Source organism: Cynocephalus volans, chromosome X (assembly GCF_027409185.1).
Source record: "Cynocephalus volans isolate mCynVol1 chromosome X, mCynVol1.pri, whole genome shotgun sequence".
Classification (NCBI taxonomy): Eukaryota; Metazoa; Chordata; class Mammalia; order Dermoptera; family Cynocephalidae; genus Cynocephalus; species Cynocephalus volans.
The window spans coordinates 119,445,849-119,590,027 of NC_084478.1; the positions used below are offsets into that span (position 1 = coordinate 119,445,849).

Here is a 144,179-nt window from a genome sequence, read left to right on the forward strand (position 1 = left end):
CTGTGAGAGTATAGAGTGAGGGGGAAGGAGTGCTTGGAAAAGTGGGCCCTTCTGCTTCAGCTACATTTTTTCCCTTCCTCTGCTCCAGCTCCTTCCTCTGGTTGAACTCCCCCTTCTCTCCACTCCTTATCTTGATAGCACAGCACCAGCAATATCTAATGGAGGACAGCAATTTGGTTTAGAAGCAGCCTCCACACTATTGAAACATCCACTCAGAGAGAGTTTCTGGGCCAAAGGCAATCTTGTCTATCATAAATGGACAAATTGGTCTATTAGAGAAATAGAATATAGCTGGAGAGCCATGGACAATTAGTGAAGTGACCTTGGGTTGTCAGCTAACAGACCCCAGCATGAGGCACTCTTCTGGAGATATAACGCACAACTATAGGGAAGTGCAGTCCTGAGCTGACCTTTCTGATGTTGTAATATAGCCTGAGAAGAGGAAGAACAGGATAAAAAAGACTCTGCCATCAATCCAGTAGGAACCAGCTAAGAAACGTGCTGGTAAACAAGGAATGGGCTGGCAGGGAATCTTCTGTCAGCCCCCAAAGAAGCAGTGGCCGGAGAATGAACTAAAACCAGCTTGGGAGAGGGTGGGGTGGTATGGGGAGGATATCAGAGCTACATGGCCTGCAGATAAATCTAGTCTAATACCCTCATTGTACTAGGAAGGAAACCAAGGCTCAGAGAGGGAGGGAACTTGCCAGAAATCACACAGCTGACTAGTGCCAGAACTGGGGACTAGAACTTGGGTATTTGGACTCTAAGAGTAAGTCTCTTTCCGCCCTATCAGTACATAGTGCAGGCAACCAGTATTAAGAAAAGAAGGAGTATCCTAAGTGTGTGTGTACATTTGAAGGGGTGGGAAAGGGATCATACTGTGGAAAGTCTACTGGTGCTACCTTGCTCTACCTTCCATATTGTTGCTGGAAAAACCCTCTATTTGTCTACTCATAGGACATTCCTGCTTTTAGCATACCCTTATGTCTCAGAAGAATAGTGGAAATTGCCATCCTTCCATCTTCTTGCCATTTTGGCCCAGAACCTTCCTACCCTATGTCCTCACAGCTCACTGTTCTTCTGGAAAACTAACCAGTGTCACTCCAGACCAGCCAGTGGGTTCCTCTGTAAGACTGAGATTGTTAACTTTCATGCAGACCAGAAATTTCCAAAAGCCAAAGTGTGCATGAGTTCCAGTCTGTGACCATATTTCCACTAGTCTGTGTTGAAAGTAGATGATTTAGGGAAATGCAGTGAGTTTTTGTGAATTCAATTTACTATGAACCTATTCTATTCTTCCTATCTTTTTGGAGTTAAAATACCATTTTTAAATGAAATGATCAAGATTTTCACTTGTACAGGTTTTTTGTTTGTTTCACAAAATAAAGCTGGGTACCCTATAGAATTCCCAAATTAAGTGGTTTTCACTCTTCTATGAAACTCTAAACTCTGAGGAGCACTGGAGTAAGCTACCCATTTGTTTCCAACAATATATCTGCCCTCTCTAGGCGGCCTTATTGTCTCTACTTGCTGCTTATTTTCTCAACTTTGCTTCCTGCCCTGAAAGGTGCAAGGAACACTGCCAGTGTCAGGTATTAGTGATGATAATGCTAATTACTGCTCTATCAAATGCTTAAAGAGGTGCCTAGGGGAAGGCATGCACACACACCATGGATATTTGTTAATGGAACTGTGGCTAGCGAAGTACCATTAGGTTCACATTGTGATGTGAACCTCACACACCCTTCAGTCTCATCTGCTTAACCACTGGCAAGATAAAAAAAATATTTTGTTCCATTGGGGAACACCCCCAATGAAATTTTATAATGTTAAGGGGAAGAGGGGTTAGAAAGTTGTTCAAGTATATCAAAACATCATTCTGTATACCTTAAAAATATACAATTTTAATTAAAATGTTTTAAAAGGAAGGTTGCTCAGGGTTTTTATGACCATTGTCATACTCCCATCTCAATGTTCTAGGTAGTTTTTCTTCTCATGGTAGAGCTAGGAAGTGAAAAAAATACAATGACTGTAGCATACTGGAAATATGAAAGTTGCACTCCCATAACCCAAAGCCACCTGATCTCTGGTAAGCCAGTGGTAGCTACAGAAGAAGATGAATGACATGTCCACAGTATGATGAGGTAGAAACAGTGGTATGTTCCTTGATGTTTCCTGGGCTAGGATAAAATTAGAGGGGTTGACTATATGATTTTTGGCCCCTTCAAGCTTGGTCATTTTATGGGTCTATGCATTATAGACTCCCAACTGCAGTGATCTTTAGACCTTCTGACTAGACTAGGACCACTCTGAACAGGGCAACATATTTCTTAAACCAGTGAGTTTTATAACTTTCTGAGTTCTACAAACCCTAAATACAACCCTACTGTGTTGCTTGGTGGTTACCCAGTTTGGAGAAAGAGGTGTAGCATTCCCTCAAGGAACATTTTCCATTGTGCAGTAGTTTTACAGTAGGATAGAAGAGTTGAGATTCTTAGCTTTCTCAGGCCCTTGGTAAAACAAGATGAGGATATCTTAAAGTATTTGCAATACTCCACAAATTCTCTATGATCCTTCCCAACAAATATTCCCTTCCTAAATATAACCCCTTTGTTAACACCATAAATTAGTTTTGCCTGTTCATGAACTTCATATAAATAGAATAATAGAGTATTTATGTGCTTCTTTGGTTCTGGCTCTTTTCATTCAACATATCTGCAGGATTCATTCATGTTAATGCAGATATCAGTCTTTTGTTGTTGTTCTTTATGCTTTGTAACATTTCATTGTATGACTATATCACAGATTATCCATTCGCCTGTTGATTGTACATTTGTCTTGTTTCCAGTTTTTGCCAAATATGAATAAAGCTGCTACAAACCTTCTCATGCATAAAAAAAGGGATCTTTCCCATTTTAGTTGATACATGTATGTATTGTTGAGATTTTGTCAATAAGTATTTATGTCTTTTATTATTTTTTTTTGGCAGCTGTCTAGTACAGGATCCAAACCCTTGACCTTGGTATTAACACTGCACTCTAACCAACTTAGCTAACTAGCCAGCCCAGTATTTGTCTTTCATAATTGAAAATATTTAAAATAGGCCACCACTGAGTCCCCATCAGTGTGACAGGCAGCAGGACTCAGGAAAGTGAGCCCTGCCCCTGAGAGACTCACCCAGCTGCCACCAAGATCCTGCCAGAGCAACACACAGCTTACACAGTACCTAGGCAATGAGCTCTGCCCCTGAGAGACCCTCCCAGCTGCCACCAAGGCCCTGCCAGAGCAAAAAGCAGCCACACAGCAACACTCCCTACCACTGTTGCAGACACCCGTGTGGAATGAGTGGGCTGTGACAACTACCGACACAGCAACTGCAGCCACAAGGATGGCTCACTGCCATAACACAGCCACTGCTGCCTCATAGGTTACATGGTGACCACTCATTGGTATACACAGAAGGAGAGTCACCAGCAGAGCCTAGAGAAAGAGGAAAGAAAAAAGAGAAAACCCACTCAAAGTCACCCATTCAAATCAAGGAGCACTAGTACACCATCAGGGTCAGGGTGAGCTAACCAGGGTGCCAACAGCCCCACCTAAGAACACCCACCATAACCTAAGAGTGACAAGACTCCAGGGTGATACCCCCCAAAATTTGAGAGCTTGCCCATGTCCCGACAAAACAACACAGTGTCACCAACCTCAGCGAGGAACTTCTAAGTGTTCCAGAGACTAGGTCACAAAAGAACTCTCACACAATGCTAACACCAAATTTGGCCAAAGTATCTACATAGAGACTACACTACTGCGTCTACCTGAAATCAATATTAAGACATCCCATTCAACTGTCATTATGTAACACATCGACAAGAGCATCTCCATCTATGCAAACCCCATTCCAGAGTACAAGAAAAAGCAACTTCTTTACCAGATATCAAACACCAACACAGAGATACTAGAAACATGAAAAAAACAAGAAAATATGACACCACCAAAGGGATATAATAACTCTCAAATACCAGATCCTATAGAACAGGAAGTCTTTGAAATGACTGAAAAGGAATTTCAAGCAACAGTTCTAAGGAAACTCAACTAGATACAAGAAGAACCAGTTAGATGACACAATGAAATAAGAAAAAGTATCCAGGACCTGAAGCGGGAAGTGTACAAAAAATTAATGCCCTAAAAAAGAATGTAGCAGAGCTTGTGGAGCTGAAGGATTCTTTTAATAAAATAAAAACACAGCAGAGAGCTTAAATAGCATACTAGAACAAGTAGAAGAGAAAATTTCTGATATTAAAGATGGTCTTATTAAAATAACCCAGGCAGGCAAAAAAAGAAAAAAGAAAAAAAAAATTTTAAATCAAGAAAATGAGAGTTGGCAGACAACCTTAAGCACTCAAGTATCCAAATCATGGTTGTTCCAGAAGGGGAAGAAAAAGGAAAAGGCATTGAAAACATAGTCAGTGAAATAATAGTGGAAAACTTCCCAGGTATAGGGAGAGATACAGATCTTCAGATCCAGAAGGCTCAAAGATCCCCAAACATATTCACACCAAAAAGGTCCTCTCCAAGACATGTTACACTCAGATTGGTAAAGCTCAAAGACAAGGAGAGAATCTTAAAACCTGAAAGAGAAAAGCATCAATTCACCTATAAGGGAGTCCTTATCAGGCTAGCAGCTGACTTTACATCAGAAACCCTAAAATCTGGAAGCGAGTGGGTTAACATATTCAAAATACAAAAAGGGAAAAATTGCCAGCCAAGAATACTTTACCCAGCAAAGCTATCCTTCTGAAATGAAGGACAAATAGTATATTTCTCAGACAAACAAACACTGTGGGAGTTCACCACCACACAAGCAGCCCTACAAGAAATTCTCAAGGGAGTACTGCACCTTGTAACTGAAAAGCAACCATCGCTACCATGAATACTCAAGAAAGAACAAAACACACCAGTAAACCAAAAATGCAAACAGTAAAGAGAAAAGAACTTTATCTACCACCTCAAAAAAACAACAAACACAGAAGACAAACAGTAAAACAGAAAGGAACAAAAGATATTTAAAACATCCAAACAAAAACCAATAAAATGCCAGGAGTAAACCCACACCTCTCAATAATAACTCTTAATGTAAAAAGACTAAATTCTCCACTCAAAAGACAGACTGACTGATTGGATTAGAAAGATAGACCCAACAATATGCTATCTTCAAGAGACTCACCTCACCTGTAAAGAAACACACAGACCAAGAGGGAAAGGATGGAAAAAGATATATCATACAAATAGAAATGAAAAATGAGCTGTGTAGCTATTCCTATATTGAATAAAATAGACTTTAAACCACAAATCATAAAAAGAGATTAAGAAAGCCACTATATAATAATAAAGGGATCTTTCCAGCAACAAGACATAACAATCATAAATATACATGCACCCAACATCAGAGCAGCCAGATTTATAAAGCAAACACTATTAGACCTGAAGAAAGAGATAGACCCAAATACCATAATAGTAGGGGATCTGAACACCCCACTCTCAACAGTGGACAGATCATCTATCTAGGCAAAAAATCAACAGAGAAACACAAGATCTAAACAACACTTTAGACCAATTGGACTTGGCAAATATCTACAGAACATTTCATCCAACATCCACAGAATATGCATTATTCTCATAAGTATATAGGACATTCTCCAGGACATACCACATGATAGGTCACAAATCAAGTCTCAACAAATTTTTAAAAATTGAAATTATGTCATGTATTTTTTCAGATGACCATGGATTAAAACTAAAAATCAATAACAAACAAAACCCTGGAAGCTATACAAATACATGGAAATTAAACAACATTCCGCTGAATGATATATGGGTCCAAGAAGAAATTAAACAGGAAATCAAAAATTTATTGAAACATATGAAAATAATGACACATCATCCCCAAACTTGTGGGATACTGCAAAAGCAGTGCTAAGAGGAAGTTTATTGCAATAAATGCTTACTTCAGAAAAATGGAAAGATGGCAAATAAACAACCTACTACTTCACCTCAACGAACTAGAAAAACAAGAGCAATTCAACCCCAGAATTAGTAGAAGGAAAGAAATAATAAGATCAGAGCAGAACTAAATGAAATAGAAACCAAAAAAAAAAAAAAAAGATTAATGAAATACAAAGTTGTTTTTTTGAGAAAATAAACAAAATAGACAAGCCATAAGCTAAGCTAACTAAAAAAAGAAGAGTGACGACACAAATAAAAAGTAGAAATGAAAAAGGAGACATTACCATCAATACCATAGAAATACAAAGAATCATTACAGACTATTACAAACAACTATATGTGAAAACCTGGAGGAAATGAACAGTTTTCTAGACACACACAGACACTGAACTGAGAAGACATAGAAATCTTGAACAGACTAATAACGACCAAAGAGATTGAAGCTGTAATCAACAGTCTCCCAACAAAGAAAAGCCCAGGACCAGACGGCTCCAATGACAAATTCTACCAATCCTTTAAAGAAGAATTAATACCAATTCTGTACAATCTATTCCCAAAAATTTAAACAGAGGCCATTCTCCCAAACTCATCTATGAGGGAGGCATCACCCTGATACCAAAACCAGACAAAGACACAACAAAAAAAGAAAATTACAGGCCAATATTTGTGATGGATATAGATGCAAAAATCTTCAATAAAATATTAGCAAATAGAATACAGCAGCACATCCATAAAATTATACACCACGATCAAGTGGGATTCATCCCATGGATACAAGGATGGTCCAACATATGCAAGTCAATAAATGTGATACACCACATCAACAAAATCAAAGATAAAACTATATGATTACCTCAATAGACACTGAAAAAGCGTTTGACAAAATTCAGCGTCCCTTCATGATAAAGACTCTCAATCAATTCGGTGTAGAAGGAATATATCTCAACAGAATTAAAGCCATATATAACAAACCCACTGCCAATATCATCTTGAATTGAAAAAAGTTGAAGGCTTTTCCCTTAAGAATATGTAAAAGACAAGGATGCCCACTCTCACCACTCCTATTCAAAAGTGTTGGAATTACTAGCCACAGCAAGCAGGGAAGAGAAAGAAAGAAAGGGCATCCAGATTGGAAAAGATGAAGTCAAACTGTCTGTTTGCAGATGACATGATCCTAAATATAGAACAGCCTAAAGACTATAAAAAAACTCTTAGAGTTGATAAATGATTTCGGCAAAGTTGGAGGATACAAAATCAACACACAAAAACCAGTAGCATTTCTATACTCCAACAATGAACTAGCAGAAAAAGAAATCAAGAAAGCTAGCCCATTTACCATAGTCACCAAAAACATAAAATGCCTAGGAATAAAGTTAACTTAGGATGTGAAAGATATCTGTGATGAGAACTACAAATCCCTGTTGAGAGAAATTAAAGAGGACACAAGATAGAAAAATATTATATGATCTTGGATTGGATGAATTAACATTGTAAAAAAGTCCATACTCCCAAAAGTGATCTACAGATTCAATGCAATCCCCATCAAAATACCAATGACATTCTTCACAGAAACAGAAAAAACAATCCTAACATTCATATGGAACAACAAAATACTCCAAATATCCAAAGCAATATTGAGAAAAATAAATAAAGCAGGAGGCATAGCACTACCTGACTTCAAACTATACTACAAAGCTATAGTAACCAAAATAGCATGGTACTGGCATAAAAATAGATACATGGACCAATGGAACAGAATAGAGAACCAAGAAATCAGCCCATATAGCTACAGTCATCTGGTCTTCGACAAAGGCATCAAGAACACACATTGGGGAAAAGAAAGACTGCCTCTTCGAAAAATGGAGCTGGGAAAATTAGACATCCACTTGTAGAAGAATGAAACTAGACTTGTACCTCTCATCATATACCAAATTCAACTCAAAAAGGATTAAAGAATAAACATACATCCTGAAACTATAAAGCTCCTAAAAGAAAACTTATGGAAAACACTTCAATAAGTAGGACTGGGCATAGAATTTATGAATACAACCCCAAAAGCAAAGGCAACAAAAGGAAAAGTAAGCAAATGAGATTATATCAAGCTAAAAAGCATCTGCACAGCAAAAGAAACAATTAACAGAGAAGAAAACTAACAGAGTGGGAGAAAATATTTACAAACTATGCATCCAACAAAGGATTAATATCCAGAGTACACAAGCACTCGAACAACAGTAAAAAAAAAAAAAAATTTTTTAATTTTTAAAAAGTAAAATGATTAAAAAATGGGCAGAGAAACTTAATAGGCATTTGTCAAAGAAAGATATAAGAATGGCCAATGGACACATGAAAAAATGTTCAACATCACTCAGCATCTGAGAAATGCAAATCAAAACCACAATGAGATATAATTTCACTCCAGTTACACTGGCTAGTATCAGAAAGACTGAGAATAACAAATGTTGGCAAAGATGCAGAAAAAGGGGAACTATCCAACACTGTTGGTCAGAATATAAAATGGTGCAGCCATTATGTAAAATGGTATGGAGATTCCTAAAACAAGTACAGATAGAACTGCCATATGACCCAGCAATCCCAATGCTGAGCATATACCCAAAAGCAGGGAAATCATCATTTCGAAGGGATATCTGTAATCCCATGTTTATTACAGTCCTATTTACAATAGCCAACAGTTGGAACTAGCCCAATGCCCACCATCAGATGAGTGGATAAGGAAAATGTTGTAAATTAACACAAAAGAATACTACTCTGCTATAAAAAAGAATGAAATTCTGACATTCACAGCAACATGGATGAACTTAAAGAAAATTATGTTAAGTGAAATAAGCCATGCACAGAAAGAGAAATACCACATGTTCTCACTTATATGTGTGAGCTAATAAAAATAAATAAGCAAACAAACAAATAGAAAAAAAAAGACACAGCAATCACAATATTCTTTGAACTTGTTAAGAGACGTGAACAGAACTGAGATTGCCGGGAGTGGGAAAGGGGGAGAGGGAAGGCGGAAAGGGAGGAATTGGTAAAGGGCCATGAAAATCAATTTCATTGTATACTGATATACAAAATAAAATAAAATATTTAAAATAATTTAATATGTGAATGGAAATTTGGTGCTACTTTGAACTGGTTGAAGAGAAAGGACATGCTAAGGCTATAAGACACATGAGAGGGAGAGATGCCAAGAGAATTTAGATCCCTGAGCCAGGAATTGATGTGGTAAGCCTGACGCAAAGAAATGAAGGCCCCTCCCAAATGTGGCAAGGGCTAGGAGTTGCAGTTAACTCCTACAGGTAATAATGGAATTTGTTTCATCATCACTACCTCACCCCCACTACCCTCAGAAACAAAAAATCAAAGTGATAGGTGGCCAAGGAAGAGCTGGAATGGAGTGGGTTGTAAGCAGGGAGAATGAGGAAGTCTATTTCCTCCCCCTTTCCCTATCTCAGAACCTACTCTTAGGTTATCTTAGACTCACAGGCCCTAGGAGACAGAGGACTGTCTTCTTTGTTTACAAGGCAGCTGTAGCTTTTACTCACCACCACTCACCACATTTAAAGCTCGGTTTTCTTCCTGCAGCATGGAGTAGTCAATCTTATTTGGGACTTTAGCCAATAGGTGTTCAGTCAATTCATTTGAAACTTTGGGAGAAAGCAGATTTGTTTTCATATTTCATCGAATTAACCATGCCAGCCTGTGATCCCTAACCGTATGCCTGGTTGATGGATGGAAAATGAATAAGAATTTTTGTATGTACAGGCTATAGCACCTTTCACATAAATTTAATTCAGAGACTTTATCAACGGCTTGTTGTTTAGCTGTATTGAATTTGGGCTTGGAGTGAGTGGACACCTGCCAGAACAACCAAGATATCTGATGACTTGTTCAGTGTATGTCCATGGCAAGCCAGAGGGGTATAGAAGAGGATGCTTGGAGTGAGGTCAACATTCACTTTCATGGGTCTAGTGGTCCTAGGCCATTAGAGAGAATAATGACTGACCAAATCCTGAAGTACTAAGGGGCCTCTAGCTTGGTTGATAAGGAAGCTGAACCCAATGGGTCATTGGTGTGAGTTCCTGTCTCAAATGTGCAGCATATTCCCAGGACCAGTGCAAGTTTTGGAAAGAGAATCAGTTAAGATTCTGGCTTCAGTTAGACTGGCTTTTTGATCTTTGGGCACACTGTTCCAAAGGAGGAGTTTGGCTAAGCCCATAGACCAGTGGTTTATTTGATTTTGGTCCCCAGGGACTTAGTTTAGCAATATAAGAACACAACCTGTGTTGTTTACATGGGTTAAGCCAGTGAAAATGGTTTTCATCAGACACCTAACCTCAATAGTCTGGTAGGATACAGGCAAATATAGTACTTTCTATATATATTATTTCTTTTGAATTTCACAACATCCCATGAGACAGGTAAAGAAGAAACAAATAGTCCAATTCAGTGAGGAAACTGAATCTCAAAGAGGTAAGGTGATTTTTCCCAGACCACAGCAAGTCAATGACAGAGCTTGTAGTAAATGTGAGGTTTTCTGACTCCCAAAGCTATGTTCTTTGGACTATGAAATCTTATCTTATGTCACGCTTTCCCTTTTGTTTCCCAAATATATATTGCACACCTACCACATGGCAAACATTATTCTAAGAAATGGGATTAGGGAAGTGAACAAAACAGTTTTTGCTCTTATAGAACTCACATTGTGCTGGGGGCAGGGCAGACAATCAATAAACAACTAATCATAAAGGTATAATTTGTCAAGTGGTATTGGGTGCTATGAAAAAGAAAAAAGAGAAAGTACAATGGGTCTTGTTTTAGATAAGGTAATTACAGAAAGCATTCTCCATTAAGGAGATATTTGAGCAGTGACCCAAAAGAAGGGAGTGAGCAAATTAAGCAGAGGCACAATATTTCAGACAGAGGAAATGGCATGTGCTAAGACTGAAGCAGAGTATGTGTCGTGTTTCAGAAAAAGCAAGGAAGCTAGTACACATTTCATAGCGACGTCTACATACATCCTATTGTATTTGAAAGCAGACAACACTCTTCTGCATTAGTCTGCTATTCACGCTTTCTCAGAACATGGGTGGGTTTTTGGGTAATGTGACCCAGAGTCTTCAGACAGTGTAACTGAGTTGCTCAATCAAGACGTAGGTGGGCTCTTCAAACACAGAGCAGGGCTCTGGGATCTCAGTGGCACCATCAGTCGGGGACTAAAATTGACTGGACTACATGTATATTTGTTTAGTTCAGTTTCAATATTAAGATTATTTTGAAGTTCTGTGTTAGTTTGGGTTTAATCACTCTAGAAAATACGCAACATTAGTTCCAGTTTGAATTAATTCACTCAATGTTAAGGAAAAAAATTCAGAATTCAGAATTCCTAATATCCCATGCCTTACAAAGTCTGCAGTGAAAATGTTATTTTGGTCACCTTGGATAATTTTACATCACGTGAGTAAAGTGGAATGAGAATGGGCTTTAGAATCAGGATGAATCTGGTTTTGATTCTGCTTGCCGCTTATCACCTTTGTGGCCTTGAGCCCATAATAGTATCTGCCACACAGTAGGTATACAGTGAAAGCTTTAATGATGATGAGATTTTCTACTAAAGGGAATAGATTAGCAATTTCTGACTTGAAACTGACATGTTAGCTGATTCCAGAAAATTAATGATGCCTGAAGTTAATAGCCACAGTTGATGTTTACTCCAAGGATAATGAGCTGAAAAGGAAATAAAGACTTGGAAATTCCACAGTTACTTTCTCATAGATAGTCAATCCAGATCATTTCAGCAACCCTACCGCAAACAAAAATCCACTTTGCAGACTGTTTATCTGGTTTGGCTGCTTCTGTGGATCTGATTAACAGGGTATTTGCCAGGTTTCTTAGCCATATATGTCAACCTTGCCTTGATTCCTTGGCTCTGACATGGAATTGGAAGAGAAGCAGAAAAGAAACTCTAACTCTTACCTTCTGGCACACGTCTTTGACACTGTGATAAAAAAAAAAATGACTGGAGAAATTTCCGAACACTTTCTAAGGATTGCCAGGCTGTATGAATACCCATTGGGTCTCACAGGATGCATATTAACCAAAGGGTTACTCCAATGAGTAACACCTTGAACAGAATCTAGGTGACAGCCTATTCCAATTGTCCTATTGCAGTCAGTTAGGTGGATAGTATATTATGCCTCTAGTTAACAGTCTGTTTCACAGGTTAACATTCAACATATTAAACAAACTTTCTGGAAGCTAAGCTTATCTCTATGTAAGTGACCAGATAGAGGGACAGGGAGAACAGTCCAGAACTACAGTTCCACTGAAGTTAATTTTTCCATTGCCTACAACTGACCTTGAATACATTCAATTTATCTCTTTCCCAAGATAGAGGACATCACTCCTATTAGTGTCACAATTAAGTGAATTAGCACTCACTGATATAAATACAAGATGGAATTTTTAAAATCAGTTAACCTAATATCACAAAAGCATTATTTTAAGAAGTTAACTTGAAAAGGTGTTACTTAGTAGACCTGGCAGTTCTTAGTACATACTTGTCCTAGTTGTAACTTTTAACAGTCAGAAGATTTGGGTCAGAGACTTAGAAACTAATTGGTTGACATGTAATCCTAAAATGATCCATAGATTGGCAATTTCAAGCCTCTCTCCCATGGGGGAGGAGAAAGCTGAATAAGGATATTATTCATATATACATAATTTACTTCCTTGTAAGGTCTAAAGACTAAGTCCATTTAGAAAGTATGTCAGGAAATTCTTAAGAGCGTAGACTAAATAATCAAAAGTTGAGGCCTTTCCTTTCTATTGATGTGATATAACAAACCAACTCAGCTTGTCCAAAAAACAGTTTGCACAGCTTTTTCAATTGGTGCCAAAGAGGAAGGTAGAAAATGCAAGATCATGGAGCAGGCTAGATATGATAGTGCCACATGAAGACCTACTTAATAACTAATGATTCACTGGTTTCATAATGGAAAGGGGTCAGAATTGCAGAAGTTATTAAGGACACTTGGTGCATTTTCAATAGTAGATACTCTGCCGACAACCAGTGTTTGAATTTAACAGCAACTATGCACCTGAAACAGGGAGAAAGGAAGTTCTAGTTCCAGCTCTGCCATTAACCAGCTGTGCAAACTTTGAGAGTGTAATTTTTTCTCTAGGATTAGTTTTCCAGTCTATGAAACAAGAACGTTGAGCCAAATGATCTTTGAGGTCTCTTCCAGCTTTGAAATTCTATGAATCTATTTATTGGAACAAACAAGGTACAACAACTTGGAACAACAAGGTACAAAAACTGAATATTTGGGGGCCTGTTGGTGGGACATTTGGGTAGATGACTAAGGACATATATCATTGCCATCAACCACTAAACTATTAATATATGCCAAAGCATTGGTGCCAACACCACTATAAATCATTGAGTTATTCTCATTGCTGTGTTTATACCAACTACTACTCCTAATATCTATAATCAGAGTATATCCCCGTCCGGTTTCAGCATCCTACTACTTACATGAAATAGTAAGGTTGCAATGAACAATAAGGTGGTTTACTTTATTAATCTGTGAGGAATCTTGAAGAGACCTGGAAATTTAGACATGGTATACTCCTTTATCTCTTCTATAATGTACAGAAGCTGGCATTTCTTTAACTCTACAGCTAGTATTTTAGGGCCACAAATGAGAGGCTGAACATGCTATCCCCACATCTTTCAAGTGCTTTCAATTCAATTTCCTTTTTCTTAGCCAGACTTCTTGTCAACTGAAAAGAATGGTATGATCAGTTACTGAAATATTTACATTTGACTTTAAAATTTGGGGTTGGATTTTTATTTTAAAAGGTATTCCTAAAGCTTAGGGCCATCACACAATAAACCAAATATTGAAGCTGCACTGCAGAGGGCAGACCTAGGAAGCATTGGGAAGTTTAGCCAGCCCCTCCTTGCTCCCTCTGCATGCTGAAGATGGCATCTCTCAGAATGATATATAGGACCAGTCCAAGAGGAGGCCCAGCCCTTCCACCAGGCTTGCTACCTTTTCTGACCACACTCACCACCAGGTTTTGCTATAATTATTTATTTCCAAACGTCTTTATTTCCAACTCTTGTGGGAAAAATCTGGTGTATAAATTGGGGCAAAAAAGAAAATAAATTGAGTCAATAACAAAAAGGAGTGAAATTGAGTAATTCTGGTAATCCATCTGTCCATAATGAAAAATTGATTAAACTTCCAAGTCATGGTGTGATGGAGTGAAAATTATTAATGTGTATATGTTCACAGCCTTCTCCCTCCCTCGGTGCATCAAGGAGACATTGGTTTTTGTTTTCTCAGATTCTCACCATTCCGACCTATCACTGTGCTGGGGTTTGGATGCGGTTTGTCCCCACCAAAATTTATGTTGAAATTTGATTCGCAACATGGCAGTGTTGGGAGGTGGAGCCTAGTGAGAGGTGTTTTGGTCATGGGGGTGGACCCCTCATGAATATATTAATGCTTTCCCACAGGAGTGAGTGAGTTCTCAATCTCATGGAAATGGATTAGTTCCCATGACAGCGAGGTGTTAAAAAGAGCTAGTTTCCTCAGTTTTCTCTCTTGCTTCCTCTCTCACCATGTGATCTCTTTGCACATATCTGATCCCCTTTCACTCTGCCATGAGTTGAAGAAGCATAAAATCTTGACCAGGCACAGCTGCCCATTCTTGGACTTTCCAGCCACCAGAATTGTGAGCCAAATGGACTAAAACACTTTGGCAAAATTGATCTTTGACCTTTTATGATGTGGAATCAAGAAGAGAAAGGAAGAACACGTGAGAGGCAGGGAGAAAGGATTTAGACTACAATCTAAGCTAATATACATAATAAAGTGCTCAGAGGGGAATATTGAGAAAAGTGACTTGTTCAACCTGCAGGTCTAGGAATAGTTGGGGGGGGGGGGTAATGAATTAAATAGAGAGGCACTAGAAACCTGTGGAATATAATGCAAACAAACACACACACACACACACAAACAGGAGAGGAAAAGGGTTTAATAAATTGTTCTAATCCCCTTCATTAGTGCTTTCAGTTAGTGCAAGAATTTGAATTATTTTGAAATTACTTTTGGTTGTTAGACTATGTCTTTGATCAAGACACTACTCTGACTCTGGTCAAAGAGGGTCCTTACTCCATAAAAGTTTCATTCATTTCACAAAATTATCTTTCTCTGAGGTTGAGTGCCTTACCCCTGTAGACATGCAATGACACTTCATAGCAGATTTGACAAATTGGCTTTTCCAAGTAGCTAGCCACCAAAGTCCTCCCCAAGGCCTGAGTCCTGGTGAGACGCATTCTGGTGGCAATAGCACTATCCCTCATCCCTGACATTTGGTTAGCAATTGTAACTTTCCTTGGTGCTTTGACATCAATTTTCTCTTCTTCCATCCTCAGGGCATCCCTATGAGGTATGTAGGACCAGGATGCATATTTCTATTGTCCTTTGCCAGCAAGTAATTGGCAGTGACCACAAAACCTTAGGCCCCTAATCTCAATCCTCCTTGAGACAACCCTCAGAGAATTCAACAATGAGTTGTCTGTGATCCAGAGGGTCACTTGATACAGAAGACACTTGAGAGCAGATAAGGTTCATGCTAACTGTCCATTCTTCTAGGTTCTCTGTGCCCTGCCCCTTTGTTAAGCCAGGTCAACAAAAATCAATTTATGCAAACCATAATACCTAGCTTACTGGGAGAAAAAACTTTTACTGGCTTAAGATTTGACATTTTACAGCCTTTCATTTCTTTCTGAAGAGGAGGAAAAGACATTTCTATTTGAAGATTATGTCTATATCTTTTGTAAAACTACATTGTCCATTATAATAAACAATATCCATTATACAAGGATTTATGTGATAAATTTTTCCTAGAATTCAGTGGCAGGAAAAAGAAATCTGTTTAGGCAGAAGAACTCACAGGAATTTTTTTACTCAACAAAGAGCAGTGTGGCTCAATTTTGTTGTTTTCTTCCCTTCTTGCTTTAACTGACAGGAAACTCAGAGTAAGATTTAGTGGTCAAATACAGTGATTTATCAGGGGGCTGTGTGAAGCTTCTAGTTCCATTTTTTATAACTATTTTTTTCTGTTTGTTTGTTTGTCTGAATTGACCTGTTTTGATGTGTTGTTAACATTTGAAAACCACTTGTCTGTTTTAAGAAGGCATATAAGTGAATTGTAGAACCAAAAACTCTCAGAATGGGAAGACCACTTATCCCAACCCTCCATACAATGCTTGAAATATCATCCACTCTCTCCTTCCCCAGATAATCATTTAGCCTTTGTTTGAATACCATTAATAACATAGGACTCACTATCTCTGAGGCTCAGTCACTCATTTTTGGACAGCTCTGACTACTAGAAAGTTCTTCCTTATGTTGACTTTGTGTCCCCAGGCTCCATCAACTGATATAGATTCTATCTTCTGAGGTCACATAAAACAAAGCAAAAACCCATTCCCCATGTTATCCGTTCGTGTATATCAAGAGAATTATTGTGCCCCCGCCTTTGTCATTTAGTGTCCACTTCTCTTGGCTAAGTATTACGATTCCTAAAATTGACTCCCTTCAGTGCTACAAATGATAACCATAGTAAACAGTAAGTGGACTTTTTTTCAATGCACAAACGAGGTGGGGGGTGGTGGGAGGGCGATATTTGTGCTATCACAGGTCACCGACCATCAAGAAAAAGAAAGTTAACCAACTATGACATAATAAAAATGTGACTTAATTTAGATGTTTGGAATTTTATGAGGAGAATATGAAAACACTCTATTGCTTTTCAGTTAAAGAGTAAGGTATTTACCCTTTAATAAACAAAACAAATACAAAACATACTTTGTTTTTAAATAATCGCTATGAAGTGAGGTACGTATAAAATGGTGGATAGAAAGATGGATGAGAACACAAAAAATTAAGCAAAAAAGAAAAAAGATGTAAAAGCATAGAAGAAAGACACATATACAGAGAGATGTAGAAATACTCATTTATTTACTCAGTAAATATTTACTGAGTGCCTCTTATATGTGTCAGGCACTGTGCAGAGTATAAAGATAAATCGAACATGGTCCCTGACCTCAAGAAGCTTGTAGCATTTATTTATTTATTTGTTTGTTTGTTTGCTTGTTTGTTTGTTTATTTATTTTTGTCTATATCAAAGTATAGTGGGAACAAGACAAATATACAAACAGCTATAAAACAAGTTAATATTACATAACCGTTAAAGAAGTGCAGGTAAAATTATTATAAAAATTCAGAAATAGGGACATATGATTAGAGGGAATAAGGAAGACTTTATGGAGGAAGTGATATTTGACTAGACTTTAAAGGATTGGTAGAATTTGGGCATGTGGTGGTGGGAGACAGCATAAATTTCAGGTAGAAGTAACAGCTTGAATAAAGGCCTGGAATAAGAAAAGGTCGCGGTAAAAAGCAATTGATAGGTTTGGGCTAGAGAACAAACTGCAAAAAGGAGGGTAGGGAAAGCTAAATTAGAACCTAACTAAGGAATTTATAAAAATAGAAGAACACTGAAGTTCCTGGAGCAGGAAAATTACAAGATCTGAAATGTAATCCCAGAAAAATACACTGAAATACAGACAAACATATACACACAGAGGGAAAAATTACTTCTCTGGAGTAACATAACCATCTTATGACATGTTTTTGATACTATGACTAAAAACCGTTAAAGTAGTGTTGCTCTTTCAAATTATAGGCATAAATGCTGATATGTCATGTCAATGTCCGTCCTGTAGGGTCAGTGACTAACTCGACCCAAATCTGGCCAATGAGGCAGGTTCTAGAGACTCACAGCCATCCCAACAAAATTTACTCTGACCCTAGATTGCTCCTGGACCAAGGATACCCAAAAGAACAAGTTGGTCTTACTTCTGAAATACATCAAAGACATCCCAATGAAGTTAAGATACTGCCACTTGTAAAGAATTTATCTCTCTCAGGTAGTTGCCTAGAGGGCTCCTTCTTACTGCTAGTGCTTCCTGGAGCAATTGCTTCTCCTTTGATCTCTCATTCCAGGAAGCCATCGTCATGAGAAGTTCACCTGGGTCTACTCCCCACGTTGGGCTCAATCACCCCTGAAGTAGCTGGAGTCAGTGAGTGCATGGGCGAAGTCCCTCTCTGGGCAGCCTATACCCACTGGGTACAAGACTGTATCCACAACTCAGGAGATTTTTTGGCTCTGGAGGATAAAGGTGATGTCAACAAATAGTAATCAGATTCAGTACTTATCTTGCATTGAAGTTTATAGGCTTGGTTCTCCTCTGACTTCCCTCACTATATACTGGAACTCTCATTTAGATGATGGGCACATTGAAAATATTTTTGATATCCTCTGAAGTCAGGCGTCTCCTCAGGTATTTCTGAGACTTTAGTTCTATAGGATTGAGGCCATGTGCTATAAAACTACAAATGAATCCATAAGATTGGGAAGAATTAGAGGTTTATATTCCATCACTCAGGGCCAGATTTATGAACATTATATAACTATAGATGAGATCCTGTTTGCATGGTAAAAGTAATTTAGTGACCACATAATCTTCAATCTCTTTTCTTTCTCTCTGGACTGTGATGTCAGTATAGTCACCTAGCTCCAAACACCCCAAAGCAGAATATTCCTGCCAAGCCTGTGCTTGTACATACAATTGGGAATTTTACCCCAGAATCTCTAAGAAGTGTTCCTAAGGGTCAGGCATTGTCCTTCATAACAGATCTCTTTTTTGACTTGGTAAATGCAGTTGTTCATCTACTAACTAGATGATGACATTAGGAAGATGGCTTCTTCTGTCTGAACCCCCATATTCTCCTCCATACTATGACAAGGCTGATAGTCTCCAAAGGCCCTGCCAACTCTATGATTCTATGTGCATGTTCATTTGCTTGGAATTAATCATCTTTGAAAAATCTTTAGTGACATCTGGAGCCACCCTAATTTGCAATGAGTCAAAGCGAGTATATAGATTAATGATCACCTCTGTTCTTAGTCTGTCTTTGAAAAGGATCCATTATTGCTTGGCCTACAGCAAATCCAAACTGGAAAAAAGGTAAGATGGCAGGGTTTTTACAAACCACTACTGGAGAAACCAAACAACCCTCAAATAACAGACATATCATATTTTGTCAAAGATAATTTGTTTCTGTGTCTGAGGTTTACCTGTCAATCATCTTGACCTGAGAAGAAGGCATGGACAAGAGGTGGAGCGAGAGAGAATTCTATAACACAAACTCCATTATTTTAATGGGCTATAATCAACCAGCCAGATGGGAAATGTGTTTGATTATGTCAACCCACTTTGGCTGGAGAAGAGGTTAAAGTAAAATGGCCAATCCATTGTGGCCTTTCAGCTAATTAATGCTTACTTAATTCAACTGAGTGTTTAAGGTACATCCAATTATTTGATGTCACACAGATGTGACCACCCAGTGCATGAAATATCATTTTTTGGTTGTTTGCCACTTCCCACTCCTTGCAAGTTGATTCCATTTGGATTAAGGACAAGAATATGATGAGATGTGTAGCTTGGTAATAAAGTTGTTTATACTAAGTCTAAGACAAGGTAGGCAGAATGCAAATCCTTGGAACAATGCTTCTTGCTAGAGTAACTTTATGTAGTAAACCAAGTTATGGTCCTCTGATGAAGTAGATAGCCATCTGCTATCTCCTCTTGCTTCACTATGCCAAGTGAAATTAAGAACAAGTGGATCACTGAAAGCTGCCCATAACCTAAACAGATTCAGCCTCTACCACCAAAAATATGAGTAACACCACCGACAATACGATAAAATAAAGCAAAACAGGCTAACTAAAATTCAGCTGACTTAAGGTATTCTTTGGCTGGGTAAATTGTATAACAACATGAAATAATCAATGAAGTGACACCAAACAGGAAGGATAAAATAGAAAAAAAGGATCTAAAGAGATTTTGAGCAATTGTAACTTCCTTTCTGCCTTTCTGTGTTTTCTAAATTTTCTACAATGAACATATATTGCTGTTGAGATCTGTAGGAGAAAAAAATCTAAAGGAAAGGACTTAAATAATCCCCCATGGGATGACCATTTTGTTAAGGTCCATTTGTAAAGTACAATAAAGCCTCAAATAAGCAAAACCCAACCTGCATTTCATCAGCATTTGGCTTTCTTTTTTCCAATAATCCATTTTAAGAAGAGGCAAATCACAAGAAAACAAGCAAATACAAGGAATGTGTTGGAACTAATTTAAATCTCTGTTTGAAAACTTTGTTTAAATTGTTTTCTAAATATTTCGTTTTGTACAAGGAATATAAGCTGCTTAAGAAAATAGCTGTGAAGAAATCTTTCTGGTCCCACTTAACCACCAAATCAAGCCACTGTGCTAGTAGCAACAGGCTAATAGAGAAATAATCAGTTGTATGTAAGAATCAGGCTGTATCCCATTAAATAAATCAAATAGTACATAAGAGTAGGGAGTGTTTTTCTTCTCTTCAAATAATTAAAACACTAAAGCAAATTGAAGAAAACAGTTTTGGTCAATGCGGGCCTTAATGAATACGAATACAAGAATGGATGGAGTGATTTTACATAGGGGCTCATGATAAAATCAAGCAAAGGAAAATGTGGTCACAGACAAGATAGGATTAGTAGGCTAGACAGGAAAGACTTGGTTGACATGCTAGACTAGAGAAATACCAAGAAGGGAAATGGGGGCTAGGATCAGATACAGAGCTAGGGATCATTCTCAGTGGGTCTTGTTGCTCAGTAAAAGATAGTGGCTGGGCAGCCCTAATTTTGCAGGCCCAACCCTTCAGCCCATTCCTTGGGCTAAAGAACTGGACTGTGTCTGGCAGAATTCTGATTCATGGAGCCCTGTAGCTGCAGCCCCAATCCCCCTTCCTTACCCAAAATGACCCTTCCATATTCATACTAGAGGATGGTGCTACTTCCTCTGAGAGAAGTGAAGTCCTGTTTGTTTGAAACTTCCCTTAGCTTCTCTCCAGAAGTTAGTTCTTTTTTTTTTTTTTTTTTTTTATAAGATGACCGGTAAGGGGATCTTAACCCTTGACTTGGTGGTGTCAGCACCACACTCTCCCAAGTGAGCTAACCAGCCATCCCTATGTCGGGATCCGAACCCATGGCCTTGTTGTTATCAGCACCACACTCTCCCAAGTAAGCCACAGACTGGCCTTAGAAGTTAGTTCTTAAAAGTTCAGCTTTTGACTGAGATCTTGACCCAAGTAAAGGATGATATTTTATGTCTCCTTCTGCTCTACCACATCTAGAAAAAGGAATTAGAAACTCATCTCAAGGAAGTTGAAAGACAACTTTAGCTTTTTCTGCATCCTCTTGAACAGCTTTGGCATAGAAAATAGACCACCTGAGGCTCAGAGAAGCTAGCTTCTGTTAAAAGTGGTCCAATGGTGCTTTAACTGAAGGTTGAGGGAAAACTGCTGGGAAGAGCTTTTGCCTCTAAGCTCAGATTCAGGGTGAGCTGATAATGGAAAAATTAAATATTAGGGAGAAAGGTATCAAATTACACCTTAGGCATTTCTTTCTTTTAAAAGGGTTGTTCTAAAAGAATTAACTGCTTTACTGGCTGACATGTTTGGGTTCAGCTGTTTTAATAAAGAGATTATTTTTTATAATAAAAGGGAGGAAAAGCTTGCTTAAGTATTTTAAACATGCCTATGACTTAAGCCTTATTGCTTTAGTCCATGTGACTGTGGCAAGCCACTGCCAATAACCCCTTGAAAGTGGAATCTGGAAAACTAAAAGCATAAAGTAAAAACAAATGTTCAAAGGGATTTATTTTAGGGGCAGGGGTAGGGGATTGAGAGGCAGGGTGGACAGGGGAAGGGAGGGAAAGTACAAAAGTTTAAGGGAATTACTCCATTTGATCTGACTTCTGTATCTTTTACCTTGACAATATCTCTTACATTTATTCTGTCATGTTCAGAATATGATCCTGAGGCCCAGTGAGATACTCACCTATCAAGGACAATTCAATTATGTTGCCTGGATTCTCCTCACTTAGACAGGAAAAGAGACCATGACAGTTTTGGAAAGATTTTGAACATTAAGCCATAAGAAAACAAAGAAATTTCTTCTTAGCCCTCAGTTATCCAAACACAATTAACCAGACTCTTCTCCTCCCCCTATTCCCTATGCATTCCAGCCAACTGAAGTCACAGTGGACTGGGATTCAGATGTATGTTAGCTGGAAGATTTTTTTCCCGGCACTAATCTCATACTATCTGAGTTATAAATTATGCTCATTAAATACTTTCTAGAGATTCAAACAAAATGAAAAAGAAAACAAAGTGTCTCCTCCTTTTTTCTGTGAAAATACAGAACTTCTTATCTTAGTCCAAGTTGGGCCTGCTATTTTGGAATGACTAAACTTGGAGGTGGTTCCCTACTCTTTTTTAGGGTTCACATCCATTGCAGTTTACATTCAAATGGCCTTTTTGATGATAGCTGGGTAATGAGCAAAGCTTGTAAAAGTTACTTCTCAGGGGTCCCCTTACAATGGAATTAGGCTTGAATAACCCTGGAGATTGTTCATCCTCAGCAGCATAGTCATTCACTAATTTCTTGTCCAGGCAGAACAACTTGATGAACTGGAGTGAGCTTTTCCATTGTCTCACCAAGAGAAGATTCAAGTCTTGGAGTCCTTTACCCCTGTGTGGGAGAAAGAGAAAACAGTAAGTATAGCTTCTCCATCCTAGGACTTTCACAGCATTTCAATATGAATGATTTCAAGCCCTATACCACTACTCTACTCCATGAACAGCTTACAAATTGCTAAACTTTCCTGGATCATTGAACAAATAAACATTATTGCATTTGTCAGGTTTGCATAATTAGATATTGCTGTTTACAATGTTTTTTTTTTCTTTACAAATTATTGTATCTGTCATGTTTGTATAATTAGGTATTGCTATTTACAAGGGTTTCTACAAACTTAACAAAAAATGGCGCATGTTAATATACAGGTGGTCCCCACTTACTAATGAGGTGTGTCCTAAACATTTATAAGTCAATGATTTGGAACTTGGAATGCCTTCCTCCATAGAAACTGTGCTATATATGTGGTGGTCAGGTTTCTAGCCAGTCCACAAAGGCCGATTTAACCCACATGGAGCAAATTATATTAGAGCTCTAGTGGAGGTCCTGTGTCCCGAGAGCAGAAGGAAAAATGTGCTTTTTCCCCGTTCTTTAAGTCTAAGGAAAACTCAAAGAAAAGGTTTACAAGAGATGGAATCTAAACTGACTTTTCCACCTTTATACTTGTTTTTACCCTTCTCCCATCTCCCAGGGATCCATTGCTCTTGTGTTCTACTAAGCCTGCCACCGCGACCTTCCGTTCTTCGAAACTTCCAACTTCCTCATTTCTTCTTGCCCCAATCAAAATGAATCTGCCAAGTCCCCCTGAATATCTAGCTCAGTTCACCATTATTATGATACAAGTGATTAATCACTCCTCACCCTCCAAAAGGCATATCTATAATTAAAGAGGGGGCTTATCATCCCCAAATTAATCCCAGTTGATGAAACTTTAGGGAACGTAATCAGATGAAGTGAAACTCCAGTTTGAGTAGTGATGGATATTTGGGGGCACAAGGTAGGAGCTACCAGGTCGACAGCAGGGCACTGTCTGAGAGTCAGCCCCTGTAATCCATTCATCAAAGTAGTGCCTGCTTTCACAGTAGCTTTTCTTCCTCTCTGTCTGACACCACAGATTTCTAAAGGTTTCAAGTTTTCCCCCAATGGCTCCCATGATGGCAGCAGTGGGTCAAAGGCATTTATTGGTATTGTGGGTCTTTGGTAAGTTGGATCTATCCCGGTAAGATCTGGCCTGTAAATTTACAGAAAGTTGGGAACATTCCGGAATAAGTGGTGTTGCTGGATGACACGATATAGGATGTTTAATGAGAGATAAGTGAGGTGGCTGGGAGTTCTTGGATTTAGGTCAAACCTTCTGAAATTTGTCAAGGGTGCTCTTCTTGGGGATTTTTGTGATTTGCACAGGTCACCAAGGCTATTGTGGTCAATTAACATGCTGATTAAAGCACAAGTGCTAATGAGGCCAGGACCAGAGGTTGAATGAATCTCCTGTTGTGCAAGTGGCTTCAATCTGTTCCGTATACCTACAGCCCACTGAAGCTGGCCCTCTGTCAAGGGGGTCCAGATGAATGAGTTTGTAAATGACCTAAGCTACATCCAATGTACATGCTGGGAAAGCACTATCCAGCACACAGCCAATGATGGTGAGTCAGCTGCAGTGTCTTCTGCTGCAAACTCCAATGCATTCTTAGGAATGGACGGGTTCTTGTACAATGCCTCCAATGCCTGCACCATCCTGCCAGAGGGAAAATCCTTCAAGAACTTCCAAACCCTTTCCAGCAGAGAGAGAAACAGAGAGCAAGTGAATGAGAGAGAGAGAGAGAGACTGTGTGTGTCTATGTCTGTGTTTGAAAGTGTCCCTGCATTTCCCTACCCACAGGAAAGAATGTTCCTGGAAATTGGATGACTGTGTATCCCAGCTTCTAATCTGCTCATGTTAGTCAGCAGGAAAGAACAAAGCCAAGCCCCAGGTGGCAAGGAGTCATGGGGTGGTACAGGAGGCTGCAGAGGAGCCGCATGCTCAGTACAGAAGCCTTTCTGAAACATAAATATTTATGACCAATACAGGGTACCTGTTATTGTTGCAGAAATGAAGAATGCACTGGGGTTTCCTCAGGAGACAAATAGTCACAGAGCTGACACAGTAAACAGAGGTTAGTGGAAGAATAGGAAGAATATGGACACTTTGGGTAGTTGCTGCTACAATTTTGATTATTCTGGAACATGGTAGAGAACAAGGGAGCAGGAGTATGTGGAGATTCCCTAAAGTTTACCTTAGAACCCTGTGATTTCCAATGATAAGTGGAGGGGCCAATGGGTTTCATAGTCAGAGTTCCCATGGCAGAGAGAATAAGAAAGCAAGTTAAAACAGAGAATAGATACTGAGGGGCATCCGAAAAGCAGTGGATTCCTTAGAGATAAATACATGGGGAGAATTATTGATAATGGTGTTGGTGTTGCTGCTTCAGAATCAGACCATCCTAGCAAGGGAGGAGGAATAGGGAAAACTGTCCTGAATCCAAGCCAAGCAGTCAAGGAGTAACCAGTCTTATTTTGGTTCTCAATGCCAACCTTGGGAGGGATCAGGCAGTGCCTCCAGAGGAAATGATATAAGCATGGTCTTGCCAATAGACCCCAGGAAAAAGAGGTAGTCGCAATATTGCTGTGTTGCCTAGATAGATGTAAGTCTCTTAAGCCCTGAAGTGGCTCACTACATGGCCCAAGTGCTCAACAATGAAAGAGACAGATGCACCCACCTGATAACTGGATAGAAAGGCCAGCCTTGCTAGCATTCAAATGTGTTATCAGTGCAGGACGCAAGGGTCTCTCTCAGGCCAGGGCAGCCAACTTCACTCAAGTGCATCTCACTCTACAAGAGGCCTCCCCTCAACAAGGCTTTTGCCCACCTCAGTGGAGCTTGGAAACTCACCAGTTCCATCACATTCTGCCAACAGAGTGAGGCTGAAATCAGCTCACATGCCAAAGGGAGCCCCAGCTTTGAAAATTTGGCAATCTCCTTCATTGTTTTCCTGCTAGTGTTTACCTTATGGCTTGTTTCTCACCAACTGCCTTTCTGCTTTTCTTCTTTGGAAGGCTGCGATCTCTACTGGTTGCAGGCCATGGCCCACTTGCCTAAAGGGCAGGGGAGACACCAAAATAAGTAATGCAGAGAGTGGGGCAGAGCAGGGCATAGAAAGACTCCAATTAAGCGTGAACTCCACTTACCCATCTTTGTCCTCTGTTGGGGGCACAGGAAGGGGCTTCGTGAAGCCTTTTTTTCCAATCAGCCAGAAGGTCTCCTCTATGCCTTTACCCTTATAATAAAAAATATGGAAAATTTTAAGTATGCTATAATCAGTTTTCCTAAAGAAGTCCTTCTAGCCAATAGAGTACAAGCATTCAGTTTGGCTCAGAAATTTGCCTCTGCTTTCCCCTTGTCACCACTCCCTGCAGGCTTCCTTCCTACAGGGCATCCATATGCACCTGAGCCTCAAGCAAGCTCCATAGCCTGCCAGAGCAGCCAGATGAAAAGTGAACACTATATAAAGCTGTCATCCAGATGTTGTGTCTACCCACCACCACACAACTTCATCTTTGGGAATGTGTGGATGTTTGGCTACATAGAGACCAAATATCTGGATGCTCAATTGAAGATTTTGTCACTTTTGCCCTGAACTGTTGGCATGAGGTGAGCCATTGTCTTTTGTACCTACAGTACATACATTCAGAGTCCACCTCCCCCCACACCCTGCCATCCAATGGCTCTCACAAAACCCAAAAAGGGAATGGAAATGAAAAACAAGCTGTGCGACTTTGTCTTTAAGTCTGGGGCATCCTGGCTTCTTTGAGAGACCTACATTTCTGCAGTGTTCTTTTCTTTCTGCTCAGGGATTTGCATAGATAGGGTGAGATCACAAGGCGTCCTCCATCTACAGCCCAGCTAGTTGATTATCAAGAACCGTAAGTCTGAGAAAAGAAAGGGAGTGTAAACTTGAGCTAGTCACCCCAGGGCCTGAGTGATGACCTCAGAGGAGCTGAATTTTCTGCCTCTGTTCTGCCCTGCACTCCCCTCTTTCCAGTAAACCTTCCTTTCAACATGCTTCTCTCTCCTCCTTTTAATTCTCTTTTGTCTGTCCTCTCATTTCCTCCAATCCATAAGAAAAAAAAAAAATGTGTTTACTAAGACTGAGAAAAGTAATAGGATGTGTTTCCAACTCATTAATCTGAAATAAGGTCTCACTCTCAGCAGCTCTCATTTGGAACAGTACTAAATTGTTTAACTTAAAAATTCCAATTAGGTTTGCCCCCTTTAAATATCAAATGCACTGTACTCTATTTTACATCACATATATTTATCCCTTAACAATAATGGCAACAACCATAATAATAATTAGCACATTTAACTGGAGAATCTCAAAGCATTTTACAAATTTTGGTTCAAGGTTCTGAACAAGGCCTCCATGAGGCAACTAGGAAGAGAATACCACTATAGCCCAACCTCCATTAACTGGCAATCAACTATCCCTAAACCTCAAATAATTGGACTATTCAGGGCCACTCTATTTCCAGAAGAGGTGAACAACTTAAAAATACATTTCACTACTTATTCATGCATTTATTCCACCCTTTTTATACCAGGGCTGGCAATACAGAGATGGCTCTTTCTTTAAGGAGTTCACAGTATAGTTATACAAAAACAACTACCAGGCTGTCTTGGTTTCTGAACATGTTGAACCCAACTCCTCTGTCTCCAAAGCTCTTTCTTTTCCTCAAAGAAAAGTACCTGTTGCAGTGTCTTGTACAGAGAGTTGATCGGTAAATAATCAGATTGTTCAATTAAATGGAACTCTCAACCCTTGAGTACTTGAAATACTCAAGGCATCATTGGATCTCATTTTGGTAAAACATAGTTAAAGCTCAAACTTGAGGACCCACACCCATAACCATACTTGACTATTTGTCTTGAGGTCTAGAGGCTATCAGGACAACATGCCAATTCCCAAGGGAGCTTTGTAGATGCCAGGATTGTCCAAACGTTTGGGTGGGTCCTGGGTCAGACTGGGATGCCAAAAATAATGGTTGCAAAAGAGGATGGGAGTGTTATGGGCTCAGACAAGCCTCCAAAGCAATGAGTATGCAGGGGAGCTCCAGGGGCTCTCTGAGGTTTTGGAGCCCATCCAGGAGAATTCTTAGAATCCTAGCTTTCTGTTTACCCACCCCATTTCCACAATTCTGCTGAAGAGAGGGAAGAAAGGGAAATAAGTATGAAAACAACTAAAGCCTAAGGCAAACTCTTTGACCCAATATCAATCCCTGGGAAGTCCCAGAGTTCCCCCAAATAATAGCATTTTTCTTTGGCATAACAATTTTAACACACTTTGGCATCTCCTGTCTTATTTAATCCTCACAGAAATCCTGAAAGGCAGGTCTATTACTAATCTCATTCTGCAAATGGGGACACTGAAGTTTATGGAGATTAAATGACTTGTCAATAAGCGGGCACAGCTGGGACTTGAACCTAACTCTACTAGACTCCAAATTTTAAACACTCTTCCTTCCACACCACATAGCTTCTCCAACACACTGGAGTCAAGAGGCAAGTCTACAGGCCAAAAAGCAACTGTTGAGAATTTTAAAGCTTGTGAGATTAATGAGCTTCCTGATAACCACAGGCCAGGAGAGGCCTCTATATGGACAAAAGAAAGCACAATGAGGATGAAGTTAGTTGTTCAATGTCACACATTGAGTCACTGATGGGGCAAGAATTAGAGACCAGACCTTCTGACCTTCATGAATCAGTCAATACAACCTCATTATTTCTTGGCTCAATTGCTGGTGTGTGTGGGTGTATGTGTGCGTGTGCACACATGTGCATGCATGCACATATGTGTGCAAATGAGTGCTCGTGTGTGTGTTAGGGGTTGGAGAAAGGGGAGAAGAGGTTGAGGAAGAGGAGAAATCACAAATAACACAGTACTAATGTTTAAGGACCTGAGAACCAAATACCATTTAACCCCAGAATTCAGAGACAAGGTCAGAAAGTGTACACCTCTGGAATGCACATTGGTAGAGCCATTATAGAAAACTGTATGGAATTTCCTCAAAAAACAAAAACAGAATTATCATATGATCCAGAAATCCCACTCATGAGTATTTATCCAAAAGATTTTAAATCAGTTTGTTGAAGAGATTTCTGCACTTCCATGTTTATTGCAGCACTATATACAATAAACAAGTTATGGACTTAACCTAAGTGTCCATCAGTAAATGAATGGATAAAGAAAACGTGGTACATATACACAAAAGAATACTATTCAGCCTTTAAAGAGAAGGAAACTCTGTCATTTGTGACAACACTGATGGAATTGGAGAACATTATGCTGAGTGAAACAAACCAGGCACAGAAAGACAAATGCCACTTGATCTCACTTACACGTGGAATTTAAAACAATGAAACTAATAGAAGCAGAGAGTAGAATGGTGGTTACAGAGGCTGAGGGTAGAGGGAATGGGAAGATGGTGGTCGAAGTGTATAAAATCTTAGACAATAGGAATATGTGTTTTCTTAATGTAGTGAATATAGTTAGTAATAGAGTATTGTACATGTCAAAATGGCTGAGAGTAAATTTCAAATGTTCTCACCACAAAAGTTAAGTATTTCAGTGATGGATATGTTAACCAGCTTGATTTAATTATTCCACATTTTATTCATAAGCCATAACATCACTGTGTACTTCATAAGTATACACTATTTTAGTCAATTATTGATTTAAAAAAATTGTTTTTAAAAAGTGTCCACCTCTGGCAACAACAACAAAAACTGGCTGAGAACAACCATTTAAGAAAGTCTTTCTAGAATGTAAATCTATCTACAGGTCTATGGTAAACATGAATGCAACTGATAAGCCTAGATATGAGTATATACAAAATCTCAGCAAGGACTTACAAACTTATCAGGAAGACGGTGACTGAAACAGGAATCATGTAAGAGAAGAGATTATAAAATGATTTGAAAAAGCAGAATTGGCCAGTTAGGCATTGATCATTTGTTGCCAGTATAGTACAAGATGGGGTCGCAGTGGGTGGTGGGATGGCTTCCCAGAGAGGCTGAGCTTCTCATCTCTAAATGAGTCCTCCCCCATGCTACCTCAGCTGATTCAGTTTGGTCTCTTTCTTTGTACCCCCAATCCACCCAATTACTCAGTTGCCCTATGTTCTCTTCTCTCAACCAATCCAATCCATATCTTTGATTCTGCTAACGGAAACAACTTAAAGTGTCATCACTCCAGTGAAAGAGAGGGAGTGGGGAAAGAGTGTTGTTACTGGATCCAAACCTTGAGCCCAAGAGAAGAGGTTTAAATGGGGGAAATTCCAAGCATCAGCCAACTGGAAGGAAAGGCTGTTTTAGCAATCAACTTTGGAATCACACCTGGATGACCATCAAATGTGGTCTTTCTGCCCCATGTACTGGAGCAACTCTTAGCAGCACAGAGTGGATGAGGGGTGGAAATGTTGAATCAGAATTTCTGAAGTGCACTGGTGTTATGGTTTTATTGGTGATATATTGCATGTCCCTAATGAACTAGGAACCCCCATCCTCCAGACCCTACTATGCAATGTGCAATAACTGCTTCTCATCAGTAAACGGAGGGTACAGAGATAGAAAGGATCTCTCCTCCTCTCCCTTTCTTTCCTTGGGTCTTACTTCCTCTCCTCTTCCTTCTTATTGTCCCTTCCTTTCCTCTAGGGATTCCTCTCATCTTCTCCTTCAGTATCTCCCTCTCAATCTCTCTTCCCCACAAGGTCCCTGCAACCCCAATAACAAGCCCCAACGTGCCAGTAGGGAAAGGCTCTTCCAACTTGCTGCAGCACATTCCCAAATTCTCTGGGGTAGGGGAAACCGTGAAGCTGCAAAGGGCCCTTTTGAAGTAAGTCCTGCTTTTTTACTTGAAACACCCAAAGATGTGAGTGCTCCTGAATGGAATTTGTGGGCAATAAAAACCATGGCGGTGGGAAAACATTTTTCCTTTTTCAGTTGCAAAAGTGGCACCTCTTCAGCTTTTTAGCTTTTTAATGAAGAATCTGTACCCAGCAATACAGATGAAAGTGCTTCAGGAAACCAAGATTCCTTTATCCCCTCTGCTGAGAAATGACAGAATATATAGAGGGATCACAAAAGCCTTGGGCAATTTGATTCACTGCCCAAGTGATATCCCTACCTCCATCGCCTCACTGTCTAAGTTCTCTGCAGAGGTAGGAAAGGAGCCTCTGTTTCCTTGCAAGTGACTCATCCCACCTGCTGCATGATTTTAAGGATCTATTGGAAGGGATAAACAAGGACTAGCCAGAAAAGTGATAAGCTACATTCAGGCCTTCCAACCTTTAACTTCTGAAATCTAGTTATGTGCAATTTGCCACCATTTGGGGAAGGCATGCCAATGACAAAAACAAATTATGCATCACTCAGTGCCCTACTTTTGCTTTGCCCAAGAATATTCACTGAGAAAATCATCTTCACACAGCATGGTGTCATGAAAGGGGCACTAAATGGGAAGTCAGGCTTCCTGAGTTTCGGCCTAATTCTGGTATCAACTGACTATGTGACCTTGCTCAAATTACTTCATTTCTCTGGGCCTCGGTTCTTCATCTGAAATTAAGGGAGTTAGATTATCAGATCTGTGAGGTCTCTTACAAATGGGTCAGCCAGTGGTCCCGGGTTCATCTATTAAGAGATGAGAAGTCTCCAGTAGAAATGGCAAAAAATAGGAAAATCATTCTAATCCTGAATCCTGGATCAACTGATAATCCTAACACAGAGAAAAAGTGCTACAAAATGTTTGTCTTTCATAAAACTTACTATTCCTCTTGATCCTTGGGGAAAGACATAAAGTCTCTCTATAAACAGTTGACCAATGGCATAGATGAAAGGTCAGAAAGGGTGGCCTCTGAACAGGTGAACAGAAAACCTAAACTCACCAGTACTATGACTTATTGAACAACATCTGGCACTGCCAAAGAGTAAACAAAATGGAAATGAGAAAATGTAAATAATAGTGGAAAGCCAAATTCCAGGCAGTCCTTTAAGAGACAAAGATGCAACTCATAGTCTGAAAAATGCAGAAGTCTCAACAATTCTCTCCACTGTAGCCATATTTTAAAGAGAAGAAAACTGAACCAAGTGGGGCTGGAGATTCTGCCCAAATTGTAGCTGAGTCTCAGACTCCCAGGTAAACTCTTCCAGCAGACCCGGCCCTCTCCAGAAGCAGGCGGGTAAAAGTGGTTTGGTTCAAAAAACAAAAGGACATTATACCTTGAGCTCTGTTCTTCCTCGAAGCTCCACTTCATAGCCCTCACTTAGACTTCGAAGAATTGTAACAGTGCTGAGACTGACATGAATGCGATAAGCTGTAAAGGAAGAAGAGGCATGTCTTTGGCTACTTTCTCTTTGGTAAAATCAATGAGAAAACAGCCATGTAGTAAGTGCTCCCACTTCAAAATGAACTAGAACCTAAAGTAAAGTCCCGTGAGAGCGTTTTAGTCAGGGTTTCACGGAAGGAAGAGGGGGATTGTTGGCCTTCCTCACTAGGCCCAGTTAAGGTGTTAGCCCTAGCACCTATCAGCCTGCTAGACAGTATCTCAGATGAAAGGCCATGCAATAGAAAGATGCTAATTTAACTCCAAGGTTGACATAGAGAAACCAGCAAACACCACTGTGTTCTCAACTGAAACGTGACCTCCTCTGAGGGAAGTTTGGCTTCAGCAACTTCTCTCACAGGCTGATACTGGGGCTGAATTCTTAAGCTTTACATATCCTACTTAAAAAATAAAAGGGTATCTTTTTCATATGCATCTGTCAGTATTTCTGTACTTAAAACATCGCTGAGAAATATGTCAAGACCTCTGTCACTATTTTGAGGAAATTATACACTCATAGCTATTCTTTGGGTGGATGCATCTAGCTATGTACACACATAAATGTATTATTTTCCAAACAACGATCCCAACTGGGAATAAGAGCTTTACATGGGGATCTACCACTTTAAAAATTTATTTAGAATGTAAGTAGAATTTTTTTTGTTTTTGTTTTTTGGCAACTGGCTGGTAAGCGGATCCGTACCTTTGACCTTGGTGTTATCAACACCGCACTCTAACCCACTGAGCTAGCCAGCCACCCCCTAAGTGTAATTTTTTGATAAAGAACAATCACTTGTTAACTGAAGTAAGATCTTTGACCTTCCTGAAAACTGTCATCCTATGAAGTGAGATCTTGTTGAGGTTGAGTACCTTTTATTTAAGAAATAAAAGTCCAAAACTTGTTCTCACACATGCTTGAAAAAATCATTCTTTTAGAAGCTGATTACAATCTGAGTAGGAAGGCATGGCTGAAAAGAACTGCAAGAAATTTCTGCTATGTATACTCACAATGAATTTCCTTCTCTTGAATGCTCAGTGCTGTTATTTGTGTCTTCCTCATTAACTCATGGTCACCCAAAGCTTCTGCTTAAAAAGGGTTCTTATTCCTAAAAGCCACATGTCTGGCTAGTGTAACCCTAGCCAGTCCTATCTGTGCCATCCTACTAGCATTTTGTCTTTAGGGAGGCTTTCCATAGAGTAATTCTTCTGGTGGGAAACACATAGCTCAAAAAGAGATAGCTTATTCCAACCATCATCCAGTTGTGTGGTGAAGAGAATCACTCCAGGGCTGGATCACTGGTCACTTCCATTTCAGAATCTCAGTGAATTCAACTGGGTACAAAGGATATATTGATTAAACTGATTTTTTGTTAATAAACTTGTGATGTGTCCTGGTCTCATATCCAACATGAAGTTAAAGGCTACCTCTTTACAGATCTTTGATCAGTTGTGGAGCTTAACATCATATTTGGGTCACAGTCATTATCTTTTAGAAACACACACCAGCCAACTCTTTTAGTGCAGAGATCGCATGAGTATGTTTCTTTCTATCCCTCACAATACCTTCCTTGAACAATCAGTGCTTAATAAACACCTGCTGTGGGTGATTCACTCTATTTTCTCCTTCCTAGCTGATCACTGGACAAGGTGCTGCCTAAATCTCAAAATTCAATTTCTGTTCGCAAGTCTGTATTTCTGATGAGAAATGTGTAGAGTTTTCTTTGGTGCAGACCAAAATATGACTTCAGCCTTCTACAAACTTACATCAGTCCAGAGTACTGTGCCAAATCTGCATTTCGGTTCTATGATCAATTTCACTTTATCTTGGGTAGCACGTCAAGAGCAAAGTTATATGCAAAGTCATATTCACACAGCAGTTCCTGGATGACTACTTCCATGGTCTCTGCCATATCTGTGGAGTTCTAAGACTTTCCCAGATGTCAGAAAATTTATTCTGACAACAGCGTCTAAGTTCCATGCTGCCTCCTTAATCATGGCAACACAAGCTAGATTGACTAAGACTGGACCCATTGTGTAAGCCTGTTTCTGCACATGAGTGATGGGGAGGGGGGTCAGACAGGGCACCACCTACTGTGATATAGGCCACCATATCGTCAGGGACTCATTTAAGTATATATATTGCTGAAGTTTGGAAAGAGCTTATCGTGCCTAGTAGCTGCCAAAGCCAGGGCTGCTAAGGGCTGAAATGGTTTCTTCCTTCCTTCCTTCCTTTTTTCCTTCCTTCCTTCCTTCCTTCCTTCCTTCCTTCCTTCTTTCTTCCTTCCTTCCTTTCTCTCTCTCTCTTTCTTTCTGTATGAAATCCAGCAAATCTGTATTTAGAATTTAATGCTGTTCTCTATGCTTTTCCTATAATAGCATGAAAAAAATTGCTTTGCTCAGCCATGATTACAGGTAAGAAGTACATTGTGATTCTGACATTGCTTCAGTAGTGACAGTAAATAACCAAGAAAGAATTGAGCTAACATTTGGCCAGTAACAAATGGCATGATGGTTTATACAGTTTTCTTCTCAAATAAGGGAGGAAGAAATGGTATCTTTGATATTATGCCTGTTTTGATAGAAGCTAAAGGTTTTATATACAAGTAAGTTGGAATTAATTATTTCAGAATTCCAAGCTCCTTAGATTGGGGGATTATTGCTAGCTAAGTTCTAGGAGGATATTTGATGAAGCCAGAACTCCTGGGGTCCTACCAGTTCGAAAAGAGGACTAGAGTAGCAAACATCAGCCAGCTAGAAGGCAGCTAGCTCGAGTGTGTCTCCACAAACTAGTCAAAAACTGAAAACATCAGTCCCTTACCTAGTTCTTTTCTCAACAAGACTCTCCCAAACCTACCAGACTGGCCAATTTTTTTTCCTTTACTCAAAAGACTTTTTTTAGTTGTTTTGATCAAATTCACTGGCTGTTCCAGTGTCACTTAGCTATAGCTTCATTTCTAGACCAAGAAAGGTACATGTTCAGTCCAACATCACCCCCTACTGGTTTGCCATTAGAGACGAGGAAAATGTGTGATAAATCTTAATCTTCTCAAATTATCTTTTATTTTTCTTTAAAACATTGAAACATAATATACCCTGCTCTCATTCCCCTCTCTTGAGGAAGAATCACTTTCCCAATAGTAGGATGATATCATCCCGTCTATCCCTTTACAGGTACTCACGTAGCCCTGTTGATTCCATCCGAGAAGCTGTGTTCACAGTGTCTCCAAACAAGCAGTATCTGGGCATGGTGAGGCCCACCACTCCAGCAACAACCGGCCCTATACAGTCACAGGGGGTAAGAATTACAGTCAACAGGTATGCACCCAATGCTAATAGAGGAGCACTGCAAGGGCAACGAATGTAACTTTGTAAAAGAATAAATGTTGCCATCAGATAGCTCCAGGAATCTCAAGGAAGACATAATAAGTAATGAACTCATTGCTGTGAAAGAAAGCAAGTTAATAACAATGCAGACATGACTACCCTTCTGATTTATACCTTTGTTCCAAGTAACAGTTACACCCAAGATGCTTATATCTGTCAACAGGGACAAATAAGCATTAAACCCAAACCAGAAAAGCCTGGGCAGGGACTCAGGATCCAAACATGTTTGCTGCAAGGAAAAAATGTGACTCTTTCTGGTGCCTTAGGGTTTGAAAGGAACGATCTCATAGGTCTGCCTGTCTCCCAACTGTGTCTATTGAGAGAACTATTACTAAGACAGTGGAAAATCTAAAACCAAGTACTTGACTTTCAATTATCTGTGTTAGGAGCATGGAAGAGCAGTAAATATTGATAATCCAAGAATATTTTCTGTTTGCCCTTAAAATGTTTTTTTTTTCTTACATTTTAATATGGCTGTGGTAGGTGTTATAGGTAATTGAAAAAACTTCAGCAGCCATACTAAAAAGTAAAAAGTAAGTTCAAGAGTATCTAGAAAGTTCTCCATCTTCACCTTTCTGATCTCTGCTCATAGAAATGTTTAAATTTTTCAGCATTATGTTTTTGCTGTTTTCTCAGTTAAAGAAAGTAATTGCTTTGCTCTAGAAAGTTTTTTTTTTCTGCTGAGAATAGAAATAAATAAAAACTGCAAAACTTATATATTTCTCATTTTAATTCTCTTCTCACTCATTCAGAAGCATTCACTGAGTACTGAGCTAGACAGCAAGGGGAATAAAAAAGAAATGTAACACATGGTCTCAGTTCTCCAAAATTTTATACTCTAATTGAAGAGAAGAGACTACCAAACAGGAAGCAATTAAGCAACAACCCAAGACAATGTACTGTTGAGGCAAGACAAATAGTACAGACAGAAGAGCTAAAACAGTTTAGAAAATGGGGGAAGTTGCTTATTAGGACCTGACTCAGTCAAGAAAGGTCCAGTGGGGAAGGAATGATTTGATTTGGATCTTGATGGGTGGGGAGGATTTGAATAGGCAAAAGGGGACATAAATCAAAAGGTTTGTGGTTGAAATTGAGCACGGAATTTTGGGAAGCTCTTAGAGAAAGCATTCTGACTAGTTCAAGTGGTTGGGGAGAAACTGGAGACAAGGTGGGATTAAGTGGGTTGTACAAGATGGAGGACCTTGAACCACTACAGTACTTTGAGCAGAGAATTACATGATGAAAATGATTTTTCTTTCATTTTTCTCAGATCAGTGTATAGAATGCATTGAAAGGGGAAGATGTAAAACCAGAGAAATGTATTGAATGGTTGTTGCAGTAATCTAAACACAAGGTACTAGAAAGGAGGCAATGATGAGAACTGGGTGGCCAAAAAGGGGTGACAAAAGAAATGTTATCTGTCAATTAAAAAATATTTTAGAAATCAAACTGAAAAAAATTAAAAAATAAAAACCAACAACATTTGGAGATAGTCGTGATGATTACACAACAATGTGAATGAACTTAAATACCACAGAACTGTACACTTAAAAATGGTTAAAATGGTAAATTTTATGTTGTGTATATCTTACCAAATTTATAAAATGAAAACAACAACAAAAGAGAGAGAGAGAGAGAAAGACAAGAAAGGAGAACCAACAGACTTATTGCTGTTTGATTGATGACCATGAGAAAATTGGTATGGGCTTATGAGTTTATACTGATTTGTGGGAAAAGCTGACTTGAAGTTTTAAATGTGTTAAATTTGAAATAATGGTGAATCATCCAAGAAGAGATGTGCTGAAGGGGGTTGGAAATGTAAAACTAGAACACAAATAAGAGATGAGGGCTTTTCTTTAAAAGAAAAATACTGAACACCTGGTATGTGCTAAGCACCCAGGATACAAACATGAGTAAGATATGGTTCCTGTCACCAAGGAGCTTAAAGTCTAATGGAAGGACAGACAAGAAAACACAGATTATGTTGATCACTATGAGAAAGATAGATGGAAAGAGACAAGAGTAGAAAAAAGAAGATGCTATTGCAGTGGTTCAGGCAAGAGATGCTGATGGCCTAGACTTGAGTAGTGAGAGTCAAGGAGAGACAAGGTAGATTCAAGAAATATTTAAAAGGTAAAATGTTCAATGTTTAGTAATTGTTTGAATGTTGAAGGTCAGAGTGAGAGAGGAGTCAAGAGGGTGACTCTCAAGACTAGCTGGAGTAACTGAGTCAATAGTGGTACCCCCAACTGATGTAGAGAATAAATACAGGAAAAGAAAGAAGTTTGTACAGGAAGAAAATAATTCAGTTTTAGATGTGCTGAATCTGAGGTCCATGTGCAACATTCGGGTGGAAAATCCAGCAGGAAGTTTGATATACAAGTCTGAAGCTTAAAGCAGAAGACTATGCTGAAGGTATGGAGTTGGAAGTTATCAGCATACAAGTGGTAGTTAAACCATAGACATGAATGAGATCACCCAGGAGAGGATGTAGGGGGAGAAAAACAGTGTATCAAGACAAAACCCTGGGGAATACCAATAATTAAGGGGCAGATGGAGACAAAAGGAATTATCAGACAATGGCAGAAAATAAAAGCCAGGTTGGAGTGGGTTGAGAAATAAATTAGAAGTGAAGACGTTCGGAGAGCAAAGAGATCACCAGACTGAGAGCTTTGCAGAAAAAATGCTAGAGAACAGGAAGAGATGAGAACCAGTAAGTGAAACAGAGGGGTGGCATTCAGAGTGTGAGTGTGTCATGAAAGCCAATAGAAGGAAGTTTAGGGAGGATTGTCATGAATGCTGAACGCTGCAAGAGGTAAGGGCAGATAAGGACTGGGGAATGGTGAGGAGTGAAACCAGATTGAAAGGGGCTGAGGAGGGAGTGGATAGTAAAGAAATGGCACAGTGAGTATCATTCATTCTTTTAAGAAGTTGGTAGAAAAGGGATGAAAAGGAGAGGGGATGAAAAGGAGCTTAGAAAAGCAGAGCAAAGAAAAAGAGGTTAGGAGTGGAGAAGGGAGCAAGAGGGGCCAGTAGGTAAGATATCTGTGACATCAAGTGAGATGTCTGTCAAGATACCTGTGAATGTGTGATGTTATATTGGAAGAATACAATAAGGGGCAGATCTTGAAGATATTCAAACAAGAGGGGATGAGTGTGGGAGAAAAATACTTCAGGAGTTGAGATTTTAATTAATTAAATGAATTGTCCTAAATAAATCATATACCTGTTGATCTCGTAGCATAGTCAAACATGGAAATGTTGGCTCTAACCAGAAGGATAGACTGAAAGGGTTTGGTATTTAGAACAAGGGCTGCTGCACACTGTGGTAGTGCAGGTACTGGAAAGAGAGTAAACACAGGTAGGCATAAAGGGATTATGCAGCTGTGGACATCTGGATAATCCAACTACCAGGAATCAGGAGAGCTACCCTTTTTTCTTCCTTTTCTAGTCTTCCAGGAGGTGCATGGGAATGTTTTCTCTTGCTTTAACTGGTTGTCTTACCTGAATGCAAGCCAATTCGAATTCGGACAGGCACCTCTGGCATGTGCCGCATCTTAAAGGTACCCACAGAGCTCAGGATATCTAGGGACATGTTTGCAATCTCAGCTGCATGCCTACTGCCATTCCTCTTTGGGAGGCCTGAGGCCACCATGTAGGCATCTCCAATGGTCTCTACCTGGGAATCAGGGAAAATAGAATTAGCAAGCAAGTAACTTCTTTGTGTTTCTTTCTTTTTTTTTTTTTTTTTCTCCACAGAGCTTTAAAAGTGTGATGGAGGCTAGGAGGTCTTGTAAAGTGCGGAAGGCAGAGAGAGGCTCTCAGTGGTTCACAGGCCTAGCTGCACATTAGAATCACTTAAGGAGCTTTATAAAAAATACCCATGTCTAGGCCCCACACCCAGAGATTCTGAAATACATGTAGCTACTTCATAGGCTCCTGACTGACCCTAGAGAAATATCAGGTTCCAAGAAATTCCTGGGAGAAGAGAAAGGGGAGATTTCTGGAACTGTCCCTAGGATGTCCCTGGGGAGCACTCTAGGAGAAGGTGCCTATGATGCTCCCCCAGCAAGCACTTCTCTAGTTGATTCTGGGCAAACAAGCTAGGGCAGCCTTAAGGTCAGTATAGAGAAAGGGAAATGAAGGACAAGGAAGAGTCTGTTCCCTCTGCTTCGCCTTGCTAATATGATAGAGTGAGTTTTGCAGGTTTATTGAGTATGAGAACTGGGTCTTTTGCCACCAGTTACCTCCTCCTCTCCTATTGCTACCTCCCTCAGGGGCAGCAGTATTGGCCCTCAGGGGTTTTGCAGGGAGCAGTTAGACCTAGACACCTGGAAAGAAACACAAATCTATGCTCCTCATCATTCCCACAGAAGTGTGCTCATTCTTTTAGATGACCAGTAAGTCAAAGCTTTTCAGGTAAATCCAAAAAGATAAGTAAGCTAAAGGACTTCTATGAAGTGAGTCAATCAGACTATGCTTCTACAGGTTTGGATCCAGTTAAAATTCATGTTTTCCTAGAGAACTGCACTCACAGAATGCAGGAGTTAAGAGCATGAAACTCTGAAGTCATACTGCCTTGGTTAGAATCCCAGATCTACCACTTAGAAACTATGTGGCCATGGGCAAGTTACTTTATCTCTCTGTGCTTCAGTATCCTCACTTATAATGACAGGACCTACCTCATAGGGTTTTCTAAGGACTAAATAGTTTATATATTTATGTCAAAGCCCTTAAAACCTGCCTGGTAGATGATAAGATATACTAAATGCAAGCTATCACCATAATCATCATCATCATCACCAAATGGGTATGTCTTGAAATCAGCCTTAGAACTGTGGCCTTGATTCAGATCCAGAGAAAAAGAGTTTAGCAATAAGCAATAAGCCCCTCATCATGACTTTCTATATAGCCAATAACAATGGTCTTTTGCATCTATAGGACTTTGTACCTCAACATACTTCCTTCTATCTAGCATCTCCCTTACCTAGTGCAATCTCAGGAAAGGATCCCTGCCCTCAAATATGCACACCTGCCTGCACAGAGGAAGGAAGGGTGACATTGCAAATGCTATATGAGAGGTGAAACTCAGTAGCTGGCCATTATCAGAGAGTAGTGGTTGACCCTTCGGCTTTGACGAGTCAGTGACTCAGAAGGCCCTAAGGATATGAATGAGGAAATCAGAAGAACAGGGAGCATGGTCACAGCCTGGCCTTGGTGTGCAGATGGCTGTGGGGAATTGTGGGTTGAATCAGACAGCATAAGCACACTGAAAGGGAAGGTCAGATACAGAGAAGGGTCTGGTAGAAATGGGGGTGGTGGCAGAAGAACTGAAACTGAAAACAAATCACCAGCTTCAGAATTCAGCAGTAGCCTTCTCATTTCCATTTCAGATTATCAAGTGCCAAGGGAGGTGATTCCAATTTTACAAGTAAAGAAAATGGCAATACAAACAAGTTTGGTGATTCACTGCTGGTTCAATTTTATTTCCTTTGTACTGTGTTGTTTTTCATACACAGGACTGAAAAAAATTAGATTCCATTTTTGAATTTATATATCCCTGCTCCGTCTTGGGAACAGCCCACTACCTCCCTACTGCAGCCATGAAGTAGCAAAATAGCTGAAGGACTTATCCCTAAGACCCCCAACAATTGTCTGAACAGAATCAGCTGGATTGATTAAACCAGTGGCTGTGTTACTGCCCATACTGAATCATCTTTGATTTTAGTTTCAACTGAATTAGCTTTCAGCGATTTTCTTTTCTCTTCAGGCTGCTTGAGTTCAGCAAGTTAAGACAGGCAGTCTGATTCCATGGATTTTTCCTCCACCGTGGTCTCTATGTGTGCTTCTTGATTAGCTTGCAGCTCCTGCTGATTAACAGGTTTGATGTCTATTTCTGAGCCCTATTTAGGTGGCTTGGCCTAGCCCTGAGGCTCTCTACCTGACCTGAAAGGGCCCTGTCTAATATGAGATAAACACACTACCCTGTGTGTGATTTGAGAGCTGGAACATTTCAGACTACCGTGAAGGATCCAGTGAATGGAGCTACTCATTCTCCAGCTCTACATTGGTTCCTGGGACAGAGGAGCTGTCTAAGGTTTGGGATGCCTGGGACATCTTTCTCCATCAATAAAACAAGTATCCATATTGCAGACAACATAGAAATGTCCCTGCCCAGCTATGAGATTTTCAGTCATTTTCTGCCTAGAGATAAGACAACATACAAAAACAAGGGTAAGGAAGCACGACACCAAAATGAGTGAATAAATTCATCTGTTCTCTACTAATCTTCTGCAACCTTTGACAGAAAGAGTGGAAATTGACAGGCTGGAGGAGTCGGGGAAGATGGGAGCAGGGGCTTGCAACCTAACAATTAATCATATCCCCAAACCTCAGACCAATAGGTGGGCTTTAGGTTACCCTGTAGCAATTTCAAAGAGTTGAGGTCTAATAGAGCCCTGGTGTAATGCCAAGTTCCCTCCTATAAAAAAAAAAAAAAAAAAAAAAAACAGTACCTAATGGAGGAGACCAAAGTTTAACAGCTTGTATTAAATCTACTCAAACTTTACCAAGGTGAACTCTGCAGCAGTCACCAACTATGGGCAAAACACCAATACTTCTGTATCCTCTTCAGTGTCTAGCATGATACGGCCTCCACTATGGGTCCTCAGCTACTGAAGTGCGATAATTTTCTTGGCCTCAAACTCTTCTTAGTCTCAGTTCTAGAAAATGACTCAAAAGAAATCTGACCAGCAATCTCTTGCTGGGTTGAGAGCTGTTGTTTGGTAAAGTAGGAAATTATATGCATTTTATATGGCCTTTATTTCCAACGGGATACCAAATGGAAGTGGTGTACTACTTAAATTTTTATCCCTAAATAACAACATTCTATAAATTGCATCCTTCAATTTTGGAATACACATAGATGAGCCTCATATAAAAATTTCACTCTGAAATATATTTCCTTGCTAATTAACTTACCTTGTAGACATCATGACTGCCAATGATCGCATCAAAGAGTGTATACAGGTCATTCAGAAGATCCACCACCTCAATGGGCTCACTCATGGCTGAGATGGTGGTAAAGCCCACAATGTCACTGAAGTACAAGGTGACCAAGTCAAAGCCCTCAGGTTCAACTGTGCAGCCCTTTTTGAGAGATTCAGCAACTGATCTGAAAAGTAGACATAGCTTTTCCTAAGAGGACACCAGCCTCCCTCCATGCCACACACACCTGCTAGAACACAATTTCTCCAAAAATCACCACCAAGTAAATGAGGAGGAAGAAAATGTCACCTGAATGAATATATTAAATCATTCATTTATTCTATAAATATGTACTGAGTGCTCACATTGTGCCAGGTACTGTCCTAGGTGCTGGAATACCTCATTGAATAGACCGACCTGGTTTGTGCCTTCAAGGAGTTTTTTCAACTGTGTATTTCTACCTTGTACCCCCCTGCCCCCCACACCCGGGGAATGTTCCCAGGCGATTGCCTTTTCATAAGACTAGTTTCTTCAATTATCTCCTAGAAGATCGTGTTACCACATAATAAGATGCCCTGGAAAACTAAAAAATTGTAGCAACAAATAAAGTTTTCAACTAAAGGAGGAAAAAACCTGGAAAAACAACCCTGCTGCTTTCCTCTAGAAGCTCAAAGAAGTGACTTCTTTGAATTGGTCACAAAGGGACTATAGAAAAACTGAGGCACCAAAAACTTAAATGACCAGCATGATCCACAGGTAGTAAAAAATTAGGATGTGTGCTCTGCTCCCTTGGTTTCCAATTCTACTTTGATTTGAAGGTGTGATTCAACCCACTAGAAGTAGAGAGGGTGCAGGACAAGGGAAGGAAGTGGTTAGTTGATGGGTAATATTTTTTCTCTTTTTAATAGAACACACTGTTATACGGATTCACACTCCTCAGGTGTTCCCACATACGGTGGTAGCATCTGTGTTAGAAGCTTTTCCGTTTTCTGTTTTTCAATTTCCAGCTCTTCAGTCCGCTCTCGGATCAAATCTTCCAAGTTGCTAGAATATTGTTCCAGCATCCGAAGCATAGAATCAATGATATTGGTCTTCTTTCCTTCATTGAAAGTTTTAAACTGAAAGTAAAACAAAAAGAGGAGCCAGGGAATGCTTACTCCCCAAACTCAGCGATGATGGAGCAGGCCCCTTTATCACAAATCCTTTCCTCTAAAATGAGGGGGCAGGAGAGGTGAACCCAGATATAAATAACAAAAATCACCCACTACCCTAATTGGCACTCTAGCCCACTCACAAGGCTCTTTTTCTCGCAAGTACTTTTCCCCCTACCTTCTGGTTCTTTCCAGTCTGAGTAAGTGTGCTCTGGGAAGGCTCCTTCAGTTTTGAGATTGCAGCAGGATTTGGTCTTAAGCCCAGGCCAGATGTCGGTGGGGTAAGGGAAAAGAGGGCAGGAAGTGTTGTTTCACTGTTCTAAATCATCAGCCTACCAAATCATCCTTATCCTCAAATGCTACTGTGTTGCCACTTCATGGATGGTGGAAGATTGCTTGACCTTTTAAAGAAGACAGAAGACCTACATGGTAATATTTACCCCTATTTTTTACCCTGGGGTCCAAGAATAATGGTGTCCCCTAACACCTGCCCTTCAAGTCAGTCAGGTTCATGTAGAAGTTCAACTGGTCTTGCCACATTCTATGCCCTGATCCCTTGGTGATGGTTGCATACCACAAATTTTCAATACACTCTCCCAGGACCTTCTTCATCTACAGAGACAGTGGCAGCACGACGGGTAGCTCTTCCTTACTGCTCTATTCAGCATGCACGTGGCTGTGTTCACAACAATAAAAGACTGGGGGTGGTTTTACTGAGCAGACATCTAGGGCTCTGTCCCAATGAACCTTCTTATACAGCTGGGCCATACATGCTCCGCTTAGCAACCAATGCCCCAAGGCCAACTTGAGGAATTTCCTCCTGAGCCTGGTCTACATCTATATGTCCACCACGGTCCTGGGGGTAACCTCAGCAGCCGGTTCAGATCCTTTGGGCTCCCCCTATTGCCTAACCCAGGGAACCTCCTTCTCTTCCTCCTCCCATTTAAGTTTTATTAACTGCAGGAAATTGGGAGGCTAGCCTAAATTTCCAATGAAGCATTTTAGTGACGGCAGCCCCAGCGATGTCTTGTTTGAAGGTCACCTGATGTGCACTCCTCCTATCTATCACTGGCTTCTGTGCTGCCTTCTGAAATAACATCTCTAGCATCAACACAAGGGCAAATGCTTTTTCTCTTGCCTCATGGTAAGTTTTAGAAATTTGACCTTCATGGTCCTTTGCCTTTTCCATACTATCGAACACCTGTTTGAGTGTCCTCAAGAAACCCAGCCAGGCTAATGGAGGCATTGTTAGCTGGGGACACGGATGACTTCATAAGCAGGGCCCCTCAGGCTTTCAACCCAACTCCTTCTCTTTTCCGCCTCAGATACCTGCCACTCATAAAGTATCTCAGTGCTGTACTCCAGCCAGGCTCAAAAGCCTCTCCACCAGAGCTGACACAGCACTCACAGACAGCACCCGTTTTGGTATCCTATAATTTCAACAGAGCTCTAAACTGCATGCTCTAACACAGGAACTGCACCCCAGCTTCCTTAGCAAGGCTCGCTCTGCCTTTTCCTTCATCCCCCCTTCCAATCTCCACCTTGGGGGAAAGAATCATCCTCTTTAGAAATTAAATAGCTCAAGGAGAGGGCTTATCACATTTCATGTACCCCATTGCCTCAAGTAGTTCCCAGGGAACCTAAGGAATCTCCTGCTTTTGTACTCCACATTCACACTTTCTTCCATCTTGAACACCCTTTCAAATACCCTACATTTTTCCTGACCCTCCAAAAACAATCTGGCATCACCTAAATGGTATACTTGTCATCAGAGTTCCCTGGGAACTCCCAACCAAACATGGCTCTGTGAGGAGCACCATCTATTCCATGATACCCATCTTCTAATGGTCTCAATGTCATTGCCTTGCAAATGCCTGGTGGCTCAATTTCGTCTTTGAAAGATTGATTAGACCAGATTGTGGATGGGCTGGAACAGAGCTCTGGACACATAAGAATACCAGAATTAACCCTTGGGCTCTTGGAGGATGTGCTAGTGATGCTCCAGAACGAAGGACTTCAAAGTAGCCACCCCCAGGCTGCTGCTCCAAGAGGAGTGCCCTTTCCCCTTGCAAGAGGTTCCTTTCGCAATATGACAAGGACCCAAGGAGTTAGCCTTGGGTAGGCTGAGTTTAGGATGGCTTCTGAGCAGTGGTGAGATTCAGAGTCCTTACCTGGTTAAATATTTCATCAAAACTTGGTCGTTGTTCAGCAGCTTCGGTCCAGCACTGCCTCATCAGCTGGAGACATTCTGGAGGGGCGTGCTCGGGAGGAACCACTGGTCTGTACACAGGAGGAGGCTTCTTAAGTCTGTTTATGATTTCTAACCAGATACAAGAAGAGAAAGGGTTACGAATCATGAAAAAAGCACCAAGATTTGGCAAAGACAACTGAGTTTTAGCCAAGAAAGGGGTTGGTTAGGAGAAAATACAGAAGGGCTATCTCCTTTGCTTTCTCCTTAGATAGCCTGAGTATAGGTTGTATGTGAGCAAAGTCTGCATCAGGTTGTTGGGGAGAGGTTGAGAAATTTATCAGTTGAACTATTGGTATCATTTAGGCACAGCTTTATCCTATTTCCGCTAGGTTTTAGATGCAGCCTATCTGAGGTCGATTCAAATATTGTTACTTCAGGGATCTGGTTCCCCTCAGCCACTCCCAAATCATCTAAGCATTCCAATCTCCACAATAGACCCACTTAGCCCCTCCTGCAGGCACAGGCCCAGTCCAGGTCCAAGCTTTGGGCCCTGCCTGGCCTCTAAGCGAAGGAAATTGAGAACTACAGTAAACAGCTCAGGGCATTCAACAAAATCCTCCTGGCTGTTGGCCCATGAACTCCACTTGAAGTGGAACATTTACTATATATCAGACTATAGGCTGAGCACCTTGCATGCATTATTTCATTGGATTTTCACTACAAACAGAAGAGATAGGCACTCTTATTTTCATTTTACAGGTGGGAAAACTGAGGCTCAGAGAAAGTAACTTGCCAAAGTCACGTGACTAGTGACAGAGTTCAAATTTGAATCTAGCAAGTCTTGATCTACAACACCTAGAGAGGTGGGTGGCTAGGGGCCAGATCGTGAATGGCCTTGTATGTCATTTGAGGAGTCTGGGCTTCATTTAACAAGAGATGGGGAACAGTTGGAGGGCTTTAAGTATAGGAGTGATGTGGGACCCTGAGTGGGGCAAAGGATATGTAAGTGTTTTTCTTTTTCTTATTCATTTTTAAAACCTTTTATTTTGAAATAAATTTAGACTCCCAGAAAAGTTGTAAAAAATGTACCCTTCACTCAGCTTCCCCAAATGTTAGCAACTTACATAACCATAGTACAAAGAAAATTAGCATTTTATAGTAGAGTCCTTATTTGAATTTCATCAGTTTTCCCCTAATGTCTTTTTTCTGCTCCACAATCCAATTCAAAAGCCCTTATTGCATGTAATTGCTGTGTCTTGGTCTCCTCCAACCTATTACAGTTCCTTATTCTTTTCCTGCCTTTTATGACTTACATACTTTGGAAGAGTACTAGCTGGTTGTTTTGCAGAATGTCCCTAATTTGAGCTTGTCTGACATTTTCTCAAGATTAGATTGAAGTTATGAATTTTTGGCAAGAATACCACAGAGGTGAAGTGTCCTTCTCAGTGCATCATGTCAGGGGGCACATGATGTCAATGTACCTAAGTACTGCTGCTAGTGATGTCAACCCTGATCACTTGCAAAGTTACTATTTTTCCATTTGTAATCAGTAATGTGAAAGTATCTTGTGAGTTTATACTTTCAGAATATGCAGATATCCTGTTTCCCCTCAAAATTTCACACACTAATTTTACCATCCAGTGATGGATCTTGTCTAATACTCAAGTGTTTTGCTGGGAGATGAGGATGGAGGCTTGTGGCATGTCACAGGGAAAGAATGGGAGGACCTTTTCATCCAGAAGCATCATGAGGGATTCTGAAATATTTGGCAGGGAGCATCGCAAAGAAGTAGAGGGGAACACACACACCAAAAAAAAAGACAAAATGATTGACATAGGTTCTGTAGACCCTTGGCTTATGTCACAGTTTGAAAAAGGACTAGCTTCTTGGGTGGGAAATTTCTTCCAGACACCTAGAGCTGTCTGGCTCCAAGTCCCACCTGCATACAATACGTGCTGCTTGCAGACTAGCAGGCTATTAGCACAAACAGTCTTCTGGCCAATCACGACAGCTTTGGTTGGCCTGATGATCTGTGTCATGGTGGGCCCCATTCCCTTTTCTCCCCTCCCACTTACCTTGGGCAGGCAGATCCATCATGCAGAATGGGGAGCCCCGAATCATCACTTCTTGCATGATGATGGCAAAGCTATAGACATCTCCTGCAAAAGAACCTAACTTGTTGCCCCTTGGGGCTCTCAACAGTTCAGGGGCTGTCCACAGCAACTCTGAAAAGAAAGCATTGTGTAATGAATGCAAGGAGGATTAACTGACAACATCTGTAATGCCCTCAAGGGTTCTGAGAGTGCTACTTTATTGACTGCTTTATATTTTTATTAGAGACTGGCATACTACTGCCCCCCTCCCCCCAGGGTCTGAATCCATAAATCTAAGGAATTACACACAGAGAAAACGTACTACTCTCTCCACCCCAGGACCATGCAGACAGACACCTCAGAAGTATGAGGAAGGGCAGAGAAGCTCCAAGTAGAGAAGCTATGCCACTTGCTTTCTTGCTCTCTTAAGCCTGCAAGTAGCAGTTGGCAGGTCTCCAGGGAAAGGCAAGTGCACTGCCAGACTGGTTGCCATGGATTTGCTGTTTGCTGAGATCTATATGTGTCTGGTAATTTGATTGTGCCAGGGCTCAGGGATTCACAAGTTGTTTTCTCCAGGTCTTCTCTAAAAGGATTAGAGGATCCCCAGGCCTTCTCTGTTCCTTGCAAAGCAAAAGGTGCAGCAATTCCTTTAACTCCATTCTGCAAATATTTACTGAGGTTCTACTATGTATCAGGCACTGTGCTAGCGGCAGTGCCAGAGGTGAATAAGACCGCACCTTTGCCCTTGGGGAGTTCACAGACCAGTTGGCAAGACACATATGTACACCCCTAACTGCAATACAAGAGAGATAGTGATGAAGACCACTACTAGTACAGGGAAATGAATCTGTTAAAAGCCAAAATTGAACACCCACTGTGTGCTCTGTTGCATTTCAGGCCCCACGGAGGTCAAAAGAGTATCTCTGCTTTCAGAGTTTATAGCAGTCAGATGTCAGAAATTTGGGGGAAGAGTGCCTTAACCCATATATAAAGAAATACGCTTTTACAATATAACTAGAGTAGTCAAAAGTTGGGGTGGTGTTTTAGGTCAAACCATAGGAGATTGCCAATTCTGTGGGTTAAAAATGGTTAAATATCAGCAGTTTCATCGGGTTCAAACTTAGAAAAAACTGAACTGATCTAATTAATCCAGGAAGGCTGCCTGGAAAAGTTAAATCTTAAATATGCTTGTTAAGAAGGTCAGGGATGCAGCTTTCTGGAGCTGAGAGGGTAAGAGCTTTGCAGGGAGAAAGAACAGTCTGTGCAAAAGAACAAGAGGCAGAAAGGAGCAAATTGCGGGTGGTGAGGGGGGTGGTAAGCAGATTAGCTTGGCTGAAGAGAAGGCCTCTGTTAAGGGATAATGAGAAATGAGAAATGGGGTTGATCAAGTGGGGGAGGGAGGGTGGCTGGAAGAATGGGGGCAGAAGGTGAGAGGCCCTGAGAGCCAAATGAAGGCATTTGGAGTGAATACAAAAGGCAGTAGGGGTGCTGGAGCTGGAGAGGGATTTGATGAAAGCCCTGTTCAGGAAGATTAATCTGGCAACCTGCACAAGCTGGATTCAAGGAGAGAGGCTGGAGTCAGGGAGACCAGCTAGGAAGTTTTTGCAGTAAGAGGCAGCAGTGAGGTGAAAGGGGCCTGAGTGGGGGTGGGGGCGGGCAGCAGCAGGACAGGGAACGAGATACATTAGAAAGCTACCATAGAGAAGGAAGTGACGTAGTTGGGGATAGACACACTGTGCTGTGAAGGGGAGGGAGTTGGCGTGAACAACAGGTTAACATCCAGATAGGGAGGCTGAAGGAGAATGTCTGCTAAGGGTGGGGGTGTCAGGGGGAAAGCAATGGCTAATTTTTCATCTTGTTAAATTTGGGATATTGGGAAAGGAGCCAGGGGACAAGTTCCTATGAAGCAGGAAGGACGGCAAAAGGTCAGAGGTTTTTTTGGTTTGTTAGTGAAACCCAGCCTATTCTGATCAAAATACTCATACAAGAAATTCTAGCCTTACCCCCAATCATGTACCCATCTTTCTGTCTTTGCCTTCCAGGTGTCCCCAGCCTTTCTCCCCACTGCATCTCTGTCACCCTCCTCCCACCACCCACCCACCCCTGTGAAAGTCTCTAATACACTCACTACAGTGGTTTTGTCTTTATGTCTACCTGCCTAGGAGAACTGATAATTACAAATAAAACTGAAAAGATTGAGTGATACTTTAGTCAAAGAAAGACATTTCTGAGCAAGGGATTTCAGGCACCATGGTTTTGTGGGGGGAGGCAGGGAAAAATGGTATGCGGCTGCTTTGTTCTTGGCATCCTCTCTCCCTGCACATTTAAAAGCACAACAAGAAAAGAGAGGGCAAAACTGGTAAAAAGCTGGATGATTAAATACAATCATCACCAAATACTATTTTCAGAGAGCACTTACGCATATGTTGTTAATGGCTAAAATGAGGCTTTATCTGCACTATCCTTATATAATTGAGAGTGGACAGTAATGAATACACTTACAACCCACCACATTTTCTCATCCCCACTCCAGAACCAAGTAAGAGCCACTAGGTACCATTAGACTTGAACTCTCAGGAAAACTAGAAAAATTACTTTAGCTTGTTTTGTATCTGCTGGAGCCAGTACTGACTCTGAGCCTTGCTATGGTGATAAAATCAACTTTGAAGAGCCACTATGGTGTAGTATAAAAGAACAAGAACTGGAAGGCAGGAGACCTGGCTTCAGAATCTCACCTTGGCCACTAAATAGCTCACCTTTCTGAACTTAGTTTCCCCATCCGTAAAATGGAAGTTGAGCCACATGACCTTCAAGGGCCTTCCAATAATAAGATTCTATTAACCTCATCATCTAAAGTAGGGAGGCAAGTTCCTTTACTTTATCTTATTTTATTCACTTGTTGATTCAACAAATATTTATTCTGCCAGGTACTGTGAAAGGTGCTGAGGGAGGCAGACCTGTTTTCTGCATTCACAGAACTTATACTTTGGGAGGGGGAAGAAGAGAGCTCATTAAAAGAACTAGACTAACAAAGTATGGTGATACAACAAAGTTCAGAGCCCTAAAAGATCATAAAGAGGGCAACTTAGCTGAGTGTAGTGGGTCATGGAAAGCCTCTCGAGGCAGTGGTACTTAAGTTGAGTCCTGAGGAAGGAGTAAAATTTAGCCAGACACAGATGAGTTTACAACAGAGTGGGACCGAAAGAGTGTCCCTGGCAGAGAGGACAGCATGTGTGAAGGTCTGGAGGTAAATGAGTACCTGGTGTAAATAAACTGGAAGGAGTTCAGCATGGCTGCAGCAAACAGACAGAAGTGAGTGGTTAAGCATGAGAGGTTGGCAAGGCCCAGACGCAGGGCTTATAACATGTAAAAGAATTCGAACTTTACCCTAAGAGCAATGGGAAGCCATTCAATGGATTTAGGCACAACTGTAACATGATCAGATTTGCAGTTTAGAAAACTCCCCCTGGCTGCAGTATGTGAAGAATGGACTAAACATCCAGATTGCCACTGCAATTTGGAACGTGAAGTGAAATGATAAGAGGGAGAGACCGAGACAGCTCACAAAATCAACAAAAACAGAAAACAAAAAACCACTGCAGCTATCCTTTACTCACTCTAAGACCTGATTTCCTTAAATTTGAAAGTTGTGAATCTGTGAATTAAATAAGACTCTGGGAAGCTAGGTATTGTGTTTTATCTTTTACAGATAACTAATTCTGACAGAATGCTAAGTACTCACCATATCTGCAGCTATTGTTCCAATACTCTAGAACTAACACAGGGCAACAACTCCAAGCTTTCAAACTGGAACTAGCCAAATAGTAAGCACAGAACTAAGGCATGAGCAAGAACAGGTCCACAGAGAGAAAGAGAGAGTGACATTATCAAATGTTTTTCATTGTGATTACCAGGTGCTTCAAGTCCTCCAAAACATGACTGGGCAGAGAAAGAAGAAATTGTTATTCTAAGTTTGGCTGGCTGTGGGGGGCTAGGCTTCAGAAGATTTGAATTGCAATCCTACAACTGCTGCTAAGTAGCTGCATAATTTAGGCAAATCATGAGCCTCAATTGTCTTATCTGTAAAATGAGGGAGTTAGACTAGATGACTCCCTAAAGTTTGATATTCCACAAGGCTTGTAAAGAGCAAAGATAATGCCACAGATGACTGGACTGTGTCTCTATCTGTGCATGTGTCTCTCTCTCTGTCTTTCATTTTGCTTTTCTGCTATGTAGTAAAATCAGCAGCTTTAAAACTTACCATGCCAAAGATCCTTTTAAGAATATGAATATATGTTGTAGTTTTGCATCTCTCCCTCTGTCTGTCTTTTTTTGGTTGTCTGTTTCTCTGTGTTTTTGTGTCACTATCTCTTTTCTTCACCCCTGCGGTATTGGTTAAAACTTTTAATACCCAAGTTTCCTATATGTCTTTAACCCTATTCATTCTCTCCTTTTCCCTCTTTCTCTTTCTATCTCGCTTTTTTCCATCAGTTCATCCCCCCCGCTCCCATTCGCACCTACCCCCCCACCATCGCAGATTTCTCCTATTTCTTTGATCTGTTATGACCCCTACAGGCATTGTTTAGTGCTGCCACAGGTGCACTAGACAAAAACACAAAATGGATGTTACAGGCATGCCTATTTATTTACTAGAAGGTCAGAGCTCTGTCTGAAGCCCTCCCACATAATCCACATAGCATTTGTTTGCTGGGGCCCCCCTCCTTGCTTCTTCCTCTCTGGCAGAGACAGTGCCGGTATGCTCTAGTGACATCCCATTCTAGAATGTACTCTGTGGGGGTCCAGCTTCCAAATTACCCTCCATTCAATCTGACAGATATTTATTGAGCACCTACTGTGTGCCTAGCTCTCAGCAAGTTTTTCCAGGAACTGCTGGGGTCTCCAAACAATATAGCCTAATCCTGCCGCAGCAGGAACCGAACATTATTGCACTGGCTTTGTTCAGAAGGCTAGGCTGGGCTGAAGTTATAGCATGCAGACTTCATTCAAGTCCCTTCGCTTGGAAATGAGGCTGGATTTTCAACAAAAGTGGGGAGTTAAAATCAGTCTGAGGCTTTAGTTCAGTGCATATTTTCACGTGAACTTTGGAGTTACTTTATGTGCATCAGAAGGGTACAATTCATTGCTTACCTTCTGCAGAAGGTTCCTCTTCAGAGATTCTCAGCATTTCTAAGATGTCATTAAAGCCATAATCTGTCACTTTTAGGACAAAACGCCCATCTACCACACAGTTCCGAGACTTTAGCCTCCCATGAGCAAACTCTCTGTGGTGTAAGTACTTCATGCCCTGAAGATAATATAACAGGATCTATTTAGCAACTTACTTAACTATTTTGTGCTTTTAGAGCCACTTTCTGAGATTGTTAATGGCATAACCTGCTATAATCCAGAATCCAGCCTCTTTCTCTTACATGCAGGCAAAGCAAATTTTTGACAAGAGTCAGTTTTCACGTCTCTTCTAGCTCTAAAATGTTATGCTTTAATAAAGAATCATATCTGGTGTATACAGAGAATTATATGATACTGGGAGACTTATTGATATTTCAGCCACAGGATGGATCCATACACATATTGGAGATTCTGATTTTCCTCAAAAGGTCTAACCCAGCTCTCATGCATTACTGGCAGGAATGGGAAGTGGTACAGCCTTTTGGGTGGGCAATTTGGCAATAACTATCAAAATTTAAAATATGCATACCCTGTGGCCCAGGGATTCTACTTCTCCTCCAGAGAAATGCTTGCATGTATCCACAAAGAGACAAACAGAAGAATGCTCATTGAAGCTTATATTATATAATTGGAAATACAGAAATTATCAAAAAGGGACTAGCTAGACCGTGGTATTTCCATACTGTGGAATATTCTGCAGCACTTAAAAAGAATAACATGGATCTGTGCAAACTGATATGGAAACAACTCTAAGCCATAAAGTAAGTGAAAAATAATAAGCTGCAGAACTAGGTGACAGCAAATATATATATATATTTTTTTTAAGTCATCTATAATGTATGTAAATAGATATGAAATGAATTACAAGGCTGGTCACCAAACTGTTAGTAGTAGTTAACTTTGGTTGGGGAGGGAGGGGGGAAGATATGAAGAAAGAGGTTTAAGTAAATGTCAGTATTTTCTCTATATATTTATATCTTTTGATTTTTAATTTAATTTGTTATTTTTGCAATTAAAAATAGACAATAAAAAAGAAGAAAACTGAGTACTGCTGATCTCTTCACTTGCTTGGCAGCCTCCATGTGACATTCAAATATGATCTACTAGGACTCTCAATCAGATGGGTTTAATCTTTCTGCATATAAATACATCCATATTCTAGTGCAGTCATTTTAGAACTGTTTATGCCAAGAGCCCTTTTAAGTACTTGGCTCTACTTTGCAGCCCGACACCCCTTTGTATTTGAATGCTTTACATCTTGTGCTCTTGGATAGACTGCACTCTCCAGTACTTCCAAGCAGTCTACAGTGGGCAAGATTTCCCCCAGGTTGTCTAATGATTGGGTTTCATTCATCATGAGCCTGAGAGGATTGTCATTTAGCAGCTTCTCCCTTAACTCACTGGGCTTTCTTATGGGGTAAATACAAACAGTACTAGAATAGGAATCAGGAGATTTGGGTTCTATTATCAGCTCTGCCACTTAATAGTTAGCTGATAAATATTTATGGAGTACCTACTAGGTGTGCCAGACACTGTATAACGAAGTGTACCTCATTTAGCTCCTTTGAGCCCCTGTTAAAGGAGGCTAATTACACCTATCTTACAGAGAATCAGAATGAGATAATGTCTTCCCTTTTCAAGCCCCCCAAGAGGGCTTGAAAAGGGTTAGGCCACAACACAAAGGTCAGGACTGTGATCAATATGCAGAAAGCTCAGCAAGTCACTGATTATTCAGATCAGCCCCATAAAAATGCGCATATGCACAATTTGCATATCATTCCATGGAGTTCATGGGCTCCCCAGAGGCCCATCCATGGACCCATTCATGAACACCCTTGGCTGTAAGTAGTCCTTGGCTCAGAGAATGGAGGTGTTGCCTGATAGAACCAATGATCTTTTGGCTTTCCAGGTGCACTGAATTCCACATCCACACCTGTGGTATGTGAAGACCTAGTTTTAGACTAAGCCACCTTTTAGAAGATGAAAGCTAGGAGGTGGGGTTAAGCAGCACCAAAGAATTTGTGACTGAGCACTTTCCCAAATCCACAAAGCAGAGAAATGGGATAGAATAAAGGATTGCTTAAGGCAGAAGACTGCTCAAGGGCAACAAGAAGTAAAAAAAAAGAATCTGGCCCTCAAATTAGGTTGTGGGGCAGGCAAAATGTTTCTGTATCACAACCTTTTAATAGATATGGACAAAAGGTCTGTGAGAAGGGTGCTGGGGCAGACCTTTGGAAGGAAGGTGGAGGAGTGAAATGATCACAATGATATGAGTGAAGTGAAGTATCTCAAAACATTAAAGTTCTAATCTACACGGAAAATTCAAGATTTCATCAGTCTTTCCATTAACCTTGATGAGATCCAGTAGGAGTGATGATTTAAACATCCAGTCAAGTTTCACATCCTGATTTGTCAGTATGTCTTCTAGGCTCCTTCGGGAACAGAATTCTGTCACAATGGCAAACATCCCCGAATCATAGAAGAAGCCCAATAAAGGGTTAATATTTTCATGGCGCAGGTCCTTCATCTGGAAATGGAAGGGAGAGAGTAGAGTCACAGCTGTCCTGTGTTAACTGGGGACTAGAGTTGAAAACATGTAAACTTCTCTTCACCCTTATGACTGATGGCTGTGGTAGGCAGAAATTTGGCCCCCATGATCTTCAGCCCCTAGCAGTACTCCTATGATTGTGTTATATTATATGGCAAAAAGGAGATTATCAGGATAGGTCTAATCTAAGCACATGAGTCCTTAAAAACAGAAGTGGAGGGCAGAAGAGGAAGTCAGAGAGATTCAATGTATGAGGACTCAACATGCCATTGTTGGCTTTGAAGATGGAGGAAAGAGGATAGGAACCAAGGAATGCGTAAAAAGTCTCTAGAAGCTGGGAATGGCTCTTAGTTGATCGCCAGAAAGGAAATGGGGATCTCAATCCTACAACTAAATTCTGAACTAAATTCTGCTGACAACCTGAACAAGCCCAGAAATGGGTTCCCCACAGGCCTCCAGATAAGAACCCAGTGCAACTGACACAGTGACTTCAGACTTGTGAGATGCTAAGCAGAACACTCAGCTGAGTCTGCCTAGACTTTTGATCTACAGAACTGTAAGATAATAAATCAGTGTTGTTTTAAGCCACTATGTTTGTGCTAATTTATTACAGCAGCAATAGAAAATGAATGCAATGGTCAGAAAAGGAAATTTTAGAGAGGGATCTCTTTTGGCATACTGAATGCTGGAGCTGGGGCTTTCTTCCCAATTCCTTTGGGACTCTCTGGAATGGAGCTCAGTGCCTCAAGAGGTCTAAAGAGGGTTAGTACTGTAAAAGGTAGAATAGGTTGTCTTCTGTGAATACTCATCTACCCAGCACCTATTAAAATAATTTCCCTACATAAACATCAGGCCAGAGCTTACAAAATTTGTTTCAGAAGAACCATCTAGAATTTTTGGCTACACTCTCCCTTTACAATCATTCATGTTTTCACTAATACAAGAAGCATTTTGAGTGTACCCACAATGTTGAAGGCACTGGACTGCATACTAGAGAAGCAGAGATAAACAAGATGAAATCACTGTCCTGAAAGAGCTCACATTTAATGAGGGGTGATAGACAAGTAAACTGACAATTGTATTTCACTGTGAAATGTGTTCTGAAGGAAGAGGGCATGGGATGCCTAAAGAGCTCAGGTGAAGCATTTACTTCAGCCAGGGGGAGGGGGTCAGATAAGGCTTCCCTAAAGAGGTAATATTTAAACTGTCTTGAAGGACAAGAAAGAGTTGACCAAGAGAAGGTGACATGATGGGAAGGGCTGAAACATAAAAGCATGTTATGTTGAAGAAACTGAAACAGGTTTAGTTAGGGTGGCCAGAGCAGAGTGCAAGTGAGAGAATATGGCACACCAGGCTGGAGAAATGAACAGGAGCCACATCCCATGGGGCTTTGAGAACCAGGCTATGGAATTTGAAATTTATATTATGGACACTCAATAATTATCATCTATTATTATTACCATTAAATGGGGGATAAGAGAGAAAATGGATTCCATAGGCACTTCCAGATTTCTACACGGATTCTTGGGTAGGTGGTGGTGCTATACATCAATACAGGAATTCAGAGATGGTATAGCATTGAATGTGTTGGTGCCCCACCCATATCCCTTTCATCATGCATCCCCCAGCTGCTATAAATGTTGACTGATAACTCACAGCTATACCATTCTCAGGAAAACTGTCTTAGAACCCAAGCCAAAGATGAGCCACCTTACCTGTGAGGCTAGGCCCCACCCACAGACATCAGGCACTGATTGTCTGATTGGCAATATCACAAAAGTCCAGCTCCCTAGCCTCGAGGTGGGACTCACGGTACAATTTGTGCTCCACCATATTTTCCCCGTAAGATCATACTGTTGATAGTCTCCAGCTGAGATCAAATACTTGCTTACCTTTTACTCCTGCCTATCCTGCTTCCCTAACTCTTTTTTCTTGAGAACATTCCCTCAAAAAGTAATGTGAACAAGAATTTTCATCTCAGGCTCAGTTTTTAGGGAATTTGACATAAGACAAGTGGAAAAGCAAATTTGGTGGTGGATAAGGCTGATAAAATCACTTTGAGACATGTTGAGAATGAGGTACCTATGGATCATCAAGGTGGAACTATTTCAAAAACAGTTGTACCTTCAGATTTTGGAGTTCATAAAAGAGGCCTGACCAGAAAAAATAGACTTGGGAACTGTAAGTATGTAAATGGTAGATTAAATCAATGGGAGTAAATGAGATCACCCAAGGAAAGCATATGTAATAAAAAGAGGAAAAAGAAATATCAACATTTAAAGGATGGGAAAAGGAATAACTACCTGCATAAAGACTTAGGAGGGAGGCCAGAGAAGTGGAAAAAGCCTATTTAGAACAACATCATTAATACCACATGATGAGGAAAGTGTGATAAATACCCCAGAGGTCTGGTAAATCTGACCATTAAGAAATTATTGATTTCAGAAACTTACCATACAAATATGTTTATACGGACACATAAAGATATATATAGGCTAAGAATGGTAACAGTGTGATTGAACAAAAATGGGCAGATCTGATATATATTTTGGAGCTATATATCACATGACTTGTTGGTGTAGGGAGTGAAGGAAAAAATAAAATCAAGAATTATTCTATTTTGATCATTGAGAGGATGGTGGGTCATTTACTGAGATGGAGTACACTAGGAAACTTAGAATGTAAGCTTGCTTCTCCAACAAGGTGATCCAAGCCAAGTTTAAATTACCCCTGGTGTGAGTGGCAGGTATTGGCCATCAAGGTTACTTTTTCAGCATAAAAGCTTGACACCCATGACAATTCTCTTAGTCCAGTACAAACTAAATCACTTAAAGCAGACATGAAATCTCAGCTCACATATAGAAAAATAGGCAACTTCTTCTAAGGTGCCATTCTCTTACGAACCAAGCAGCCAAAACTACTGGGCTCTGGGACTCTGTTGGAAGACAAAGTACAAAGTGGTTATATCAGAGACCTCTAGCTGTGCAACACAAATCTATTTCCTTTTTTTCTGGGGGAAAAAAGCTAATCCACATTTTTCAACCTCCCTTGGAGCTAAGTTTAGCGATATGACTGAATTCTAAGCAATAGAATGTGAGAGGAAGTAATATGTGCCATTTCTAGGCTAAAGCTTTTAAGAAGCAAATATACCCTGCTTGACATTAATATCTCACTTCTGTGGATGAATGCAGATTATATCAAGGCCCTAAGACATGGCATAGCCATAAAGTGGTCATAGCCTGGGTCTTTGAATCACCATATTGGAAAGCAGTCACCTGCCAACAAAGCATATCTACTTTGTCCTGTTACTTGGGTGAAAATTAAATTTATTCTGTGTTTGAGACATTAAATATTTGAGGGTCTATTTGTTACAGCATCTAGCATTACACTAGAAGTTCTAACATGAGAAAATTTTAGGCCTAGAACTTCGCCAGATCTTTATAATCATCTGTCCTCAGGAAGCAGGTAGATACCTACATGCAGTTGTGTCCCACTAAGATTCTGAACAACCCCAGGACACGGAGAATATTTAGAATACCTGCTTTAGCAAGATGCTTTAGCAAGATGAACATTTACTGGATAGACATATACTTCACATCTTCCATAATACCTACCTAGCTGACTACCATCAAATGTTCAAGAATTGAATGTGTCCTTTCTCCTAATATTTTTGTTAGCTGCATATCTGATATGAAAACTTTAAACATATAACCACTAGAGACACCTGCTCCTGAGTCAAACACTGGCCTACATTATCTCAAAGACTCCTTCACCCTCTTGAAAATGTTCCTGGGATATCATAACACCATAATTAATCCCTGCCTTCCCCTCTTCTACGGCAGCTGCAACACCATCCTAGGGGTATGCATAGACACTGTTATGACAATGTCATTCTATACATCAGTGCTAACTTCGAACTATATAAGCCATTGCTACTTATTTTGTCAACAAGATTTTGTACCTCCATGGACTAACTGTTTGTTTATGTCTGTTTCCTGTATTTTGTTTTGTTTTGTTGTAAAGAGCTATTTTTTAAGACCTCCTATCCTGGTATAAACCTGTCCACTACCACCCTAAGGTTAATGATCATATACAGCATACTAACCAAGTACTACTGAAAAACTTTTGATGCTGTATTTCCTGCCAGCAATATCTTATTCATGTAACAAACATTTATTGAGTACCCACTTTGTGTCTCTGAGCTAAGGACTGGGGACAAATGGTAAACAAAATATTACGTGGTCCCTAATCTCTTATTTTAATCAGATAATTACACAAATAAACATAAACTTGCAACTCTGAGAAGTCCTATGGAGAAGAGGTGCATAACATGAGTATGTATAATTGGGGCTTTGACCAATCAGAAAAGTTGAGAGAGGTTTCCTGGAAAGTGACAATTGAGCTTGGAGATAAAGGGTGGATGAAGTTAACTATGCAAAGAAGGGAGAGAAAAGTATTCTTCCAAGGGTTGAAATAGCATGCCAATCTAGAGACTGAATAAAAGCCAATGTGGTTTGAGTAGAGTGGTTGAGGGAAATGTGGTGATGAGGTAAGAATAAAGAGGCAGGGAAAAGCCAAACAGGATCCAATAAGCCATTTTAAGCAGCTTTTTCTTTACATTAAAAGTGATTATAGGAACTTTTAGTACCAAATAGGATGCAGTAGGTCATGGCAGACCTCCACTTTTGATTCCACAATTTTTTCTTTTTCTTCTCTCTTTTTTTTTTTTTTTTTTTGCAGCTGGCCAGTACAGGGATGGAACCCTGGACCTTGGTGTTATCAACATCACACTCTAACCAACAAAAAAAGACTTAAAATTCACAGAGGCAAGAGCTCTTCTAAGATAATGAGGCTATTGCCAATCATTTTCTTCCCTAGGGACATTGCTAATTCTTGGCACAAACTGAAGATTGGGAATAGCCTAGAAGAATGACTTTGCTGAGAAAAAGGGAAAATCAGCAATGCTTTTGACAATTCTGGAAGACTGGCATTACAATTAATAAACTTCAGAAAACCTTAATGTGAGCTGGTTTTCCCCCACAGTTTTTTTTCTGAGTTTGGGGGCTATAGAGGAGACTAGAAAAGCTTCTATAAGATGGGCTAAAATCTCCTGTAGTCTCCTAATATTTAGAAAACAAATTTCACTGGAGGAATAGGGCCTGCCACAAACATGTGACTTGTCTCTTCCTCAAGATATTTACCAAATAAGGAAGTAGCAAGCGTTGAGAGTATAGACAAAAGACTAAAGACCAAAGGCTCTGAAGTGTGGTCTGAATACCCTAATCTTTCAAAGTGGGGTATATGAAGATCTATAGGCTCTATGGGGGGCTGAGAAACAGAGTAAAACTAAAGGTGGATTGAATCTAACTAAAACTATAGCATAGCTTCCATTCAGCTCAATCTCTGATTAGATTAATGTGATTAGTTCCTTACCCTATCCATCTAACAAATAAAAGAGAAAAACCTCACTGGTACAAAATATCACCTGGAGCCTCTACACTTTTGTTTTTTTTTTTAAATATAAAATGTCTAGCATACAATGAAGAAATTAGATATTTGAAGAGGCAGAAACAAAGGAAGTCAGAAGACAATGGAAGAATGTCTTTAAATAATCAATAGACAAAAAAAATCTGTAAAATAGGGACCAAATTTAGAAGAAAAAAAAAAAAACATTTGAAGGCAGTGGAGAGTGACCAAAAGCAGAAATGAAGGCAAAGCTAAATCTGAAAGGCAATAAAATGGGTAAAATTTGTGTTTGTCTATAGGAACAAAAAATAATTCTTCAGAGCAACACAACAGAATCCAGAGCTTCTAAAATAATTCATAATACTAAGTGATCAACCAAAAGCCTTAGATGTGCAAAGAATCGGGAAATTATGACACATACTCAAAAAAAGAAAAAAGGTCAGTAGAAGTCAAACCTGAGATGATGCAAATATTGCGATCAGCAGAAAAAGGACTTTAACATAGATATTATAAACGTATTTGAGGACTTAAAGGACAATATATGCAAAATGAATATTTAGGTATGGAAGATCAGCAGAAAAACAGAAACTATAAGTATAAGCAAATGGAAATTCTATAGATGGAAAATATAATGATCGAAGTGAAAAATTCACTAGGCATGTTTAGGCAATGCCAGAAGAGTAATGAACTTAAGGAAAGTTTCATAAAAAATACTCCAATCTAAAGGACAGAGAGAAAATGATCGGAAAAAAATAGAATCTCAGGGATCAGTGGGACAATATCAACTAGTCTAACACATATGTAATTTGAATCCCAGAAGCATATAAGAGAAAATGAGACAGAAAAAAATTTTGAGAAATTTTGGCCAAAACCTTGATGGATTTGGTGAAATGCATCAACTTTAAATTCTAAGAAATTCGCTGAACCCCAAATGGGATAAACACACACACACACACACAAAAAAAACCCACAGATATATCATAATCAAACTCCTGCAATCCATAGATGAACTTAAAATATATTGTACACAAATACCAACAGTCAACTCTGTACCCCACAAATGCCTATAATCAATTATGTTTCAGTAATAAAAAAGACTAACTTAAAGATCCACGAGGCTTAATGAACCTCAAGTAGGTTAAATTAAAACAAAAAACTGAACCTAGACATATAATAGTCAAAGTCTTGAAATCTAAAGATGAAGTAAACTTTTTAAGGTAGTCAGAGAAAAATAGCACACATTACATACAGAGGAATGAATAATGGCTGACTTCTCATGATAAACAAAATAATGTAGAAAACAATTGAATGGCATCTTTAAAATGCCAAAAGAAAATAAAACAGCTGTCAACACATAATTCTGTATCCAGCAAAAGTATCCTTCAGAATTGAAGACATTATCAAATAGACAAAAATTGAGAAAATTTATCATCAGCAGACCTGCAATAAAAGTAATGCTTGAAGGAAGATTTTCAGAATGAAGATAAATGATGCTATATGGTCACTTGGCTCTATTAGGAAAGAATGAAAGCTATCAGAAATAGTAAATGTGTTGATAAATGTAAGAGAACGTATTTTTATTTTATTCTCTTAATTTCTATGAAATATGTGAATGTTTAAAATAAATTCTAACACTATATTATGAGAACTATAATATATGCAGAGGTAATATATATTACAACAATAGAGCAAAGAATAGCAGGCAATACTGTTACAAATTTCCTATATTTTAAGTAAAATAGTCCAATATTAACTCTAAGTAGATTGTGGTAAGTTCAAGATGCATATAGTAATTCCTAGAACAACCAGTAAAAAATTCAAAGAGTTGTAGCTGAAACACCAATATAGGAAGCAAAATGGAATACTCAAAAAACATTTTTAGTCAAAAGGAAGGCAGGAAAGGAGAAACAAAAGAACAGAAAGAGACACAGATGAGAAAAATAGAAGACAAACAGCAAAATAGAAAACCAAAACTCCAGCTGTATCAATAGTGCCTTAAATGTAAATGGACTAACACCTCAGATTAGAAGACAGAGATTGCAGAATGGAGGGTGGGGGGAAGTAAGGACCAAATGTATGCTGCCTAAAAGAGATGGACATTAAATCCAGAAACACAAATAGATTGAGAGTAAAAGGATAGGGAAAAAAAATAATAAACCATGCAAAAACTAATAAGAAAACTAGAGTGACTATATTATTATTGGACAAAATAGAAATCAAAAAAAATAAGTACTACCAGAGATAAAGAGGGGTACTTTATAATGGTAAAAGAATAAAGACATAACAATTATAAATGTGTATTTGCAGTGGTATGCTGGAGGTGGCTCAGACTGGATCATAAGAGGCAGATTTTGCATATTTCTTACCAAATCCATGTTTTATGACATCACATGGGCAGCTCAAAATGAGTCACAATGGAGGTATTTACAGCACAGAAATCAGAAAGTGCTCCAAATTAGGTACTTTTTAGAAAGCCTGTTGTTAAACATTTACTAGCATACCAATATGTATGTACTTAATAATAGAGCTTCAAAGTATATGAAGAAAAAATTCACAGAATTAGAAAGTAGAGCTCCAAAGTCAGAGAACTACTTTTCAGGCTTCTCTAGGTTTAACATACTGAAGGATTCCAGTCAAGATGGCAGAGTAGATGGTTCCTAGCATCACTCTCTCCCACAAATCAATCAGTTTTAAAAAAGCAACAACAGGAGGCCTGACAGCAGTCCCAGAACAGGCAGGAGCGATGTGCAGTGGGACCACCAACCCAGGCCAGCGCCTGCTGCCCAGACAGGCCTGAGAGCCGCCAGGCCCACACAACCCAAGACAGCCACACCAGAACAGGCAGGTGCCACATGCCACGGGACCCCCAGCCCAGGCCAGTCCCTGCCACCCAGAGAGGCCTGAGAGCCACTGGGCCCACAAGCCCCGAGTCAGCCATGCTGGGAGAGGCAGGAGCTGTGGGGCCCCCAGCCCAGGTCAGTCCCCACTGCATAGAGAAGCCCAGGAGCTGCCAGGCCCACATGCCCCAAGTCAGCCATGCCAGAACAGGCAGGAGCCATGGGACCCCCAGGCCAGTGCCCACCACCAAGAGAGGTCTGAGAGCTGCTGGGCCCACATGCCCCAAGTCAGCAGTGCCAGAACAGGCAGGCACTGCAGGATCCCCAGCCCAGGCTAGTCCCTGCCACCCAGAATTGGCAATCCATTCAGGATCCAGGCAAGGCATCAGGGTGGAATGAGTAGACCGTGATGCCCCCTGCCACAATAACTAAACACCAAAGGAAAGATACCAGAAATATGAAAAATCAAGAAAGTACATCACCACCAAAGGAAAATAATAACTCTCAAGCTCTAGATCTTATAGTACAGGAAGTCCCTGAAATGACTGACAAGGAATTTCAAGCAACAATTCTAAGGAAACTAAATGAGATACAAGAAAACTCAGTTAGACAACACAATGAAATGAGAAAAAATATACAGGATCTGAAAGAAGAAATGTACAAAGAAATAAATGCCCTGAAAAAGAACATAGCAGAGCTTGTGGAGCAGAAGGATTCGTTCAACAAAATAAAAAACACAGCAGAGAGTATAACCAGCAGGCCAGAACAAGCAGAAGGGAGAATTTCTGACCTTGAAGACAGGCTGTTTGAATTAACATGGGTAGACTAGAAAAAAGAAAAAAAGAATTTAAAAAATTGAAGAAAAACTAAGAGAGATAAGAGACAACATCAAGCACTCAAATATCTGAATCATGGGTATTTCAGAAGGGGAAGAAAAAGGAAATGGCATTGAAAAAATATTCAACAAAATAACAGCAGAAAACTTCCCAGGTGTACGGAAAGTCACAGATCTTCAGACTCAGGAGGCCCAAATATCCCCAAACATATTCAACACAAAAAGGTCCTCTCCAAGACATCTTATACTCAAACTGGCAAAACTCAAAGACAAAGAGAGAATCTTAAAAGCTGAAAGAGAGAAGTGGCAAGTCACCTATAAGGGAGCCCCAATCAGACTAACATCAGACTTTTCATCAGAAACCCTAAAAGCTGGAAAAGAATGGGATGATATATTTAAAATACTAAAGAACAAAATTTATCACCCAAGAATACTTTACCCAGCAAGGCTATCCTTCCAAAATGAAGGACAAATAGTATATATCTCAGACAAACAAAAACTGCAGAATTCACTACCACCTGACCAGCCTTACAAGAAATTCTCAAGGGAGTACTGGGCTTGATACCTGAAAAAACCATCACTGCCATGAATACACAAGAAAGAACAAAACCTGCCAGTAAAAGAAACATGCTAACAATAAAGAGAAAAAATAGTTTATGTACCACCCCAAGAAACCAACAAACAGAGAAGACAAACAGAAAATCAGAAAGAAAGGGAAAAAAGATACTTAAGACATCTAAACAAAAATCAATAAAATGCTAGGAGTTAATCAACACCCTTCAAAAATAACTCTATATTAAAGAGATTAAATTCCCCACTCAAAAGACACAGACTGACTGACTGGACTGAAAAAATGGATCTAGCAATATGCTGCCTTCAAGAGATTCACCTCACCTGTAAAGACACATATAGACTAAGACTGAAAGGATGGAAAAAGATATGCCATACAAAGAGAAATGAAAAACAAGCTGGAGTAGCTATTTGTATATCAGATAAAATAGACTTAAAGCAAAAACCATAAAAAGAGATAAAGAAGTCCACTCTATAATGATAAAAGGATCGATAGATCAAGAAGACATAACAATCATAAGGATATACACACCCAATGTCAGAGCAGCCAGATTTATAAAGCAAACACTATTTGATCTATAGAATGAAATGGACACTAACACCATAATAGCAGGGGACCTGAACACCCGACTCTCAACATTGGATAGATCATCTAGGCAAAAAAATCAACAGAGAAACATAAGATCTAAACAACACCTTAGACCAATTGCACTTGTCAGATATCAACAGAACATTCCATCCAACAACCTCAAAATATTCATTCTTCTCATCAGTACATGGAACATTCTCCAGGATAGACCACATTTTAGGCCACAAATCAAGTCTCAACAAATTTTTAAAAATTGGAATTATTCCATGTGGTTTTTTTTAGATCACAATGGATTAAAATTAGAAATCAATAAGAAATGAAATTCTGGAAACTATATAAACACATAGAAATTAAACAACATTCTACTTAATGACATATGTGTCCAAGAAGAAATCAAACAGGAAATCAAAAAATTTCTTGAAACTAATAAAAACAATGACACATCATACCAAAACCTGTGGGATACTGCAAAAGCAGTATTAAGGGGGAAATTTATCACATTAAATGCTTACTTCAGAAGAATGGAAAGATGGCAAATAAACAACTTAACACTTCACCTTAAAGAACTAGAAAAACAGGAACAATCCAAACCAAAAGTTAGTAGATGGAAAGAAATCATTAAGATCAGAGCAGAACTAAATGAAATAGAAACCCTAAAAAATGATACAAAATATCAATGAAACAAAAAGGTGGTTTTTTGAAAAGATAAATAAAATTGACAAACCTTTAGAAAGGCTAACTAAAAAAAGAAGAGAGAAGACCCAAATAACAAAAATTAGAAATGAAAAAGGTGATATTACAACTGATACCTCAGAAATGCAAGGAATCATTAGAGACTACTATAAACAACTATATGCCAACAAATTTTAAATCTGGAGGAAATGGATGAATTTCTGGACACATGCAAACTACCAAAACTGAGCCAAGAAGATACAGAAAATCTGAACAGACCAATAGCAATAAAAGAGATTGAAGCTGTTATCAGAAGGCTCCCAACAAAGGAAAGCCCAGGACAGGATGGGTTCACTGCAGAGTTCTACCAAGCCTTCAAGGAGAAATTGATACCAGATCTCTACAAACTATTCCAAAAGATTGAAACAGAGGCCATTTGCCCAAATTCAAGCTATGATGCAAACATCACCCTGATACCAAAACCAGACAAAGATATATCAAAAATAGAAAACTACAGTCCAATATCCTTGATGAATATAAATGCAAAAATCCTCAATAAAATACTAGCTAACAGAATACAGCAACACATAAACAAAACTACCCACTATGATCAAGTGGGATTCATCCCAGGGATGCAGGGTTGGTTCAACATACTCAAATCAATAAATGTGATACACCACATCAATAAAAACAAACACAAAAACCCCATGATCATCTCTATAGATGCTGAAAAAGCATTTGACAAAATTCAACATTCGTTCATGATAAAGACTCTCTACAAGTTTGGTATAGATGGAAAGTGTCTCAACCAATTAAAGCCATATATGAAAAGCCTACTGCCAATATCATCCTGAATGGGGAAAAGCTGAAAGCTCTTCCCTAAAGAACAAGAACTACACAAAGATGCCCACTTTCACCACTCCTATTTAACATAGTGTTGGAAGTACTAGCCAGAGCAATCAGAGAGGAGAAGGAAATAAAGGGCATCCAGATGGGAAATGATGAAGTCAAACTGTCCCTGTTTGCATATGACATGATCCTATATACTGAACAGCCTAAAGCCTCTACAAAAAAACCCTTAGAGTTGATAAGTGATTTCAGCCAAATTCCAGGATACAAAATCAACACATAAAAATGAGTAGCATTTCTATACTCCAACAGTGAACATGAAGAAAAAGAAATCAAGAAAGACAGCTCATTAACATTAGCTGCCAAAAAAATAAATAAATAAAATACCTAGGAATAAAGTTAACGAGGATGTGAAAAATCTCTACAATGAGAACTACAAACCACTGCTGAGAGAAATTAAAGAGGACACAAGAAGATGGAAAGATATCCCATGCTCTTGGATTGAAAGAATCTACATTGTGAAAATGTCCATACTACCCACAGTGATATACAAATTCAATGCAATCCCCATTAAAATTCCAATGACATTTTTCTCTGAAATGGGAAAACCTATCTTAACATTTATATGGAATAACAAAAGACCATGAATAGCCACAGCAATTCTGAGCAAAATAATAAAGCTGGAGGCATAACATTACCTGACTTTAAACTATACTACAAAGCTATAATAACCAAAGCAGCATGGTACTGGCATAAAAACAGACACGTGGAGCAGTGGAATAGAATAGAGAACCCAGAAATCAACCCATACACCTACAGCCATCTGGTCTTTGACAAAGGCACCAAGTTTTCACACTGGGGAAGAGACTGCCTCTTCAGCAAATGGTGCTGGGAAAACTGGATATTCATACATAGGAGAATGAAATTAGACCCATACCTTTCACTATATACCAAAATTAACTCAAAATGGATTAAAGACTTAAGTGTAAGACCTGAAACTGTAAAATTACTAAGGGAAAATATAGATGAAACACTTCAGCAGCTAGTTCTGGGAAAAGTCATTATGAACATGAGCCCCAAAGCACAAGCAGTAAAAGAAAAAAATAAACAAATGGGACTATATCAAACTAAAAAGCTTCTGCACAGCAAAGGAAGCAATCAAGAGAGTGAAATGACAAACTACAAAGTGGGAGAAAAAAATTTTTGCCAACTATGCATCTGGCAAGGGATTAATATCCATAATATACAAGCAACTCAAGCAATTACACAGTGAAAAACCAATTAACCCAATTAAAAAATGGGCAAAGGAGCTGAACAGACATTTTTCAAAGGAAGACATACAAATGGCCAACAGGTACATGAAAAAATGCTCAACATCACTAGTCATCAGGGAAATGCAAATTAAAACTACAATGAGATACCACCTCTCCCCAGTTAGACTGGCTATAATAAAAAAGACAGGGAATAACAAAGGCCAGCGAGGGTGTGGAAAGAAGGGAATGCTCCTGCACCATTGGTGGGACTGTAAATTAGTACAACCGCTATGAAAAACGGTATGAAGATTTCTCAAACAACTACAGCTAGAACTACCATATAATCCATCAATCCCATTTCTTGGTATATACCCAGAGGAATTGAAATCGTCATGTTGAAAGGATACCTGCATTCCCATGTTCATCGAAGCTCTGTTTATAATACCCAAGACATGGAACCAACCTAAATGTCCATTGATGGATGACTGGATAAGGAAAATGTGGTATATATACACCATGGAATACTACTCTGCCATAAAAAATGAAATTCTCCCATTTACAACAACATGGATGAGCCTGGATAAACTTATGTTGAGTGAAATAAGCAAAGCACAGAGGAATAAATACCACACGTACTCACATATAAGTGGGAGCTAAGAGAGAAAGAAGGAAGGAAAGAAAGACTACAATCGTGCATTGGACTTGCAGTGGGAGAGAGCATACCTTGGGCTACAAAGTGGAGTTGGGGGGAAAGGGGGAGAGGGAGGGAGGTTGGGGATAATTAAGTGGGGGACGTAGGGTACAAATACAATTTGTGGTAATGTGCATGCTGCCAGTATGAATCTGGCCTTCACATCTTGGGCACGAGGGGTGACAATCAGCTTTGTATCTCATGGATATTCATAACCGATAAAAAAAAAAAGAAAATAGTCAAAAAGGAGATAAAATTAACAAAGTCAAAACTTTGTTCTTTGAAAATAAAGTAATAGATTTGATAAATCTCTAATAAGACTGATCAAGAAATAGAGAAAAAGTACAAATTATAAATATCAGGAATGAAATAAATGGTATCACTACACATCTTACAGACTTCAATAAGATAATAAAGGAATTTATAATCAACTTTATACTAATAAAGCCAACAACTTAAAGAAACTGATAAGTTTCTTGAAAAACCCAACCTGTTAAACTCGCACAATTCAAAATAAAAATCCTAATAAGTGTATATTTATCAAAGAAATCAAATTGTTTTCAAAAATATCTCCACAAAGAAAATCCTAGGACCAGATGATTTTACTGAGGAAATTTATTAAAAATTTAAATAATAAATAATATCAATCTTACACAAACTCTTTCAGAAAATAGAGAAAGTCTTTTAAACTTGTTTTATGGAGCCAAACCTAACCCTGATACATAAACCTGACGAACACTAAAAGAAAATTATAGACCAATCCTCCTCATAAATATAGATGCAAATATCCTTTAAAAATATTAGCAAATCTTATCTAGCAATATATTAAAAGGATAGTGTATTATGATCAAGTTGAATTATTCCCAGGGATATTAATATTTGTTTAATATTTCTTTAAAAAGAATGTCATTCACCATATTAAAAGAATAAAAGAGCAAAACCAAACAATCATTCCAATAGGTAGCAAAAAAAGTGCTTGAAAAAATATAAAACTTCTTCATGATAAAAAAAAATTTCACAGAAAATCAGAAATAGAAGAAACTTGTGAAAAACCTTCAGGTAACATCAGACCTAAGAGTAAAACACTGAATCCTTTTCTTCGAGGGCCAGAAACAAGGCAAAAATGCCTGCCCTCACCATTTATACTCAATGTTGTACAATAGCATCAAAACTTTGACAAGAAAAGTAAAAAAAAAACCCTACATAAATGGAGATATAAGGGCCGAGCCCGTGGCGCACTTGGGAGAGTGCGGCGCTGGGAGCGCGGCGACGCCCCCGCCGTGGGTTCGGAACCTATATAGGAATGGCCGGTGCACTCACTGGCTGAGTGCCGGTCACGAAAAAAAAAAAAGACAAAAAAATAAATAAATAAATGGAGATATATACCACATTAATGGATTGGAAGACTCGATATTGTTAAGATGTCTATTTCACCTAAATTTATTTATAAATTTATTGCAATCCTCATCAAAAATTCCAGAAGACTTTATTGAAGTCATAGACAAGTTGCTTCTAAAATTTATTGAAAATACAAAGGACTTACAATATTCAAAAGAATCTTGCAAAAGAACAAGGTGGAGGGGCTTACAAATTAACAAAGTCAAAACTTTGTTCTTTGAAAATAAAGTAATAAATTTAATAAATCTCTAATAAGAGTGATCAAGAAATACAGAAAATATACAAACTCTTGACGTCAGGACTTACTCTAGAGCTATGATAATCAAGAGTAGTACTGGCATTAGAGTACACTAACAAGTGAATGAAACAGAATAGAGTCCGAAAATATATGCACACATATGTAGTCAGTTAATTTTTCAACAAGTTACAAAATTCTTCATTGGAGAAAGGAAAGCCTTTTAAAAACAATTGTTGCTGGACACCAAATATCTATATGAAAAAAAAGAACTTTGATCACTATCTCAGTCCAAACACAAAAACTAATTTAAGATGGATCATAGACCTAAACCCAGAATCTTGGAATAGGCAAAGATTTCTTGAGCAGATCACCATAAAGAGAGGGGAGGGGGGGAGGAAGGAAGGGAGGAACAAAAATAAAATGATAAATCGGACAATTGGACTTCTTCTAAACTAAAAACTTGGTCATCAAAAAACATCATTAAGAAAATTAATAGACAAGCCACAAATTGAGGAAAAAAAATTTGCAAAACAGATACTGTATTTCACCAAAGACTTATATCCAGGATATATATAAAGAATGCCTATAATTCAAAAATTAAAACGCAAAAAAAACACAATTTTTAAGAATGGACAAAAACTTGAAGAGACACTTCACTGAAGAAGATATGCAAATGAATTATAAACACATGAAAAGATGCAAAACAACTTTAGTTATCAAGGAAATGCAAATTAAAATGCAATAAGATATCATTTCACACACGGTACAGAGGCAAATATCAAAAAGACAAATTTTTTGATAACTTAGACCAACTGAAACATTTCTTATGGGACTGTGAAATGTTATAACCAATCTGGAGAATTGTTTAAATGTTTCATATAAAGTTACACATACAACTACTGTATGACTTGGTTATTCTATTCCTAGCTGTTTACCCAAGAGAAGTGAAAATACATGTTCACAAAAAGACTTGTACAAAAATCTTCATAATTGCCTATGAAAAGATACTCAACATCACTAATTATCAGAGAAATGCAAATCAAAATCATAATGAGATATCACTTCACACTCATTATGATGACTACTGTTGAAAAACAGAAAATAACTAGTGTTGGTGAGGATGTGGGGAAATTGGAAGCCTTGTGTACTGTTGGTGGGATAGTACAATGGTGCAACTGCTGTGGAAAACAGTATGGAAGTTTCTCAAAGAAATTAAAAATAGAGTTACCATATGATCCAGCAATCCCACTTCTGGGTACATATCCATAAGAATTTAAAGCAGGATCTCAAAGAGATATTTCTACAACCATGTTCGTAACAGCGCTATTCACAATAGCCAAGACATGGAAGCAATCCAAATGTCTATCAATGAATAAATGGATAACATACAGTGGACTGTAATTCAGACTTAAAAAAAGAAAGAATCCTATTACATGCTACAACATGGATGAAACTTGAGGACATTATGCTAAGTGAGATAAGCCAGTCACAAAAAAAAAAAAAAAAAATACTGTATGATTCCACTTATATGAGGTATATCTTAAGTAGCAAAATTCATAGAATTAGAAAGTATAATGGTGGTTAGCAGGGGCTGTGGTAAGGAGAACCTGGGGAGTTTTCTAATGGGTTGTTGTTTAAAGAGTTTCAGTCTTGCAAGATAAAAAAAGTTCTGGAGATTTGTTACACAACAACGTGAATATACTTAACACTGCTTAACTGTACACATTAAGATGGTAAATTTTGTGTTATGTGTTTTTTAGCCCAATTAAAAATTGAAAAAACACAAGATAACACTATAAACCCACGAGAATGGCTAAAATTTAAAAAGCTGACAATATCAAATATTGGCAATGATAACTAAGCAAAGGGAATTCTCATAACTTGCATGCAGGAAAATAAAATAGAAAAAGTTTTGACTGTTTTATAAAGTTAGATGTACACTATCCTTTAACCTAAAAATTTCACTCCTGGGTATTTACCCAAGAGAAATTAAAATATGTGTCCATAAAAAGATTTGCACAAGAATGTTCATAACACCTTTATTCACAATAGTCAAAACTAAAATTAGCCCAAACACCCATCAGCAGGAAAATGGATAATTAAATTGTGATATATTTATATAGTGGAATACTACTCAGTAGTGGAAAGGAACAAGCTTTTGATGTCCATATGATGTCCATATTTATACATGCAATAATATGGATGAATATCACAGTATTTAGGCAGTATGATTCCACAGTCTTTATGCACTATGATATGAGGTTATAGAATAAGCAAAATTAATATAAGGTAAACAAACAAACAGGAAATCAGAACAGTGGTTGCTTCTGATGGGGGGAGCACAAATTTTCTAAGGGACGTAGGTAACTTTCTGGAGACAAGAAAATATTTTATATTGGGGTCAGCAATCTTTTTCTGTAAAGATACAAATAGTAAATATTTTAGGCTTTGCAGATGATATATGGTTTCTACTGCACAATCTTAGTTTACTATTTTTTATAACCCTTTAAAAATGTAAAAATCATTCTTTGTTTTCATTCTGTAAAGAACAGAATGAAAATAGGGGTTTGCTAACCCCTATTCTATATCATGATAGAAGTCTAGATTATATGGGCATGTACCTTTATCAAAATTATAGAGAAAAGGTATGGACATTTCAACGTGTGTAATTGCACCTCAAAAATACAGGACTGCAGAATAATAATAATAACAACCACCAAATTAGGGATGTGGAGAAGGGGTGGAGATACTGATAAATAGCAATGATAAAATGTTGATAATTGTTGAAGGTGAGCGTTGGGCACATGGATGTTGTTATACCATTCTGTTAATTTTGCATGTGTTTTTTATTTTCCATAATAAAAAGTTTTTTTAAAGGAAAAGAATAATTTCTGGGATGTAGCTAAAGCAGTGCTTAGAGTTTTCTAGCTATAAGTGACTATTTAGTAAATAAGGAAGGTTAAAATCAATTATTGAAGCTTCCAACTCAAAAAAACTATGGAAAAGAACAACAAATTAAAAACAAAGAAAGTATACAGTTGTCCTTTGGTATGAGTGGGAGATTGGTGCCAGGACTTCCCAGGGATACCAAAATCCATGGATGCCCAAGTCCCTGATATAAAATGGCACAGTATTTGCATATAACCTACGCACATCCTACCATATACCTTAAATCATCTCTAGATTACTTTTAATACCTAATACAATGTAAATGCTATGTAAATAGTTGTTATACTGCATTGTTTAGGGGATAATGACAAGAAAAAATCTGTACATGTTTAGTACAGACACAATATTTTTAAATGTTTCAATCTGTGGTTGGTTGAATTCATGGATGTGGAACCCATGGATATGAAGGGCCAACTGGAGAAGGAAGAAAATAATAAGATAAGAATGCAAATCAATGAAACAGAAAGTAGGTATACAATAGAGAAAAATCAATGAAGAAAAACTTTGATTTTTGGAAAAGATTAATAAAATTGATAAATCCTCTACCAAAATTGACCAGGTAAAAGAGAAAACATTAATTATCAGAATCTAGAAAGAAAAGGGGGACATTACTACAAATGTTAAAGATATCTAAAAGATACTATGAGCATGTTATATACAACTTTATGCCAGTAAGTTTGACAACATATACAAAATGGACAATTTCCGTTAAAGCCACAACTTACCAAAACTGGCACAAGAAAAAATAGAAAGTTTGAATATTCCAATATCTATTAAAGAAACTGAATTTGTAATTTTAAATCTCCATGCCAAAAAAAAAAAAAAAGAGCAATAGGAATCTATTAAAGAGATTTAAGCAGAGTGACAAGATCAGATTCAATTTTGAAAAGAGCACTCTGATTGCAATGTGGAGAATGGATTTGAAAGTGGTAAAAGTGGATGTGGATAGAGAAGTTAAAAGAAAATTGCCGATGGTTGCCAGGAGTTGGGGAGAGAGAGGGATAAACAGACGGAGCACAGGATTTTTAAGGCAGTGAAACTATTCCGTATAATGCTATAATGATAAATACATGTCATCATACATTTTTCAAAACCTATAGGATATACAACATCTAGAGTGAACCCACATGTAAATTACGGACTTTGGGTGATAATGATGTGTCAGTGTAGGTTTATGATTGTTACAAGTGTACTACTCTGTTGATAATGGGAAAGACTGTGCATCTGGAAGGTGGCGGAGGAGTGGGGGGGGCATAAATTGTGGGAACTATCTTTACTTTCTGTTTAATTTTGCTGTGAACCTAAAACTGTTCTAAAAAATAAAGTCCACTAAAAGAAAAAAAGACAATTGTGGTAGCTCTAGTAGGAGATGATGGTAGTTTGGACCAAGATAATAATAGTAAAAATAGAGGAAGAGAAGGATATTGGAGATTTTTTTTAAATGAAGAATTGAGAAGTTTTCAAGAATGGATTGTAGAAAGTGAATTAACAAATGAAGTATGATGAACGTATAAGACAGTGTTAAGGGACATTTTAAGATAAGAAACCATGAATTTACAATGGAAACAATATACCTTATTGCATGACTTTTTGCCACAATATTCAGCTGTTCAAGTGCAGGCACGAAGAAAATTAAGGGCTGGAATCATACAGAATTGAAGTTTTGCAGGTGTGTCTGACCAAAAAGACAGAAATAAGAATGTGTTCAAATGATGGATTATGAAATCTAAGTTGGACGAAAAAATACATAAAAGAAGGGCTTGTGGGTTGGAAGAGTGTAGAAGTCAACAGACTGAAAGATCTGATATAGTCAAACATAGCCCCAGAAAGAAAAGTGGGTTGTAATCACAGTGTGATGCTTGAATTTATGATTTTGGAGGTGAAGCATTTTTGGTAGGAGCTATAGATGATTTAAAAAAAGCCAAGGTATAATGGTACCAAAGTCTGGCCAAAGTAGAATGAAAGTGAAGATTATTAGAGATGATATGGCAGAGGACTAAATAGTTAAGGTATGTAGGTGTCTACACGGACATTGATGATGTCACCAGCATAAAGACAGGTCTTGGAGTAGAGAGGAAGACCATGAGGCAGATTCCAAAATATTCAGTAAATCAGAGGTAGTGAGTGGGAGGAGTAGATGACAGTAACAGATGGCAGAGAGGATGCTAAAATAGAATGGATTAGATAGAATTAGCCTCAAAAGCTCTGTGTGTGTGTGTTTGTGTGTGTGTGTGTGGGTGGGTGTGTAACAAAGGGAAGGGAATCACTGTTTGGAAAGTGCTGTCGATGAGCAAGTAATACTATTACACCACGTGGAATATATTATTATGCTGAGGCATAATATATATTATTATATATATTATTATACTGTAACATAATATCCACCACCACTGGAGAAGAAATGGCTATGAAGAAGATGATATCCTCAGTAGAGGCTCTAGATTGACCCAAAACATCTTGTTTACAAAATAAGCACTTTGACATCAGCTGCAGTTTCCTCCTCTTCACATTTTTTTTTTTTTTTTTTTTTTTACCAGTAAGGGGATTGCAACCCTCAGCATGTTGTGGTCTGCACCACGCTCTGCCAATGAGCTCACCGGCCATCCCTATATAGGATCCGAACCTGCGGCCTCGGTGCTACTAGCGCCGCGCTCTCCCGAGTGAGCCACAGGGCCAGACCATCTCTTCACATTTTTTAGAGGGGGAACTGAGAGTGCTCAAAGCACTGAGAGTTGCCCGGGAAGAGCTCCAGGATACTCTCCATTTATCTTTGGAAAAGTGCAGGGAGTATGCCAATCCATTCTAGATGGTGAGAAGAACATAAAACTGGGAAATTCAACCTTATTTTCCACCATACACTTTTGCAGAAGTTGGGATCCTAAAAGATATTGAAAGTTATCAGTCCTTTGACCTTCTGACTCCAGCTGTTTGCCTTTCAATAACATCCACCCCATTTTACTCTGCTCCCTTCTATAGCTGGCTCATCAAGATCTGCTTTCCAGCCTAGCCCCTGGTACTCAGTCCCAACATTTCAAGATCATGAATGCACATCAGTAGTCAAGGCAGTGCTGCACTCACAGTGATAGTATGATCAGATCCACCTCCTGTTTCATAAAAGCATTAGATAGGAACTAGAGGCTTCTACAAGATGAATTCTGGAAAATCCTGGCCTTATCCCTAGGGCTGAGTTACTGTTTGTGCCTGACATGGCCACACAAATCAGTGAATTGAACACGTAAAAAGATGTCACGAGGATAATGGAAGGAAGATTTTACTGTTGGAAAAGAAAGTTACAAATATGGAAATGGGAAAAAACAGAATGAACCCAGTGGCATTGGATTAGAATTAGAGGTATTAGTATAAACTTATGGTTTTTAGGTAGATGAGAGATACAGGTTGAGTATCCCTTACCTATAATGCTTGGGACCAGAAGTGTTTCAAATTTCAGATTTTTTTAAAATTTTGGAATATTTGCAGAATAGATACCAGTTAAGCATCCCTAATCCAAAAGTTTGAAACACTTCACAACTATTGTCTCTTTTAATTCTCATTCCAACCTGGGAAGTAAACATTAATATACCCCTTTTACAAATAAGAAAACGAAGGCACAGGGAGTTTAGGTGATTTGCCCAAGTTACTTTAGCTCTATAAACCTAAACCACCTAAACGAAGTAATCAAATTTAACATCACAAATAATGGGATTATCGACACTGTGTGCCTTCTGATAAAATGCAACGAAAAAACACAACATCTCTTCTATAGTATTTTGGCTGGAGATGCATAACCTAAATCAACCACAAAGAACATTGGGCAAACCCAAATTGAGTGTCAGTCTACCAAATAACTGACCTGAATTCTTCAAAAATATCAAGGTGAAGAATTGCAAAGAAAGTCTGAGAAACTGTTTCCGACTGAAGGCAACTAAAGAGACAGACGTTATGACCAACTACAATGTGCGAACCTGGATAGGTAACTGACCTGGGAGAAAATAAGCTATATTGTATTAACACCATTTATTAAATTAGAATATGGATAGTAGTTTAAAATAATAGTATTGTATCAATGCTAAATCTTCTGATTTTCATCATTATACTGTAGTTATATACAAGAATATCCTTGTTTTTAGGAAATACACACTGAAGTATTTAGAGATAAAGAGTATACTCTGAAATGGTTCAGAAAAAATAATGTACATAAATATATAAGTAGATAATGAAAAACAGCTGGGAAAAATGTAAACAGTTGTTGAATCTGGGTAGGGTATACAGGAGTTCCTTGAATTATTCTTGAAACTTTTCTGTAAGTTTGAAATTATACCAAAGTTAAAAGTTATCCCACCACCATCAAAAAAAAAAAAAAAAAAAAAAAAAAGATGTCATGAACACACTTACCTTGGGTCAATACCTATCTTTTTATTTACATACTTCTAGTTTATCACCTCGCCAAGGTTTAGCCCTGTTTTGGCTCCTTACTTTGGATCTAGCCTTCTGTTTAGGATCCTATATTAAACCAGTACAGAATTACCTATTAGCTCTGATCTTGGTCCTCCTTCTGGACTCACCTGTCATTATTTTCCCTTTAATTCTACACACTAAAATCACATGTAAGAGAAATACCAAAGCATAACATCTCATTCTGACCCCTAGGACATGTCCTGTCCCCCATGGGCTGAATCACTTTCATTTTCTTTGATTTCTCACTTGCACAATGCTCTGGATATAGCAGGTACTTCATTCAGATCTGTTGGAATGGTTTGAAATTGCCCACTTCATAAATGTAGAGAAATCTATAACTACCTTCTAAAATCCCACTCTTAAGAGTCTGAAGTATGCACAAGTATCCAAAGACACTATCCACAAATATTTCATAGACTAAAAGTTCAAGGAAGAGCCAAGATTTCAAATGTTAGCATCCCTGCCTTATCTACAGGCTGCTTCCTTAAGTAAAACATCCAAGGACTCTTTGAACATAATTAGTGGAATTAGAGAAATAACCATTTTTCATATAGAAATTACCAGGTGACTTTTGCAGGTCTGGAAAATGGGGATTTTGAATGATTATGGTATATTTACTATTTACTTGATAATAATAATAGTAGCTACCATTTTATAAAGAAACTATGTGCCAGAAAATGTGCAAGGTGCTTTACATGTATTGTCTCTTTTCATTCTCATCTCAACCTAGGAAGTAGACATTGATATACCCCATTTACAAATTAGAAAACTAAGGCTTGGGGAATTTAGGTAACTTGCCCAAGTTGATATAGCTCAAGTGGTAGAGCCGGGATTTGAATCCTTCATGTCTCTTTGATTCCAGAGCCCAGGCGTTTGCCATTGTATCACATGATCATAGCAAACCAGTAATAACTCTGCAGTTTCCCTGTGCTGCTCCATTAATGGGTCTTCCTAAACAGTTGGTATTAGTTACTTTGGAGAAAGGATTCATTTTAGCAGGAATGTATATAAAATGAGGGTTTCTCATACCATTTCAAACACTTCACTTGCACTTGATTTGATGGACTTAATGTCTCCAAAATCTCCAGGGGGTAACTTTTTCAGCCATACCCAATCACCCTGGAAAGAAAAGGTAGAGAATAGTGGTAAGACTCAGTTGTCAGCAGCTTTAGAGCAATGTCCCTTCCACGAAGGATTTATAGTTATACCACCAACCCGAACAGACTTTTTCCTCCTCTCCCATCCTCTGCCCCTTGGATATTCTGTATTCTGAGCTAAAATGAGATCATACAAGGGAGTTAAAGTTAAAAATTCCATTAACTCAAGGCAGGGAAATAACTGCAGGTATGCAGACCCCAGAAAAGGAATGATGCCACTCTCTGCAATGCCTCCCTTAACTAACTAAAGAGAGCACTAGGTCATTTCACTTATTCATAGCTAAGTGATGTAGCACCAGGTTCCTTGGGATTAATGGTGATGGTTGGTGGTTGCAATTCCCACTGCCTTGAGGCGTCTGTGGCGGGAGATGTAGTGCAGCAAATGTTTCCTGCGTTTGCCTTGATGCATTTTTCTCTTGTGGGACAGGCCATTGGGGAGGGGGGCGACTCATATACTTAAATAATAAACTAATTGGTCTAAATGTAAATTGAACACTTCTTATTTGGATCCACAATTGTACTACCATAGCAATATGAGTAATCTAGACTCTCGAAAATCTATTTCCGACATTTTAAGTACAAAACTGCTATTTCTAAAGCTGCTATGGAGTCAAAAACAACAATTATTTTATTGTCTTCACTTCAACACCATTGCTCAATAATTTTCTTCCATGTGCATAGCCTCAAGGATTCATCAGTCATTAAGCCCTGTTTAGTTTCTGTCCAATCCAAATTTTTTTAAAAAGCAACACAAATATAGATTTCTTTTTCTCTGTAATAATAATAATGCCTTATATTTGCACAGTGCTCTCTACTCTTCAAAGTGCTTTCACGTCTATTACCTATAGCCTGGAGATTCCATTTCAGGCTACACCAACCTGTCATCTAGTAGAGACAATAAAGCAGAAAGCTCTGTGCAGTCAAATTCCCAAAATAAGAGACTAACCACTCTGTTATTAAGGAATATATCCAGCTGTGGCATTGCATCTGGTGACCCGCCGGAGGCAAAGGCTAATGGGAGCTGCAAGCATCTGAGTTACTGGCCTGCACTTTGTGTTAGCTTCTTCTAGCCAAGGAGCTCGAAGCCCTTCAGCAGCTGAACAAAACTGCACAGGCCAGGCTCAGTGCGTACAGTTTAGACTGGGTAGCTCAGGATTAGCACCTGCCTGCAGCATAATGGTCGAAGCATTTGATCCAGCAATTCTCCAAGTATGGCCCAGACCAGCTTCATCAGGGTCACCTGGGAACTGGTTAGAAAGGCCAATACTCAAGCCCCACCAAGAACTTATGGAATCAGAAATTGTGGGGGCGGGGCCCAGCAGTCTGTGCCTTAAGCCCTCCACATGATTCTGATGCATGTTGGAGTTTGCATCCCATTCCCCCAGCCTTTTCCTTTTTCTCATCCCTGTGGTACTCCCCTCGCTCATAGCCTCTGCATTTACCTCTCACTAAGTTACAGTAAAATCTGCTGTCAGCTACAGAACTAAAACTCATTCATAGAAGTCAGAAGGGCCTGACACAAGTATGAAATTTCACCCTTCAGAGGACTTTACCCTTTAGGAGTATCAAAGGCTAAGTCTTAAGCTGAAAAACTAAAATGCTTACTGGGAATTTACAAAATCAGCTAATGTGTGGGATACACTGGTCGACAAAAATCCTTCCCAGCACCTTTGCAACTACATTACTTAGCCCATGATCACTGCTAGCTGCTATGGCCCCTTTGAGCTAATTAGAAATGGGTGTTTTCTCTCAAATAAAAAAAAAATTAATTATGTGAGTATATGATTGTACAGCCTGTGGCAGCCCTATGTTGTTAGGCAGCAGCACTGGCTAGATACATATGTGCATGTACCACACTCTCATTTACACATACAACTCCCTGACACCAGGGAGCACTTTCTGCTAGCAGCTTGGGTACTCTGCACATCACCAAGCTCTGCCTGCCAGGTGAGGCCTGTTTGTCAGGTTTACAGTCTGGCTGTAAGGATAGAAGTGAGAAGCTGGAATTGGGCCTCCAAGAATATTAGGTAGGAGAGAGAAGCAACCTCAAGTAATTTCTGGGGCATAGTTGAAATAGTGCATATCCAGGTACATGTGGATTTACCAGTGACTGTGTAGGTATACAGTCAGGTATGCCAGTATAGACATAGATGTGAACCCCGCCACCACCACTATTCCAGGATTAAGCTGGAAAGCTAGAATCTCTGTTCCCACTCCCTCAGTACTCCCATATAAGTTAGTATATGTCTACAATGTGAATAGTACCCTCATAGACGTGGTGCCCTGCAGTGCACAACCTGAACATCAGTACTAGCAGCACCAACTCTGCCTTACACCTGGTACCTGATACCTTCTTCCTGGAGAGAGCCCTATTGCAGACATGGGTTATTCTTTTGTCTGGCATATTAAATGCCACAAGTAGCTTTTTCAAGTCTTAGGTATCCCTAGCCCAATCCCTTCATATTTTGATAAAGAAACTGAAGACTGAAGAGATTAAGTGACTAGCACAAGGTCAGAAGAACCAAGGTCTTCCATCTCCCACTTTGCTGCTCTTTCCTCTCATTGGGCTTTCTCTGGTTTGGGGGATTTGTGTGTGTTTATTTTAAGATTTAAATAATTCTCACAAACTTCGTAAGCAAATTTTTATTGAGTCTGTGTGCATCCTACTTCATGAATAATGAGGAAAAGGGAAGAAATGGGCAGGTTTTATCTTCACCACACATGCACTATTTGTTTTGTTTTTTTCTTTTGAGAGAGAGAATGATAAAATAATTCACTCATCACTCACTTTTTAATTAAGAGTAAGAAACATCAAACTCTATTCACTAAAGCTTTTAGAAGTAATTTAAAGTCCATCAGTTTTGCACTAAGGCCATGGTGTATTAAATAAGAGGCAAGAGAACTAGGTTCCAGATCTGGCTCTGCTTCAAACTCAAGGGTGGCCTTACGACAGACACTTAATCGGCCTGAGCCTCAGTTTCCTCACTGATAGAGCTGGACTTAATAGATGAGTTCTTAGGTCTTTCTTGGCTCCAATTTCCTATAATTCCATGATGAGAGAGAGAAGATGGTTTGTTGAAGGAAGAGGGATAGAGAGCGAGCTGTAAGGGATATAGAAGGCAGAAAGACAGGAAAAAAAGGCTCTGGGAAAGGGAGATAAATGGGGAAAGAGAGAAAGGTGAGACAGAGGAAAACACAGGGAAAGGCCAAGAGACAGAGAGGCAGAAAGAGTCAGAAAATGATGAGGAAAGATGAGTTCAGTGGGTTCTCCCCGAGTGAATCAGGGTTACACTGCTGCCCACCTCACCCCCTCTCCCCCAGACTGTGACCATTAGAACAGATCATGGCATGTCACCACTGCATCTGCCATTCACAGCTTTTTCACCCAGCAGTCAGCTCATCTGGCTTTTCTTCTTTTCTTTCACATTTCAAAAAGTATCTGTGAAATACGAGCCAATTTTTCCATGCAATTCCGAAGGTTATGTGTTTACGTGTAAAATCCAAGTGTGAGTTTGTGTCAGTGCACGTCCTAGAGAAGCCTGTCTTTTACTGTTAGGTATCTACCACTCCAGGAACATGATCTGGAAATTCCAGGCCTTCCAATAACAATTCTTACAAAAATTTGATTTATTTTAAACAGAAACTAGATAATGAGTCTTCTTTAAAACACTCTTAATAGAGGACCATTTCAGAAGGCACACTGGACTTCTTTGTTTCATCTGTTGATTCAATTACCTTATGCTCCCTCCCAGAGCCCTTTTAGTTCTAGCCAGGCAGTTTTCTAGCCTTAGCTGTCTTCTTTCACATCCTGCCATCAGCCTAATCTTGACTTCACTGTGTGGTATTATTCTCACCCTCCTTTTGTAAAGATAAAGGTCCCCTTTGGCCTACACAGTTCAGAAATACTCATGATCTGACTGACCGACAGTCATTCTGGGAACTAACTCAACTCTCTTCCAAAATGAGGAAATATCTGACAGAGTCTGAAAGGCCAGTTACTTACAGATATTTATTTTTTCCCTTCTCAATTCTACACTATAACCTTCCAAAGCCACCAAATAAAACACACCACAATTTCACACACAAATTCCTCCACAGAATCAGAGAATCATAACATATCCGAGTCAGAAGAGGCCTTAGAGGTAGGTCTCTTAGTCCAGCAATTCTCAAATCTGGCTTCACATATCAGGAAACTTTAAAAAAAAAAAATACCAATGCCTGAGCCCTACCCCAAACCAACTGAATCATAATTGCTGGGGATAGGGCCGAGGTATATGTATTTTTTTAAGTTTCCCAAGGAGATTCTAATGAGCAGCCAGGATTGAGGACTTAGATCAACCCCTCATTTTATGGATGAAAAACCAAGGTTACTGAGATTTACTTCAGAGTCTTATACATTTGTAAAGTCATCAGCCCCTTCCATTTGATATTCAAAATCTATTTGATTACCTTATCTTTGGTCTTTGAGAGAGTAGAGTTGTCAATTCTCCAATATCTCAAGTCTACATTTAAAGCAAGTCTCCTCTTTTATTAAATTAAGTCCAAGGCAAGATCCAGAGGTTTCTTGCCAATAATTTAAGTAAAAGCCCTCAGGTACACTGAAAAAAACATGTGGCATGCCAATCTTGGTGTTATAGCCCTGTCTTAGTCCATTTGTGCTGCTTTAACAAAATAGCTGAGACCAAGTAATTAAGAAAGAACAGAAATTTATTTTCTCACAGTTCTGGATGCTGAGAAGTCCAAGAGCAAGGCACCAGCAGGTTCGGTTGTCTGGTGAGGGCTGCTCTGCTTCCAAGAGACATCTTGATGCTGCATCCTCTGGAGAGGAGGAATGCTGTATCCTCACATGGCAGAAGTCAGAAGGGCAAGCTAACTGATTACTGTATGAAACCTCTTTTGTAAGAGCCCTAATCCATTTATGAGGGAACAGGCCTCAAGGACTAATCACTTCTTAAAGGACCCACCACTTAACACCATCACATTGGCCATTAAATTTCAACACTTGAATTTTGGAAGGGACATATTCAAACCATAGCATTCCACCCCTGGATCCCCAAAATTCATGTTCTTCTCACTTTCAAAATACATTCATTACGTCCTAATAGTCCCAAAAGTCTTAACTCATTCCAGTGTCAACCCAAAAATCTAAAGTCCAGAGTCTCATCTAAGTCAGATATGGTTGAGATTCAAGGTATAATTCATCCTGAGGCAAATTGTCTCCAGCTGTGAACTTGTGAAAACTAACAAGTTATGTGCTTACAAAATACAATGGTGGGACAGGAACAAAACACACATTTCTATTCCAAAAGAAAGAAATAGGCAAGAAATAAGGGGTAACAGGTACTAGGTAAGTCCAAAATCCAACAAAGCAGACAACCTTAAATCTTGAGGTTTGAGAATAATCTTTGATTCCAATCTTCTTCCACCTCCTGGACACACTGGGGTAGGAGTTGGACCCCCTAAAGGCTCCAGAGGACCCTGCCCTGATGGCTTTGTTGGGCATAAACCCACACCACAGCTCTCACAGGTTGGAGTCAGGTGCCTGCAGCTCTCCCAGGCTGGCATTGCACTTGGTAGCTGTACAAGTCTGGGAACTTGGGGGCAGCCCTACCCCCATGGCTCCACTAAGCATTGTCCTAGGAAGGACTCTTTGCAGTGGCTCCAACCTCACAGTGGGCATTGCTCTAGTGGGAACTCTCTACAGCAGCCCTGTCAGCCCTGTGGCAAGTATATGCCCCAAGGCTGTCTGACATATCCTTTAAAATCTAGGTGGAGGTAGCCATGCCTCCCATACTGGGATATTAGTTATAGCAATACCCCAGCTCCTACACTCTATAAGCCTGCAATGTTAGCACAATGTGGACATTGTCAAGGTTTATGGCTTGCACCTTATGGAGAGGTGACTGAAACCACAGGTCGGGTGGCCAAGGAGCTCTGTGCCAGAATGTGGGAAGTAGAGATTTGAGTCAGCCCCATGGACCCCTCCTTTGAAACTGTTCCACCCTCAAGGCCTTGGTACTCTGGGCCTATGATGGGAATGGTAGCCTCAAAAATCTCCAAAATGCCTTTGAGGTCATTCTCCCATCATCTTGATGAAAAGAACCTGGCTTCTGCCTGCCCATACTAATCTCCTTATTAAACAGTAGCTTGGCCAAACCTTTGGTTTTCTCTCCTAAACATGCTTTTTTATTCTTTACATGGCTAGGCTAAGAATTTTTCAAATCTTTATGTTTTACTTATCTTTTGGTTAAAAAAATGTCATCTTCAAATCATTTCTCTCTTCTTGCATTTTACCATAAGCAGTTAAAAGAAGCTATGCAGCACCCTGAATGCCTTGCTGCTTAAAGATGTCTCTGCCAAATATCCTAGTTCATTGCTTGCAAATTATACCTTCTACAAGTCCTGGGACATGGACATAATTCAGCCAAGTTATTTGCCAATTTATAACAAGAATGGCCGCCTCTCCAGTTTTCCCAGCGCCGCACTCTCCCAAGTGAGCCACGGGGCCGTCCTTCCTCTCCAGTTTTCAATACCGCATTTTGAATTTCCATCTAAGGCCTCATTAGAATGGCCTCAATATTTCTACCAACATTCTGTTCCTAACCTCTTAAGTAATATCCAAGAAGAATCAGACTTTCCCTACGGCTCTCCCCTTCTTCTGAGTCCTCATCAGTATTGCCCTTAATACTCCAATAATGGCAATCTAGGCTTTTTCCAGCATTCACTTCAAAACTGTTCCAACCTCTACCCATTACCCAGTTCCAAAGCTGCATCCACCTTTTTAGGTATTAGTTATAGCAATACCCCACTTCTCTGGAACCAGCTTCTGTCTTAGTCCATTTGTGCTGCTGTAACAAAATACCTGAGACTTGGTAATTTATAATGAACAGAAATTAATTTTCTCACAGTTCTAGAGGCTAGGAATTCCAAGATCAAAGTGCTCACAGGTTCAGTTGTCTGTCTCTGCTTTCAAGATAGTACCTTGTTGCAACATCCTCCAGAGGGAAGGAATGGTGTGTCCTCACATGTTAGAAGATGGAAGGGCAAGCTAGACAAATGCTGCAAGAAGCCACTTTTATAAGGGCCTTAATCTCATTCATGAGAGAGGAGCCCTCATGGACTAATCACTTCTTAAAGGCCTCACCTCTTAATACCATTGGCCGTTAAGTTTTCACATCTGGATTTTGGAGGGGACACATTCAAACCACAAGAAGACTCCTGTCAATTATTTATCCAGTGGAGGAGAGTATTCACTTGGCAAATCCACTGTGGTTGACCATCTAAAAAATTATTCTGCTCTGCTTTGGATTTTTACTTAGTTACTGTTAAAGTTGAAAGTGTTTTCTCCTCTTGGGAGTATCTTCAAACAAAATAAGGAAACCACAGTGCGAAGTTCTAACTTAGGAGGAACAGAAAGGCAGTCTAGTTTCCCTTTGGACCCCTGCTTAACTCTTTCCTGCTGAGAAGAAACAGGTCATCTCTCCAACTGACGTGAGATTTGTCCTGGTTGCCAAATTCCAGTCTCTTAGAACAAGAGGTAGAGGGTGGCCTATTAAAGCTTGAAAAACAGAAAATTCAATGAAATTAATTTTTTTTTTTATTTTGCACAGCAGAAAGTAACCTGTTGCTGTATAGGCAAAGAAAAATAAAAAATAATAAATATATTTTTGAAGTTTCAATAATATCAGAGGATAACAGGTATAGGAAGAAAAAGTAGAATTTGAGGAGAAGGGGTGCCCCAAACCTCTCCTCACAAGCATGTTTCTAAACATCTCATCACAAACAGTTGACTCAGGAAGTTATTTTTTCTAGTGTATATACATGTGTGTATATATATGTGTGTTTGTCTGTGTGTATATCTTTTGGAATGGGTGACATGTTTAAATGTTTGGGTCTCAAGGACTTTTTTTCCACATGCATAGTAAATACATGGAGTTGAAAGATCAATGAACTTATTATGTAAGTAGATTAGTTACTGAAGAAAATCATTGTCAAAAATGTCAATCAAACAAGTCCATAAGTGGACACAAACAAAAAAACTGGAAAGACTTGCTAAAAGCCTCAATATCTTTGCTTAAAGACTGATTCCTAAATCACTGCCTCATTTTAAAACCCAAGGAGGCAGCAGGTTGGATAGCTGTTGAATGTCTTACCTCATAAATCGCTACATTGGAGTTTTCAAAGGTAGCTGGAGTTAGACTCCCTGAAGAAAAGGAGAGCCTTGGAGACCTCCCACTTTGGACATCCGAGGTGATCTGGAAGCTTACACTGGCACGACTTCCTCTCTGTGAAAGGATTAGGAAAGAAAGCTTATGAGCAAAATTTTCATGATTTAGGGTAAAACACCGCACTATGGTATAGATATTGAGCTTATGTTTGTTTTTCTTTTTTATTTGTAAGAAAGTAACTATTTAGTCCATCAAGAGATGAATGGATAAAGAAAATGTGGTATATATAGACATTGGAATACTATTCAGCTATAAGAAAAAATGAAATACTGCTATTAGTGGCAACATGGCTGAACCTGGAGGCCATTGTGTTAAGTGAAGTAAACCAGGCACAGGAAGACAAATACCACATGATCTCACTCATATGTGGAATCTAAAAAAGTTGTTCTCAAAGAGGCAGAGAGTACAATAGTGGTAACCAGAAGCTGGGGAGGATAGAGAGTTGGAGGGGAGAGAGGTTGGTCAACAGGTACAAAGTTACAGGTAGGTAGAAAGAATAGTTCTGGTGTTCTAGGGTTACTACAGATAATATTTCAAGATGTCTAGAAAAAAGGATCTTGAATGTTATCACCACAAAGAAAAAATAAATGTTTAGGTGATCGGTATGCTAACTACCTTGATTAGATCATTATACAATATAGGCAAGTATTGAAACAATACACTGTACCTTATAAACATGTATGATTAAATTTTAAAATGTAATTATACGAGCTGAACTTTGTCAACATGAAATTGATTAATTTTCCCTATCCCTCAGAACTCTTTTTTTTTTTTTTTAGTTCAGGGTTGATACTTTGCTTAACCTCCATATACAACCAAAAGCAGGTAGAGGTTTGCAGTGCTTCTATCTCCTAGAGAAGATTAGAATCATAGACATGGGGTAGGGGTGGGGGTGAAAAAGAATATTAGTCACAATTTAATCTGAGACCCTCTTTTTATAGACAAGAAACTGAGACCAAAAAAAGGTGAAATGAGTTTCCCAATATCATACAGCTAGTCAATGATTAATTATAAGAAGTGTTGTTAAAAATCTAACATTGTGAAAAAATTAGTAGTAGAAATGGCACAGAATCCCACCCTCCTTACTCTTAGGACTGGCTCTTTTCGTTTTAACATCCTAAGGCATCCTTCTTTGTGCAGATAAAATTAATGTCAGAAGGTATCCCAGAAAGCAATAAGCTGGTAGTAAGTGAGCAAATCATCTGCCCATAATTTATGAGCCTGATACTTAAGTAGGCAAAATTCTCAATTCCTTGATCTGTTAACTTGTACACATAGGTTTGGTAAGAGAGGGCTGGGAGCCACACAGTTGAATGACAAGAGGAAGAGTTATCTGTAATCTGCATTAACCTTTAAAATTGAATTTCTGTATCTTCAACTGATCCAGTAGACTTATTTCACATGAAGATATAATAAAATCAACAAGTTCCTCAAACTCTTCTCCATATATCCAAACATGCCTTTCTTAGAATTATAGCAATTCAGATCTGGCATTATATTTAGTATTGTCTAAGCCAGCCCCCACCCTCAACTCCAACACTCTCATTTTATAATAAGAAAACAGAGACCTAGAGAGGGATACAGGAGCTGGAACAAGAATCTTGGTGTTATATTTTCTGGTCCTGTGCTCCTTCTACCACATTATGTTTTATTTCACTCTTGTTTGCCAATAAAAAATTAATCTTAAGTACTTTCCAACACTCTGCCCTTAATGGTCTTTGATCAATTGAAGATCACAGTTGACTTAGCCTTGGGTTAATTTTCTTCTACCAAGATTATCACAGTCAAAGTTCCAAGACAATGGTAAACTATACCCAGCCCCCAATGTGCTGAAATTCCAACAGCTCGAAATTCAGACAAGATGTAAAACTTGACTCTTCACATAACCTTTGCATCAACCTGAACTCCCCCCAACAGAGCAAGGCCAGGGAGGAATCTACTTCCCTTTCATTCTTTATTTTCATATCTCAGCAGGAGCACCTAGATCTGTATATTGAGATATATACTTCTCCAAGAAGGGCAAAGGGGAAAGTGAGAGAGTCTGCCAAAATCCACATACATTTGGACTTCAGCTTCACTTTCTTCTAAAAACTTCCTTTCCTAACCTGACTTCTCTTGACCTGCCAATTCTTCTAGACTGAATTAATTTCATATTCACTGAGAGTTTACACTTTCAGACATTCCATTTGGATGGAATTCTTGGCTTGGCTTCTTGACTGATTAGACACAGCCAGCTGCAAGTTTGTGACTACACAGCAATTAAGGAAAATTTATGCTTTCCCTATCTTTTCCCATCAGAATCCCTGATTCAAGCCAAATGCCAAAAGGATCTGGAGACCAATATCTATGTTTCTAAGGTAATGCCACCCTTTTCCACCCAGGCAAAAACAATATAAAAAAAAATTTAAAAAGGAACATTCCCTATAAGGCTATCAATTTCTATTGCTATTCATTTTTCTCACTCATACCAGAAAGAGTAGTACTGATGGTTTTTTCACTCTTATTATGTTAAAATGCATGCACAAGTGAAAAAGAAAAGATCTATCATCATGAACAAATTTTAAAATCCTAGGCACACTGAGATACCATCTAACCCCAGTTAGGATGGCTAAAATCCAAAAGACCCTGAACGATAAATGCTGGCGAGGTTGCGGAGAAAAAGGAACTCTCATACATTGTTGGTGGGACTGCAAAATGGTGCAGCCTCTATGGAAAATGGTATGGAGGTTCCTCAAACAATTGCAGATAGATCTACCATACGACCCAGCTATCCCACTGCTGGGAATATACCCAGAGGAATGGAAATCATCAAGTCGAAGGTATACCTGTTCCCCAGTGTTCATCGCAGCACTCTTTACAATAGCCAAGAGTTGGAACCAGCCCAAATGTCCATCATCGGATGAGTGGATATGGAAAATGTGGTACATCTACACAATGGAATACTACTCAGCTATAAAAACGAATGAAATACTGCCATTTGCAACAACATGGATGGACCTCGAGAGAATTATATTAAGTGAAACAAGTCAGGCACAGAAAGAGAAATACCACATGTTCTCACTGATTGGTGGGAGCTAAAAATTAATATATAAATTCACACACACACACACACACAAAAAAAAAAAAAAAAACCGGGGGGGGGAGAAGATATAACAACCACAATTACTTGAAGTTGATACAACAAGCAAACAGAAAGGACATTGTTGGGGGGGAGGGGGGGAGGGAGAAGGGAGGGAGGTTTTGGTGATGGGGAGCAATAATCAGCCACAATGTATATCGACAAAATAAAAACTAAAAAATAAATAAATAAATAAATAAATAAAATAAAACAAAATAAAATCCTAGGCACTTCGTTCATCTGAAGGTAGCACTACTCTGCTATTTATGGTGATTTTGTGAGAACTCTTATGCTTTAGTCACCCAAATACAGTTTATGTCTCAGTACAAAAGAGAGGAGTCATAGGTGAAGGTTTTATAGAATTCACTGGCCGATACAAAGAAAAGGCTAATTCAGTCCAAAACTGAGCTACATGTATTGTTTTAATACCTTAGAGCCAAAATATCTAGGCAATTGACATGAACTCTCATTTTGACATGGATACTACCAAAGAAGTAAGAATTTTTAAAATAGGTTTATTGCTTTTCACCAAAACTTTACTATATTTTGCTATATTTAAGAATGACTTCTAGTCATCTGCTTTTACTATTGATCATCCACTTCTGGATAAAATCTCTTGTCACAGAACAGAATACTTTTTTCTTAGTATTGAGTTATATATTAAGATTTCTTCAGAACTTATACTTCAGCATCTATGCATTCTACCTGAGGTAGGAAATTGCATAGAAGGCATATTGAGTACAGCAAGTTCAGACAAATTCCACCAACATGAGTCCTAGAGCCCTCTGGTAGCTTCAAAAATGGAGATATCATAAGTCAATAAGATATCAATAATATGAATAAGTTTTTATGGCATGAAGGTAGGGTGTAGCTTTCAGCCACAGTGATAGTTTTGGTTTTCAGAAATACATTTCCAGGAACATGATAACAACCTTACAAAAGGATATGATGATTTAAACAAGTAACAATTAGGGTTGTAATTGAGCATTAAATCAAATAGCTGAATAATTTATTTGACTCCAACTTCACAGGGTATTACCATGTAAATCCATTCTTACCCAGCCAACTTATTAAAAATACCTTTCAGTGTCACATTTATGCAAATGACCAGTTTTGTCAACAAGATAACAATTAATTCTCAAATCTGATACAGTGGCACAGCAAGACTAAATGGTACATGGGGACAAAATGATGTGTTTGCATCCTCTTCCCACATCTTGCCACCAGCACACTAGAATCGGCAAAGATTAGTGTCTTTATTGTGGCAACATAGTCTGGCACAAGGAGCACTAACTACCTCTGACAAAACTCTTCTCCACATATTCTCTACTCCAAGCTTCTATTTATGCTGTTTTCTCTACCTAGGATGCCTATAGGGGCCAGGCAGATAATATAAATAGGTGAAATAGGCTGAATATGAGATAACATAGAGCGATGGGAACTGTATCAACTGCAAAAAGCATCCAAAAAGGGCAACTACTACTGAGTTATAGCCAATCACCAGGATAAGAGCCAAAGTTGACAGATCTGCCAACTTTTAAAGAAAACCTGAAAGTCCAGATTTTGATGTGTAATTCCACGATTTCAAAATCTTGGCTACTGCCTTTCATAACTGTAAGGGTCAAACAAAGTGGTTACTAATTTGCAACCTGTGACCTAGACAAATCCTTTCTTTCCTTCTTTAAGACCCAGCTTTAGTGCTAGGTCTCTGAAAAGCCTTCCTCCACTGATCTGCCTCCTCTGAAGTCCTACCATATTTCTAGTTTCTTTTGTGCAATATGGCACTATCAACTCTTGTGTGGTATGATTTTTCTCTAACTTGACTGTAATTCCCCTGAAGGTAGGGACTACATGTCACCTCTCACAAAGCCTATCCCAGAGCTAGGACATAATAGTAGGCCCTTAATGAAGATCTCCAATTACAACCAGAACAGAACTCCTGGTGAAACTCAACTCTCTTTTACTAGTTGAGTCATCCACCAAACTTTTACAAGTACCAACTCTACTATAAGCACGATATCAGGTTCTATGGACTAACATTAAAAATAATGTACCTCTGCCCTTGAACTAACAATCAAATGTTGAATTCAAATATACAAAGAAGGGATATATGAAGTCAAAGCTAAGTTTGTCCAAAGTGCACTGTATTCATTTCCACAACTCTGTTCTAAGGCAGCACCATCTAATAGAAATGTAACGTGGGTCACATATGTGATTTTAAGTTTTCCAGTAGTCACATTAAAAAACATGAAAAGAAACAAGTGAAATCAATTTTAACAATATACTTTATTTAACCCAAAATCTGTAAAATAACATTTTAACATGTAATTCATATTTTTAAAAATTTAACGAGATATTTTACATGTTTTTATAGTAAATCTTCTAAGCCCAATGTGTATTTTACTCTCACAGTACATCACACTAGCCACATGTGAAGTGCTCAGTAGTCACTTGTGGCTTGTGGCTACCATATCGGACAGTGCAGCAAGAGAAGGGGTTGTTCCTTACCTTACTGCCAAAGTGGGGATTGATAAATGTTACATCCTCCAAAGTCAGTAGAATTCTGTTGGGTCCTTTAATCAACTGTATTTTATTTATACGACGCCTGAAATAAACATGAAATCAGAGGGTCATGGGAGACTGAATTTTTTTGCAAAGCCAGGGTTAATTTGTCCTAAGATAGTACTAAAAGATTATACGAGATAATTGGGAGGATAACCCCACATGGATCTTTACCATAGTACCCACAGCAAAAGGAGGCAGTGATCCTGGCCCTCACAACTTGGAAAGTTACAAAGATCAAAAGAGCAAAATGAAAATAACTCTCGAAGAGGCATCAAAGGAGAGGGGCGAGGGCGCTGCGTGGAGATGGTATCTCAAACTAATAAAATGGTGATCCTGCATCAAGACCACATTCAAAACAACACCTCTGAACACTTTTAAGTAACTCAATACCCTTTCTCATATTCTATGGTATTTATTCTAATAATATCAGAGCCAAGAATCATTAATCTCCATTTTACAGACAAAAACACATTAATGAAACAAAACAAAATTAAGCAAATTGTTTGAGATCCCCTAGCCTGAGGCAGAGCTGGAACTTGAATCCTTTGGTCCCTGGATGTGGGCCCAGATTTCTGCCCATAAAAACACTTGTCTTGCAAAGTTGCATCTATGCGTTGCCCAAGCAACAGGTTAAAAAGTAGAAAAATTCAATCAGTCGGTTGCTTTGTCTTCATGATTCCAAACAAGTGGGCTGACTGGTTTTTTTTTCCCTCCTTTTACTGAATTGGTCTCTTGTCTGAGCATTACATAGACACAGTTTAAACCTGCTTCTCTCCAAACATGCCCATTAATTTGTAGTGACTGTAATTATTTTCTACAAATCAATTACTAGACACATAGGAGTTTATGATGTCTAACCACAATCAGGTAGGTCTGACCGGGCAACTTGAGGACCTGGAGGGAACCTTGGATTAGTCGGTATGGTTGTTTTGTTCTGTTTTGTCTTGAAGGCTCTGACAGCTACAGTTTGGCTGTGCTTTTTCCATGACCCCATAATGGTCACTCTGGAATGTATTCAAGCCAAGAGCCAGAGTAGGGAAAACAAGCACTGAATCAAAATGCTTTGTCAAGTTGCTCTCTAAGGAGAAGTCTACAATGTCACTGTAGCTTTAATACCAGCAACACAGTCATTTTTTCTCAGTTCTTCTACTGGTATGTAAACAAACAATTAATGTGTTTCTAATTGTCTGCCAACAAATATGTCCCTTACCACTGCAGGAGTCGCTGCCCTGCAGAGAAAATTAAAAGAGCCCTGTAGTGAATTCTTGGGTAGAACACATGAATCTTTTGGCAAAGTAAAGTATCACTCCCTAACTTATCTATTTCATATGTGTAGTGAATTGTCTTAAAGCAGGCACACCTGTAAAAATAATCATGCTACAGAATATGCTCTAGTAGAAAGTAAACTGGACTTCCAATCCAGAGACCTGGGGTGCAGTGCAGATTCTGTTATTAATTAGCCAGGTGCAGGTGACCTTGGATAAATAATTTACCTCTTCATGCCATAGTGTCCTCATCTATCTAGCAAGATAATAGTCCTTGCATTACCTGCTTTATAGAGTTGTTTTGAAAATCAAATGAGATAATGTAATGTGAAAGTGCTCTGAAAAGCATGAAGCACTATGAAAGTATAAGGGCCCATTATTATCATTATCATCATTAGTATAACAAAGCACTGGAGAGCTTTATAGAAAGGCGACGCAATCTAGTTCAGAGGAGTAGGGACAAAGAAGGAGTTCAAAGGATCCTTTGTTTTGGCGTGGTTGGGTCTTTGCACGTCTTTCTTTCTGAAAAAACTATCAAAACACACGGAAAAAGAAGGAACAGAGAGTCACTCTCCTGCAAGTAATCACCATCTATTACAAAACTCATCAGACACACAGCTCTTCTGATTGCAGCCATGGTGGGCAGAGACAGGAAGGAAGGCAGCAAGAAGGGGGCATCTTTTGTGCTTTGTTAGCTGTAGAACCAAGGACCAAGTGACTCTGGGAAATGATGTGCCACTCTCTCATCTCTGAGTTTTCTGTGACCACTTGAAGTACCAATTGTCTCAAACTCATTTTCCTCTCCAATCATTTTCCTCTCTAATCATGTCCCTCTCCAATCATTTTCCTCTCCAGTCTTTGCCCTTCAGCCCACAAGCTCCAAACAACCCCCCACCATGGTTGTTTTTTTTCTTTTTTTTTTTCTTCCCTTTCCAAAAATTGGAGACTGGGCTCACTTGAAGCCCAAAGAACCAGTCTATTCAGTGGGAAAGACCAACAAGAACTGTCATTTGCGGCGTTAAGTAACATAACCATCTGAATGACTCCATTTTCCACCTTGCCATGAGATGTTTTGGCACTGGGTAGACAGAGTCTATTACTCCTTAAATCTCTCTACAAGGGAAAGCTTTTTGATTGGATGACATTTATCTTTGCTAAGTATCAAATGATGTTAATTAAATACTTTATTCTTTGGTAGCAGCTAACCTAAAGATATTAAATTTCTGTTCTTAAAGAAGCAGGGATATGTCACAGTCACATAAATTAAAAGAAAAACTTCCTTTGAACTAATGTCTTTATCAAGTGTGTTTTAACAATTCATAAACTACTTACTATTCTGTGTGGCTTTATTGAGTTTTGAATACTGGGGAGATTGCCTATTAGAAGTTTTTCACAGCGATGCCAACATATTAAACACTAAGAGTAACACCTGTTATGGTTTCAACCCAGGATTTCACACACTCATTAAAATATCAGAGCTGGAAGGGTTTTTAAACATCACTTAATCCAATTCCTTCATTGTACAAATGAGAAAATTCTGGTTAAGAGAGGTTAAGTGGTTTGTCTAAGGTCACACAGCTATTTAATATGCTCTAGACATTTTTTTCTTGACACTTGTCAAAATAGCCCCACTCCATTCCCTACCAGTCCATGCCATATTGCCATCAGGACCACCCTGACAAAGATGTGATTTGCAGGGTGGAAGGTGTAAAATGGGACGGTTGTGATTGATTTTATTTTTCATTTTCCCCAAATTGTCTTAGCTGTTAAAAGTGCAAAGATCATAAGAAAGGGATGTCATGTTAAGCCATCTTCAGCCACTTATCTCTGATCCTGAAGTAGCCCATCAGATTAGTTGGCCACCAATTGGGATTTGAGGGAGGAACACAAATACTATGATAAGGATGATAATGTTGATGATTAGATAGGATAATTTTTGTCCAAGGAAGAACGGTAGAAATCTGGAATGTGATACACTGGGCAAAAGGCATGAATGTCAAAGTGAGAATCCTGGGCTCCCAACAATTGGCGGGAGACTCCCGTGTACCTGGGAAGCAGTTCAGATTTACAATTTTTTGAGCACCTACTGTGAGTCAGGTACTTTTCTAGATGCTTTACCTACTTCACTTTATTTAATCCCCACTGCAATCCTGGGAGTTAGTACCATTATCCCTAGAGCTTGGATTCTAGCCAAAGTCTGCCAAATTCTTGGAACTCGTTAAAATATCCTAACTCCATTCCTTACAGTCAATACCATTTGGGGAGGGAGATGGTTATAGGGGAGTCTGTCAGGGAAAAGAAAGTAGCTGGGCTCTAAAGTACTAGTTTCTAATTTCACCACTGTGCTGAGAGCCAGATCCACTCACAGGCAACAACATTGACAACACAGCTGAGAGAAAGTTATTCTTGGCACCATGAAAACACTTGACTCTAAATGGGGCTGGTAAGTATGGTACATCACCATGGAAAAAAGAAAATCGGTGGATCACGTAATGAGGCAATCATACTGAAACATGACTTCCTGGAAATCAATATTAACAAGGCTATTATGGGCTTATATTTTTATACACAAAAACAACAAAAAATGTACCTTATAAAGTAAGCAAATCCATTAATAGACAGCAGGGTTATAAGCAAAGCAAGACAGACCATCATGGCAAAGGCAGGGTCGATGCCTACAGAGAGCAAGAGGAAGAGGAAGAATGGCATTATAAGAGAGAGGCAGTAAATAAAAGGCACCACAGAGTGACTCCCCATGCTTTCTGTTGAGTCTAAAATCAAGCCACATCTACCTAACCTAATTCCATTTTTCTGCAGCACAGTCTGTCTTGTTGACTTTATGGACACAGAAAGCAATTTCAGTGTTCTGAAGCAAAACCAGTCACCACTCTGACAATAACAAATCACATGAATTAAGGCTGACCAGCATACTTCTTTGGAGGGAAAAGTCCACAGATGGAAAACTTTGAGTAGCTTCATTTAAAATGGACAGCAATAGAGTTCTTGAGAATAAATATGTTGTCTCACCTGTGAAGGGTAAGTATTATGTTGCCTACATAAAATAAAATACTTATTTAATTCACCCAAGCCCACAGAATTTACAGGTTATAGATGGAAAACATAGTACTTTTCCTTCAAGGGTAAGAGTGAGTCTGGTTTTGATAATTAGTGTTTTCATCAGAATGTAAATCGGCCTTCGTAAAATCTAAAAATTCAAATAGATTACTGAGATTTCAAAGGGAAATATATGATGATGTGACTAAAGAGGTAGTTGGGTATGTCATGCTAAAACAAAATAGAAATCAAAGCCCATTTCAAATAGATGCATTTGGTTTTGGAAGGGTGTGGTGTACACTTGCATAAGAATATTATGGGTTTTTCCACACTTATCCTCCGTCTCTCAGAGACTTGAAGTTTCTCCTCTTCCACAAGCTAGAGGAGTTCCACCAGTCAATCAAACTGCAAGTATTTACTGGATGTCTGCTGTGTAGGGCAGTTGGCGCGGGGTGGGGGGGCAGATACAAATTATTAGCTATGGTCCATGCCCTCAAAGAGCACTATATTTGGAGGGGGGGGCACAATCAATACACATGAAACAATTGAAAAGCAATTCTGTGCTAAACTGTGAGGTACAGACTTTTAGTTTGATGGGAATTCAGAGAGGAGAAGGTGTAGCTGTAGTATTTCTGTGGTGGGACCTGACTGGCAGGATTTGAATACATCAAGGGATGGACTGGTGATCTTTCTGGCAGGGTAAATAATCGCAGGTCATAGCCTACAAAAGAACAAGGACATTAGCCTTCGCTGATGCCTTCCTCTTTCAGAGTAACCTCTTTGGGAAAGACGGGATCCTCCTTTTAAAAATGAGTGGTAGGGAGGCTTTTAAACTGTGGATGAATATTCAAGGCTGCAAAGTACCTCTCATTGTTCTTATTATTTTAAATTAACTAGATATAGCACCAAAAAGTTTATGTCACCTGAATGCAAATGATTGATTTTGTGAATGTTTCAGTATTAAAATATGCCTTCTTGTTCCCTTATAACCCAAGCTGAGCCAAATTGACTACCAGTGTTTTTTAATTTCTTACCTCCTTGGCAGATCTTCCCTTCTGCAAACCAGCATTTTGCATCTGCTCTAGGGGGCCTGCCACCAGGGAAGTGAATAGGGGTCCCTCTGAAACGTAGCATCTCCGTTTCCATGTCCACAGTGTAGGTGCTATGGAGTTCCCATTCTTTCCAGTTGGTGTCCAGGATTACGTATTCTGAAATTCCATTTCCATTTGAATCTGTCCTTATCAACTGGTTGAATCCATAGAACTGCATGTTTCTGGAATGCTGAACCAGGCTGGCAGCACTAGCCCGTCCATTTTCTGTCACAGCATTATTCATGGCTTGTGCGATAAAGTAAATTGAATTGTAGATGGTTCCAAACAACGGTGAAACCTATTTTTAAAAATTACAATTATCTTGGGCCCTAGTTGCCCTACAGCGATCTCAAAGTATATTCCCAGCCTGTGTTCATTATTATGGGCTGCACATCTAAGTGGAGTAGAGCTATGAAGACCCAGAGGGAAAAAAAGTTGTTTCTGAGGACTTGCTTGGTTTCTCCCTTGAATTTTTCTGTTTTTTCCCCCCAGGCCTTCACATCTTTAAATATATCATATATGATAACTTCATGATCAACCCAAGTCATACACAATATATTTTTATGCACCTAAACTAAAAAAGTGATTTAGACTTACAAAGGGCACTAAAAAAAAACAAGTATGAAATAGACAGGGGAGTTCAAAGGAAATTTACCAGGTTAATTACTGGTGCACTATGCATGATAAAAGTCATTTTGCTGGCACTACTAGAGTGGTAACTGTGTGTGGAAAGACTAAATAATGTGTGTCTACAGTCCATATCTGTGTCCTGTCTTAGTACAAAATGGCTGTCTTCCTAAACACATGCTCTCTAGAGAAACTGAACACTAGAATCCAGTTTTAAATACATACCCACACACACACATGCACTTAACATACACACTGACAAATGCACACCCATCTATACAGAGCCAAATGCTGTAGAGAATGTGGGTTTTGATCAGGAAACCCTATATCCTATTGGTGTACAAAGTTGCAAAGTTTTGGTGAGAAGCCACTGCAAAATGGTGAGGCTACTACGGTGGACAGCATGAGTACGCCTGCTAGATAAATATAGTAAAAACAACAATATTTGTATACCATGCCTGACTCACTGCTTATTAACCTTGTAAGTTTATTTGGGGGACAAATGTTGTATCTTTTTATCCAGAAAGGTAGAGAGGAAGAAGGAATGATCCCTCCCCTCTCTGCATTCTCCTCCAACACACACATCCAGCCATGGTTTCATGGTTTTCCATAACATTTCATTTCTAGGATGGAGTTCAAGAAAGCTATGGTCATGCCATTTTACTGAGTTTTGGGGAAAGCTAATACTTGCTACTTTGGTTTCACAAGATCTAGAAAGCAAGCCTCCTGTGACAACCTTCATCTGAAAAGAAGGGGTTTAAAATTGAGTGAATCGTTTTTTTGTGTTGGATATACAAGGTGCAGAGAGGTGTAGCAGCTAGCAAGACAGTGCCATGCCTTGTTAATGTAGAACAGGGGGGTTTCAATCCTGGCTGCACGTTAGAATTACCTGAGGAGTGTCAAATATACCAATGCCCAACTCAATCCAGGCCAACAAAATGAAACGCTTTAAGTTTGGGACCCTGTAATTGGTATTATTAAAAGCTCCTCAGGGATTCTAATATGCATACTGTTGGTTTAAAACCAACAGTATAGAAGATGACATGCTGGCCTGTGGTCTGTTCCTAATGCCAGGATGTTTGGGCAAGTCACTTATCACCTCTCCCTGGGCTTCGGTTTCTTCCTCTGTAACATAAGGATACAGATGTGGAGTATACTGTAAAGCAAATATATTTCACAGGGCCTAGTTTCTTGTAGTTTCAGGCTTAGCCTAACCTTTTGAAATTACATAGAGAAATGTTAACCTTGCAAAAGACAGAAAACTTTACCCAGGCTAGTCTCTGTTGTAAGATAAAGAATTGTAACACAGCAAGGTTGCTGACTCAAGGACAGACAAGTTACTTGATTGATATGTAAAAATGCTGGGAAAGCTGTGTAGGGAAAGAGAATGTTTGCTAAGATCAAGCTTTTATTGGTGGATCGACTTAACCTCTTGCAAATTGCATTATGGAATGTCACTTTGCTTGTTTTACTGATGTTACCAGCCTCTATTGTTAAACTTGTTAAACTATACTTAGCAAAAACCCCACCTATGTTCTTTTCCTGTAAGTTCCTGGTCTGGAGAATAAATGTGGGGCGAGAAACCCAGTTTGTGGTTAATTTCCCAAAAAGAAGGAATGCCTCTCTCTTGAGGGTTCTGGAAGATTAACCCCTTCAGGGCTTCTCACTGCTCAGAAGAGATGAGATTCAAGTAATCCTTTGTGGCTCCAGTGGAAGAGGGGTGACAAATCCATGGGAGGCAAAGCAACACAGAATCATGAATGGCTAAACCCTAGAAGTTACCTGGTCTAGCTATCTTACTCTATAAGTAGAAAAGGGAGACCCAGAGAGGTTAAGTGATCCTTTCAAGTTCACTCACCTGAGCATAAAATCAGGACTAGAATCTAGGTCTCCTGTTTCTTAGTTTAGTGTTCTTGATTGGAGTTAATGTTTCCTGTCGTCCCTTTTGGTTCTAAACTCTTGCAAAAATTCCTAATTCTTGGTTTATTCCAGAGACCAAATTTAGTTCACAGACATTTTTGTTTGGCCTAAGTGTTCTTCATCTCCCTGGCCTCATAATATTGGAATGCTCAGTCCTTGGTTCTCTTCTCTAGCGACACTCACTCCCTTGGTGATCTCTTTTGGTCTCATGGCTTTAAATACCATATCTATGCCATAACTCTCAGATTTATACATTTATACTTCCAACTCAGACCTCTCTTCTAAATCCCAGACTCATATATTCAACTGCCTACTTTCATATTTCTGCTTGGATGTTAAATTTCAATATACCTAAGATTTAAATTCTGATCTTCACCCTAAATCCTCCTGCTCTATCTGCAATAAGTCTTACCCATTTTTGTTAATAGTTACTTCATTCCTCCAGTTGTTCATCCAAAAACCTTGCCCCAGAAAACAGAGCTAACTACTAGCAGAGCAGAAATCAACACCTCAGTCTCCTGAGTTTTATTCCAATGAACCCCCTTCACCACTCTGCCTCAACATGCACTCTATAGAAATAGATCATGAATGGATGACATGTGCTGCCACCAAGGCATCCACACCTAGTTGCTTCGCACACACTGAAGTCCCTTGAGAGATTTTCACTAACTTCCCTTGCTGACATTCTCAGATGTTCCATTTGATTGTTTTTAGGATTTCTGCAGAAGCCTTACTCTTTTGGGGGCTTTGGTAGGTTATGATGATAAGTGAAGGATGGAAGGTGGAATATAAAATCAATACTGGTAAAACAAATTAAATAAAAAGCCACAGGGAAGCAAGCCCCTGAAAGCAGAGAGATGCTAGTATTCTGGTTTTAAAGGCAAAGAGCCTTCTGGGAAAGAAGCTGCATCTACCTACAGCCAAAAGTGAAGATTGAAACTCTTAAAAACAACAACCTCACCTCTGAGTTGACCCATCACACTGGGTTTTCAGCTGGCCAGGCTATACTGCTCTTTGTGCTCTCAGATTGATTCCTGTTAGAGCTGACTGACAGTAACTCCCCAAGATGAGTGAAACCTGAAGCCTGTTCTTCAGGATTCTCTAGCCTCCACCATGTATTTTACACACATGCACACACACACAGAGAATGTTCGATTCAGAAATGGGAACTGCCCCTTTCCATAAGTTGAAGATACACTCTGTTAACATCAATCACAAAAGGCCTCTAGTTGCACTTGCTGTAAACAATGAGAAAGAGAAGGGGTAGAGGGTGCACAAGGCAAGAAGGGACATTGTCCACAGCCCTCTGTCCTAGCTTCTCACTACAGCTCCAAAGAAGTAAGACAGGATTGGCAGGACTCCTGTCAGACAGATGACCTTGTTATCACCACAGCCCAGAATGGTGAGATCACTGATGACTCAATCTATTGTTTTTGCCTGTTATATACACCTGAACCTGAATGAATGAATGAATTATGAATAAATGAATGATAATTAAAACATATCATTGCTTTTTGTTCAGTGACCTTAGATAGCTCTACCCTAAGCTTTGTAGAGCTTTTATCCAAAAGAACAAGGTCTGGGTCAGGAGAAGTGAGATGTGGATTCTATAAATTTAATAGTTCATGCTGTTGTTAAGTTGACAATTATCAATTTAGATTTACCGTGTTTGAAAAGACACAAAACTGGCTTCAAAAGAATTTTGTCCTCAGAAGAAGTGTACATAAAAATATAACTGGCTTGGAAAGCCATCACTTGAAAAACAAAATGGGAACATCACTTTTGAAGAAAAAGTCAGGCAAATGAAGATATCAAGAAACCAAAGGGTAATTGAATTCCTGTTATTAAAAGTGGTACTTCCAATAATGCATGATCTCCCCCTTAGTACTTACCCAAGAGGTGGATAATAGACAAAACTGATTGATGTGATGCTCACGAACACAATACCCTTATTTTGTATAGAATGAGGTATAGAGACGATTGTAGCCGCTGTGAGCTGCAGGCAACCTTTCTGACAACCTGTCTGGTTAGCCCCATCCCGGAATGCTCCAGTCCTAACCACATCCCCTTCAGCCTAGCATCTCCCTGCCAGGCACCTATATTTAAGGTAGTGGAAAACAATAAGTGTAAGAAGTGTAAGGTCCCCAGGGCTGGCTAAGAAATCCAGAGGATTTCCTTTGCTTAAATAAATAAGGCCGTTGCCGAGCCCGTGGCACACTTGGTAGAGTGCTGCGCTGGGAGCACAGCAACGCTCCCGGCCGCGGGTTCGGATCCCATATAAGAATGGCCAGTGTGCTGAGTGCTGGTCACGAAAAAGACAAAAAAATAAATAAATAAATAAATAAGGCCGTATTTGGAAAAAATATCCAAAATGTGTGTTCTAGCAATACGCATCTGTAGCCAGTAGAATTTCATTGAAAACAAGCATTGGGAATACAATGAAAATGAAGGGTGCAGGCATCAAAATCTCCTTTCAGAAATCTATTTTGTGCCAGAATATAAAGGTACAAAGTGATAATCCTTGCCCAATCATTCTGAGACCAAATTAGGAAGTTCGTCACTGGTGTTCCATCCTCTCAAATCTCTTTATTCTGATTTTTTGTTCTCTTTTCATGGGTCCTCATAAAGCCCTATTACCTTCTACATCAGAGTAAAATAATCCAATAAACCTATTCAAATCAAGGTATTAGTCACTTAGTAATGTTACTTTGCTTATGTAAAACATTAGCATTAGGTATTATTAGCACAGTGCAATAAAACACAACAACAAACCTATTGTGTGGTTAAATGATCAGGTTCTGGTATCAGACTTGAGTAGGAACCCAGCTCTACTACTTGCCAGCTGTATGACTTTAGGCAAGTTACCTGAGCCTTAGTTTCCTCATCCATAAAACGTAGATAGTAATACCTAATTTGTTGGTTTGGTCTGAGGATTGAATGGGATCATTTATGTAAACTACCTGGTACAGAGTAAACACTGAATGCATACTAGCTGCTATTGCTTGCATTTCAGAAGAGGAACCCAGGGCTCTTGCAACATCATCCTGGAAGTGTAGTGTTCAAGTCCCCTGCCCCAGTCATGAATTTGTGACCTATAATATTAGAGTCCCAGTTTTAGACCCAATGTCCTTAGCACCCTGTAATGGTAAAACTATTCCCTTCAGTGGGGGAAATATCTCGTTTCTATTTTGTTCTCCAGCATATCCCCTGCAGAGTGCCTGACGCAGAGTAATAGTGACAGTAACAACTTTAATAACAGCAACAATAATAATAAATAGCTAACGTTTATTAGGTGCCAGGCAAGTTCTTTAGTGTATTAACTCATTTAATGCTCACAACAACCCTGTGAGTTAGGTACTGTTACTATTCCCAATTTGAAAATAAGGAAAGAAGACATAGAGAGCTTAAGTAAACTTGGGGCAGTCTGCCTACAAAGCCCATGCTCGTAACCATCATGTCATCTATGAGCTTAATAAATACTTGCTAAATTAATTAACGGGCTGTGGTAAACTCACCAGTTAAAGAATATTACATGTACCCTTTTGTGACTTCTTTATTCCTTCATGACTTTCTATAAACCTCCTGATTAAAGATAGTGAAATTACAATTTTTTCTTCACCCTCTTCCTCCTCTCAAACAACAAGAACAAGGAACAGAAACACTAAAACCTCCATATCTAATGGTGTTAGGAGACATCTGTAATCCTGAACCACAGAATATGAAGATGGAAAGCTGCTACAGGAGAAGTAACTGACTTAGCAGAGTGGCAGGCAGTCAAACTTAAGTACATGCAGAGGGGAATATTGGTAAGCAACAAGCAGATTTGACCCCTCAGAATCCTGGAAAGCCTTAGTAATTGGAGGCACCAAGTACTATAGAAATGAGATGAAGACAAATACTATAAGAGGAAGAGCTCTTTGATTTTCTGTGAAAGGAGATGTTAGACATCTCCCATTCCCACATCTACCAAGAAGAGCCAAATCTCTGTAGGAAACAAGAAGCAGGTTAAGTTGATTCAGAACAGCTCCAGAGCTGGGACACTAGACACAAAGGAAGTTGGAAATGAGCTGGGGTACAAAAAACAGTGATGGAGTTAAAGTCTTCATGCTTAATGGTGAGAATCCCAGTCTCTTTCCCCCAACATTGCCCTCAGAATACTGGTAGCCAGTATTATTAACTCCCAAGAAGGAGATTGGAGGGCTCTTCTCCGAAGAAAAGTAACTAGCCCAAGAGCCAAGACTTGTAGATATTGACCCAAAGAAACCGAAAACAAAAGCAACAAAACATCTGGCTAGCCAATTTCCCTATACTGAAGTCCATCGATCAGCATACCCACCATGCACGTAAACCTTCAAATCTGCCTTTCAGAGCTTCATTCTTAAATATGAACAGACAGCCATGATCATCAGACATCTAAGAAAAGATTCCAACATGAAATAGAAAGATCAAAACAAAGAAACATGAAAAATTAGGAACTGAGGAAAAAACAGAGACAAAATAGAGAGCAGAAGAAAACTTCAAAGAAACTACAATGAGCATCTTCAGGAAATAAGAGAAAATAGTATATTGATGAAACAAAAACGGGATACTATTAAAAGAGAATAATCAAGCAAGAATGAACTCTTGGAAATTAGAAATATGGTAGTTATTTTTTTTTTAATCAGTAAGAGTTAGAACACAAAGCTGAGGAACTCTCCTAGTAAGGGAAACTAAAAAGAGAGATATGAACCATACAAGAGAAATAAGAAGACAATTAAAAGAACAACCCATGATGTCTTATATCTAACTAACAGTGTTTCCAAAGAGAACAAAGACAATGTTGTTGAAGAAATTATCAAATAAACAAGAGAAGAAAAGTTTCCAGGAGGAATGAGCTTCTAGATTGAAAAGTCCCACCAAATGTACAGAATAATATTATGTCAAAGACTCAGACACCATCATGAAATGTCATAGCACTAGAAATAAGGAGAAAATCTTAAAAGCTTCTGGGGGAATGGAGAGGAATGAAAATAGGTTACATCAAAGGATTAGGAACAAGGATGACAGAGTAAACCAAGAAAATGGGAATCGTGAGATTCATGAAATAGTGGATCCAGCACAGAAGAGAGAGAAAGGGAATTTCCAGGATGATGAAAATAGAGGTCCTAGTAAAATAGTTGTACTGCAGCCTTAGGGAGCAACAAGTTTAGATTGAAATAGAAGGAGGAGAGCCTCAGCAAAAACCAATGAAGTTGATAAGGGATTTAACAAGTTTTTCCATGTATAAAATTGTTTTGAGAGGATTTTATAGCCTAATCAGAAAGTGTGGAAAGACTTAGAAATTCAAATTAAGGCAAGCAAATTTTAAAATAAAGCAATTATTAACTCTAGTAAAAATCAAAAGTTATACATGACATGAATTATAACTATAATTACCTCATGGATCAGCACTGAATGATATTTAGATAGGTACTATGTTAAAAACACTAAATATTGTGACATAACCATATTGAGGGTTTAGAGGAAGGTAAGGACATTTAAAAGGGCTAACAATCCTCCTCAATCATAATAGGAATGCAACAAATAATATCCAAAATTGATTAATCAAGAGACACAAATAGCAGTATAGTATTTAGAGATATAGAAGTAAATACCAAAATAAAGAGCTAAAAGACACGACAGTGGTTGTTTCTGATGAAGAGTAGGAGGGAGGCCTAGAGACTAATTTTTGTTAGTATAAATCTTTAAGCATTTCTTGACTTTTAAAACTATGTGCACGCATCACTTTGATAGTTTTTTGTTTGTTTTTACTTTTTAAAGAAAAAGGAGTGTAAACTAAAGGAGGTTGCAAACCACTGCTACAGGCAGCACTGCCTATATATAGAAATTTCAATTTCATTGAAAGTTATTGGGCAAGGGTGAAAGAAACACAACCATCTTCTTCATGCATTTGCTCACTCATTTATTATCTGTCTCTCTCACTAGAATTTAAGCCCCAAAAGGACAGGAAAAAGCAATGTGATGTGCTATTAAATGTTTAACAGCTCTATGGAGAGGGAAAAAGTTCTTATTTGTAGCGCTTGTCAATTTCTGTGGTATAAATACTCCTATTAGGCATGACTTCAAGCTACCAACATGATGTCGCCAACTGCAGAGTTGGGAAAAGATGCACATAATCAGCTTTAGTGGACTGGCTCCAACACACCACTGACAGAAACTCATCTGTCTAGTATACTGTTCTATCTGAAGTTTAACGTAGTGCCTAGCACATGGCAGGTGCTCAATAAGTAGTTATCAACCTGTTGACTGAATAGGGGAAAGACAACAGATGCTCAGGGAATAGGCAAACAAACTACATAATTTGATCTGAGAAAATACCATTTAAAATTCTAAAAGCAAAATAATTTTGAAAACTGGAAATACTGAGTGACCCTCTACCAGTAATCAGAAAACTTCAAGAGAGTAGGAAGTTGAAGTCAGATTTTAGCTTAGATGCTAGGTCACCATCAACAAATAAGGTCATTTTGGCCTCAAAGGAGAAAAAGTGCAAAGGAAGGTAATTGTGAGCCAGGCATTCTACTAGTCACTTTATACCTGTTACTTTGTTTAATCTTCACAATAATCCCGGAAGATACAGCTCACTAACCCATTTTACATGTGGAAAAACTGAAACTCAAAAAGTCTAAGTAACTTGCCCAAGGACACACAGCTAGTAAGAGTATAAGCTGAGATGTAAACTCAAATTTGCCTAACTCCTTATCATGTGCTTTTTCTACCGTAACCGCTTCCATCAAAAATATTTTTGAGCAGGTAATTTAGGAAAAATGGGGGTTTTGTTTATCAGAGATGTGAAGACAATTGTCTCACTCTTCTATCATTCTTTAGTTATGAAGGTCTAGCCTAGGCACCTGCAAAGCGGGGATAGAAACGCATCCAAGCAGGCTTTTTGATAAGCACTGGATTCTTTATTGTACCTGTCTCTATTTTCTTGTCTAAAGCAGAGTTCAGGCTGCCTAGCAACCAAGCTAATGGAGTGGGTTTTTTGCCTTAATTACTTTATGTTTCCCACAAGCTCAAAGGGATTGGATCAAACATCAAGAGTAAAAGGTCTGAGTTTTTATATCAATATATCTGGTCATATATAAGAACAATACGTGCACGCACATACACACACACACACACTTCCTCCTTCCTTTGAGCCTATGATTAAAGTGGAAAGATGGCTTAGATTATGTCTTTGTGGTACCATATGATTGGTTTAAAAAGTAAAAAAATTCACCATCTGGTTGCTTGTCTATGAATGCAACACCAAACAATTGGTTTTATCAACCATTCTTAGCAATTGGAAAAATACTTACAATTCTTGACAAAATTAACCAGTTGTTCTCAGTTATATATGTGTTTCCTAAAATATAGCAATATTTATCATAAATTTATCAGTAGTAATAAAGTTCAAATTTAGCACTGTTAATATCTCTGCTAGTCACTTTTTTATTAGAACAAGAATCTTTGCTATCAGTACTCAGGGCAGAAAGAGATACATAAAACGAAGTTTCATCTGAGTCATCTTTTCAGAGAGAGAAGCAGCCCACAGGATGAAGAAATAAAGGGTGAATTAAGAAAGAAAATGAGTACCAGACACAGTCAGTTGCCTACCTGACAGCCTTCTTTGCTAACAGAATCCCAATTTTGTTCACACTTTTTTTAGCAGCTATAGAGTCAATCATGGTGGTCTCATTCCTCTTTCCAGATTTTTGATTTAGATGTGTGTATGGGACACAACTGTGACCAAGAAGGTGTGGGGAGATGTTTGCTTGGGAGTTTCTGGGAAAGATTTCCTCACTTTTAAAAAGAGACACAAAAGAACATTCCCTATTTTCAGTTCTGGACATTTCCACTTGTATGTGGTGTCTGGAACTGTGGCAGCTATCTTGGGACTTGAGAGGAACTAGCTCATAAGAGCAAGCTAGCTATGGCTTATAAAGTGGAAAGATGAAAAGAGCCCGGTTCATTGATGACATCATTAACCCACCCTGGAGACCCCCTTGTTTCAAATTTTTAAAAAGAACTATTACTTAGGCCATTTTGTATTGCCCTGTCTGTTATTTGCAGCCAGAAGCAATATGACTAAAACAGTATGCTAGCAAATGCTAGAATTTTTAAACTCATTTGTGTGTCATTCTAAATATTTCTGAAAATGAATATTTTTCTACATATTTTCTATATTTCTATTTTCCAACCTACAGAAACACCTCTCTGTATTTTTCTAATCTGTCTTCTTTTTCCTCCCCATCTTCCTCTCATATTCCTTGTCTTCTTTGTATTTTTCCTCTTTGTTTTTGTCTTTAATCTCCATTATTTTCTCTGCTTCTTCCCCTCCCCAGTCTTTTTTCTTCCTCTAGGTCTTAAGTGTCTATGATTTGAATCTTATATATGTCTATACATAAGTAAAGAGTATTTCTTGTATATTAGAAGGGAAGACTTCTTCTCCAATCCAAATGATTCTTTTCATGTAGAGATAGCTCTACCAAGAGAAAATCCCTGGCCTTTCTTCACCCACTTACTTGATCCTCCTTTCTGTTGGGAGTGGGCTACCTACAGGGAGCATGTACTCCACTATCTTTCTCCAGGCTGCACATTTTATAAAAGGCCTGCCCTCACGGGGTGTGACTGTAGTCATCTAGCAATGCCAGTGACTAGGTGGAGAAGCTTGTTTAATCCTCAGGCTCAGTATTGGGAAGCTCAAATGCCTACAGGAAGAAGCTGCATCTTCGATAACAGTATTATCAATAATAAAGGTGAAATTTTCTTATATACCAGTTCTTTAGTCTTATTGTTTAATTGGTTCAGAACTTGGGTCACAAACAGGTCTTCTTTTTTTTTAGGCCCCTTTGAACAGCACCAGTATATATTAAAGTTTTGTTTTACTGTTCATAAATTTATTTTGTTTGTCCTTAATAACTATATGCTGTCATTATGGGTTGCTCAAAGATGAAAAATAATTCCCAAACAATATGTCTTTGTTTTATAAGTGTTTTCTGCAAACAAAAAGGTCTTTTTAATTTGTGTGTGTTTGCCTGCTATTGATTGGGTTTCCTATGGAATAGAGGCTGTTGATAGGAAGAATATGTCCCATCCTGATTTTTTAGGTTCTTAGCTCATGATAACTTCTAAGTATGCACTTACTTGATTTGACTCCAAATTCTCAGGAATTTCACCTCTAGCTGCTGCCTCTGTATAAGCTTGATAGAAGGTCTTTTCTTGGGACTCCATTGTAATGGTCAACACAGCATCATAGGCTTCCCGGAGCTTTGGGTTGTTCCTCAGAACCTGGTAAGGAGTGTGCTTATAAGGTAAACTGTAGAGCAGGGTGTCATAGGGAACAAAGACATAGGTTCCATCAGTCATTTTCAGATCATGAGCCCATTCCAAGAGATGCGTCTGAGTCTCTCCCCCAATCAAGGCCGAATGCATACACATGATGATTACTGAAACCAACAAAGCAAGGAAGTTATGGCAACAATATGTTAGTAAAAGACAGTACCAAAAACTATAGATAGGAGAAATGAATACATGTGTTCTAACCAATTTGTAAATGATTTCTATCTTATCCCTCCAGCAAGTCAAGGCCCTGAGCTGAGACAGAGGTATGTTCAGAGACTCTGGATTGGACATAGGGACAAGACAGACATGCCTACTGGCTGCAGAACCTAATACAAGACAGAAACAAGAACTAGAATAATAAATGGGAGGTAGCATAACAAAGAGGCTTTGGGATTGGAAGACGTAGGTCTATATTATAACACCACCAATTATTAACTTTATACCCTTGGGTAAATTACTTAACCTCTCTCTGTCTCATCCATAAAATGGAGGTTACAATGTGTACTTCATGGGGTGATAGTGATGATTGAAGGAGATAATACAAATCACGGGCTTAGTATATAGCACTCAATAAATAGTAGCTACTTTCATACCTAAGAATAAGAAGACTAGAAAGAGAGGAAGGGAGAGATTTCCATAGCTACTGTTGTTTTTTATTGTCCATCTTCTACAAACATGCACTCCAATAGATTTCGACCAATTTTTCTCATCCCTGCCAAGGCCATTATAGACAATGAATGGCACTAACACACACCCACCTATAAATGCTACTAATATTATGGGTTATGTGCCCAACTTTTTCAAATCTAACTTCCCTGTAATTGGAAATACTTTGCACTAAATTTCATTTTTCCTAGATTTATGAAACTATGTTGTTTGGGAAGGCTAAGCTAGAATAGAGTGGATTAGAGGGGGCCACGGTTGAAGAATGGCAGCTAGATCATGAGACTGAAAGTCTTATATCCAATTTCCCCTTTGGCATGCTAAACGTGTTTAGTTTAAGCCCACTTGTGCTTCAGTGCCCACATCTTTAAAATGTAGATTTCCAAGGCATTTCACAGGTACATTGAGTAGTTTAATTAGATAATGCCTGACAAGTATTCTGAGCTCCTTGAAGATAAGCAAATGTCCTATTGCCATTGGTAAATACTAATTATACATGCTTACACAGAACCTTTAATCTCAGGAAATAAGTGTGTTTAATTGCATTCAATGACTGGTCTTTGGCATTTACATATTGCTTCAAACATTTTCAAAAACGTTTACACTTGTTACATACCCCCAGAAAATTCTCCTTTGAGCTAGAGCTAGTCCCCTTCATTTTTTAAAGGTGTAACTACTAAGTTATGAAGTTTATTTAAACACACCATACATACACACACACATACAACACAGCATAACTTGAGTTTTCAAATGATTGTTGTCTCCTTCAAAATAATTACCTTAAGAGGTTCTGTATGCATTCGGATGCTTAGACCTTCCTTAGAATTTGCTAGGAATATTTTTGGAGCTAGTTCTTGAGCTACACAAGGAATTCAGCCCAACTTGTTCATAATCACACATATAATGAGAAAATGTATAATGAGAAAATGGAATGCCAGAGAGGTTTGGCAAGGAAAGACTTGGATTCAGAAAGAGAAACTAGAATCTAAAGCCTCTCGCTCTCTACATTTGGCTATGCCATTAAACATGAAACAGTTTGGTCACATTAGTCAAGTCACAGGTCCATTTAGGGGGGAAAAATTAGTTAAGTCAGGTGCTTCAGTTAGTTGACCAGTTTGTCCAACAGTATCCCTGGCAAGGAGGTAAGGATAAGCATCTTTCCTCTACAAAAGCAGAGATTAAATGACTTGATCAAGGTTAGCCAATAGAGATACAATTACATTTAATTTACTTTAAGAGATATTAAAATTACTTTACTTCATGGAAAATATTAAATGCAACTGAGTGTTTTGTGTTGGTTGAAATACAGCAAATACTACAACATATACTATGTACAGTGGGTGCTATTATGGTGTGCCATCCACATACACACTTCAGGACTGAAGCACTCATTCTAGCTGCTCGGGGTGTTAGCAGCTGATAGCTGATGGCTTTCTGAGAATTGCCCTCAGTGGAGGAGAGCTGCCTCTCCCAAAGTTACATACCCTCTAGTAGTGTGCTAGAACTGGCTCATGCTGGTTCATAAGAGTGAATGGTTAAACTTTCAGGGATTTTGTGAGCCAGTTAACATCATGTCGATAACTTGAAATTGTCCATGGTGGAAGTGATCACATTATTAAAACCAGAACACCCTACAAATCAGGATTTTTTTCCCTTGAAGAGCTTACTGTTAAACTATTATTATCACACTGGCCTCCTTTATCTGGGTTAGCCTGTACCTAATGATGGTCAACATGGCAGTAAAAGGGCCCAAACTCCTTACCTCAGTTGTGGACAACTCTGAAGAGTCATCCCAGCTCCAGAGCTCCCCTCGGGACTGGTTGAGACCTCTGTTGTGACTGCATCACAATTCAATTCTTCCCTCTGTCCAATTCTACTGCCTTATCTCCCTCACAGTTGTGGTCCTTGAAAGCACTCACCCAATAAGCTTCCTGCACTCAAAGCTTCATCTGACATACTGTTTTCCAGGGAAATCGACTTGTGATGATGGGTTAGAGACCCTCACCATACTCTGAACTGACTTCTGTCATGGCACTTACAAGACTTATTGCCCTTATTTATTTACGTCAGCTTCTACTATGGAACTGTGAGCTCCTTGTGGTCAGGGACTGTGTCTTGTTTATCTCTATATCCTGGTACTAATTATGCACACAATGAATGTTGTTTAGATGAATGTTCTCAAACTAACACATTCTTCAGGAGAAGAAGTTGTACATTTGGGTATTTTTGTGTGTTCCTTGAGGTATGAGACATGGACATATTTGGATCGTTAGGATGAAGGAACAATTGGAAGTGACATTGCTGAGCAGGTAGATAATACCATGCTTGCTTTAATGCCTAGTATCATTAACTATGCTCAAGACCTTACCCTCAACCTGAATCTCTCCTCTTTGTTTTTCTTTCATTGGCCCACACTGATGACATCTCAGACAAAGACTTTGAATTTTTATAACCGGAAAGATCCTTTGAGGCCATCTAGCCCAACCCGCCTCATTTTATACATGAAGAAATGGAAGCCTCGAGAGGGAATGATCACAGCCTCCTCTATTTTCTGCATGAAAAGATGTTGCCACTGAACATGATTAAAGTAGAAAGCACAAATACTGAATTCAAACAATAGCATCTTCATTTAATAGATTGAGTGCTTCACAAACAGGGATTTGTGGATTCATCTGTTTTACAAGATGATTTTACTAAATAGTTTTATCTCAAAATTACATTCATTAAAATGGGATTTGACCAGTAAGTTGTTGTCAGGAAAGGATTAATGTAGAGAAACCTTAAATCCTAGACAAGGCCTAGGTCAACAGGTGGTCACTGAATAGTACTAATTTGTAAGTTTCCATCCTGATTGTTAATAGTCAAGCCACTCTATAGCCAAAACAAGGTTCAGGAAATATACCTTTTTGAGATTGCATCTCACAAGGATATGATATTAGCACTTTCTCTGAACTACCTGAGTACCACTCCAGCTGTCTGACAGCCATGTCTTCATACTGTGGTAGCAACTATAGCAGGCCGTGTAGGACTCTTATCTTTCACCCTCGATGCTAGCAGCAGGAAATGTCATGAAACTCCAGGAGAAGCCAGTTCCCAAGTCACTTAACTCCTATTTCTCTTCCTATATTGAAATACTCTAGCCAATATTTCCTTGAGATAGAGGAACTGTGTTTCTCAGAAGGCAAAGCTCACTTTACTTCTTGCAGATTACTAGGCTATGGAGTTTTCCTTGGAGGAAACCAGGCCCAGTCTCACACCTTGTGATATAGATATGGTTCAGCCAGCTAGTGCTGAAGAAGTCCTTAGGAGTCATATTTATATTTGTGAGCCCTCAATATTGCTCCCAATCCACAGAAACCCCCCATTCTACTGTCCTTATTCTTCATTTTAACCTTTTTATGAATTTCCTGCCATTGACATTCATTTTAAACTATTTCATTTGAATAGTTGTTGAGAGAGTTGGGAGGGTAGGCAGGCCAGAAGAGGAGGGGGGACATACAGATTTATCCCAAGTCTCACATTCCCCTAGGATTCACCCCCATTTGGTCACATTATGAAAGTAGATTCATATCCTCTTCCTCTCAGTTTTCTGCCACCAAATCTATAAAAGGGCTGTATGAGAAGAGAGTGGGAGGCTCTGGAACCTGCATATTTCCCAGTACACACTCCCAAGTGTGATTCAGTGAAGCAGGCCCTCAAACTACACTTTTAGAACACTGTACTAGGTGATATGTGGCTGTCTCTTATAGGCTGAAAATAACCCACACATTTTTGGCCTCAAGTTTTGAGGCTACCACTTACTTAACTGTCACCAGTATTGAACTGGTCCAAGTAGCTCATCATGATGGCAGACATATTATATTCAATGACTATTCCATCTGCATTGGACCATGTTTTTTTCCATACCCAATTAAACTGGTATTGCAAGTGCATTTATTACCTTAACATTGCTGCCCAGCGTGAGATAAGTTTTTAATATTTCTCCACACCTTACAGCATAGGTTTTCTCCAGCTTTTCCTAAACTGCTATATAGATAAGACCTCTTAAATCCAAGAAGTCCAGATGTTTAAAGATTTCCTCTTATGCTGAGATTTCAATAATTTGATCATAACTGACAGTGGACCCATTCATGAAAGCAAGTTGTCCTTTTACCATTTATGTTAACATTTATCTATACCAAATCCTATACCAAATCCCCTATTAGCACTAAGGCTCTTGGGCATATTATTATTAGTATCACTGTTATTACTTTAAGAAAACAGGACCAACATCTGGTACCTTGAGGCACTTAAAAGAATTTCATCAGTGGGCACAAAAGTTAAGAAAAATGGAAGTGCTGAATTATATACCATATACAGAACACAGGACCTCAGGTGAGCAGGCTTTAAGAGCATACCTCAGGTGGACCAGAGGCAGTAGAGCATAGGTCTCTCATTCGACCAATGATTCTCGAAGTGTGGTCCCTGGACCAGCAGCATCAGTATCACCTGGGAACTTGTTAGAAATGCAAATTCTGGGGCCCTACCCCAGCTTTCCTGAATCAGAAACTCTGAGGGAAGGACTCAGCAATCTGTGTTTTAACAAGCCCTTTAGAGGATTCTGGTGCACACTTAGATTTGAGAGCCACTGCTTTAGACCAACCTGAATACTATTCTGGTTTTCCCATTCACTAGTTGTGTGATATTGGGCAATTATTTAACCCCTCTTAGCCTCGGAAGTCTTATCCACAACGTGGGTAAACAATAATTGGCCTTACTTTACAGGAGTGTTGCAAGAATTGAATGAAAGTCCTTATAAAAAGACTAGCACATAATAAACTCTCAATATTAGTTATTGTAATTGTTGTTATTATTATTATTGATGCACAAAATCTTTGATAGAAGGGAAGAAGCTAGGCAGCTCCCTGGCAATATGATAGCATAAGATATCTAATTTTGGAAGAACAAGAGAGGGCCATTCTGACTGTGTCATATTTACTTAACATCATACTGTAATAAAGTGTTGCCAGTTTGGAAGGATTTAAAGGAAGCCCTATATGGTCCAACCTCCTGGTAAACCCAAATTGAAAGCCAAGCATAGGACTGATAGGCAAAAAAGATGAGGAGACAACAGAAGGGCTTTGAAATAGCCATTTGAAAAGTTCTCTAAAAAGCTATAGGTAGAGCCTCCTGCTAGCTTTTGTAGAAACTGGGTGTGGCGGGGAGCCCTTCCGTGTGAATGCAATCCCACAGGTTCTCCACTTGGTGAGTGGATGCTCTTTTGTGCCACTGGACAAAAATCTCCAACAGGGCTCATGGTTTGAGGAGCAGAGAGTGGACTGATTTGGGCCCTCATGCCCACTCAGCTAGGTCCACTTGTGCAACGCAAAACCTACATTACCACAAACAGCAGCCCTAACTGTAAACTGAGGTCTTTGTCTTTGATTAATATCTCTCCCATTTGACTTTGTCATAAATAAAGATAATTGGTAATCACTTTCAAGGCTTAAGGGAAATGAATTGAGAATCTGGGAGAGGCTGAATCTCCCCTACTCTGGGACTTTATTTAGCCCATTCTTTGTGTTAATAATGTCCACACTCCCTACTTGTTACTTTGGGACTCACAGGTGTGGTACCACTTGAAAGAAAATACCTATCTCCTGGGTAATCCTGAGGATTAAATGAGATGATCTGTATGCAAATGCCTTGTAAACTGTAGAGAGCTGTTTACATGTAAAGTACTATTATGGTTGCTTTTATTGTCTCTATGGCAGCATCTAATAACACCTCTGTTGTTTACCCTCCCAAGAGCTTGCAGCTATTATTATTGTTATTACTACCTTTATAGTTAAACTTATCATTGCCTTGGTATTGTGTAAGCACAACTTAGACGTGTTTCTGAGAAAGACACTTCCTCTAACTCCAGTAAGATGCCAGTGATATTTCCTAATTGGAAACATTAATTTATAAAAAACAGAAGTGTCATACCAGCCAGTAATAAGCTGTTCCCCCTCCTATCCCACCACTACTGCCACTGCTGCCACTGCCACAAGAGAATGCCATTACTGCTACTGTGAACAGATGAGAAAAAACCAACCTTCCAACTATTTCTATTACTTTCAAATATTGCTAGTCACTGCCAAAGAAAGGGATCCCTTTCCACTGTATTTTGTATGTCACAAAGGGTCCTTCTCTGAAGGTTTGCTTGAGGGCCCACGGTTTTAAGAAGTAACCTCACAGCCAGCAAAATAGGAAAGAAGTCAGACTCTGCCTTTCTCAGCCCTTCTCAACTGAGGTCATACAAAAAAGCTTAGTGGCTTTTTAGTTCTTCTTGGTCAAGATAGACAACAGCCAGGAGTACTTGGCAGCCACAGTCCTACCAGTTGAGAAGACCCGGAAAATGAGCTAGAGATTTCATCTGTTATGTACTATGCCTGGTGTGTTGCAACCTTCCCTACTGCTATGTTGGTCCAATCCATACTCATTGGCTTCTAGTTCAGTCTCTTACCCAATCTCCAGTTTTCTAATGGGACCTGAGATATGCCCAAAACCCTAGGCCACTTGGCTGGAGCCCGGATACTCTATTTTTGTTCATTCTCTGGATTCTGCTTCTCATGCTCCCACTGACAGGGGCACCGTTCTCAACAGATGATCAAGTGAAGGACAAGGACAAGCCCTGTCTTACTTTAACCTTTACTCCCTTTCCACAACTCCTACTGCCACACCTCATCCGCCAATTGGCATGCCCTCAGATACCATCACCTAAGTGTATCACGTGTGGGTACCACACACTCCTTTGAAAACTGCACACCAAGTTGCCTGAGGTCATACTCAGGCCACAGCACAACTGACATCTTGGTTTCCCTGCCCCCACCTCACCTACATTCTGACTTATATCTTCTGAATCTGCCTATGTTTTGTCAGAAACCATAGGGAAAACCCTGGAGTATAGAGTTTTGTTTCCACTCCCTTTTCTCTCTTTTTCTGAGTTCCTCCTCCACTTCCTATTGCTGTCCTGTATACTCAGGGTCTTCATAACCATCCTCTCTAAGTTCTCCCCCAACCCCCATCTCAAAATTTACATTCCCTTAGAAGGCTGATCCATACTGTTATAAAGAAAACAATCTGACTAAACAAGTCACATTAAGACAAAATGACTGGTAACTTAAAGTGAGGAACACTTGTTTTCATTTTTGTTAACTTAAAGCAGTGGTTCTTAACTCTAGCTGCACTTTATAAGCACCTGGAAAGCTATTCAAAATACCTTGGCTGAGGCCTCCCTGCAGAGCAATTTGATCAGAATCTCCAGAGGTGGCACTCTGGCACCAGTCATTTTGAAAAGATGTCCAAGTAATTCTAGCATGTAGCCAGAGTGAGAACGCTTGACCTAAAGGAATGAATCTCTAATGGTAGGGCAATAATACGTACACTTGCTACCTCTCTGCCTCAAAGGAGTTGTGGGTGGTGAGTTCTCAAACCTAATTCCTCTCAGTCTCACAGCCCAAAGAGCTTCAGGGCCTGGATTTATTTAACATTTCATGGTAGAGGGCAAAATGTCATTTCAAAGTATACTATTTAGAATGGGTAGGATGTGAAACACTCATGGAATGTAAACTTGCAGGAGACACTGGGCTTCATGAAGATTTGTAACATATTATAAAGTTATGATACTAAGTATGTTAGCCTTTTTCTGGCATGGATTGTCTCTGGAAATGGTTTTATATCTTTAAAAATAATTCTGTGCTCTGCTTTGAAAGTATCAAGCTATGTTATGAAGTAATCAGAGCTACACTGATTGCTTAACATTAGAGGATCTTGTAGACTGGAGCTGGAAGCAGACTACTGTAGTTCTTGGAATTAAAAATCCTTGCCCTCATCCCTCCCCCCCCATAATGATCATAATTAAGGTCCAATACTGAAGACACTTGAAACTTAAAATGGGCTTCTGGTTATAGGCCAGGCCTAAGCTGGACTGTTCTCTAATAAGCCCATTGTTATGTTAAGAAAATGACTGGGACCCACGCTAATCCTAGAAGTAATCAGTTTGCCAAGTAGTTTCTGAGCTATCTGTTCTAAAGTGGTGGAATGGCTGCAATGGGGGAATAAGCAGTGTTCCCACAAATCGCTGCCACTTCCAGAGGAAGGTAAAGTGGAGATTAAACAAGTGAAATAGAAAAAAATCAAAACCAAGTGTCACAAGGGCTTGCTATAAGTGTAGGTAAAAGATCTGATTCAAGAGGATCAGGAAGCACCCCTCTCCCCACCTTCCCCAAAATCCAAGTGCTTCCCACTTTGTCCTTTGTCTCTGCAAGAATCATCTGTGAACATAAAACTTCCCTTGGTAAGGGGAAGCATGTTAAAATTTAGGCTCTCTTCTCATTTTAATATGCTTTCATTTATCAGCTAGGTGCCCTGCATATCAACTAGCTGTGTGCTGCAAGGAGTGAAAGCCTGGCTTTTGGGGAAGGGGAGAGGGGCGGGCATTTTGGACTCTAGAGAAGACAGGTTCTAAGTGCCCCACAAGGGCACTGAGCACTTATGAAGGATAGTACCCAGAAGGGAGTCAAAGATAAATTGTCCCACAGTGACTAGAACAGACTAAAATGAACCCATGAGAAAAACCCCACTTTTGGCTGGTCTGAAACTACTAGGGTCCTAAGGGCAGAGAAGATGTGTGGCTACATCGCTCATGATGCCATTCTTCCGCACCCAGCTGTGGAGAGCAGGCACTAGCACCCAGGGGCATTTGAACCACAGAGTTCTTTGTACCTTTATTCAGTCCATAAAATAGGCTCTGTCGAAGCAGGACAGTTTGGGGGCCTTCGTGTGAGTAAAAGAGGGAAATGCATAAAGAACTGGGGAGGAATGTGCTATCCTAGGGTGTAAAGGTAGGAAATGTTTTGGAGATTGTAATATCTTTCACTGAAGCCACGTTTGAACCTCAGCCGAGAAAAAGCACTCACTGCGAATTCTGTCTGCCTGGCGAATCTGCTGAAGAGCTTTCCGAATGCTTTGGCTGTCTTGTCCCATGGTCAGGATGACCCCTACAGGTAAGCCGTGGCTCCGAAGAGCACTTGCGACTCGATTGGCTGTGTGCACCCAAATGTCTTCATCAGAGGAAATGACTCCAGCATGAGCCCACTGGAAATATTTCATGACAGTTACAAGCACCCGGATGGGAGAAGGGAGTATCCGAGAAAAGGTCGGGTAGCTATTTTTATTGTCTAATTCATAATTCGCACAAGCCCAAGAGAAAATCCCTTTGTCCCAGCTGTTTCCCAAGAGCGAGGCTGCCTCACAGTAGCCAGGGTTGGCAGGTCCAATAAATCCTGAGGCCATCTGGTGGTGGAAAATGAAACTGGAGAGGGCCCTTGAAGTCTGACAGTCTTCATTGAGAATCACATATTCAAAAGAGTAACCCAGGTCAAAGGATGGGTCCTGGTTAATCCGTTCAATGGCTAATTGAGCAGCAACCTCAGGCAGGGCCTTTGAGAACAACGGATCACAAGCCCAAGGGCCCACCACCCCTATCCTGTAGGAGAGTGGCCATACCTGCTGCAGGAGGGACGTGAGGGTCAGGAGGCACAAGCACCACACAAGTTTGGAAGATGAAAGGCCATGATGTCTTGACTGTCTGCTGGGAACTGAAAACCAGAGCATAAGGCGAGAAAAAGGCCAGGGTCCCAGTAACATAGCCCTCCTGCCTCCTTCAAGCTAATGATGAATCCTGGTAGGTTATTCTGCTCTCCCGAGATGGACAGTGGTATTTCCAAATGCCTGTCAATTAGAGGAAAAGGTTTATTACTTACATTATCTCTGAAGCTTCTGGGAATATCAATTATGGAAGAATGACAAAGGAATGGCCGTCCCCAAACTGAAAGTTTCTTTCCCCCACCCTGACCAAAACTTGTCCTCTTCCTATACTCTTTATCTCAGTAGATGGCACCTCCATCCATTGTTTGCCCACTGGCCTCAGTTAGAAACCTGGGAATCACTTAGACTCTCCTTCTTCTTTGCCCCCACATTTAATCCATCACCAAGTTCTGTTGCTCCAACTTCAGTAATAGCTGCCCACCTCACAGTTTTGTGAGGATTCCATTGGTTAACATACAGCAAGTGCTTATAACAGGGTATGGTATGTCATTAGCATTATATTATTATTATTATTATTATTATTATTATTATTATTACAATTTCAAATATGTTCCCTTTTCTCCTATACCACCCTTTCAGAGAGATACAGATGGAAACAGATAATGGAATTGCAGAGTAAAAAGTGCTATGATTGAGGTAGCCCAGACAGAGAAAGATAGAGAGGATCACCTAAACCCAGATTTCAGGAGAAGAGGAAGGAGATCTCTCTGGGCTGAATACTGAAAAAAAAGTTAGCGAGGTGAATGGAGTTGCGGGGGGGGGGTAGGGAGGGGGGTTGTGCTATGAGCCTTCCAAGCAGAAGGAACAACATGCAGAAAGAAGAAAGACATGCAAGTAAAACACACACACACACACACATACACACACACAATGTTAGACTCTCAGAATTTCAGGGCATTTGTACTGCTTGTGTCTGTGATGTCAGCCAAGGCAAGGGCCAGGTCACCAAGAGTCCTATATGTCATGATTTAATCCTGTAGCCAATGATTTTAAGCAGAGAAGTGGTATTATCAGATTTCCATTTTAAAGGATCACTTTAGCAGTCTTGTGGAGAATGGATTGGAAGGGAGCAAGACTGGAGGTAGGAAGACCAGTTTGGAGGCTATTGTAGTAATCCATAAGAGAGAATGACAACAGATCAAGAGAACGGTAGTGAAGATATAGAGGAATGAGATAAATTCCTCCAAGATTAAAAATATCAAGGAGATTACAAAAATAAAAACAACAAGAACTTGGTGATTGACAAGATATAGAAGGTAAGAGGAAAAAAAGGAGGATTTTCCTAGTCATGTGTTCTGACCACATGACAGTTTTTGGCCAATGAGATGTAAACCAAGGTATCTGTGGAACTTTATCAAGTATCTTTATTTTTTACTTTATTAATATACAGTGTAGTTGATTTTCATGTCCCTTTACCAATTCCTCCTTACCAGGTATCCTTAAAAAGGAGGGAGAGCTCTTCTCTCTTCCTTCTTTCTGGCTGAAGAGCATATACAAGTATAACAGCTGGAACTCTGACAGCTCTCAAACCATGAAGCAGTACACTAAGGATGTTGTAGCTACAAAACAGAAGAAACCAAGACCCCTGACAACTAACTATAGAGCTGACATACCAGCCTAGTCTTCTTATCTTCAGACTTCTTTTACAAGAGAAGAAAGTAAAAAATTATATACTCCTATCTTGTTTAAGCTACTATTATGGTTTTTAAATTTGATATGTTGCATAATTAGGTTTCATTGTTTTATGCAGCTGAAGTGAATCCTAATTGGCACATATTTTGATTCAAAACAAAAGGATTCTAAGACAGTTTTGATCTTTTCAGACCCAGGCAAGTAGTAAAAAAAAAAAAAATGGTACAAGTCTCTGAGATAGGGAACACAGAAGGAAGGGGGCAGGAGAGACAATTCATTCCTTAGACATGTTGAATTGGCCAACAAGAGGCAATATCTTGTAGATAATTTGACATACTGGAGCTCTTAATGGAAAGCTGGACTAAAGACCTAAATTTGGGTGTAATCGATTGATAGAAGGTAATTTAAAGGATGACAGTGTATAATGTCAACAAAGGACAGTTGTGAAATAAAGAAAGAAGACAAAACCCTGAGAACTCACAACACTTAAAGGTCAGTCAGAGAAAGAAGGTCATAATGAAAACTTAAATATAAAAAGTTGTCCATTGGCTTTGGATTCAGGGAGTAAGGCTACAAATTGAGGAACCACAATCAGCAAAAATGAATGGGAATTAATGAAGTTGAGGCAGCAAGTGTAAAGAACTCTTTCCAGATGACACATGCAAAGTCTTTCTTGGTCTGTCCCTTGCCTTTCTTTACAACCACATCTACCACTCTTCTTATTTGATACCATAGTAAATTTCTGTAGTTCTTCATAAATGTGTCACATCATCTGTAAAGAGCAGGATATGGAAAATGCCATTCCCTTTGCCTGGAATGCTCTCTTCCCTCCTCTCATGCTCCCCTTCTGGGTTCTCCTGATGAACTCTACCGTCAAAACTCAATTTAAGTGTTCTCTACTCTGCGCAGCCTCAGTTAACACCCCTAGGTTGAGTTCATTGTTTCTCCATCTGTGCTTCATACTTATGTCCATTAGAGAAGGTATTACTCTGATTATAAACTGTCTATATTTATGGTCTATATTGTGACAATGATATGGAATTGATTAATATCTCTGTACTTACAAGACCTCATATTTCAACCACAGGGAATGGGTAACAATTAAGGCAACTCTCTACAGAGAACAGAGCCTGTGGACAGGGAACATTTAGAGGTCCTATTTATAGCCATAATGCCTATCCAAGTGCCCCACACATAGGAGGCATCAGATAAATGCTTGTGAAATGAGTGAATAACCCATTAAAGTTGACCCAAGGAGAGGAATAACCTCTAGACATATGAGAAGAATTAATGGCTTGGGAGAGATATTAATGAGGAAAATCCTTAGTAAATCCTTAATTCTAATCAAAGATCAAAATAATGGCATGGCTCTCTTCAGGGCTGATAATCAACGCTGGTGTGCACCGGTCAAATCCAAATAGTTGCTTATTGTGAGCAACAATTCTGCCTGTGGCAACCCTGTTGGTTATTATCTTGACTCTCACCATGATTTTGAGAGAAACCCTGACTCCTCAAGAGACCAATCTAGGGTACACCTAGTGGATCTTAAAGACCTACCATAATAGCATGCCCCAACATCTGTACACAGGTGAAAGTTGGTTTAAATGAGGATCAAGAAAGACTTGAGAGAGGAAATATCTCACAAAACAACATGAGTCAGAGTCTGAGGGGTGTGTAGGATAAAAGGGGGAACTTCCAACTTTGCTTTCAAAGTAATAAAAAGGCTGTTCTGAGCTGATTATACGCATATGAAACTCAAATTTATTTCAAGACCCTCAAAGGTAATCTAGTCCAATGTCTCTTTACCCAAAATAGATCCGTTTTGTGCACTGACTATATTGAAGGCATGAGAGTGAGATATACAATCGATGAAGTGTGAGGTGTGGACTCAGCCTTCAAAGAGCTCCCAATCTAGAACTACAGGCGGAGCTCTAATCAAGAGCCACGTGCTTCTCTTCTCACCTTTTCCCAGCCACAATCTTTTCTCTGTTGTGGCAAAATTTGAGAGCCAGGGCACACTAGGAGCAACCACTTTCCTGGAGTAGTATGGGAGAAGTCCATATTTCTGTTCTGTATGATGACAAGGATATTGAACTGTATGATATGGCTCTTTTTATAGAACCTCACTCTTTTAACCACTAGGAGTGGGCAACAGTTGAGGGCAACTCTCTATGGGGAACAGAGCCCTACTTACAGCAACAGTGCAAGAAAGCCAACCAACTCCCTCTTCTTCCCCAAGCACACAGCTTGATTGGCTCTTTCTCAGAATCTGTACATTTAAGTCGGACATCAGGGAGTGGAATAACAAAGGCTAAGATTTACTGAGTTCTTTCTATATGTCAAACACTGAGTTACACTCTTTGCAGGAATTATCTTATTTAAAAAACTCAAAAAAAGCTTATCATAGTTCTTTGAGATAGGTATTATCTTATTTAGAGATGATGAAACTGAGGCTCAGAAAGTATATGTAACTTGTCTGAGGGATAGACTGGGGATTTGCACCCCAGTTGATTGAGCACTGTACTAGAAGTTCTGCAGACAGCCCCTAATCTACGAAGTCACTGAGACCACCATTATTATTACCTTCTATGCTACTCAAATTGAGTTTGAATGATTCATTTGTGGTTTTAAAAAAAGTCCCTTAGTCCTCCATGAAGGAATAAATTAAATAAAGAGGGCAGGGGCAGAGTAAATTGGGAGGAACAACCACAAATTTATTATCCAATTGGAAGGAATTTGCCACTAGTGTTCAAGCCCAGCCCTGGGACAGCCCATTTGCCCTTCACTCAGGGCATAGTGTTGCACATCTGGGGATGGGGGCCACCAGCCACATTGTATTCTATATAAGGCTAATCCTAGTTTTCAAGAGTAGAAGTCGAAGGAGAACACCCTTTGGCATATTAGCTCCAATTCTCAATGTCTTTGTCTGCAAAACAGGTGTAAATTTAGTTTAACCCTTTTGAAATAAGGGATTAAATAAGTTAGAATGATAAATATGCAGTTGTCTTTCAATAAATACTGGTTCTTCCCCGCTGTTTGAAAAGAGGCCTACATTGGGAATCAGAAGGCCAGGATCCTGGACCCAGTTCTGCCACTGACTCACCATGTGACTTTGGACAAATTGCTACCCTCCCCACCCCACCCCGCCACCAAGTCTCTCTTTTTTCCTCCTCAGCTGGACTAGAGGATCTGCAAGTCCCTCTCTTCTCTGATGTACATTGATCCTGAGATTGTGCACTTCTTCCAGGCAGTTACTTTTCTAAACCTCTGTACTGTTCAACTGTTTTCTGAGTTCATTCAACATTCCCCAGCTTTTGCTACTCTAATTAGCTTCTTGCTGAATTTGGATTTTCCTCCAGGTGGTTTGCACTTATTTCTATCTGGCAGACCCAGTTCCTGATCTTTTTTTTTTTTTTTTTTTTTTTTTTTTTGTCTTTTTTGTGACCATCACTCAGCCAGTGAGCGCACTGGCCATTCCTATATGGGATCCGAACCCGCGGCGGGAGCGTTGCCACGCTCCCAGCGCAGCACTCTACCAAGTGCGCTACGGGCTCGGCCCTCCTGATCATTCTTAACTTTGGCCTAGAATCCTCTATCAAGTACTTACAATGTCACCAAGGTTCAGATCCCCATACTGGCTAACTGCCAAAAGAAAAAAGAAAAAAAACTCAAATACCTGCAATGTGAAGTCCCCTCTCCCCGACAATGCTAGAATTATGCTACACTGAAAACCTAGGTTCCTAAAACCATTGGTTATCTTATCATCATGATTAACAAACACACAGTGAGAATCTGATCTGTGCTAGGACTGTAACTATGAAAAAAGTTGGGGAGTATAGAGGTCTGGTCAAGAAATCTCATCAAGCAAAGCAATCACATACATCATGAGAGAGAGAGCAAAAACGTCCACCAACATGGTTCATATGCAAGGCCAAGTTTGTAAGTTCCCTGCTTGCTTTTGCCCACCATTCTATCTCCAGTGCCCTGCACAGTGTTTGACACACAGTAGGTTCTCAACAAATATTTGTTGAATATACAGTGAAGAAAAGACATGGAGCACAAAAATGTTTTATATTACTATGTTCTTGAAAAGGCTCTATTTAGGCCTTGGTCAGGACCGACCTTTGGTAAAATTATCCGATGGGTAACATTTGTCTTCAAACTTCTAGCCCCAATCTCTCTGCCCTCTCTGTTAACGGACAGAAAAACAACTCTAGAGAAAGAAGTTCTTTAAATAATTTGTACTGATATATAAATAAATGATAATATTTGACACTTTCTCCTATTCCTCCCAAATGATAAGTTTATTTTCTAAAAGGGGGTGGAAGGAAGTTCATACAAAAAGAATTCACCCCTAATATTATAACTTCAATTTCAAGCATCAGTTGCAAATAGGCAAAGGGGGATGGACCACTTTTTAAGAAATGAAGGGACTTTTGGTGCCTCTCAGATGAAAATGATCAGCTGTCTATTTTAGGTGTAAGGCTGATATTTTTACATTATAATCCAGATTATTCCTCCTAAGCACAATGCCTACTCCACCCCAAATTCTAGAAAGTTTTTTTGTTTTTGTTTTTGAGATATATATATATATATATATATTTAGTATTTCTCAAATCTATGCATTTAGAACATGGGTCCTTCCTTAAGCCACATGTCGGAAATTGTTTCTTGCTCTTTGTTCTCAGTTGTTGTTGCTTTTTTCCCTTTCTTAACTGCAAAATCACCCCCAAGCTAAAGGTTTTCCCTTACATTCTTTCTGGTATCTCTGTCATGCATTGGATGGTATTTCTAACTTTGCTAAAACTCCTTGGAGAACCACAAAGTTCTGCAAAGTGTCTGACACATAGTAGGTGCTCAACAAATATTTGTTGAACAAATAGTGAAGAGAAGACATAGAGCACAAAAATGCTGTAACACTTAGTCTTGATCCCTCAACCCAAGATTTATAGAAGGAAACTCATTCTTTAAAAAAAGTAAGAAAGGCAGAAAGGAAGGAAGAGAGGGAGGAAAGGAAGAGAGGGAGAGAGGGAGGATGCCCTAAGCCTTCACCTACTGATTTGGGTTTAAAGAAAAAATTATAAAGCTCTTCTGTAAAAGACATTGTCTATTGCCTTCAAAACAAGACAGCTGAAGGCTTCCCTGAGATGGGAAAAATAGGCATAATGGAAAATGGAGGCATAAAATAGAGTCTGAAGGTATGAAATTCTGGAAATACAGTTGATCTGGGGCCATTGCCTAGGTAACTCAGGTACAAACACCTGCATGGGATCAGGCTTCCATGGAAAGTGGCTAGAGCATTGGGATGCATTCATTTCAGGTAGCTCTCACAATCTGCTGGGAAGCCTGGTTGCACAAGGAAAATGACTGTTCTTTAAACATGTACAAAGGAAGACTATGACAAATAGCTCTGAGAGAAATGGTTCCTCATTCTACCTTGTCAAGCTGAGGACTTCTATGGATGATTGATCTTTGCAGTTACAGCCTGAATCAAGTTAATAGCTTGTATAAGACAACATCAGGAAGAAATAAAAAAGATAGAAACTAAATGAAAGCTTGGATGAGAGTCTTTGAACCCAAACCTTGACTTAAAGTGTCTCAAAGGCTCTTTTCCCCCTTCTTCCCTTCTTTTTTTTCCTCTTTTATTCTTTTCTTTAATTTTTATTTTACTACATAATGCAGTAAAACTAATATATTTCAGTCAAAGTTTGAGCTCACAAGTGGGCTGTGTTTCCCCCCATTACGATCTGTCTTATAAACAAGATCTGTCAACTACTTACCATGTAATTCACGACTCAAATGTCTTCAATTTACCACCCGCGCATGCAAATCTCTGGCATAGTTACCCCAGTGTGTCCATTTTCATGCATCCTCTGTGCATTCATAATCCTGCCAAGGACTCCAGTCTGTGGATAAATTCCATTTATGGGGCAAATAATTGAGAGGGATAGTAAACCTTTTTAAAATCACTCTTCAGCATCCCCAGACCAAGACCTGGATTAGGATTTGAGTGACACTGCTAATCTTTTAAATTGATCCCACCTGTAACAGAGTTAGTGCTGACCTAAATGCATTGACCCAGAGATTAACAGACTCCTCTGGATAAATGAATCCACCACAGACTACTGCCTTCTTGTACCTTTCAAAGTCACACTCCCATACACTCTGATTTTGCCTCTCTGTTCTTCCTTTTTCGCTTCTGATAGCCACAAATCGCCTTTTCTCCAGGACAATTCTAAATGCCAGATAATTCATCAGCTGTGATTACAGCCCAGGATATAAAAGATGGCCCAGGCTGGCTTCCTGCTAAATTTAAAGTACATAGTTGAAGTGCTTTCATTACCTTTCCTTCCAAGAGAGACCGCCAGTTTCCCCTCACACCTCTGCGCGCGCGCACACGCGCGCGCGCGCGCGCACACACACACACACACACACACACATACACACACACCCTCCCCCACCCCCCATACTTCAGATCTATCCCTTTTCCTTTATCAGTTCCTGTCTGTCCTGGGCACCATTCACTCAAGGCCCTGTTCTGGATTCCCAAGGTGATAACTGAGGTATTAATGGGTAAAAATGACTTTTATTAAATGAGAGTAACTATATGACAGATATTTTTTGTAACAGCTTTATTGAGATGTCATTCACCTACCATAAAATTCACGCTTTTGAAGCGTACAGCTTAGGGGTTTTTAAGTATATTCACAAAGTCGTGCAATCACCAGTGCTTTCCAATTCCAGAACATTTTTATTATTCCCATAAAGAAATTATGTACCTGTATAAAAATCACTCCCCATTCCTCGCACTCCTAAACCAGGCATTTTCTGTCTCTATGGATTTTCCTGTTCTGGACATTTCGTATAAGTGAAATTATACAATATGTGGTCTTCTGTGGCTGGCTTCTTTCACCTAGCATAATGTTTTCAAGGTTCATCTACGTTCTATCATGTATTGGTACTTAATTCCTTTTCATGACCAAATAATATTCTACTTTATTGGATATAGCACGTTTCATTTATTTATTTATCAGTTGATGAACTTGAGTTGTTTTCACTTTTTGGCTATTATGAACAATGCTTCTATTAACCTTATGTAAAAGTTTTTGCATGGAAATATGGTTTTCATTTCTCTCGGATATATACCTAGGGAATTGCTGTGTCATATGGTAACTTTATATGTAACATTTTTAGAACTGGCAAACCATTTTCCGAAGTATCTGCAACACTTTAAATTCCCACTAGAAATATGTTAGCATTCTTGTCTCTGCACATCCTTGTCAACACTTGCTATTTTGTATCTGCTTTCCTATTTGACTATGGTAGGCATTGTTATATATACATTATCTTTTTTCATATTCATAATAACCATGAAGGTAGATATTATTCTTCCCATTTTAGAAATGAGAATACCACGACGGAGATCAATTAGGGAATAATATTTACTGAGTGCTGATGATATGACAAGCATTTTTGGAACCCCTGTCTCCTGTGGTTCTTACAGTAACCCCATGAGGCAGATACTATTGGAATTCCCAGACACCCAGAGAAGTTAAAGTAACTTACCCAAAGTCACACAGCCACTAGTCAGTGGAGCCAGAATTTGAACCCAGAAAGTCCAATTCTTTCTTTTTGTTGTTAAAGACAAATACTCTATTTTGTACAGAATTATCCATAATTAATAATACAATAATATTAACCATTGTGCACATTTTTAAAATGCTACTAAATACCCTGCTAGACCCTAAGGGTACAGAGGCAAAGGAAATACACACATTTCCTGCCCTCAAGGATTTACAGTCTGGTGGGGAAGACAAATACATAATTACAATAAAGTAGTGCTACAAAAGCATTTCTAGGCCAAAATTATGCAAAGATCCCCTGGACTTTGAAAAAGTGCATCATTGTCAATTTTTTTTTCTAAATTAAAAAAAGATGGTACCAAATAGAAGGTTGAAATCAACAGTTTAATCAAGATCCAGGAGTCCTAGTGATGAACTCATTAGTAAGTGGTGGAGTCAGAATTCGAACCCAAGGTTATTTGGCGCCAATGAAGCCCATGCTTATCCTTAAAATATTCCACTAATATACCTCTTGTGCTACCCCCTCCAAGACTACTTGTACTTTAACAGGGTCTCCAAGGAAAACACCATGGCTACCTAAAGGAAACAATCCCTAACTGTAGAATTTCAGATGACCCGATGGAAATACTGGTGCAAATGAAGGCCTCCTAGCCTTTTCTATCTACTGGTGCGTGCTGCCGTGATTGACCCCCAGCAGGTATTTCACAAACAGGTTCTGATGAGGACTAGGATGCTCAAGGGACCATCATTCAAGGAATGCTCCAAAATCCTAAATAGATATGAGATTCCAAATGCACAGGTTGGAGTAGCTGACAATTAGCATAAAATAAAACTTCTAAAGTAAATTTGTTTCTTTTGATTAAGAGTTCAACAAATACTTGTCTTTCTGTGTGTTAAGAATAATAGCTAACAGTTATTGAGGGTTTACTATGTGCTAGGCACTGCTCTATGGTTTTAAATACACTAGTTCATTGAATCATCACAACACTCCTATTGGGTAGATATTATTATTATCCACATTTTGTAGATGAGGAAACTGAGGCACAGAGAGATTAAGTAACTTTCCCAAGGGCACACAGCTAGTATATGGTGGAGCCAGACTATAAAAATAAGTGTTCTAGCTTTAGAGTCAAGGCTCCTAACCACTGCCTCTTAAATCACAGTGTTGGGGCCATTAAATGTATCCATATGCTCAGAAATTCCCACTAGATCTCTATGTTTTAATTACAGTATAGTTATGATGACTTTAGGAAAGACATTCAAAACCATTTGAGGTCTTTATGAGTCTAAGAATATATGGGTACTTCAAATCCATTCATGACTACAAACTTAGGGATCATTCTCACAGACCTTTTAGAACTGCTGTGTCAGAGACATCAACTACACTATCTGGTTAAGTATTGCCCTCAGTATTTTCACTGACCTATAGCACCAGAATGTTCATCATTATTCCTGATTCCAGTGAGGGCTCTGAATTGCAATTCTCAACTCTCCTTTAAATATTTCATATAACCCTACTCACTGAAATCTCTTTTGTGAATTCAGTAGAAACAACAAAGTTCTTTCTCTGCTTATAGTTCTCAACAAGATATACGATGGTTCTTAAAAGTAAGATAGTTTCAGGCAACAGGCAATATAATAATCACCAATTATTGAGCACCTCCTCTTAACTGGCACTACAAATGTATTATTTCATTTATTTCTCACAGCAACCCTAAGAGGTAGGGACCCTAAGACGTAGGTTCTTATCCTCACTTTACATATAGAGAAAAAGAAAAAGGCCAGAGATATTACGTGACCTGGCCAAGGTTACACAGCTGGTAAATGGTGGAGTCATGACTCAAATTCAGGCAACATAATTCCAGAGGCTGGCACTTAGTAAACTTTGCTATATCGCTTTGATATGCAAAGAAGCTATTGAAGGGTATTTTGTGTGTATGTATGCACACACACACACACACACACACACACACACGCATATATACCTATATTATATATTATACATACACATATATATAATATATAATATATGTATATTATGAATGGGTTTGTTTTTCTCCAGTTTTGAGTGGAGAAGTGGAATCCTGAGCCAGCTTTCTGCCATATTCATCCCAGAAAACTTGACCAGAACACAGCTCAGTGCTGCCCTCTAATAGTCAGCTCCTAAACTGAAATGAAAGCTGAGGCTGTAATGACCCCATAAAGCCACTGGATGTCACTACTATACAATCGTTATTAAACTCCTCTGAGATCAATTTTTTTTCCTAACCATATTTTCATATAAAATAAGAGTAACAGCAGTCTTACATTTATACACCAATCCACTTTCAAATATGTATTACTATATTACCTACACTTTAACATTTTTTTATTGAAGCATGATTGATCATTTATATATTTGTGGGTTACAAAGTTGATTATCAATAGTTGTATGACTATGTGATGGTCAAATCAGGAGAGTTAACATATTCGTAATTACAATACGTAATTGTTCTTTGTGTCCGTTAACCAATTTCTCATTAATTTCTCAATAGCCCCCCCTCCTCCTCCCCTTTCCATTTCTACTAACCACAGTTCTGTTCTCTCCTTCTGAAAGTTCAACATATTATTGTGATTGTTGTTTCTTTCTTTCTCTCTCTCTCTCTTTCTTGTTTATTTATTTATTTATTTAGCTCCCACTTATGACTGAGGACACATGGTATTTTTTTTTCTGTGTCTGGCTTGTTTCACTTAACATAATTTTCTCCAGGCTCACCCATGTAGCTGCAAATAGCAGAATTTCATCCTTTATTATGGCTAAGTAATATTCCATTGTGTATACATACCACATTTTCCTTATCCAGTTGTCCATCGATGGAAATTTAGGATGGTTCCATAGCCTGGCTATTGTAATTAAAGGTGTGGTAAACATGAGAGTGAAGGTATCCCTTTGACATGATGATTTTCATTCCTGTGGGTCATATGGTAGTTCTATGTGTAGTTGTTAAAGGGACCTCCATACTGTTTTCCATAATGGCTGTACTAATTTAAAGTCGCACCAACAGTGTAGAAGTGATCCCCTTTCTCTACATCTTTGTCAGCATTTGCTATTCTCTGTCTTTTGGTAATAGGCAGTCTAACTGGGGTGAAATGATATCTCAATGTGGTTTTGATCTGCATTTCCCTGATGCTTAGTGACGTTGAGCATTTTTTTCTTGTATCTGTTGGCCATTTGTATGTCCTCCTTTGAGAGATGTCTATTCAGCTCCTTTGCCCATTTTTTAATCAGATCATTTATTTACTGCTAAGTTGCATGAGTTCCTTGTATATTCTGGATATTAATCCCCTGTCAAATGCATAGTTTGCAAATATTTTCTCCCATTCTGTAGGTTGTCTTTTCTCTCTGTTGACTGTTCACTTTGCTGTGCAGAAGATTTTCAGTTTGATATAATCCCATTTGTTCATTTTTTCTTATTGACTGTGCTTTGGGGTTCTTATTCATTATGTCTTTGCCCCAGCCTACATCCTGGAGTGTTTACCCTACGTTATCCTGCAAGAGTTTTATAGTTTCAGGTCTTATATTTAATTCTGTAATCCATTTTGGGTTTGATTTTGTTATATGGTGAGAGGTACAAGTCTAGTTTTATTCTTCTACATATGGATGTTCAGTTTTCCCAGCGGCATTTATTGAAGAGGCAGTCCTTTCCCCATTGCATGTTCTTGGTGACTTTGTCAAAGATCAGTTGGTTGTAAATATGTGGGTTGATTTCTGGGTTCCTTATTTTTTTCCATTGGTCCATTTGTCTGTATTTATGTCAGTTCCATGCTGTTTTGGTTATTATAATTTTGTAATATAATTTGAAGTCAGTAAGTGTAATGCCTCTGGCTTTATTTTATTTATTTATTTATTTATTTTTTGCTCAGGATTGCTTTGCCCAATTGGGGTCTTTTGTTGTTCCATATGAATGTTAGGATTGTTTTTTCTATTTCTATTAAGAATGTCATTAGTATTTTGATGGGGATTGCACTGAATCTATAGATTTCTTTGGGTAGTGTGGACATTTTCACTATGTTGATTCTTCCAATCCATGAACAAGGAATGTCTTTCCATCTTTTGCTGTCCTCTTTAATTTCTTTTGGCAGTGATTTGTAGTTCTCATTGTAGAGATAAGATCAATTTAAAATAAAAATACTTGTTGCATAATTGTCATAAAAATATTTTAGAAAATTCAAAACAATAAAAAGCATAAAAATATTTTTTCATTGAATGCTTTATTTTTTCTAAAATTATAATCAAACCAGGTACGGTATACTATTTCGTAAACTCTATTTTTTTTTTAATTTGACATATAACATACATATGGTCTCGTTAAGGGCACAGGACTTGGAATCAAACTGACCAGCTTTCAAACTCTAGCTCCACCTTTCCTACATGTTTGGTTTGGAGTTAGTTGTTTACGTTCCCTGAAGCCTAGGTTTCCTCAAATGAAAGAAATTGTGATAAACAGAACTACAGTCCAGCACTGTATATTAAGTGTCTGGCACACAGTAGGTGCTCAAAACATGGTGTTTCTTAGCCAGACTATCTTAAGATCATGCTCAGCCCTTGCACTCTTGCTTTTGGAGGCCTCACCCCACATCTTATCATATATACTTTGACATGTACCCATATCATATGTTAAACATATTTTTTGCTAAAAATTCAAAGTAATTTTAGTTTTGCTTTTGAAATTTATTATTAGTTATACTGAAGAATCCTTACAAACTGATATAATCTAACCAACAATTTTCCAATGTATTGAAATTTTTCTGAATACAAAATGTAATAATTTATAAAATTGATTTTTACATTTTTCAGCATTTACTTAAACATTTATTGACTTTGATCTTGCAGTTATCTTCATATTTTGAAGCCAATAATTTTTGTCAAGTTTCAAGCCCTTTTGCAGGTCCTTTGAAAATTTCATAAACCTTAAGCATTGCATCTGTAGTGCTTAATAGATTAAAGTAAAACTTCTGGCTAGCATTACTATCATTTCACTTACACATTATTTTTATGGCTGCAGAATATTTAATTTTGTGTATGTTCCAAAATGCACTCAACCATTTCTCTATTATTACATATTTAGGTGGCTTCCAATTTTTCCCTATTATATGTGATGCTGAAATGCATATCTTTAAATATAAACCTTTTTTCAGTATATTAGAATGATTACTTTAGGATAGATTCCCATAAGTGGAATTACTGGGTCAGAGTGCATGAATATCAGTAATGGTTCTTAACATATATGGTCTAATTATTTTCCAAAATATTTGGGCCAATTTATGCTCCCACAAACAGTGAATAAAAGTGTCCATTTTATTGCACTATCACCAACTTCAGTTTGTCTCAAATTTATTTTTGTCAATTTCATGAGCCAAGAAATGTTTGGTGTTAATATGCTGTTTTTATTATTAGTGTGTTATTCAAAAATTATTTTCCCATAGTTTTGTAAGCCATAGGCATTTTCTATTTTGTGAATCATCTCTTTGTCTCCCTCCCTGCTTTTAAGTTCCAGTGGTAGGCAGAGAATACCCCAAAAGTAGTGTTTTTCACAGCCTTATGCAGAAATGGATAGTTAGTAATAAATACTATATAGTACTCATAGGCTATGCTAATACTAATACTATGGATTGGTTTAGTCCACTTCCATTCCACCCTGGAATCTCCTGAAGCTAGGATTTTACATGTGAATTACATATCCCCAAGTAGATGTACTTATGTGAAGTTTGGCAGGTGAAAGTGAGCTGACAAACTAGAAAGAGTAGTCCTATCTGTATATCTGACGTTTTTCTGCAGTGTCCATTCTCCACCTTTCTGCGTATCCAGAGAAATTGAGGTGCTACCCCTGCTACCCCCAGCAAAGGCAGCAACAGCATCTTCTTGATCCAGTTACTAATGGCTTGAGTCACAGCTGTGGGTGCTCTTTGTCTAGCACCCTGGCTATTCAGAAAGAGCTGTAGCAGTTGCAGAGGTGAAAATGGCAGCTTCTTGATTCGGGCAGATCTCTAGCGGTGACATCAGAGGTAGTAGTTCCCTTGAGGTCTCAGTTATGTATTTTTCTGGAACTATGCTCCTACAATAGTTCCAGCCTATACCCGACTCCTTTAGACCTTCCAGCAATCTTGTAGTACTCTATTCCCTGTTTTAAATTCCTTCCTGTAAATTATTACGAACTTTTTGGAATGTAATCCAACTGTGTATATTACAGTTTAAAAATATGCATACCCTTTGATGCAGTAATCTCATTTGGAAAATGTTATTGCACAGAAATAAAAGCACAAGTACTCATTGTCGTAAAGATATTTGTTGAAGTGTTATTTTCAGTGGCAGAAAACAACCTGGAGACAATCTCAATACCCATCAATAGGTGAATGGTTAAATTTATTACAGTACATTCACCTTATGAAATATTATAGCTCAAATAAAAGAAAAAAATAGGCTGAGTATGTAATAACCTGAAAGTATGCCATGATATATTTAATGAAACAGGTTGTATAACTCCATTTTTGTAATTAAAGTGGTGAGGGGATCCCTTCCTGCTTACAATACTTAGAGTGGCTTGTCTTTCCTGTCCTGAACCCTTACTGATACACATACTGTCATCATTATCATCGTTAAACATTACATATATGAGATGGTGAAAACATCTGGTTTCCAATCCAGTTGTGGACTGCATAAGTGAGATTAATATACGAGAAAATTCTTAGATGCCTGATACTTATTAAAGTATTGTACTATACAAGGTACTTCTGCTTCAAGATGGAGTAACTTGCAGCAGACAAATGCTGTTACTGAGAACAACTACAAAAATCAGGTGAAATACCCCACCCCACCCCGAAAAGTCCTTTTTGAAGGCATTAGAAACTCAGGACTTGAGACGTGAGATCCCAGAAAGAAGGGAAGCTCACCAAAGTAAGCCCAACTTTCCCCATGTTGTTTTTCTCTTAGTATATTTGTTAATTCCTGGCCCAGACACTGGGTAGAGGGTTACTTCTAAGAGGCAGAGAAGCCAATGGAACTTTAGGTAATATCACAAGACTCAGGGGACAAAAATTGGAGTTTAAGGTCTTTCAAGGCCAGCTAGGATTTGAGCAGCCATGATACTGAAGAGAGAGGAAGTACAGAATAGTGAGCCTGACGCCCAACACAGGCTTTCTCCTCCAGGAAATTGCCAATTAAGTTGCGCAGGGCAAATGATTCGAAGCCAAGTAGAGTGGCTTTAAAGTAGAGTGGAGTTTGGGGAAGTTTCACAGAGCTTAGGAGACAAAAATTGGAGTTCAGAACTTCTCAAGGAGGCATGTCCACAGGAAACATCCACGCCCAGCTCTCATTTGGGACCCATTGGAGCTCTATGTCATAGGAATGTGGTAAACTAGATATAGCAACCTATGAGCAACCTTTGAAACTGCAAACAAGCCTCAGGTCAGTTCAGTGGCTGAATGGATTAAGATAACTAGCCTTTCTGCCGCCTGGCATAAAATAGGGTGAATCCCCTTTGGAGATTCATAAGATCATCTAGATTCTATATACATTTGGGGGCACGAAGTCTGGCAGTCAGTAAAAAATTAACTGAAGTATCACGGAATAGCACCAAGAAGAAGAAAAAAAATGGGCAATAGAAACAGACTCATAATGACTAAGTTATTGCAATTATATGACATGAACTATAAATATTCAAGAAAATAAAGGACAACATGGAGAATTTCATCAAAAAACTAGAATCTATTGAAAAGAATCAAATGGAAATTCTAAAATTGAAAAATACAGTAACTAAAATTAAGAAGTCTATAGTTGGACCACAAAAAGCCTTCAAGGTTTACTGCTGTCCTGTAGGATATGCCAAGCACCCACTATGTTTTTCCCTTTGGAAGACTCCCCTCCCCCACTGTGTATAGCATTTGAGGACTGCCAATCAATATGTCCTGCCCTTCTCTGATCAAGGTCCAAGCCAAGTCAATTGGATTCTCCTAGGAATTTGAATCTTGAGGTGCACAATGCAAAGATGGAAAACAGAGCTGATTCTTAGTGCCACTGGTGCCCTGGAAGAGTGATCCATTAGTTCCTTCTACCTAGATCCTGGAAGATGCCTTGATTTCCATCTTTTTTTGAGATCTGGTTGTTTAGTTTTACCTTCTGTGAGCTAATTCATTGTCTTCCAAATAAATTCCTTTGCTAGCTAGTGTATCAGTTTGTATAAGTAATAAACTAACCCACAAATCTCAGTGGCTTAAAGATATAATCTATTTCTCCTTCATGTCCTATCCAAAGTGGGTCAACAGGAGGACTGTGTTCCACAGTTACTCAAGGACCCCGGCTCTTTTCATTCTTTGGCTCTGTTCTCCTCTGGGTCTTCAGAGTTCTCTACATTTAACTGGAGGGATCAAATGTGGGAGGTATTTGTGGGGAATGACACGTAAAACTTCTGCTCATGTTCTATTGTCCAGAATTCAGGTACATGGTTACACCCTGCTGCAAGGTGGACAGGAAAATGTAATCTAAATGGGTATCCAGAAAGAAGAGGAGAACATTGATATTGATGAGCACCTGCAGTCTATACCACAGCCAAGGTCAGTTCTGTTGCTTTCTGACAAAGGACTATAATAAATATATATAGATAGGAAAAACAGGCAGAGCTTGAAGAAAAGGGTAATTCAGAGAGAGGAACTAGTGTAAACAAAGAGAACAGAGTGTCATCTGGTTTGGCTAGAGTGTTGAATGCATGACTGGGAGCAATGGGAGACAGGACTGTAAGAGGTAGATAGGATCCTGACTGCCAAACTTAATTCTGTAGGCCAGTGGTTGACAAACTATGGCCTGTGGGCCAAATCCAGCCTGCCCCGTGTTTTTCTAAATAAGGTTTTGTTGGAACACATTCACACCCATTTAGTTACGTATTGTTTATGGATAGTTTTGCTATACAATAGCAGGATTGAGTAGATGAAACATAGAACATATGGCCCAAAGTCTAAGAATATCTACTACCTGGACTTTTGCAGAAAAGGTTTACTGACCCCTGCTATAGGCAATTGGGAACCACTGAAGGATATTCAGCAGGTGAGCAGTATGTAAAATTACAATGGCATCACTGCGCAGAGGTAAGTTGGAATGTGTGAGCTGGTTGTTTGGTTTGGGTTGTGGAGGGGGGCAACTGAGGAGAGAGGGGTCAGGTAGGCTACATAGGAAACTATTGCAGTAGTTTAAGAAGTAATAATAGTAGTTACCATTAATTAGGTGACTACTATCCCACAATACTGTGATATGTATTTTGCAGGTATTTAAGATTTTATCTTCATTACAACCCCTTTGAGCAGACACTATTTTTATTTCCATTTTAGAGATGAATAAACTGAAGATCATGACGGCTGCATTACTTCTCAGTCTCTTTCGCTGGTTCTTCCTCTTCTCCCTCCTCTTGGGAGGCAATATTCTGCGTGGTAGTTAAGAGAATGGATTCTTAACCAAGCCGAATCCCATTTTTACCATTTGCTTTCTATATGACCTTAGACAGTTACTTAACCTTTCTGTGCCTCAGTTTCCTCATTAATAAAATGGTGATAAAAATAAAAATGATACCTCGTAGGGTTTTGGTAAGGATTCAGTAAATTACTGTATGTAATGTACTTAGAACAGTACTTAGTAAGGACCATAAACAGATTTGCTACCTTTTCCCAATCTTTGCATGTCCCGGGGCTTGGTTCAGGACCCTCTTTTCTTCTGTAACCACACTTCCCTTATGACACTATCTAAGATTTCCTTCTCCCATGACACTTACTTTCCCTAGTTTGTTTTCATCGGGGCATGATCTAAAATTATCTTATTTATTGTTTTGTTAATTTATTTATAATCTGTCTCCTCCCACTGGAATGTAAGCTTCACGAAGGCAGAAACTTAGTCTTGTTCATTGTTGAATCTTCAGAGCCTAGAACAGTACCTGGCTCAAAGTTGATGTCCAATAAATATTCATTGAATGAGGAAATAAACTTATCCAAGTAAGTGGCATATATAGAATTGAAACCCAGGTCTGACTGAGGCCAATGCCTATGTCCTTCATCACTACACTGTAGAGTATGGTAGCCGTGAAAATAGAGAAGGGAGTGTAGTATAGAAACATTTAAGAGGTAGAATTGACATAATAGCAACTGGTTTGGCAGCAGTGGAGGTGGGAGTTGGGGAGGGGTGGGAGTTAAATATGATTTTGAGAGTTAGGTCTGGATGACAGTGACAATAGTGTTTTAAAATGTCCTTTCTCTAGGATAAGTGACATTTTCACTCATGAGAAGAGGACCCTTATCCTTGACATACCTTAGAACTGAGTTAGGGGCACAGTGGGAGGCATACAGGCTTGGGAAGAAGGGGACAAATTCCATTTTTGGAAATGTTAACATTTATTTGGTTCAGTAGGGAGATGCAAAGACAGAGTTGAAGCGAAGAAGAGAAATCTGGGCTAGAGCTATAGATTTGGGAGTCACCAGCTTAGAGGTAATAGTTGATACCCTAGTAATGGACTCTAAGTAAGCACCTCAGTTAGGGGAATTGGAGGAGGAAAGCGGTAACACAGAGTAAGAGTAAACAAGAAGAAGAGACATATTAGGGTCCCAGTAGGAAACAGAGGACACATTCAAAATAGGAAAATTCAAGGAGTGTTTAATAAAGAAATTGTTTACAAAAGTGTGGGCAGGGTGTAGCAAAGCCACAAAGGATAGCACTATATACCAGAGAAATTAAAAACCCCTAGGCAGTAAGAATGAGGGAAGGAAGTGATTACCAGAACTCCAAAACAGTCATGTAGAAAGGACGACTCTGAAAAAGATTGTGACCTGTCAATAATGGACACAACCAGCTTTAGGTTAACCTACAAGAAAGGAGCAGGGGGTAATAAATAGCCTAATCTCACTCTTCTCTCTCTTTAGAGTATCCTGCTGTGATTCCTGTGGACACACCTAACTAGAAACTAACTAAAGGGCAAGTCAGCCCGTTGATGTAACGCAGAAACAGCAGCCTGTCAGGGATGAAAGCAAGGTGGAAAAAAGGGAGAGAGTGGATCTGAAAGAGCAAGTGGTAGAAATCCAGCAGTCCACTCCTTATGCCACCGAGCATCCACTCTTATCCTTCACCTAGGTAAACAGTTTGCTTTCCAAGCACAGAATCACACCATGATCCCAGGATGATATCAATTCGGTCATATTCCCACCTGAAACCTAAAACAACAGTCATCACTAGTGCTCTTCACATAAGGCAATGGGAATAAAAATAGGGTTTTAAAAAGTAACAAAACATAGCTTCTACAATCTGCATTTTTGTAGCTTGCTTAAGTAATCAGAGCTGCCTTCCTCCACCACCCATTTCATGTTCTCTTACCTTCGGCCGGCATCTGGGCTAGACAAGGTTCTTAAAGTGGTGGGGAAAACAAACTATATCAGTAGGACATGAGTTCTTTTTAGTCTTATCTACATTATTGGTTGCCCCATTTTCCATTTGACCAGAACTATTGGGCAAAGTAGCATAGGACATAACCCGCTGAAGCCCCTAGGTTCCAAACACAATCTCCTTTCTCCTATTGTATAGCAGCAACCCCATTTTACACTGGTAATAGGGATCTGTCACCTCAGCCAAAATAATGACCCCTTCTCTGCTTGTAGCAGGGTATGTCCAAAATGACCAGATGATGTCTCAGCTCCCAATCAATCGGAAACATGACCAGGTATCCTGGTGCATGCGTTCCGCCCTTAGGCACTAAGACTTTAAACACACCAAGTCCAAGCTTGAAGATATAAGAAGAGAACATTCTTTAAGTGAATTATTGGATGTCATAATGAGAAGGGCCCACTCCTAGGTTCTCATACCTAAACATTCTGGCCATAGGTTGTTGATTTTAAACATAAACTGTCCCATATGACAGCACCCCAACCTTACAAGGTATTGGCTCCCAGATGCTTCCATAACTGAGCATTCAGTAGGCCATCACACTTTCCATCAGGACAGCTATTTCTGAATAACAGCGTACATGGTGAGACCAGTGAATTCCATGGGTATGAGCCCACAGTGTGAGCCCACTGTGTTACTTCCTATGTTATAAAGTGAATTTCTCCTCAAAGCAGTTTTGGGTAGGTGTATTAAGGTTTTCAAGAGAAACAGAACCAACAGGGTGTGTATATATAGACAGAGAAAAAGATTTATTTTAAGGAATTGGCTTATGTGATTGTGGAGGTACAAGTTCAAAATCTGCAGGGTAGGCCAGCTGTCTGGAGATCCAGGGAGGAGTTACTGTCCAAGTCTAAAGGCAGTCTGCTGGCAGAATTCCTTCTTGCTCAGGAGAGGTCAGTCTTGTTCTATTAAGGCCTTCAACTGATTGAATGAGGCCCACCTATATTATGAAGGGCAATCTGCTTTACTCAAAGTCCACAATTTAAATGTTAATCTCTTCCAAAAAAGAAAAAGGCTTTCACAGAAACATCCAAAATAATGTTTGACAAATACCTAGGCACCATACTCAGCCAAGTAGACACATAAAATTTACCATCATACTGGGCTACCCTGGCACAGATTAATCACTGTCTAAATCTATGAATGACAGTGGCTGGGCAGAAGCCCTGCAAACATAAAAGGAAATCTATACTGGAATATGTGTTTATCTCTGTGAGGACAAAGTACTGCCCCCTTCATAATGGGAGACGTCTGACCTAATCAACCTGCCACCAGGTAGCCAGCTGGTCCTCCCAGGGAATGCTGTCATATCAGGAACTCAGTTGGCAGGATGAACACCCAGAATCAGCCTAAATGAGTCTTATGCTGCTTAGCCCAAGCTCAACTTCTATCCCCGCATGAATATCCATCTGTTGATGGGTATGCTAGCACTGTGGTGGCTGAAGAGAGTCTAGCTGACATCCACAGGCTGGGTCATCTTTCTCACCTGATCACTGAAAACCTCCTCTCGACTACGTGCCCTCTGGTGGCCATTTATTTAGGACATAATTATCTTCACACTCTGTACCCATTCCAAGAAGTCCAACTACATATATTTTCCCTAGATCACCTGTCATCAGTTGTTTAATTCTGTTCTTTCCAAATCCCTGATCCATGAATACATACAGCAGGCCATCTCTGCTTCCACACAAAGTAGGCAATCAGATGTTTCACCTGAAATTCAGTTCACTGAGAGGAATTTCTTTTTCCACTGTCATTAAGGGCCACCCAGAGGGCCTTGCAGTGCAGTGACTATCCACTTACAGCTGGCGATGGCCTATTGTGCAGATCCATGCCTAAATCAGACCTGTATTTCTCCTTCGTCCTTTAACTGCTGTCTTGATCCATTTGTGTTGCTATAACGGAATACCATGGACTGGGTAATTTACAAAGAACAGATGTTTATTTCCTCACAGTTCTGTAGGCTGAGAAGTCCAAGATCAAGGTGACCGCAGGTTAGAACTCCATTTCTCTGCTTCCAAGATGGCACCTTAAACACTCTGTCTTCCAGAGAGGAAGAATGAATGTTATGTCCTCATATAGCAGAAGAGCAGAAGAGAGAGAACCCACTCCTGCAAGTCCATTTTATAGCAGCACTAATCCTTTCATGAGGGGGAGCCCTCATGATCTAAACACCTCCCATTAAGCCCCACCTTCCAGCACTGTTGCATTGGGGATTAAGTTCCCAGCACATGAGTTTTGGGACAAAAACATTCAAAACATAGCGTTCTACCTCTGGCCCTCCCCCCCAAATTTGTGTCTTTCTCACATGTGAATACATTCATTCATCCTGATAATCCCAAAAGCCTTAACTTGTTCCAATATCAACTCAAAAGTTCAAAATCCAGAGTCTCA

At 39.2% G+C, this 144,179-nt stretch overlaps 1 protein-coding gene across 1 annotated transcript; it reads right to left on the minus strand.

The window, feature by feature from the left end:
• Positions 1-25,727: 25,727 nt before the first annotated feature.
• On the minus strand, positions 25,728-121,163 carry GUCY2F (guanylate cyclase 2F, retinal). The gene is made up of 18 exons (XM_063084115.1): positions 120,434-121,163; positions 110,631-110,932; positions 98,862-99,216; positions 97,364-97,448; positions 93,452-93,548; positions 87,751-87,882; positions 79,470-79,559; positions 55,441-55,617; positions 53,052-53,208; positions 47,886-48,035; positions 45,791-45,939; positions 43,423-43,586; positions 42,463-42,655; positions 38,986-39,160; positions 35,277-35,375; positions 31,994-32,088; positions 25,909-25,997; positions 25,728-25,815 (listed from the first exon to the last, which is right to left on the minus strand). Exons 1-18 carry the CDS (start codon positions 121,161-121,163, stop codon positions 25,728-25,730), a joined length of 3,327 nt encoding a protein of 1,108 aa, XP_062940185.1.
• Positions 121,164-144,179: the final 23,016 nt, after the last annotated feature.

Excerpts from the sequence above, each read along its gene's own strand:
- GUCY2F (XM_063084115.1), bottom strand. The coding sequence starts at position 121,163 with ATGTTACTGGGACCCTGGCCTTTTTCTCGCCTTATGCTCTGGTTTTCA. Across the intron at positions 97,449-98,861 it reads AGGGAAGATCTGCCAAGGAG|GCATCGACCCTGCCTTTGCC; the intron begins GTAAGAAATTAA and ends TGCTCTCTGTAG. Across the intron at positions 35,376-38,985 it reads TCGAATTGGCTTGCATTCAG|GGCCGGTTGTTGCTGGAGTG; the intron begins GTAAGACAACCA and ends GTGACTGTATAG.